Source organism: Phyllostomus discolor, chromosome 3 (assembly GCF_004126475.2).
Source record: "Phyllostomus discolor isolate MPI-MPIP mPhyDis1 chromosome 3, mPhyDis1.pri.v3, whole genome shotgun sequence".
Lineage (NCBI taxonomy): Eukaryota > Metazoa > Chordata > Mammalia > Chiroptera > Phyllostomidae > Phyllostomus > Phyllostomus discolor.
The window spans coordinates 119,389,558-119,533,736 of NC_040905.2; the positions used below are offsets into that span (position 1 = coordinate 119,389,558).

General features: G+C 44.6%; 2 protein-coding genes and 2 pseudogenes across 10 annotated transcripts; 2 read left to right on the top strand and 2 right to left on the bottom strand.

The window, feature by feature from the left end:
- Positions 1–5,495: 5,495 nt before the first annotated feature.
- Positions 5,496–46,192, top strand: NSMCE1 (NSE1 homolog, SMC5-SMC6 complex component). 4 transcript variants are annotated; one of them, XM_036021360.1, is made up of 8 exons: positions 5,496–5,519; positions 21,137–21,282; positions 37,544–37,665; positions 38,667–38,744; positions 39,817–39,963; positions 44,344–44,460; positions 45,331–45,451; positions 45,986–46,192. In XM_036021360.1, the coding sequence occupies exons 2-8, from the start codon at positions 21,147–21,149 to the stop codon at positions 46,063–46,065; spliced, it is 801 nt and encodes a 266-aa protein (XP_035877253.1). In that variant the 5' UTR covers positions 5,496–5,519; positions 21,137–21,146; the 3' UTR covers positions 46,066–46,192. The 4 variants fall into 4 exon arrangements, with proteins under 4 accessions (XP_035877253.1, XP_028381788.1, XP_035877255.1 ...); XM_028525987.2 differs by lacking the exon at positions 5,496–5,519 and adding an exon at positions 13,910–14,031; XM_036021362.1 differs by lacking the exons at positions 5,496–5,519; positions 39,817–39,963 and adding an exon at positions 13,953–14,031.
- A 1,100-nt stretch (positions 46,193–47,292) lies between these two features.
- KDM8 (lysine demethylase 8) lies at positions 47,293–72,596 on the bottom strand. Of its 6 annotated transcripts, XM_028525631.2 has the most exons (8): positions 72,210–72,589; positions 67,357–67,880; positions 65,261–65,427; positions 63,896–64,028; positions 59,156–59,200; positions 52,756–52,905; positions 51,706–51,798; positions 47,293–51,619 (listed from the first exon to the last, which is right to left on the bottom strand). In XM_028525631.2, exons 1-8 carry the CDS (start codon positions 72,220–72,222, stop codon positions 51,455–51,457), a joined length of 1,290 nt encoding a protein of 429 aa, XP_028381432.2. In that variant the 5' UTR covers positions 72,223–72,589; the 3' UTR covers positions 47,293–51,454. The 6 variants fall into 6 exon arrangements, with proteins under 6 accessions (XP_028381432.2, XP_035877250.1, XP_035877249.1 ...); XM_036021357.1 differs by having other exon boundaries at positions 47,293–51,798; positions 72,271–72,596; XM_036021356.1 differs by having other exon boundaries at positions 47,293–51,798; positions 67,357–67,882; positions 72,355–72,595.
- LOC114507686 lies at positions 59,712–60,732 on the top strand (annotated as a pseudogene).
- A 5,062-nt stretch (positions 72,597–77,658) lies between the features above and the next one.
- LOC114506065 lies at positions 77,659–78,555 on the bottom strand (annotated as a pseudogene).
- Positions 78,556–144,179: the final 65,624 nt, after the last annotated feature.

Consider the following 144,179-nt stretch of genomic DNA (forward strand, 5'->3'; position numbering starts at 1 on the left):
ACAGAGAGCCCTCTGGGCTCTGATCTGAGCAGCTGTGGTCCGACTCTGCCCGCTCCTGGTGGGTGGGTGTCCTCGCTGCTCCCTCCCAGCTTGGGCACGAGTGTCCAGGCAATGCTGGCTGAAGCCTCCTCTCACAGCATCGCACAGTCATTCCCACTGGGGTCCTGTCACCTCCCTGGGTACCGTGAGGCAGCACTGCATTGTCACACAAACCAAAATTGCTTGCACCCCTCCCCCCAGTTTGGGGAGCTCTTCCCCTTCTGAGGCTGCTGGGAGTTTTCATTGGAAGAACAATGTCTGTCTCATTTGCCAAAGGGAGGGGCAAGGGATGCTGAGCCAGCAGGTTACTTACTAGCTCACACCCTGTTACACATCGAGATAGCACTTACCTCACCATTTTGCACTGATTTATGCCCCCCCCCCCCAGGCCTTCCTTAGAACTGTGGGTCTTTTGAGGTCAAAGATTGTCTCCCTGACCTGGGTCTCCAGAAGGCCAAGAGTGGGCTTTCTAACTGTGTGATCGTAGCACACAATTTTAAACCTCTCTGAGCCTTGGTTTCCTTGCCTGCAAAATACCTGTCTTGTAGTAATGTGGTTGGGATGAAACAGAGTAATGCATGCTATTCCCTTAAAACACTGTCTGCTATGTTCCGAGAGCTCAATGAATATAAGCCACTGTCATTACTTTATGTTCTCAATATCATTACCTGCAGTGGATGTTTGGTTGCCTACCCAACAGCCATTCCAACTCCTTTTTTTCCACTACAGAGACTGAAAATGCAAAGCACTCACCAGCTCATCCTTGCTTGCAGGTAGGGCATAGGCACGTGATCCAATCTTGGGCCATAGGACTTGGATGGAAGTGTGCAAAAGTCTTCTGGGAAAGACTTTCTTCTCTGATAAAAGACAGAGAGAGAAGAGACTGTGGACATTGTCATGGAGAGAGGTGATGCCTGGAGCCATAGCAGCCATCTCATGACCATGGGGGCAGAGCTAAGGATAAAAGTTAACATGCTGAAGATGTCAGAGCAGAAAGAGGGAAGGATCAGGGGCCTCTACTACAATGTTGAGCTGCTGCCCCAACTCTGGGACTTTCTACCTTAGAACATTTTTTAAGTTGTATCTGAAATGTCCTTGTTATAAAGGCCACTTTTAGTTGGGTATTCTATATAGTATCAGCAGCTGAAAATATTTCATTGAATATACTATAATAGAAAATTATACTCAGTAACTCTTGAAAGAAAGTGGCAGTATCAAGATGGAAATCTTGAACTCCTAAGGCCCATGTATGTGGGCTTTTGATGAGTGCCCCTATTCTTCAGCCCCCACTCCCGTATCCAGACTTACATTAACAAAAGAGCTCATTGAGATTACAGATGGGTAATGTCCACTAATACATGTGTTGGCCTCATGGGCAGTTTTGCAGTCTGCCCGTAGGAAAGTGGGTGAACATGTGGCAAAAGAAAGTGCAAAAGGAAGGGAGAAAGAAATCACTCACAAATCCTCAGACTTTGTTTTTGCTTAGTCTTATCCCACAGCCTTGCTCATTTAATATGGGGCATCCCACAATCTAAACTGCAACCTTGGATTCAGTCTGCTGTTTACTGGCAAAGAAATCATTACAGGTTATCTAGCCTGGTTTCACCAGTATTTGTAACTTAGTTTTGGTCTGTTATTCATTCTCTTGTATTGGAGACTCTGCTTTTCTGTTGCTGAGAAAAGGGGGGAGGGGGTTATGTTTCTCTTGTTTCTGGTTAATTTTGTGGCTAGAAAAAATTTCGTGGGAAAGACAAATGCACAACATATTTTTACCACAACAACTACCGGTCCTGTGGTGATGCAGGATGTTGCAGGAATAACTGGTGCATACCTCATGCAGGTTCATGTAATACTTAAACTAATACTTCTTGGTTTGTTGGTCTTATGGCAGGTCAAAAAGTAACTAAAAAGTGAGGAGTGGTGGGATAATACATTTAAGAATATGACTGGTTGCCTGTGGCTAAGAAATATCGTCTCCGTGCCACAGTGCTCTCTTTAGCTGCGGTGTTCTCTCCTGGTGTCGCTGAGTTTCTGTGAATCTGACCACATTCCATCTCCACACTTAGCACTTTCTAGGGTCAGCGATGGCAGTGTCCCTGGACACACAGGCCTTCCTTTCTGGCCCTCACCCAGTGTCCTCTTCCTTAGCAGCTGCTCCTTCTCCATGGAACAACTCCTGTGTTGATTTACGGGACTTGGTACCTACTCTCTGAGCACTTGCTTCTCTTACTTTTCATCCTGTCTGCTAAGTGGAATCATCGCCCACGTCCTCCTTGTTTCTCAGCACTCTCCCGTTGTTCAGCTCATTCGTACCCGTACATTTCCCACTGGGTACGTGCCCACATGCAAAGCTTCAGCCTGTGTGTGCACGTAAAGTCAGTGGACACTTCCTGGGACCAGCCCTCTGGCTGGTCCCTCCTCCCAGAAGAAAGCCGTGTGTCACTGGGGACGCGCATGCTTTTGGACCCTGTGCAAGTAGGGGCGTCGTCTGACAGCGTGGCTTTGATGGCAGCTCTGTGCTCACAGCCCCCAGTCTCTGCCTCTGACCCTGCCTGCACTCCCACGTCCAGCGTTTGACCACCACACCTCGTGGGCATTTCCCTAGCTACCTCCGAGACCCCTCGAACTCCAAAGGCCTAAGGCCTCAGTCATCATCTTTCTCCAACCTGCTTCTCTCTGTGTTCTCAGCTCCTGTCCGTGGTGTCGCCATCCAATTAAGCAAACTGGAAATGATGTCGCCATCTTTGACTTCCCTCTGTCTGTTTCTCATTCTTCCTCTTTCCCTTCCTTCTCACATGGAGAGAGACAGCCATGAGCCGCCACGGTCTGTCCGCTCCACGTCTGCACTCATTTTCACATTTTGCCTATTTCCTGCTCCCGCTGCTTCTGCCCTGGGCCAGGCCCTCACCCCTCTCACTCACACTACAGTGACACCCTTCCCTGCTTCCTGCTGCTGGTGGCAGCCTCTGCATAGAGCCCACCCAGCCCCATCAAACCCTTCCCCCCTCCCCCGTCATCCAGGCTGCACAGCCCTGCCTACAGACTCAGCCTGACTGACTGAGGTCGGCAACAGCAATCCTAACCCCCTTTAACAGAGCCTCACTTTCCCCAGCTCCTCTGCAGCAAGGGGTGGAGATGCGATTCAGTTCTAGCCAAGAAGACATGCAGGGGAAATCTGGAAAAAGGCCCATGGAGAGAAAGACCTCTGCTCATTTCTTCCACCCCCCAGTAACATCATCAAAGTACATAAAACGTTTATGTTTTAGATGTTTAAACACTTCAGCTGGCATTAAGGCCTGCACAACCTAGATCTCCACTTGTTTTTCCTCCAACATCACCCTGCTCACCATCTCTCACCACATACCTCCTGCGCAGCCCAGGAAGGCCAAGTGCACGTATGTCCTCCATGGTAGCTGGTCTCCAAAGTGGCCCTGAATGAACCCCATCTCCCAGGGTCCACAATCTTGTGCTGTGCCCCCCTCCCCCGAATCTGCACTGGGCCTGTGAAACAGTTTAATTCCTAGAAAGCAAAGGACAGGATGCTGGGCCAGTCTGAGCCACAGTGACCTGGAATGTTCTGTTTTTGCACCCTCAGGAGCCCTAAGTCACCATGTAGACAATCCATCTGCACTAAGACTACCGTGTGGTGGGGAAGTGTAACCTGACCACAGGAGAGGCCATGAGGAGAACTGAGAGCCTCAGCCAGCACAGTAGACCAAGGTCCCAAACTCGGGATGGAGTTGGAGCCATTCGACCAGCCCTCACCCACCTCATCCCCTGAACTGACAGCAGGTAGAGCAAAGAGACGCAGGGTAAACTGGGGTGAAAAAGTAACTAAAAATCATCCCTAGTTAAAGCTAACTACTCTCCTCTTTCCTGTGGATGACTGCCACTCTTCTGCATCCACACTTTCTTATGTCGCCCTTTCAGCTTAGCTTAGCTTTCCTTCTCATCAAGTTTATCCATCCTTCAAGGCTCTTCTTGAATGCCACCTCTTCTGAAAAACCCGCTTGATTATGTCAACTCTCAGCACTTGGGTATTTTGCTGAGCTCTGAGGCATGTATCTGTCTTTTCCCACCTGTAGCAGCATACCAGTTTTGTTTTGGATAAATGATCCCTCCCCCTTTCTGGTGGAACTGTCCATCAGGTAACTGTCCACTTACCTCTGTCCTGGGTGGGACATAAAACATGACCAGTACAATCTGCTTCTCTCTCCCTCCAGGGCAGATTCTGACATGGGTGACAGAGAACTGCTAATGGACGACAGCCTGACAGGAGCTCCTGCTGGCCAGGCCTCCCACACTGCTCTGATCCCAGTTCAGGGCAAGACTGACTCTTCACCTTCTCCTTCGAGTCTCTGAATCCCCCTGAAACAGAGGTATTTAAGTTCACCAATTATTCCATTTGTCCCCTTACATTTCCTAGCCACCTGCAATTAAGGTAGACCATGCGACTAGTTCTAACAGATGATATTAGAATGGAAATGACATGTGTCATTTTCAGGCTGAGGCAGTAAAAAGCTCCCATGCAAACCTCCAATCTCTAGAGACCCCTGCATGGTCATTGAGGAGGCTTCATGTTTCAGGTTTTAGGTGATGTGGCTGCAAAATCATGTATCCTCTGTAGGCTGAGTCTCTGAGTGAGTGCAGAGCGGAGCCTCTGCAGACCCACCTGCGATATGTATGTAGCACGACCCAGAAATAACGATTTGGAGGATGTTTATTACAGCACCGTAACCTGTCCTATCCTGAATAACACATACCCAATACTCTTTCAATAAGCTTTTTTTTTTTTGCTTAAATTACCCAGTGTTAGTTTCTTACGCTTAAAATTGCTTAACTGATCAACTCTAACAGCACTTAGCTGTTGCTTCTTATTGCACTTCCTAATGTGTGTCTCTCTTATTTTTCCATTAGCAGCTGAGAGACACCTGACTATTGGGACTATTAAGGTTTATCTTTGCATCCTATCACATTATAAGGCTCTTGATAATTATTTGTTAGGATGAATGCAAAATGGGATGAAAATGAAAAATTTGATGAGTCAACTGGATAATTTCTGTTCAACCTTGGTTTCTATATCAATTTTCAACTGAACATTAATTAAGAGATCCTAAAATATGATTGCACCTTTGGCTTATGATTAATGGTAGCATATATTTATTTTCAATCATATTATAACCAGTTGTCATAACTTCAAAAACTTTATTAAATGTCAAAGGTAAAATACTTTTGAAAGATCCCAACAACAGCAAAATTCAGTGAGCTCTTAACTCCTGAGAGACACTACATATAGGGTGTTTGACGCAGACACCGGCCTGCAGTGTCTGCAGTGTTATGGATGAGACACGAGACAAATTCACGTGGACTACCAAGTCCTGTGGAGGAAAAGGGATGGCACAGCCACTCTCTCAAGGGGAGAGTGCCCAGACCCTTGCCTTGACAGGCTTTTATTGGGTTTGTTTTGCACAAGAATACAGGTGAAGCTCATTAATCGTTATCAGGCAGTAAGAATCAAACATACAAAGAATTCTGAGGGCCTATTTTGAGGCAGGGTCAGGTAGCTAAAGAGACATAAAACTTTGAGGAACAAACTTACTTCTCACTTGGACCCTTATCATTTAATTGAGTGCATTCTAAACAAAGCAGGTTTCACAGGATTTTACATATTCTTTCTTAGGTCTGATCACCCTAGGGAACTTGCCCCTTCCAGCACAGGGCAACACCCACCACCAGCATTGTTTCAGGCTTAAGTCAGGCAGGGGAAGTAAGTCAGCCAAGAGATTAGGAGACTTCTTGCAGACAGAATGAGGACTCAGGCTTTGTCAAAGCCGAGGGGTGAGGGTCCATCACCCCCAAGTCCTTCCCTGGGCCTCCACATGACTGTGCCTGTTTTAGGTTGTTCCCCCTTGGGGAATCTTACCTGTCGTTGGCTAACCAATCAAGCATTGGGGGCCAGGCAGGTGAAGTAAAAGGAGCAGAAGTGGTGTCCCTGCCAGGGAGATAAGCTCTGTCTCCTTAGTAGCTTATGGTCCAAAGGTCACTGACTCAGCCTTAGTCAAGGGGGTCAGGGGTGAGGGGAAGCGGGTTACAGCTTCTGAAACTAGGCAGGGTGGTTCCCAACATCTCTCCCTTTTTTGTTTGTAAAATCATTGTAGTTGTTAAGCCTGTGAAACCTACTTTTTGTTGTTCCCAAATGCAATCTTAAGAAATAACCTCTCTATATATATCATAAAGCACAAATAAGGATTAAGACAAGGAGGCACCCCAGGGCTGCCATGGTCCAAACTCATAAATTCAGTCCACCAAAAAATGTTGCAAATGGGGACTTCTGGCCAAGATGGAGGCATCAGTAGACACACTGTGCCTCCTCACACAACCAAGATAGGGACAACAACAATTTAGAAATAGAATAAAAACCAGAACTGACAGAAAATTGAACTGTATGGAAGTTGGACAACCAAGAAGTTAAAATAGATCTGTTCATCCAGACCAGTAGGAGAGACAGAGTTGGGCGTGGGTCTCGGCGTGGAGAGCATTGGGACCAGGCGAGTAAGGCATCTGAGACATGTAGAACTGCAGCGGGTAGACCCTGAGTGCGCAAGTGCAGCTGGCAGACCTCGGCTGAAAGGTGGCAAACAGCAGACCCAGTGAGGCAGGTATTGTGAAGCAAGGCACTGCAATCAACCCAGGATCACAGCGCTGGGAAATAGAGCCTTGGGACATTGATTGAAAACACCTGTGGGGGTTGAGGCGCAGGGAGAGACTCCCAGCCTCATATGAGAGGTCGTTGGAAAGTCCCACAGTGTGCACAAGCCCACCCACACAGGTATTGGCACCAGAGGGGCCCAGTTTGCTCGGGGGAAGTGGCAGAAGGGGCCAGGGTCCAACAGAGAGTGGAGCAGGCGCCATTGTTAACTCTCAGACCCCACCCCCACATACAATGTCACAACCCAGCAACTGGGGTGCCCCACTCTGGTGAACCCCTAAGGCTCCGCTCCTCATATGTAACAGGTGCAACCAGACCAAAGGAAAAAAAAGATGGCTCAAACAGAATTGAAAGCCCCAGAACCAGTATTTTTCAGCTACCGAGAGATAGCCAACCTATCAGATACACAGTTCAAAGCACTGGTGATCAGGATGCTCACAAAATTGCTTGATTTTGGTCACAAGTTAGATGAAAAAATGAAGGCTACAATAAGTGAAATGAAGAAAAATGCATAGGGAACCAATAGTGATGGGAAGAAAACTGGGACTCAAAACAATAGAGTAAACCAGAAGGAAGAAAGAAACATACCATCAGAAAAGAATGAAGAAACAAGAATTCCAAAAAATGAGGAGAGGCTTAGGAACCTCCAGGACATCTTGAAACATTTCAACGTCTGAATTATAGGGGTACCAGAAGGAGAAGATGGAAGAGCAATAAGTGGAAAACTTATTAGGACAAATAATAAAGGAGAACTTCCCCATTCTGGCAAAGGAAATGGACTTCCAGGAGGTCCAGGAAGCTCAAAGTCCCAAAGAAATTGGACCCAAGGAGGAATACACCAAGGCACATCATAATTACATCACCTAAGATTAAAATGAAGGAGAGAATCCTAGAAGAAGCAAGAGATAAGGAGACAGTTACCTACAAAGGAGTTCCCATCAGACTGTCAGCTGGTTTCTCAAAAGAGACCTTACAGGCAAGAAGGGGCTGGAAAGAAGTATTCCAAGTCATGAAAGGTAAGGACCTACATCCCAGATTGCTCTATCCAGCAAAGCTTTCATTTAGAATGGAAGGGCAGGCAAAGTGCTTCTAAGATAAGGTCCAGTTAAAGGAGTTCATCATCACCAAGCCCTTATTTTATGAAATGTTAAAGGGACTCATCTAAGAAAAAGAAGATAAAAAAACATGTATAGTAAAAAGACAGCAAACTCACAGTTATTAACAACCATACCTAAAACAAAAACAAAAAGAAACTTAACAAACAACTAGAACAGGAACAGACCCACAGAAATGTAGATCACATGGAGGTTTATCAACAGGAGAGTGAGAGGAGAGAGGGGGAAAAGGTATGGAGAATAAGTAGCATAGATGGTAGGTAGAAAATAGGGGGAGGGCAAGAATAGTATGGGAAATGTAGAAGCTAAAGAACTTATGACACATGGACATGAACTAAAGGGGGGAAATGTGGGTGGGAGAGGGTGTGCAGGGTGGAGGGGAATGAAGGGGGGAATGGGACAACTGTAATAGCATAATCAATAAAATATATTTATGAGAAGTTGCAAATGCAAGGGAATGATAAGAGTAACAGGTCTGGTTACACTTCATCCTTGGGAGAATTAGCTCAGACTTCAGGAAATTACTTTAAAAATATGCAGCATGGGCTTGCTGCCTGAACTCAGGGTGAGAGAGTTTTAGCAAGAGCAAGTCACAAAGCAGCCTAGGTATAATGCAGGCCTGATTTCCCATGGGAGAACTTCTTCATGGGTGTGGTCCTGTGTGCCGTCATGCCCCCCACTGGTTTTCCACGTGGGTGCTGGGCCACATTTCCACGTCTCGAGAATTAGTTCCCTACAGGTGTTTAGTTTTTCCTCTTCTTGTCCCACCCCAACTCCCATTCCTGACATTTAACATCGCATTGTAGATAAATGAAGAAACAGCAATTTGGAAGTATTTACCTATTGTTCCAGAAGAAATTAATACATTTCAAATCAGTAAAAAAGAGTGCTCCATGAATCTGATGGACCAGTGAAGAAGAGCCACAGAGAAGAAGGAATCCTCCACTTTTGTCCATTTTAAAAGAAATACCTCTAAAGTGAAAATGATTTACAACCTGCTCTCAGTGAAAGAAAGAGAGACAATATCTTTGTTGGAGTAATCTTGAAGGTCATGGGAAATCGGATATGTGAATAAATTTAAGTGTGTTCTCGATCAGTGCTTTTCAAACAGACATGTACACATGAGTCACCTGGGGATCTCGTTAAAATGCAGATTCTGCTGCATGAGGTCAGGGTGGGGGTTCAGACTCACCTAGTGCTGCTGGTCAACAGATCACCCTCTGAAGAGCAGGTGTGGATGCTCCTTGTGAGGGGGAAAAGGTACAGAGAATAAGTAGCATAGACTGTAGGTAGAAAATAGACAGGGTAAGAATAGTATAGGAAATGTAGAAGTTAAAGTATGACACATGGACATGAACTAAAGGTGGGGAATGTGGGTGGGAGGGGGTGTGCAGGGTGGAGAGGAGTGAAGGTGGGAAAATGGGACAACTGTAACAGCATAATCAATAAAATATATTTAGCAAAAAAAGAATCACCACTGCAAATCAAGAGCTCCTGACAGGCCTACTGAGGACCACACTGAATTTGGGTTTTGAATAAGTTGCCCTGAATTCAACCGTCGATCGGTTTTCTTTAAGTCTGTTAGGACATCACCACGACCTTTTATCTTATCTTGAAACCACTTCTCTGGTAACTTCACTGTCTCTTTAGAAACTAGTCAGGAACACAAAAGCAAGCAAAACAGAGCCCTGAGAAGTGAAAAAGGTATAATAAATTCTACACACCAAAATGTGTGTGTTTACTGATATTTAGCTTTATTTATTTATATATTTTTGCCCATTTTTTCCCAACAAGACTGGCTATTTATTTGCTCAGGCCAGGGGTAGTTAATAGAAGGCAACTATAAGAAGAGATTAGGACTGCTGGTAGCTTGATGGAGGGGATAAAGATGAAAATACTATGAAAAGCTGATGCTTTAAAAATGAAAAACTTATCATAGCCTTGGGATAAAGGCATAAAGCCTGAAATTTAGAATTGTCCCCAAAGACATTCCTGTACTCATCAACTCATTGTTTAAGATAGCAGATAAGTATATATTTTAGGATTATTAATACAGAAAATAGAAAAACTTTTGAAAATGTTGGTGCTTAAAGGGATCCTTTAGTTATATAGAAAATTCACTAATGTATAACAATTCTCTGATGATGCTGGATAAATATAGCTGTAAGTGTATCCCAATTTTATACAGCATTGATTTCATTACATCTAAAATCTTTAGGATCACATAGAGTCAATTTATTTAAAAATAATATTTAAAAAATATATTTTATTTGTTTATTTTTAGAGAGAGGGGAAGGGAAGGAGAAAGAGAGGGAAAAAAACATCAATGTATGGTTGCCTCTCACATGGCCCCACTGGAGACCTGGCCCACAACCCAGACATGTGCCCTGACTGGGAATCGAACTGGCACCCCTTTGGTTCACAGTCTGCACTCAATCCACTGAGCTACACTAGCCAGGTCAAAAACATAATAATATTTCTTATGATTATAAAATAAGACATGTTTCTGGAGATAGTTGAAAAACATAAAAAAGTTATAAGAAAAAAAATTACCTATAATCCCTCTAATCAGGAATATCCACCAATAACATTTTGATATATGAGTCCTGTTTGGAAAAATTCCAGCCATTGTTAATATAACAAGAATGGTTTTGCGTGGCATCAATGTAACCTGGCAGCCAAGGAGAGTGGATTGGAATGTCCATGTGAAAACAATGACAATGTCACTGTACTGGTGCAGTAGATTCCATTGAGTGAGCATGTGTACTGTGTGGCCATCCCATTTAAAATGACCGAGCGGGTAGAGCAATGAATCTGCATCAAATTTTGCATCACTGCTTGAACATTCCTCAACGGAAACTATTTGGGTGATTCAACAAGCCATTCATGCATCATGTCTTGTGCAGAGTATTTTTGAGAAACAAATTTGGCACCCTGAAACTTCTGGCTTTTCCAAAAACTAAAATCACCCTTGATAAGGAAGAGATTTCAGACCATTGATGACATTCAGGAAAATACGATCAGGAAGCTGATGGTTATTGGGAGAACTGTGCAAGGCCCCAAGGTGCCTACTTTGAAGGGGACTGAGGCATCTTCATCCTTTGTACAATGTTTCTTGTATCTTGTATCTTCTTCAATAAATGTCTGTTTTTCATATTATATGGCTGGGTACCTTCTGGACAGACCTCATATATTCTTCTAGTTTTCTTTCTCTCTTAAAATATTCTGTGTTATGTTTTTTCTTCTGACCTCAGGTATTCTTTCAAAACATGATATTCAGTCTACATAAGACTGCAGAGTTTTTACTTATTTCAACCATTTTCCTTTGTGAGTATTTGGAGACATTTGAGCTTTTGTCTTTTTTTCCCTGAATGAATCAAGGCTATGATGCACTTCTTTGCACATTTACCTTTCTGAGCATCTCTGGTCATTTCTGCAGACAGGTTCCCAGAAGTGGAACCACCAGGTCAAGCAACATATGTCCAGGCTGTTGAAGAGCACAACCACACTGCCAACTAGAAACACTGCATGGTCTACAGTGTGCCTATTTCTCCATCCAGGGTCTGAGTCTCCCCTGAACTTTGCAAGAATTGTTTTTAAGGATGACCTTTGGGCTTGTAACCATTCCTCTCAGATGAGGAATGAGTAGAGGGGAATCACTGTCCCTCTCTGCTCCACCAGCACATACCTATCACCTCCCCTGGATCAAACTGAAGATATAATAAATTAAAAAAGTATATGGTTTACATAATCAGCTTTATTTTCTTTTGTTTCTTGTTTTACTCATTTTTGCCTTTTGCTTTATTATTACTTCCTTTCTGTTTTCTCTTGGTTTGTTTTTTTGCCTCTTAAATTTAACACAAAATTAAATTTTTTTTGTTTTGTAATAAGTACAGTGAAGGCTATAAATCCCTTCTAATTATTGTTTTAGTTGGATCCTTCAGGTTTTATTATACAAGGCTTTTATTGTTATTCACTACTAAATATTTTATAATTTCCATATTGATTTTCTTTTTAAGCTATATGTATTTTGCCATTTCTAAATGCATACTTTTTCTTTTAAAAAAAGAGTTTATTTTTTATTTTTTTAGAATGAAGGAAAGGAAGGGAGAGAGAGAGGGAGAGAAACATTGATGTGAGAGGGAAACATCAGTTGCCTCTTGTTCTCACCCTGACTGGAAACTGAACCTGAAAGCCAGATATGTGCCTGACTGGGAATCTGACCTGCTACCTTTCACTCTGTGGAATGAGGCCCAACCAACTGAGCCACACCATTGAGGGTACATATTCTTTTTCTTTTAAAAATTTATTATAACACCTGTCAACATACAAAAAGTATAAAAATATAATGAATATTCAGCTTAAGAAATAAAACTAGAATGTATGCTTATAATTTTTAATTTTATTTTTATTTAAGATGTACAAGATAAACAAACATCCTGTCTTCCTGGCCCCTCCTCAGAAATAACTGCAGTTACTAATTTAAGGTATATTCTATGAATTGTATGGGGTTCTTTTGGGCTCCTTCTTGTTGTTGATTTTTAATTTTACCTCCTTGCGGTTCGTGAACATGATCTATAATTCTTCAGAATTTATTGAGGCTTCCTTTGTGGCCAGGACATAGTCAATTTCTGTAAATGTTTCAAGTATGTTTGAAAAGAACAGATATGCCGATGTTCTTTTTCTAAAATACAGACTGATCTCATCACTTCCTCTCTGAACTTCAATGGTCTCCAGGCGAAAGACTGAGTCCCCTAGTCTATTATTTGGTCCCCAGCTTCCTCTCTAGCCAAGACCTCAGCCAACCTCCCTATGTACAAAAAATGTATGTCCATGTAGCTCTTGTACCTTTTAGGGTCAACTTTCAGAAGACCATTTGAACTATCAGAATTGACTTGTAGCAGACAGCCCAATGTCTGACACATCAAAGGTTCAAATAGAATCTCACTGAGCCACCTGGAGATTGGGTTTTCTTCTGAGGGTGGAGTCTTGCTGAGACTGGACAGTCAGTCATCTTATAGTGGGTCGCTCCCTCATTGCCAATTCCAGTCTTCACTCACTACTTTCTCTTCCTGAACCCAATGCACCTCACTGAGACCTTAGGTTGCTGTGATCCTCCCTGCTAATTTCTCTGCACTTCCCCTCCTTCCTATCTCTACCTGCCCACGGTGTCCAGTTGCTTTGCCTTCTAGAGACAGCTGCATATGCCCAATCAAGACCTAATCCTGGTTGAATCCAAACTGCTCCTAGGAGGTTCTGAAGCTGTACAAGGTCACAGGACGGGAGTAGTAACTCATCAAGTAGGGGTTTGAAGCCATCGCCACAGAGATAGATAGTTGCACTTTCGGCTGTTCCATAATTAGCCACCCGTTTCCTCTGCTGAACTGCGACTGGTCCTCGGTCTCAGACCAGGGACTGGAATACAAACCTTTGTAGCCTGGGGACTCAAAGTAGACCATCCACTGACTTCTGTTAATAACTGCATTTACTTCTCACAACAATCCCTAGGGAGGACAGCAGCCAACATTCAATCAGCACGTTCGTCCAGGAGTGTTCTTTCATAAACCTCATAAACACATTATTCACTCCATTTAACAGAAGACACTGAGGCTCAGCGCCGCTCAGTGACTTGCCCAAGATCCGGCTACTAGTAAAGGGCAAAGCCAGGATTCTAGTCGGGATATAGACTACAGAGTCCTCATTCTTGGCCACGAGCTCACACTACCGGTTCTACAGAAGGGGAAACTGAGGCCCGGGACAGGACAAGAGCTCGTGCCCGCCGAATCGCGGCCCCGGGGCTGGGGCACGCTGGATTCCTGCTTTTCCTCTTTTTGGGTCGCGGGCTGTCACTGCTAGGCGGGACTCGGAGGGCGAGACGTGCAGGGCGAGACGTGCAGGGCGACACACCGCTGCCTTTTCGGCCGTGGGTGCGGCGAGAGGTGAGGGAAACCAGTAAGTCTGGACCTAACTGACGCATCTTGTGGCACTATGACAACGGGGTGGGCGGGGTGGGCGGGAGAACAGGAAGTGCGTTACCCAAAAGGCGGGACGAATCCTTCCAACTCTCAATGGAAGCGCTGCCTCTACGTTCGCCCCGCCCGGAAGGAGAGGCAGAGGTCGCTTTTCGGCCAGCTAGTCGGGCTGTGAGGCCAGCGCTTGGGCGTTGCGGTGGGTAATTCGGTCTCTGGCTGGTGAAGCAGAAGGGGAAGAGAGAGCGGTCCAGAGCGGCGAGGGTTGACCGGAGGCTGGGCCAGGCCTGTGGTCGGCCCGCGGAGTGCCGAGTGTGGCGCTGGGGGTGCGGGGCCTCAGGGGTTTGTCATTTCCTGACGGGGGAGCTGGGGCCTAGAGAGGATCAGTGGAGGCAAATAGACCAGAACCTCGTCCCTCTCACAGAGACGTTTTAAAATCGTAATATTAGGTGAAAAAGCAAAATACAATATATATATATATATATATATATATATATATATATATATATATATATATATATATATATATATCTGAACTGAATACGTAAAATACGCCTTCGCCGAGCACCCCAGTTACTCTCGCCGTGCTTGGTGCTCCTCTCCAGTCTGTGTCCCGAACTTCTTGCACATGTACTCAGCTCCTTATTTTAAAGCCCTGAGGCAACTTGTGTTAAGAATCCCGAATTTCTCCGGTTTTTGGAAGGTGTTGTGGTGCATATATTCTATGTCCTGTCATAAATTCAGCGGGGCTTGGGGCAGTGTCTGTGATCAAATACATTGATATTTTCTTAGTTAAGTATATTGTTTATTTACACCAACGGGGAAGAAGAACAACCTTAAGTAGCCTGATTTTAGATCAGGTCGAATTTTCAAACTAAGAATATTTGGTTTTCAGAAAAAAGACTTGAGAATTGCAGATAAGGGACTGGGATCAAAATTTCATTGTTCACTCACATTTCTCACTGACAAGGTTCCAGAGTTCCTGAACAGTGCTTTTTGTACGGTTGTCTCCGATTTCCATCTCTAACTGGGTGTGTCACCTTGTGCTCTCTCAGCCTCAGTTTTTCTCATCTGTAAAATGGAGTCAGTAATGCTTTCCTAGTAAGGTTCTGGTGAGGAGTGAATGAGACAGTGCACATGAAGCACACACACTATACTATGTCTAGCACATGGTACAGATGGTTATGATTGAGATTTGCTTATTCCACAAACATTTCTTATTTTAAAATTATTTGGATAGGCAGTATGTGTCCATTGTTAACCTCCTCTGCCCAATCCATCTTCATAGAGACCACTGATTTCTGTGCATAAACGAGCCTGTCTGTATCTCTTTCACCTGCATTTTCCTGCGTCTTTCCCCAAATTACAGCATTCTGTGCCATCCTATACTTCATTCTTGTGTTTTTTTAAAAGATTTTATTTATTTTCAGAGAGAGGGGAAGGGAGGGAGAAAGAAAGAGAAAAATCAATGTGTGGCTGACACCCCCCACCCCCCACGCCCCTCACTGGGACTCGGCACACAACTCAGGCATGTGCCCCAACTGGGAATTGAACCGGTAACCCCTCAGCTCACAGGCCTGCACACAATCCACTGAGCCACACCAGCTAGGGCTATACTTCATTCTTATTAGCATTTATTTTGAGTGTTACTTAACATATTTACATATTTTTCTTTATTAAAGTATGTAACATACCTATAAAAATGTGTAAAAATGTTAAGTTTGAAGAATGAAAATTAAATGAACATCACCAACTTAAGAGATAGATTTTCATATCTTCAAAGCCCGCATTAAATTTTTTTCTCCCTTCACCAAATATAACCACTGCTCTGAATAGCTCATCTCTTGTTTTTCTTTGTTTTTACTGTTGAAGTATCTCTAATGAATGCAGAGCACAGTTTTGCCAGCTTTTGAATTTTGTACAACTGGGAACCTAATATACATTTTGTGTGAATTAACTTTTGTATATGACATGTATATTAGATTCCTCCATGTTGATGTGTGTAGCTCTACTTCATCTTCATTGCTTTAAATTCTGTGGTATGATTGATTATACATGCTTTATGTGTACATGCATCCATCTTGTTTGGGACTCTCTGTGCTTCCTGGATTTGCATGACTATTTTCTTCACCAAATTAAGGAAGTTTTCTTTCATTATGTTTTCACTTAAAAAATATATTTTATTGATTATCCTATTACAGTTGTCCCATTTCCCCCCTTCATTCCCCTCTACCCTGCACACCCTCTCCCACCCACATTCCCCCCTTTAGTTTATGTCCATGTATCATAAGTTCTTTAGCTTCTACATTTCCCATACTATTCTTGCCCTCCCCCTGTCTATTTTCTACCTACCATCTATGCTACTTATTCTCCATACCTTTTCCCCTTCTTTCCTCCTCCCACTCCCCTGTTGGTAACCCTCCATGTGTTCTCCATTTCTGTGGGTCTGTTCCTGTTCTAGTTGTTTGCTTAGTTTGTTTTCATTTGTGTATATTTTTTTAGGTGTGGTTGTTAATAACTGTGAGTTTGCTGTCTTTTTACTATACATGTTTTTTATCTTCTTTTTCTTAAATAAGTCCCTTTAACATTTCATAAAATAAGGGGTTGGTGATGAACTCCTTTAACTGGACCTTATCTTAGAAGCACTTTGTCTGCCCTTCCATTCTAAATGAAAGCTTTGCTGGATAGAGCAATCTGGGATGTAGGTCCTTACCTTTCATGACTTGGAATACTTCTTTCCAGCCCCTTCTTGCCTGTAAGGTCTCTTTTGAGAAACCAGCTGACAGTCTGATGGGAACTCCTTTGTAGGTAACTGTCTCCTTATCTCTTGCTTCTTCTAGGATTCTCTCCTTCATTTTAATCTTAGGTGATGTAATTATGATGTGCCTTGGTGTATTCCTCCTTGGTCCAACCTCTTTGGGACTCTCTGAGCTTCCTGGACTTCCTGGAAGTCCATTTCCTTTGCCAGATTGGGGAAGTTCTCCTTTATTATTTGTTCCAATATTTTTTCCACTTGTTGCTCTTCCCTCTTCCCCTTCTGGTACCCCTATAATTCAGACGTTGAAATGTTTCAAGATGTCCTGGAGGTTCCTAAGCCTCTCTTCATTTTTTTTGGAATTCTTGTTTCTTCATTCTTTTCTGATGGTATGTGTTTTTCTTCCTTCTGGTCTACTCCATTGATTTGAGACCCAGTTTCCTTCCCATCACTATTGGTTCCCGTGCATTTTTCTTTATTTCACTTAGTGTAGTCTTCATTTTTTCATCTAATTTGCGACCAAAATCAACCAATTCTGTGAGCTTCCTGATCACCAGTGCTTTGAACTATGTATCTGATAGGTTGGCTATCTCTTGGTTGCTTACAAGTATTGGCTCTGAGTCTTTGATCTGTTCTGTTTGAACCATTTTTTTTTGAGGGGGGGTCTGGTCTCACCTGTTACGTATGAGGGGCAAAGACAACCCAGTCACTGGGTTGTGATGCTGTATGTGGGGGTGGGGTCCAAGAGGGAACGATGGCGCTTGCTCTGCTCTCTGTCAGATTTCAGTCCCCTCTGCCACTTCCCACAAGCAAATTGGGCCCTTCTGGTGCTGGTTCCTGTGTGGGTGGCTTGTGTACGTTCTAGGACCCTGTGGGTCTCTCCAATGAACTCTCCTGTGAGGCTGGGAGCCTGTCCCAGCACCTCAATCCCGACAAGTGTTTTCAATCAGTGCTTTTAGGCTATATTTCCAGGTGCTGAGGCCCTGGGTTGTAAGGTCTTTCTCACTGCCAGTTTTCACCTAGTTTATCTGCTCATCAGTGTGAGACTGTGGATAGTCATCTGCCTTGCGTGCTTCACTAGGTCTGCTTGTTGCCTCCCTGCGCCCATGCCTGTGCCCAGGGTCTGCCGCTAGGGTCTGCTAGCCACTGCCTGCACCCTGCGTGCCGAGGTCTGGCAGCCACTGCTTTTTCCTGCTGACCCCTCTCTGCCGGCCGCCACCTCCGCCCCCTTACCAGTCTGGATGAATGGTTGTTGGGATTTCAGTACAGTTAAATTTTCTGTCTGTTCTGTTTTTTGTTTGTTTGTTTGTTTCTAAATTTTTGTTGTCCTTAATTTTGGTTGTACGAGGAGGCACAGTATGTCCACCTATGCCTCCATCTTGGCCGGAAGTCTAATTTGCTGTTTTTTTAATAGCTTCTTTAGGTGGCTGCCTTTCACACCTCCCCCTTTTCAAAAATACAAGCTAGTTGGTGAAAGACAAATACCATATGATCTCACTTAAAAGAGGACTCTAATGAACAAAATAAACTAATGAGCAAAAACAACCAAAGACATGGAAACATGGGACAGGGTAGGGGAGAGGATGGAAATGGTGCAAAGAAGGGGGAGAGACTAGTCAAAGAACATGTATAAATGACCCACGGACACGGACAACAGTGTGGGGATGGCCTGTGAGAGCGGGGCAGTGGAGTGGGGGGTGGGCTGGGTGGAGGAGGACTAAGGGGGAAACAGTGGGCCAACAGTGGGCCAATAGAATAAACAAGAATAAAGAAATCTATGAGGAAAATATGAAAAAAAATGGAAACATTTAATACTTTAATTTTTTCCTCTACGGTTTTAATTGCCTCATGCCACTTTTTTATGTATATTTTATTTTCTAATTTCCATTAATACTTCTTTAATAATATATTAGAAATGTTTTTTAAATCTGAGCAGAGTTTTTCCTGTTATCTTTTTGTTTCTAGTGTCCAACTTTATTGCATTGTCGTCAGAGAACATGTTCTCTGTGAGAGCACTCCTTTATTAACATTTGCTGAGACTTGCTTTCTAGTCTAGTATGTAGCAATTTGCCTAATTGTTCTGAATATATTTGAATATTTTGTATTCTGTAACAGTGCAGTGTTTTATGCATGTCCATGAGATTCTTTTTGCTGTGTTGTACAAATCTTTTCTGATCTTACTGATTTTTTAAAATATTTTATTTATTTATTTTTTAGAGAGGGAAGGGAGGGAGAGAGAGAGAGAGAGAGAGAAACATCAATGTGTGGTTGCTGGGGATTATGGCCTGCAACCCAGGAATGTACCCTGGCTGGGAATCGAACCTGGGACACTTTGGTTCCCACCCCGCGCTCAATCTACTGAGCTACGCCAGCCAGGGCACCAATCTTACTGATTTTTAATTCATTTTATTAACTATTGATAGAGATATGTTATAATCTCCCACTATGATTCTGGATTTGTATGTTTATCATTGTAGTTTTGATCATTTTTGCCTTAACTGTTTTGAGTCTCTGTTATTAAGGTGCCTAAACATTTAAGATAGTTATATCTTATTGGATTTGAACCTTTCTTTTTCGTTTTGTGGTAACCTTCTTAATCTTTAGTAATGCTTTCTGCCTTAGAGTCTACAAGTATTTTGTGTCATAGCCAGACCAGCTCTCTTTTAGTTAGTTCACAGAGCATATATTTTTCTATCCTTTTACTTTTAATTTTTTGGTGTTCTTATATTTTAGAAGCAGCTCTTATATAGCTAGATTTTATTCATTATTCAATTTCACATTTTTTCATTGTTGCTCAAGTACAATTGTCTCTATTTTCCCGCCACCACGTTCCCCTGTCCCACCCACTCCTACTAATTTCACATTAAAAAAAAATCTAGTCTTATAACCCAGCTATATTATCTTCTTAAAGATCCTTTGTTTGGACAGCCTGAGTCTCCAAAGTTTCTAGGATAAAAGTCCGAATTCTTTAGCCCCACACATTCTATCCTTGTGCCCAGAACAATCACTGGAAAATAATGAGTATTCAGTACATAAAAATGGAGTGGATAAAAGAAGATACTTATCCTAGTGACAGGAAGTAAACTTGGCAGGACTTGATGCCTGGCGGGATCTGAGGTTGAGGGAGAGGAGGATCAGGTCTGTGGTGTTTATAAGACTGCGTGGACTGTACCACCTAAACCAGATGGTCTGCAAAGAGGACCTGGGAGGAAAGGGGCAGAGGATCCTGAAAAGAGAAGGAGACCAGTTTAGAATTTATTGAGGTTGGGATGCTGGCAAGATATTCTCAAGGAAATCTAGTACACAGTCAGAGAAACTGATCCTGAGACACTGCATCTTCCCAGCTCTGCAGTCCAGTTGGTGATGCTGTTGAAAAGAATAGTAACTAGCCTTTTTGTGCATCTCCTATGTGTCAGGTCCTTGGCAAACCTTTAATAGTCATATCTTGTTTAAATTTATCTTATGCCTTAAATATAGTTATTATTGTCCCCATGTTACACAGCAGATGAAAAGACTGTGGTTTAGGGAGATTTAATATGTTAGCTAAAAATGTTTCTTTGCTATATTTGCCTAGGTAACAGCAAATTTCTTGTCACATCATGACAAGAAATTTGTCACCTGAAGCGAATGTTAAAACCTCAGAATTCCAGGCCCCTGTGTAATCAGAACCTCCAGGAAAGAGGCCAGGGATGTGTATTTTTAATACACAGTTTAGGTGACTCTTAAGATCAGGCAGGCTTAGCAAGAACTGGTTTCAAAGCCACCTGTCTACTTTTAAGCCCATGTTGTTAGCCCCCTCACAGCCACTGGACCTCTGTGGCAGGAGCAGGCTTTTCGATCAGGACTTATGTAATAGTTTTATCAGCTCTTGATCATCGTGCTGTGTGGGAAGATAATGTTTTAGTAGAGAACAGGAGATTTTAAATAACCCTGCAGTCCTACGATGTCAGTTTTATTAGTGGTTTGGGAGAAGAAAAGGAAACTAACATTTATTAAGTGTTTACTAGCAGTTCTCGAACCAGCGAACGTTATTCTAATTTTTTAGTAAGAAAATGAGCCTCAGCTAAATTTATCCAAGGCCATAGATCTGGTAAGTGGCTGAGCCAAGTTTCAGACCCAGAACCATCTAATAGTGAAAGTAGTTAACACTTACTTGGTACTTAGTCTGTTACCAGGCTTTTATGTGTATTATCCCATTTAATCCTCATGGTAACTGTGTGGAGGATGTCTCTGTCAGTATTCTGATATTACAGATCAGAAACTAAAGCACATGGAGGTGGTGTTTCCCACTTCCACTCCCTAAGTGGTGGAGCAGGCTGTGAGATCAGGCATTCTGGCTGGCTCCAGAACCCACACTTCTCACCACTGCCCAGTGTGCTTTGACCAGCCCCTGACTTGTGTCCTTTTCAGTTATGTAGTATTCAGCATGATGACCTTGATTTTAAAAACCATAACAAATTTATATTTGTTAATGCAAATTCACACAAAATCTAGAACATTGCTTTTGGTGTGCTTAGAGGTAACTTGATTTCATTTATTTATTTTTTAGTTCCTTCACCATGCAGGGTAGCACAAGAAGAGTGGGCATCATGACTGATGTCCACCGGCGGTTCCTCCAGTTGCTGATGACTCACGGAGTGCTGGAGGAATGGGACATTAAGCGCTTGCAGAAGCATTGCTATAAGGTCCATGACTGTAAGTATCATTTCCCTGTTCCCAGAATGCTCTGGTATTGTGTGATCAGGGACTAGTGACATTGGTATAATGTCATATATCCAGTCAACCTATACTCCTGACCTGGGCATTCAGGTCTCTCAAAAACTCCCATCAGCCCATCTTTCTTATCTTATCTTTGACTTTTTTTTTTTGTTAAAGTAAATCTGACATTTAGTGCAGTATGAGGTAAGACTTGGTCTCTGAAGCAGTACAGTCATGGTTTACACCAGGCCTCTAGCACCTTCCCCAGCCTGAGTTTCATCACCACTAAAATGAAGATAATTAATTGTACTTGACACATACTATGGTTCAGAGGGTTAAGAGACATGATATGTACAAAACCCCTGACATAGGGAAAGTGCTTACTTGGCTGTTAGTAATCAGGGCAGCTTAGCATAGCGGTTAGGGGCACAGCCTGGGAGTTGGCCATACTTGGAGAAAGTGCCTTTCCTGCCCTGTATCAGCTGTAGGCGTTTGGGACATCTTCTCAGTGGGTTGTTCGAAGGGGTAAATAAGATAATGCACATTAAGCACTTAGAGACAAGACTTGGTGCATACTAAGTTTTTAGCAATTGGAGGTAGCAGTAAAGCAATGGGATCAATGTTGATAGAGTGGTAAAATCAATATTGGTAGGGTCTTGTTGAGTTGAGTGTCAGTATGGGTAGATTTTGTTGAGTGAAAAAAAAAGTTTATAAATTATACTTGTTTGGTGTCATTGTGTTTAGTTTTTTGTAAAACTTAATGACTTTTATTGTTAATGAATAGATATGTCTACATGTGGACTAGAAGGAGATGCAATACACTCATGAAGTGCTTGCCTTCAGGGAGAGGAGGAGAGAAGTAGGTTTGTCACCAGAAATCAAAAGACACTTTATCCTATTTTGTTCTTTTATTGACAAAAAAGACTTGAGGCATTATTAGTTTAGTCTAATGGTTGTCACTTTTGATGAATGGGAACATAGGTTTTTTAATTTTGTGTTTGGTCTTTTTTGTCTATATTTTTAATTTTCAAAAGGAGAGTGGAAAAAACAGGTGAGCCAGGTCGAGAGGGTAAGGAAAGTTTTGGGAGTACCCCAGTGAAGAGCACGAGAAATGGCGCCACATCTGGAGAACTGCCATCTGTGGCATGAGGGATGTGTGCGTCACATGGGAGAGAGTGAGTACAGAAATAAGTCTTTGCTTTCATGATATGCAGAAGAAGGAGTATGGGGAGGGTGGCATGTTAATGAAGAGAAAAGGAATGTGCCACTGGTCCATTGAGATGTTCTGTAGAGAATTCTGGAAGTTTTGGTGCACATCCACAGGTAAAAGCTTGACAGGTTCTACAGTAAGGAAACCTGCTTACCTTTGTTAATCTTGTGTATCCAAACTTAATTGACCTACAAATAACATACTTTGGGAAACCTTAGAAAAAAAAATATGATGTGTGGGAAGAGAGTAAGTCTTTTTGGTGTGTCATTTTATAGATCCTGAAGAACCCATAGTATATATACCATAGTAGTGTTTTTTTTCTCTTAATTCTGTAGAAAGAGCAGACTTCCTGAAGCATTTGAAACAGGATGTGACATAATTAGTTTGGGAATTCTCCTTCTGGTGAGAACATACCTGCTCTGATTGTCTGCACTGTGGTGGACAGGGTCTTTGTTGAGAGCCTTCTTCATGGAAACAGAATATTATACTTGTCAAACTAGCTTCTCTTGCTCTTTAAAAGGCACAACAGGGCTTTAAACCTACCACTCAGTATTCTCCAGGGATGGGCATAGCAGGCTTTTCTTAAGCTTTTATCTATGTAACAATTCATTCCTTCTCCCATTAGTGTCTTACATACACGAATGTCTGGGACAGGGAAGCTCTATTGATGGGGAAGTTTTGTAGCTCACTTCAAAGGGACATACTAAGATTGAAAGTGTTTTTGCCTTTGTTTGACCTTTAAAGTTGTTATGATGTGATTTAGGAAAGTCCTGTAGAATGTATCTAGGAATTGATTTATTCTTGAACTTTATGGACCATTTTTGCAAATCAAGATATGGTTATGGCTAGGGTAATCAGGATAGAACTATTGTATGCTTTCTCTTATCCTGCATTAAAAAAAAAGGTTGTTCACAAGCATTATTCTTATTTGAGAAGTTTTAAACAAGGAACAATGGAAAGAAATGATCTAAAATGAAGTAAATACTTATAAAATCCAATGTTATCAATCTCTTATCTCTTGAAGAGATGCCTAGGAAAGGCCCCTTTACCAACTAGAAACATTTAGTTTCTAAGAGAATTAAAAACAAAGGAGTAATTGAAAGTGCAAGTTACACTAATTGCCCTTTTATGTGGGGTTTGTCCAGTTTATCAGAATGCTTTCTGTTCTGGGCTTTGCTTTGAGCTCTCCTCTTACTGTCACTAGGGGAAAACAAATTCCCAAGTCTCTAGGCTAATGAATTTAGCTTCTGTCCTGATGTTCTAGTGGAAAGCCTTGGGTTTGGCCTTTCTGAATGGTTCCAGGACCTTTGTTCTTAGTGCCCCTTAGATTCTGTGCCAGGGTTTGGTACGTGAATGTGGTTGTCCAGCACAGCCTCCTAAGAATCTCATGGGTGCCAGGTCTCTGTGCTAGGGACTGGTGCCACAGAGGTAAAGCTTTTGCTTCATCTTGGGTCTTGTGTGTCATGCAGACACAGACTCAGATGATTCCAGTGGAAGTTCCCTGATGGAAGTAGGCACAGGAGGCCTATGGAGTGGTGGTTAAGAAGACTTGGATTTGAGGATTTCCACTTTGGACTGAGATGGAATGACAGGGATCAGTTTACCTTCTGTGTGAAATGTTGGGTTGGCTAAAAAGTTTGTTTGTTTTTTTCCATAAGATGGCTCTAGTAACACATAGTTGTCTTTAACTTCTTTCTAAACAATTTTGTTCGATTGTATTGTGATAGCTGTCATATCAGCATGCATTTTAAAAAAACTTATTAAAATTGGTGAATTTTTGGGTAACCATTTTAATATTGAAGATGGAAGAAAGTATACAACATTTTGGCATATTATGCTTTATTATTTCAAGAGGTAAAAACACAACTGAAATGCAAAAGAAGATTTATACATTGTATGGAGAAGGTGCTGTGACTGATGGAACATATCAAAGGTGGTTTGTGAAGTTTCATGTAGAGATTTCTCGAGGGACGATGCTCCACAGTTGGGTAGACCAGTTGAAGTTAATAGTGATCAAATCAAGAAATTAATTGAGAATGATCAACATTATACTATGCAGGAGATAGCAGACATACTCAAGATATCCAAATCAATAAAGTTATTGGTGAAAATGAAAAATATGTCTTTTATTTTATGGAGAAAACCATATGGACTTTTTGGCCAACCCAATAATTAAAAAATGGACAGAATATATGAAATACTCGACATTAGTAAGTGTGGGACAGTGATCATTTGACAGACAGGCAATGAGAGTTTTTTCCCTCTTGACATCAAGTACTTGTTTTTTCTTTTTCTTTTTTAAAAAATATTTTATTTATTTGTTTTTAGAGAGAGGGGAAGGGAAGGAGAAAGAGAGAGAAACATCAATGTGTAGTTGCTTCTTGTGCACCCCCCACTGGGGACCTGGCCCGCAATCCAGGCATGTGCCCTGACTGGGAATCAAACTGGTGACCCTTTGGTTTATAGGCTGGCACTCAATCCACTGAGCCACACCAGCCAGGGCATTTTTTGTTTTTTCTAACACCACCTCTCCAGTTCTCTGGACACCAAGCTGGATGTCCAGTAACTCAATTCAGTTTCAACACTGTCTACCTGGTGTATCAGATCCCACAAGTTAAGGGGACTCAGTCCCACAAGACTACTTCTATGACACCGTCCTCAGTTTCCATAATGCTAGAATGGCTCACAGTTACCAAGAAAACATTCTACTTACCTCTGTGGCCTGATGCAGCAGACGTTTCTTACAGAAAACTAAAGAGACCCTAAGGAGCAGGCCATAAGATAAACAGGACCTTTGGGCTTAAAAAAAGGACTAATCAACAACTATCTGCACAGAGTTTTAAAAGCCATCAGCTATATCTGATAAAAACCCTTACTAAAGTAGGAAAAGAAGGGGACTTCCTTAACCTGATAAAGGGAATCTATGTGAACATCATACTTAATTGTGAAAGACTTAAGCTTTCCCCCTAATAGTAGGAGCAAGACAAGTATGTCCATTCTCACCATTTCTGTTCTAACCAGTGCACTCAGGCAAGAAACAAAAGGAAGAAGTAGCTCTTTCTTTTCAGAGACATGATCTTCTGTATAGAAAGTCTGTTGGAGTTTTCACAAAAGCCACCAGAATTGATAGGTGAGTTCAGTAAAATTACAGGTACAACATTCCACTTTTATCCACTTGTTTAGTGTCTGTTGGTATTTCTTCCCTAAATTCACTCATTCTTTAATGGTTGCCAACTTGCTATGAGGGACTATTTATACTCCAGCACCAACATTTTGTAATTGATTATGCTGTGTTGTTTTATTTTAACTTTTAGTGGGTTTTAAATTATCTATTGTCCTAAGGACAAATTAGGTAAAATATCTAAAATTTTAGATTAAAAAAATTAAGATTTGAACCCTGGCTGGTATGGCTCAGTGGACTGAGTGCCAGCCTGTGAACCAAAGGGTCACTGGTTCGATTCCCAGTTAGGGCACATGCCTGGGTTGCTGGCCAGGTCCCCAGTGTGGGGGTGCTTGAGAGGCAACTACACATTGGTGTTTCTCTCCCTCTCTTTCTCCTTCCCTTCCCCTCTCTCTAAAAATAAATAAATAAAATCTTTTTAAAAATTAAGATTTGACATTATTTTATTGAGTAGAATAAATAATATGATGTTCAGGCAACAAAACTGTTAACTTAAATACATGTACCAAAAATGGATTAGTGAACACAGCATCAGGAACATTGGGGCTTGATAGATATTTTCTGTTTTGTCAGACCATTATCTGCCTTTACCCTATCTTCGTTTTCCTCGTGCTGACTTACAGGACTCTAGTTGCTTCATTGTCTGGGTGCATACTTCAGGACTCATGTATACCGTTAGGCTGTGTGCATACATGATGAGTCACAGTAATATTGTTGACATCTTGGGTTAGTATTCCATCTGTAGTTTTATTTATAAGTACCATCTCTTTCCAAGGAGGAGTCAGTGATAATTAGAAGCTGGTTCCAAATAATTTTCCTCCTACTTTTAATGATTTCATCGTACATTTCTCCTCCTTGGTCATCGCACATTCTGTCCCTCACAGAGCCAAAGAACCAGCAGTTGGGTGCCATATCTGAGACTCATTAACCTAACTGTTTGCCCCTCGCAGGAGATCCCAGAGGCTCTGCCCCACCCAACTTACCAACCCACCCAAGCTGTTAACAGTGGCTTTTCCTTATGAATGGGGCTGGTCTTAGCCCATGCTTGACCACTTCCTAAATCCTCTCAAATGAGCAACAGCTGGCCTCAGTGAGCCCCAGGCCCAGAACTAGCAGCCTAGATTCACAGCTTGGCTTCACCTGGAATCTCCAAGCCCAGCACAAGGAGCAGCCATCTCAGATTGCTTTTTAACTCAGGCAGGGTGGCCCTGGGCAAGACACAGCTGGGGGCTGATCTTGGCCTGCACCACCTGGAAAACCTGAGGGCCAGTGCACCCAGTGGATAGCTACAGACCATGTTGCAGCACCACCAGCCTGCCCCTGCACAGCTGATCCCCCAAAGAGGGTGGAGTTTTGTGGTCAGTGGTCACAGCCAATCCTTGCAGCTGAGTGACCTGGGTAAATACCTCTCATTGACCTGCCAACAACAACCAAGGCTCAACTATAAGAGGAGGGTGTACTCAGCCCATACAAAAGGTGTACCTTGAAGTACCCAGCTTGGGTGATAGGGGAGGCTGTGCCACTGGACCCTACAGGACACCTACTACATTAGGCTACACTACCAAGACAGGGAGTCAAAGCAGCTCTACCTAGTATGTAGAAACAAACACAGGGAGTCTGCCAGAATGAGGAGACAAAGAAACATGGCCCAAATGAAAGAACAGATCAAAACTCCAGAGAAAGAACTAAACAAATGGAGATAAGCAATGTATCAGAGGTAGAGTTCAAAACACTGGTTATAAGGATGCTCAAGGAACTTAGTGAGGACCTCAACAGCATAAAAAAGATCCAGTCAGAAATAAAAGGTACACTAGTTGAAATAAAGAACAATTTACAGGGAAATAACAGTAGAGTGGATGAAGTGGAGAATCAAATCAATGATTTGGAACATAAGGAAGCAAAATCACTAATCAGAACAATAAGAAGAAAAAAAATGAAAAAATATCAGGGATATTGTAAGCAGCCTCTGGGACAACTTCAAGCATTACAACATTCATATCATAGGTGTGCCAGAAGGAGAAGAGAAAGAGTAAGATTTGGAAATCTATTTGAAAAATAATGAAAGAAAACTCTCCTAATTTGGTGAAGGAAATAGGCGTGCAAACCCAGGAAGCACAGAGAGTTCCAAACAAGGTAGATGCAAAGAGGCCCACCCCAAGACACATCATAATTAAAATGCCGAAGGTTAAAGATGAGAGAATCTTTAAAGCAGCAAGAGAAAAGCAGTTAGTTACCTACAGGGCAGTTCCCATAAGACTGTCAGCTGATTTCTCAAAAGAAACTTTGCAGGCAAGAAATAGTCAAAGTCATGAAAAGCAGGGACCTAGAGCCAAGACTGCCCTACCCAGTAAAGCTATCATTTGGAATCAAAGGGCAGATGAAGAGATTCCTAGACAAGAAAAAACTAAAGGAGTTCATTATCACCAAACCAGTATTATATGAAATGTTAAAGGGCCTTATATAAGAAAAAGAAGATCAAAACTATGAACAATAAAATGGCAATACATATCTATGAACAGTTGAATGTAAAAAACAAACTAAGCTAACAAGAAGAACAGAGACATAATCATGGATAAGGAGAGTGTTTTGATGGTTGCCAGGTGGGAGAGGGGTGTGGAGAAATGGATGAAGAGGTGAGGGGATTAAGAAGTACAACTTGGTAGTCACAGAATAGCCACAGGAATGTGAAGTGTACAGCATAGGAAATGGAGAAGCCAAAGAACTTATATGCATGACCCATGGACATGAAGAAAGGTGTGGGGATTGCCTGAGGGAGTTGGGGGTGCTGGGTGGAGGGGGGCAAAATGGGAAAAATTGGAACAACTTTAATGGCATAATCAATAAAATATAATTAAAAATAAATTTTAACTTCAAATATAAAATAAAATGTAACTTGGATTTCTCAAGATATGAAATTTTGTAATAGGCAGTTGTCATAAGGTTAGGCAGGAATCTTGGGGTTTATGAAGCCACAACAAAGTTAATGTTGCACTTTCACATATCTGGCTCCTGAAGGATTAGATGTGTTCCAATCCCAGCCTGCTCTTGATGACTTTTTGCAGCAGGAACCCAGGGTGGGCGGGTCCTCCCAAACAGGGAGGTTATGTGTGGGTAGGTGAGAGGACTAGGGATGAATACTTCAGTAGGAAGGAACTGGCAGGAACAGTGAAGTCATTTTTTTAAGACACAGATTCAAATCAGGGATTTGGGAAAGTCCTTTTATAAAGGAAATCTTACCTACTTCACAGAAAAGTTGTGAGGGTTAAACAAAGGCATTTCTGTTCAGTAGCTGGCTGAGTAGTTCCTGGTGAATGTTCAGCATGTACTACTTCTTCCCCTTCTGTTCCCTTCTCTGTGTCATCTAATTCCAGATCCTGCGGATGGGGTGGGGGTCATGACTATCAGAAGATCCATAATGTTGGTAAATAGTGTGATACAGAAATGACTAGACCACAGGGCTGAAATTCTGATGCTGGGATTTCCTCAAAAAATCCAGAAAGTGTGCTCAGCATTTCCAAGTGGAAGGAAAGGGTCAGTGCAGGTGCTGAGATGAGGGAGCTTTGCATGTGTGAGTCACAGTAGAAGGCCAGTGCGATTCGAGTGTTGGGGGTACAGTGGGAACCACACAGGAGTGTGGCAAAAGGTGACAGGAGCCACCAGTGGCTTTCAGGTGGGGCATGTGTGCACGCGCGTGTGTGTGTTGGGACCTGGCCTTGCTCTGGCTGCATGTGGAGGACAGGTGTAGGGGTTAGAGTGGATGCTGGAAGACTGTAGCAGGTTGTTTCACATCTTGGGGTGAGGGGATGGGGCTCAGAAGAAGACTTAGAGAGCTGGGGCAAAGAGGCTGGAGTTATCTCCCTGACAGTATCCCAGGCCAGCACTCACCATTCAGCAACCTTTCCAAGGCCTGCTGAGAATAGGACACTGAGCCATGTCCTGCCTATAGAAAGCCTGGAAATAAGTGAAGACCCCCTAAATGAGACCAGACAAAGGTTATTCATACAGAGCTTGCTCCAGCAGGGAGTCAGCCACTTTCACTTGGGTTTTAGCAGAGACTTGAAGGCAGGCAGAGGAATGGGAAAGCTTTATAGTAGAAGGAATGGGAAGCTTCAGGTGGGCCACCTAGAAGCAGGACATCTGTGATTGGTTAAGGAGCATATTTAGTTATCTCTGGTTGGTCCTAAGTTGGAAGGAGGGACAAAATTTAGGGAAACTGAGTTATTAATCAAGTCTTGGTCATTTTGAACTTATTACAGAAGTTATTTAGCTTCCTGGATGGTTGCTAGGCATAGTGCTTTAAGATTTTACAAGTCTGACTTAGAGGTAGCTGGCTGGCTTCCTTGGGTTACTGTAGATCCTGGATTGGTTGCTTGGGCTGGTTGATGCAGAGCGTGGGTCAGAGTCCTATTTTCATATATGGTCTATCCAGTATCTATTAGTATATTCAGGCTCTCAGAATGAGTCTGACAGTCGTTCCTTTGAGTTGTTTACAGTTCAGCTTGTGTGAGAAACCACAGCTACTTATCTGGTGGGTCAAGGAACAGAGTGGCCTCATTAGTTCCCATGTCTAATTGGAACCTGAAAGTGTCAGCCCACATGGAATTTGAAAGTCGGTGGAATGTCAATGATATCTAGCTTACAGGTAGTTTGTTTGTCCTACAGTGTTTCTAATTTTAAAAAATAAAGTACCACATTTAAAAAAAGCCAACAAAGAGCTACAGAGTTCTGCTTCTCCACTTTCACCCACTGTGCCTGCTGTTGTCTGCCTCTGGGCTTCCTGCTTGGCCTCCAGACATCTGATTTGTCATCTCAGCTTTGCTCAGATGAAATCTCAGGGAGAGGAAGCTTATACAACAGGGATAGAGTGATCTGCTCTGGTTTCAGCACAGGCAGCCAGGGGATCCCCTGCAGATCCCCTTTATCAGCAACTTAACATTCCCTGAGGTGGATGGCTGTGGGGGGCTCCCACTTATCTCAGTGGGAGGTGGAGCACCTGTGTTTGAAGGGTGAGACAAAAATGAAATGCACATTAACAGTATAAATAGTAAAGTTCTGCTGAAAGTGGTTTAGTTTTCTGTGATGACTCAGACCGGACTTCAGGACTTGGCCCTGCCTCTGTGCCTTCATGATGAAGAGTTGGTGTTGCTCTGTTTGTTGTTCACTGGAGTGCTGACCAGCAGACCTCTGATGAGAGAAGTGGTGATAGGTATGTTTCCTGTGCATGTAGGGACAGTGTATGTCCCTGTCACCGTTCCAGTAGTGTTGTGGGTTTTAAGGCCTGTGGCTGAGATGCAGGAACTGTGCCAAGTACTTAAAGTAACTTTTATGCACTGTTGTTTGAAGGAAGGTCAAAGAGTAGACTTTCTAACTGAAATAATCTCTTGAGTTTTTAAAATGATATCTTTATACTTTGAAACAGATTTCTAAGCAATAGATATGAAAACAGTCCATTATTAAAACCTATTACCCCTGTACCATCAGAGCCCTGAGCTAATCCACCTTGTCACAGGGCACTGTCATTTTTCTATTTTTGATTTAGATTCCTGAGGGTTAAGGTGTCGTTGAGCACCGAAATATTTTTTAAGATTTTATTATGGAAAAAAGTCAAACAAATAAAGTAGAGAGAATAATACAATGAAGCCCCAAGTACCCATCACCCAATTAAAATGATAACTCATGACTAACCTTATTTTATTTGTATTTTAACCTACTTACCCCATATAATTTTAAAGTACCATATTTTCGCTGTGCATAATGTGCTCCCATGTATAATGTGCACCCATGGTTTTGTGTGCAATATACTCGGGATTATTATACCCATAGCATATAATCATTATACCATGTATAATGTGCATCCTTATTTTCCCTCAAGAATGTGTGCATTTTGAGCAAAAAGTATGCATTATACATGCAAAATATAATAATTCTCAGACATCATTGCATATGTAAATAAGAATTTTCTTTTTTTTAAATGCATACTCAAGTCCTTTTGTCATTGCACCAAACTAAAGCCCAGACATGTGATCTCTAGTCCAGACTTTGTCACTTATGGGCCCTGTAATCTGGGGTAAGTCCTTAACATCTGTGATCCTTCGTGTCCTCTTTTGAAGAACACACTGTGCCACATCCCAGCTTACCTCTGTGCTGGTTCTTGAAGGTCTGATGAGATTGCGAGGAAGCAGGACTGTAACACAGAGTGATTGATGTGCGGATGTAGAGAATTGCTTGTCTAAGGTATTTGCCGCATGAAAGACACTCTTCTCCCTCATGTTTTTCTCAGCACTGTCACCAACCACACTTGGGAAATACCACTGTCACTCCCATCTTTTCACTCACATATCTGAATTTTGAGGAGAACCATTTTCCCCTGGATGTCGATACAAAAGCCACAGGCTGTGAAGTGATCCTTCATACACCTCTGTGGCCCACTGTCCTGCCTGCAAAGCCTTTTCCAGCTCTGGGGTCTGCTTTCTCAGGCCGAGGTGTCGCAGATCCCCTGTGTGATCCACGGCCCTGGCTGCCCCATTGTTAGCGTCATATCAGCAGGCCCCCCAGCTAGCCCATCAGATGAGAGGGCTGTCACAAGGAAAGTTGGCCCACAAGTGGTTTGGTCCCCTGGGGTCTTATTTTTTGCTGTTATTTCCTGTGCTTAAAAATAACATTTCCTATCTGTCATGCCTAGTTTGGAACAAAATTATTTGTTGTTCAGAAGTTAGGACAACAGACTTCCTGATTGTCTGCTGCCCAAGAATGTAATGAGTGCTAGGTTCCAGTACCCATGGAAAGCAGGGTTCCTGATGAGTAAGAAGAGGTTTGTTAAACTAAAATTTTATTTTATTTTAAAAATTTTATTTTAAATAAGATAAAATGTACAAGAATGGGCCCTGGCTGGTATAGCTCAGTGGATTGAGCATGGACTGCAAACCAAAGGGTCACCGGTTTGATTCCCAGTCAGGGCACATGCCTGGGTTGCAGGCCAGGTCCCCGTTGGGGGCCACATGAGTGTCAACCACACATTGATGTTTCTCCCCCTCTCTCTTTCTCCCTCCCTTCCCCTCTCTCTAAAAATAAATAAATAAAATCTTTAAAAAAATGTACAAGAGTGGCCAGAAAAAAATCTCTCAGAATGAATTGAACCAATCCTTGGCCCTCAGAGGAGGAGTATCCCATTTTGCTCAGTGCTGCCCCAGCCTGTTGACTGCCTGGAGTCCAGTTTTTTAATTGCTGCAACGGAAAGGCATTTCCTGCTAGAGAAAGCGCTGTCCTATCCTTTCCTGGGTGTTTGGCCTTTAGTTCAGCTCCTCCTGTAGCAGTGTGTGCTGAACCTCTGGGACCTGGACAATGTGGGTGATTGATCAGGGCCACGGGAATGATGGCTGTTGGCCTGGGCCCAGCTTCTGGTATGTGTCCTCTGAGTGCAGCCCTCTGTCTTTAGCATTGTTTCTGGTGTCTTTACCAGGCACTACCTGGATACTTTCCATCTTTCTCTATAGTCTGAGTTCCTCTTTGTGACTCTGAAGCTGCAGTGCCTGGCTCAGAGGATGTAGATATGTTACTGTGGTAGGGTTTTATGTAGGGAATGTTCTCAGAGAACATTGGCTCTGCTCTACAGAGTCTGTGGCTTAGTGTCAGGAGCTTGGGATCTGGAGTTGGGTAGGCCTGGCCTTTGTTTCCAAGCTGATGGGAAATTTGGAGAAGTAATTTAACCTCTCCAGGCCTCTTGTGTATAAAGAAGATGTTAATAACTCACCTTATGGAGTTACTGTTCTTTCAGTGATGAGGTGAACCAAACTAATGAACAGTGCCCAGCACATACTAAGATGAATTATAGCCGCATACTTGCAGGCCTATTGTTTTCAGCCTAACAATAGAAACTTCACCACAGCCCACAAGACATGCCCAGGCATAGCCTGCTTATAAGTAGAGAAAACACAGGTGGTACCTAAGATCTCTAGACCCTTGCTTGGTTCAAATATGGTGCTAAATGTCGTGGTTAGGGTGTCTCTTTGCTCTCTGAGAAGAGGCACATGTGATAGGCCCAGGGCCTTCTTCCTCACTTCTTATAGCTGGTCATCTTGTGTTACTGACTGCAGGTCAGCAGTATCGAGGGACCCAGACTCTGATCCAGCTCCACCTGCAAAAAAAGCCCCTGATATTTTGGTACTTACATGAAATTTGTAGTTTCTTCCCAATTGGTTTGGGATTCCGAAGGGAGAAGTGATGTTATTAATTAGTTCTCTGAAGTTCTTAACATGGTAGAACTAAGACTTGAAATCAAATAGTTACCTCTGGATTGGGTGATCCGGTTTTTATCTCATATGCTTTATCTTGAGTGTGGACTCATAGATTATTGGGGCCAAATGGATCCTTGGATGCTACTTTAGCCCTGTGTGTCCCTACAGATATGCAAACTCTAGCCTCTGGACCATGACCTGCAGACACAAGGGAGGGAGTGGGAAAGAGCAGTGAAAATTAGCTGGTCTGAAGATGGTACTAGAAGCACCAGTGTGGTGTAAGCTTGACACTTAATGGGCATGTTAGGGACCTTGTTAGCAAGCATGAGACCCCAACTATGGCCAACTTAAAAGGGAACATGTTGGCAGGCCAGTAGGAAAAGGGACTGACTGATGGCTAGGGGCCAGGCTGGGAATTGGCAGGAACTAAGGGGCACAAGGGCTCAAGAAGCACAGCTGTACCTCATGGCCAAAGCCACATTCCCCCTGAAGCAGCTGGGCTGGAACCACCTCTAGCCCTTCCCTTTGCCCCTTGCTCAGATTGAGACTGTGTTTGATAGGCTGAGCATAGGTATTGAGTCCATTCCTGACTGACCTCAGATCTGGCCCCTCAGCTTCCCGCCCTCTGGTTCTTTGGATATGGGAGTAATTATCCCACCAAAATCACACATGTAGGGAAAAGACAATTAAAAATAACAACAAAAAAGCTAGTGTCTGGTTAGGGATGAAAATGGCTGCTAGGCAGCCACATGTCACCAGATGACTTCAGTAGTAGGGCAGCCAGGTGTGGAAACTAGAACACTGTGTGTTGGGGAAGGCAGTGCTTTAGCACTGCAGAGGACAGAGTATAGGGAGTGCATCTAGTCTGGTCAGGGCAGGCTGGTATAGGAGAGGAGATGTCCAGGATGCCAGAGGATTGGAGCCAGGGGTGGTGGTAGAAGCAGGGTTGGAGGGACATGTCCTGGATACGTGTGGAGTTGGAGGTAAGGTGATGGGTGTTTGCTGGGCCCCCACAGAGAGGTGGGGCAGGCCTGGGCTGGAGCCCACATGCCCTTGGCCCCATGGCACTGTGCTGCCTCTGTTGCCACCAGAAAGTTAGGTAGGGGAGTGTCACTGAACAAAAAAGAAGTTTATTCTCAGGTAATGATTAAAGCCTCTTATGGCACAGGGTGTCTATGACAAACATGTTTAGTGTCAACAGTGAAGAGGGACATGGCCCTTAATGGAAGCTTGTGTGATAGGAGAGAATTAAGATCAAGGGAACGTGAGTAGGTGGCTGATATCTGTAATAAGTGACAGCAGTCAGAAGTGGGTTTTTTTTCCTTAAATGAAAATACAGTAAAAACTGTATTTTGAAATATGAGGCTGGACAACAAACCAGAGGTGGTGGGGAGAGAGGAAAGTGCAGGGTGCTTCATGTGCACGAGGTGTCTGGAAAGTCCGATGTATTAGAAAGCTTTTGATCTGCCCCCAGAGTGCGCTTTTCTGAGTGACACCCAGGAGAGGCCTTTCAGTGGAAAATATGAATGATCACTTTCAGAGAGAGGTGGGACTTGCCACTGTGTCATATTGGGTGGACAGGAGTGGTTCCTGCCTACGAAGAACCCTGTCACTCAGTCAGTGAGAGGTGGTTCTTGAGTGCCTGAGGTTCCCAGGGTTGTGTGCTTTGCAGGTGGAAGGTTTATGCAGAAAAGCCAGGCCCACAATGCAAAGAGATGTTCTGGGTGGCGTAGGCAAGGAAGAGCGTTCAAAAGCACTTTGCACTGGGGCCAACAGAGAACATTTCTTGGAAGAAAGTGCCATTAGAGTTGGCTTTCATAACTAGTAGGTGGAAAGGAGTGAGAAGGGAGACATTTCAGAAGGGAGGGACACGTGAGCAAAGGCACGGAGGCAGGAAATGTGGTCTCACTCCTCTGATCACAGTTTTTCAGCAGGTGTGGCTGAATTTCATTGTCAGGCTACTGTCATGATTTTTGTCTATCTCCTTTATGTGACCTACATAACCTTGCTTTCCACTGCCATCAGTTTATGCAAGGAGCTTAGAGATACCCTTCTCTGTAAGAAGTGAAACACAGATAGAGTTTAAGTGCCCTGGGATGACCCCCCTTGGACATCAGCTTGGTAGATAAACTTCCAGGCTTTTTTCCTGCAATATATCGTTTTGTTGGTTTTATTATTGTTTTTTTTTTTTTTTAAGATTTTATTTATTTTTAGAGAGGGGAAGGGAGAGAGAGAGAATCAATGTGTTTGGTTGCCTCTCACATGGCCCCCACTGGGGACCTGGCCCGCAACCCAGGCATGTGCCCTGACTGGGAATCGAACCTGCGATGCTTTGGTTCACAGCCTGCACTCAATCCACTGAGCTATGCCAGCTAGGTTATTATTGTTTTTTAACATAAGTGGTATTGTATTTCTGGTTTTCTGCTGTTGTTTTCCTCAGAGTGATTTCTTTAAGGCACAGGTCTTTTGAAATTAGTTATTTAAATAAGTGAAAACAGTGATACGTACTCTTGGTTTAAAAAAGTATTGCAGTACAAAAGGTACCAAAATAAAAGATGACCCTGACCTTCCTCTGCTTCCATCTTGGAAAAAGGCTCCCCATTGCCCACAGGAGGGAGGTCACACATTCCCCCAGCCCACAGGGCCCTCTGCCATCTGGCTCCTGCTCCTGCTGCAGCCTCATCGGCTCTCCCGGTCCTTCCTCTCTCCCAGACTCTTGGTTGGACATTCACTCCAGGACCCTGCAATTCTGGGTTGGGCGGCCCTGCCTCAGGCTCTGTATGTCCCCCGCTCTGATGGACTGATGGACCCCGTCAGTGGTAGCGGAATCCTTATGGCTTCTGGGATGCACTCCTCCTGTTGGCAATGTGGAGGTGGGATAGCCCCTCCACAGTTAGCACAGCTGCTGCTAACGTACCTGCTGGTGTGCTGCTGGGGGTGCCAGCCCCTCCTCTGCATCTGGGAGGAGGATGCTAGTGCCTGCCTTGGAGACTGTTGGCAGGGTTGATGAATTATTGTGTGAAGAATGCTGGGAACAGGGCCTCTCCTGTTGGGAGTGCTCAGTGTGAGCTGCTGTTTGTACCACTAGCTGTTGTTCTTCGCTGTTGCACCCCTATGGCCCAAGACAGGCCATGAGTGTCCAATAAATGTTTGGGTGTCAATAATGGGAGGAAGGAAACAAGGTATACCAGACACGTTTATGAGGGTGTTCAGGGATGGGCACTTCACGTGGGGAGCTGGGACGAGGTGGGGGAGTTGGGCTGTGATGTTGTGTGCAGCAGGAGTCAATGGGTTCTGGATACACAAGCGTGTGCAAGGTGCTGGGTGTGTGAGGTGCTGTGTGGGGACAGTGATGGGGCAGTAGGGAGCTATGTGGGAAAGCAGGCTAGTGTGTGGGGAAAGACAGAGAGACCGCAACAGGATCAGATACCATTTCCCAGGGCCTTTCTACTTCACAGCACCCTTTGTCTCTCTGAATTGTCCAGGAAGAAAGAAGCCACATTCACCCGGGAGGGCAGGGATCTTTACCCATTTCCGGCTCTGTTGTGTCCCTTTTCAGTTTGATGGGAAAAAAGTTACCTGTGTTTGATGAAGCGTCCCCCACCCTTTCACATTTTGCTTGTTTATTTCCAGCCAATGCTCCTGTGGAGAAGTTGGAGGACTTCATCAACAACATTAACAGTGTCTTGGAGTCGCTGTATATTGAGATAAAGAAAGGAGTCACGGAAGATGATGGGAGACCCATTTATGCACTGGTATGTGCCCGACAGAGCCCTCTAGTGGGATTTGTGAGGAACTGGGACTGAGACTGCTACCCAGAACCTTCATTGGGAAGAAGGAGGGTGACCCACCTCGACCAGGGCTCTGACACAGGGGGACAGACACTGAGCCCTGCCTCCCTGACCCATCCCACTTTCTGTGCTCATCAGGCCTCTGGGGTCTGGAGTCTCTGTAGCGCCCTCTGCCTTTCCCAGGGTTGGGAGGCCAGAAGCTGTCCCTGGACTCTTGTGCTCAGTCCTCGCTTGACTGCACCCTAGGCATGGAGGCATGTGTTTGGGCTTGTTTTTTTGTTGAGAGTTTTCTCCAAGAAGTCACCCAAATGTATGGAATATTAGCCTTAAAGGGATAAAATCCTTTTCATTTGGAATAATACATAGAAGCTGTGAAAAGAAAATGTGTTGGGGATACAAAGGATTGAAACCCATTTGGGGTTGCCTGTTTTCAGATTTCCCTCCCAGCTAGGGAACAAGGTGAAATAGAGGTGGGAGAAGCTGACAAGACCCCCATCCTTGGCTAGGAACCAACCACCTTAGGCCAATTAAAGGAGCTCAGACTCATACCAGCCAGGTGTACACTGAGAGCGACTCCAGCCCAGGGTTTCCCAAACTCTCTACCAGAGAAAAAAGGGTTGTGGAGTCAAATATCTATGGAAGTGCTGGTTTAAATATGAAGGTCAGATTTCCTCACTGTGTTTCTTAGTGCTTTGTGTATTTGAAGCTCAATTAGTATGCAGACAAGTTTTCCAAATTTATCTGAGATTGGAAAATATTGTACAACTCTTGGAGTCCTCAAATCTCTGAGAATTAGACATGTTGACTGAGCTAAAGACTTAAGTCTATAATATAAGGCTGGTGACCAACCTGTCCCTGTGGCCCACAGTACCTGAATATCGGTGCTCAGTGACTGGCAAGGGGGTGAAGTGAATTAACTGACAGCCGAGGGCACAGCTGGATTCTCATGCTGACTTATTTTTTAGGTGAATCTCGCAACGACTCCCATCTCCAAAATGGCCTCAGATTTTGCAGAGAATGAACTGGATCTGTTTAGAAAGGCTGTAAGTAATAGTAACTCCCATCGGCTGAGCTTCTTATGGGAAACTTTTGCCTTCATTATTAGAAATGGAAACTGCAGCCTTCGAGGGCCACCATGGTTGCCCAAGAAAGCCCTTTGCAGAAGTATGTCAGTGAGTGCCTCACCTAGAATTTATAGCTGCCCTGTGATGGATGGGGAGGTCACTGAGGCTGCCTGAGAAAGAAGGGCTGGTACAGGTTTGACCCGTAACTGAGCACCCAGCCTTATGGGCGATGCAGGTGAACAAGTGTTACTACAGGGTACTGACAGTGCGGTTTGGGACTGGCAGCAGGTGCATCACCTGGGAGCTTGCTAGGAAGGCCTCATCCCATCCCCGCCCATAGCCTTGAATGTAAGTCTGGGTTTTAACAAGGTGCCTGCTGATCCATTGGCACATTTACACTTGAGCAGCACTGCTCTGCCTACCCTGCTTTGGAGCTGCTCACTTAGCCCTCTTTTCATTCACCTGGCTGAGCACCTGGGTAAGACAGTGGTTCTCAGCCCTGATGCACATTATAATAGCTGGGTAGGTAAAAATAATTTTGACATTTGGCCTCACAACAGGTCTGTCGAATCCAGGTCTCTGTCAGCCTATCCTGGCCTGGGTCCTCAGTGCTTCTGCAGCTCCCAAGCTTGCTTTCTTCCCAGCCCACCCTGGCTCTGCTTTCCTGCCTTTCTTGGCTTAAGCTTGCCAGGCTGTCCTGGCCACCTTTGAGTAGGAGGGGTGCGGCTTCATTTACTCATTCATTCAGTTCTCAGCTTCTCCATCTTCAGGGAAGTAGAGACATGAGAGGTGAGGTGACCTTCCTTGATCTGGGGGCATTGAGAGCATTTATTTGGGATGATGTTATAAGAGGGTTGAATTAGAAGGAGTGAACATGTGTATGCCTTTTGATGCATGTGATTATATTGTTTTCCTGAGGATTGTGCCAGTGTACAATTCTGCCTGTGATATGAGTAGTTTTACTGCCCCCCTTCCTACCAGAATTGATATTATTGCTTAAAACTTGTTTGCCGGTTTGATAAACAAATGTGATACCTGCTGTTTCTTCCAGTTGGAACTGATTATTGATTCAGAAACTGGCTTTGCCTCGTCCACAAATATTTTGAACCTGGTTGATCAACTTAAAGGCAAGAAGATGCGGAAGAAGGAAGCTGAGCAAGTGCTGCAGAAGTTTGTACAAAATAAATGGCTGATTGAGGTACTCTGTCTCATGGTATCCCAGCTAGCTTGGATCATTTTTTAGAATTAACAGTAATTTTTCCTCCAGAACCATATTGTATCCAACTGATGTCTGTTGAGCCTTTCAGGTCCCTTCTATGCTTCGATGCCCACAATGACCCGGTAAGGGGGATTTGGAGCCTTTTCTTCCCTCATGGGATCTGTCCAGGGGCCACAGGCAGTGGCAGAGTTAGGGGTTGTGCCCAGGTTTGCAGGCTCCGGGGTCTGAGCCCTGGTCCATAGACTGGAGCAATGTTTTACAGTGGTTAGGAGCGCAGCTGTAGCGTCACACCTGAATCATGGTCTGGGTGACCTCGTGTTCTGCGTCTGTAGGAGGAAAACAATAGTATCTTCCCCAGGGGTGTGAAGGATGGGGATGAGTGGTGTGTGTTAAGTGCCTGGAGATGGGCTCCCAGAGGAATAGCCTTCATTGCCATGGTCATTACTGTCACGATGAGGACACATAGACAAACTCTTAGAGTGGAGTGTGGACATCTGCGAAAGGACCAGACTACTGGCTCAAGTTTTTAGACATCCCATGTCTCATTCAATTGACTGGGGCAGAACAGACATTTCCAGTCTTTTTCCACAAAAGGCATCTGTGTTTCCAATAAACCCAAGCTGGACAGGCTCAGCTCTTGTCCAGTTTACCACAGTGCCACCCCATCTGAGTGCTTGTATCTGTGCAGGACCTGCTCAGGGCAGCCCTCAGCTTCCCCACTTGGTGGTCAGACCAGGCCCCGAGCCTGCAGCTTGTGGCTGACATGATTTTTCACTTCCCTTTCAGGGATAGCATGCCTCTCTCTGGTAGTCACAGTGACAGTGTTTTGAGTTACTGATCTCTTAGGGGATGGGCTGCCCCTGGCAGTCTGACTGCAAATGGTCAGCTTCTGAGGTACTTTCCTGATGGGAGGAAGATGGCTGGAGAGGTCATGGGTGGCAGGAACTCCCAGTGAGTGCCAGGATCTCTGGGTTCGTTGGTGCACATCATGTCCTTGGGTCCTCCTGGCTACCCTGTGATGACCAGGAACCCTTTGCCTCTGTTTTTCAGCTGAACAAACCTCAGCTCTGTGGTCAAGGTGATGTCCCACACCCAGCAAGTGGCAGAGTTGTATTTAGGCGTCAGTTTGGGTGACTGCAGTGATTGCTTTGTCACAGGCTTTCTTCCCCTCTGGGGGGGATTTGGCAATATGGAACATTGCTGGGTATTCGGACCCTAACTGACCTCCCTCTGTCCTCGGACCAGGCTCTTCAAGGCAGGGGCTTCACATTCCTTGCATTGTACCTTGTTTCACCTGTGGATGCTTGGTAACTGCTGAATGGGTGACTGGGCAGATGGGTGCAGCTCCACAGGGATGGAATTTATTTAAAACTTAAAAAATGATATCAGAAATACTGATATTCATAAAGAAACATATTGAAGCTATCTGTTATTTCACCTGTGAGAGCTACCCACTCTGCCATCCAGGACACTCTCTGCACCCTGCCTTTCCCCAGGAGTTAGCACGCATGTGCAGCCTGTGCTGGCATTAGCACGTCACGATTTCAGAGGTTTGTGCCCGACTTTATCGTTGGGCTTGCCCTGCGAGTGCCCCAGCCCGTTGCTGCTCAGAGAGTCTGGGCAGTAGGGGAAAGAACATGCCTCTAGGGTCTGTGCACTTGAGCTTTGGTTCCAGGCTTCTTTCTTCTCTGTTTCTTCCTTAGTACAATGAAGACACTGGGGCCGCCTTCTTTAGGGGTGGTTCTGAGCTCCAATGAGATAGTGGGTTGGAAGTTCTCTGGGCAGCCAAGTTGGGGGAACGCTGCAGAAGTGAGCATGAGCCTCCCATCACCCAGAGCCCTCGAGACCCTTGTGAGGGTCCTCTTATTGACTGACCCTCAGCCTCACGTGTACGAAAGAATAAATCGGTGGGGGCAGTGGGAGGCACCGCCAGGTCCCTCCTGGAGCTGCTTGCCCCAACTTTTGGCAAGTGCCTTCTTACCTCAGCTCCTTTCCCGTCTGAAGACTGCAGATGTTGGTTGCTGTCAGGTGTTGTTTTCATGAGGGTTGCTTTCTAAACTGGGAGGTGAGGTGAGGGTTGCCCTGTGTTCTGTGGCACTTTGGAGGAATGGCTGGGGGCCTGTGGGGTAGGTGCTGGCTGGTCACAGACCAGCCTTCCTGGGGGCAGCACTGTGATAAGAGGGACTGCGTCTGAGTCTGACCCTCGGCCTGTCACAAGTCGGACCTTATACAGACATACATATATGTGTGGGCATGTTGCCCCAATGGCACTTCCTGCATTATGCCGGGCAACTCGAGTGCCTAGAGGGCCCTGCTCCTATGCCCTGTGCAACAGTCTGTCCAGCGTGAAGGTCCTGGGGTGGCTGTGCAGCCTGTCAGAGGCCCAGCGTGGGGGTGGTCAGATGCAAGGCATTGTTGTGAGGCCTGGGCATCTGACCTGTCCCTTCCTGTGACAGTCCCACAGGACTGAGTAGGATCAGAAGTGAGAGGCACAGGGCACAGTTTCAGGCACATAGTAGATGTTTAGTAAATGTGGCATGAACCTGACTCTGAACTGGAACAAGGTCTACTTAGTCTTCCCTCGGATGTTTATCACGGGTTGAGGACTGGGCCATATCAGTGCTGGGGACGCAAGAGACAGCAAAGCCAGACCAGCTCACTACTCTCAGGGGCTCATGGTCAGGGGACAGACCAGAAATTAGGCATCTCACTGAAATATTGTACTAGATAGAAAGCAACATGATTTTATTATAACATTAACAAAGGAGCCTGCCCTCAACTGAGGACACAAGCAGAAGGCTGTGTAGGAGGCAGCTAGCCTTGAGGGTGGGAAAGATTATCCAAGGCTCAATGAGCAGCCTCTGCAAAGACCTTGTGCCCCCAGGGGACACGGTGTGCTCAAGGCTAGAATGTGCTGAGCACAGGATTGCGGGGCAGTGGGACACAATGACCCTGGGCGGTTGGGCACACAGGGGACTGGTTCTTCAGCCTAAGAGTGGGGGGAAGCCCTGAAGGGTTAAGGTGGAGAAGGACAAGGCTGGTTTGCCCTATAGAGATCAAGTTGCTGGAGAGGGCCACGGAAGGGCAGAAGTGGACTGGGCACAGTTAGGAGGAGGCGAAGGTGGCTGGGGTGGTAGCTGTGGTGAACACGGGCACCATATGGATCTGGGAGCTTTGGCAAAAGGAAGAGCCACAGGACTATGCTCACAACGCCTGAGAAGCACAGCACTCTGCCCACCCTGGCTGGCCTGACAGGCTGCGGTGCTGGATGCTAGTGCCCCCCACTCGCTCTCCTTGCTCCCTGTAGCCAGCTCTTTGGCTCTGATACTCTGCACCCATGTGTCCTGTCTCTCCTCTGGGTGGTCACTTGGGCCTGCTGTTGGTGGCGCAGGGTAGAGTGAATGCACTCTGTGGGCTTGGTTGCACTAGCCTACCATTACCTCAACACTGCATGTGGGGATGGAGGCAGGAGCCAGGGTGGGGGTGGTATTCAATGTCAGAAATGGGAGAAATTGCTCTTGCTTGTAAAAATTAGAGACAGAACATAACAGAAGTAAGGAGCCCTTGGTAATAACTCAGGAGGCTTCAGTCTTCAGTGGCATCTCTGGGCAAGGCCCTTCCCTTTTCCCTGTCAGGGAGAGGCTCAGATGTAACAAATATGGTTAGCAGAGTCACATCTGAGTTCATTGGTTGACTTTATGAATCAAACTTACAGGGGCTTTGGTGACATTGACCTCTGAACTGGGTCGCCCTCAGCCCTCCTCTTTCCTGTAACTGGGTGACAGGGCAGTTGAACTGTCTTTCCTTGGGTTTTCCCACATTTCCCACCACCACCAGTGCCACCACAGTGTGACTTAGGGCCTATCCCTGCCCTGTCTGGACCATTTCCAGCTTGGTCTGTAAAGTGATGAGGCTGGAAGTGATCTTGGGTTGTCCCTGTGGAGACTCCAGGTGGCAGTGCTGGGAAGCACCTGGTTTGCTTTCTGAGAGGTGGGGGTTGTCTTGAGTTTACCCCTTGGGGAGACTGCCTCTCTTCCTGGCCTCAGTGTCCCCATTGTAGGTAGGCTGTGACTGCCTCACACGTGGGCTGCTGTGGAGATTTGTGACTCACATCTGTAAAGGCACAATGTTGGGGTTGGGGGTCCTGGATTCCCTTTCAGGTCTTTGCCTATGTTCCCACTGGAGGCTCTGCCGAGGGGCCAGCATGGACACCTGTTGGATGGGTTGGTGAAAACCTGCAGGGGCGAAGGTGTCCAGGCCTTTGCCCCTTTCTGGGCCTTGGGCTGTGGAGTGCAAAGGGGACAGGGTACCTAGCAGGAAAGGGCCTGAGAGACTGCCACCTCCATTGTGTCCCTGCAGAAGGAAGGAGAGTTCACCCTGCACAGCCGGGCCATCCTGGAGATGGAGCAGCACATCCGGGAGACATACCCTGACTCTGTGAAGATCTGTAACATCTGCCACAGCCTCCTTGTCCAGGTACCACATGTGGGACTCCTCACAGGTGCGCCTGGGGGCTCTGTGGGTGCCTCAGAACTCTCTGGGGCCAGGCCTCTAGCACTGCCATCATCTCCTCCGATGTAAGCCGGTACGTCTGTCCTTGGAAGTGTCCAGGATGGCCACACAAACACACTGCCTCCTCCCCGCCTGGCCTTGTGTTGTAGTCTGGGGGCTCTTGACTGTGTTCTTCTCTGGGAGGCTGTCAGCAGTCTGCTGTGCACCTGCGCTATCTTGGTGGATGTGTGGTGAGCATCTTTCTGTGTCAATTGCTGATTTCCAAAGTCATCAGTTTTTCACTGTGGACTTTTGTAGGGCTTTACAGCAACTAGATGTTAGGGTTTTTTCTTTTTAACTTTTTCTGCAATGGTAACTACACTGTGATGAGTCTCTTTGCAACTATACTCCCTTGGGTGTCTGGTGATTGCTTCTTTTGGCTGAATTCCTGGAAGTAGAATTTCTGGGTTAGAGAGTGTATATGTCTCTTATTTTTTATTTTTTTGTAAGTGTTTGAAATATATTGCCTAATGCCTTCTGAAAAGTTGTAGCTTTCTTCATGCCCACCCAAGGGGTGTGAGAGCCCGCATGTGCAGGGAGTCCGAGTTTCAGGATGGCCTTGATGCTCAGCTGGGCTTGGCCAGCTACCACTGCCTGCTCTGGCCTTTAGAGTCTGGTGCTTCATTTGTCAGGATTCTTTAATAAAATCCACTGTACTACGGACTTTGGGGTTATTATCATTGTTAATCTGGGGCTTGGAAGACAAAAATACATAGTTTGCTAGACAATTTCCTGAAGGTTTGTGAGCACGAAGTTGTGCACAGGGCTCCACGGCCGTTGTCTTTCTTGTTTCAGGGTCAAAGCTGTGAGACCTGTGGGATTAGGATGCATTTACCTTGTGTGGCCAAATATTTCCAGTCAAATTCTGAGCCGCGCTGCCCCCACTGTAATGACTACTGGCCCCATGAGATACCAGGTTGGTGTCCCTGAGGTGCTCACGGGCTCTCCTGGCCTGTGGGAGGGGCTGGGCTGGCAGAACTAAGTGCAGGGCCTGAGGACTGGTGCCTGGCAGTGAGGGAGCCCTGGGAGACAGGCTGCTTAGGTAAGGGCTCCGTGCATGCATGGGTCAGTGTCAGCAGGGCCTGAACCCCCATGTCAAAGCATCTTCTGCAGTAAGTGAAGGCTGACTTATTTGCACAAGTCAAAGGGCTTGTTCAAAGGGCTCACTAGAACCCAGTAGAAATTCCAAGCCATGTGACACCGGGTGTAGACAAAGCTTTCTCCCCAGCAGCAATCAGCGAGGGGAATGAGAATGGTATCCACAGCTCCCTCAACGTTGTGCATCTGTAAACTGGGCTTGTTCTCCTTTCATTGCAGGTGGGGAGGAGGGTTAGCAGTGAGGAATATTAGAGGACAGGGTCTTGGGAATGTAAAATGTAGCTGTGAATATGGGCTGCTGAGTGCAGCCAGGCCTGCCACTCAGTGTCTTCTTGGCCTTTTCTGTGTACAGAAGTCTTCGACCCTGAGAAGGAGAGGGAGGCTGGAATCTCCAAATCGAACAGAAAGTCCTTGCGATCCAGGCAGCACTAGCTGGTGTGCTGCCGCAGGCCCTGCTGGAAGAGAGATGTCAGTGTTTCACCTGAGTCATCTCCTCTGTGCTTTATTTTCGATTAGCAGGTTTCAAATAAAACTTACTGAGCAGTTGCTGCACAGCCTCCATCTGTGTCATGCACCTGTCTGTGGGGGTTTCACATCATGGCTGTTTCCTTCTTTCCTGGAGCTCACTGATAGTGGGACCCCAGGGTTGGGTCCCATCAGGTGAAGGTGTCAGAGCTCCCCCACAGTTCTGGCCCAGGGTTGCTCACTGTGCTTGCTCAGGGTGACCTTGCCACCAATCTCTAGCTTTGGTTACGTGTCTCACCAACACTGGCCAGCCTTACTTCCCCATAGTCTGGACTCGCCTTTGGCCCATGATGCAACTGGCCTGAATGGGCATGAGGCTGAAGGTGTGCTCTCCCCACTGGGTCCTTCTGCCCTGGCTCAGTGACTGGCAGCCCTGCCCATCATCAGCTGCCCCAGACAGTAGGTGGGGAGTCAGCCTGGATGCCTCCTCCTCCCTGGCCTCTGGCATCAAATGTCACCACACCTGTGTGGCCCACCTACCAAGTGGCCCTCAGCTCCACCACTGCTGCCCTGGGCCAGGTCCCTCCCTAGCCACCCCTCTGCACCAGCTCACTGCTCCTGGCTCTAAACTGCCCACCTGCTCCATCTTTTCTACCAGAGACCTTCCCACAATGCTAGTCAGCCCAGCACACCCCTGCTGAGACCCTGGTAACTCCGTTGACAAGGACTTGGATCTAGGCACACAGCTTTCACGAAGCCAGATGATGAGGCCCCTGCGCATCTCATGGCCTTTCCCTTTCCCTCTTTTCAGTGGGGCAGCATTCCTTCCAGTTTCTGAGTGCAATCCTACTTCTCCCTCTGAGCCTTTGCACTTGTCCCCTTAGCTTGTACCTCCTTTCTTGTGTCCTGCCCGTGCCTGCTGCACCTGCCTCCCATTAGGTCTTGGCTGTGCTGTTGCCATCTCCAGCTCCTAGTCCTCCATCTCTCTGCACTTCCTGGGGCAGCATACTTGCCACACTGTTTTAATTCCCTGTCTCTCTTCAGGACCATTTTAGTTGTGACTCAAAACCCAACTCAAATGCTTAAACAAGGAAGGACTTGACTAGAGGGGAGCCTTGGGGAGAAGCTTGACCTGATGCTTCCAGTGTTGCTAAGCATCCATACTTCTGTCTCTGCTCTATTTTCATTGCAGCCTGGGCTGGCTGCAAGCCCAGGGCCTACAAGACAGTTGCCTAGAAAACCCAGCCCTTCTTCCTGGTAGCAAAGTGGCTGCAATGCTTCCAACTTCACATGCCCATGCCCGGTGTTGGGAGGAGCAGGGTGGGTCTCATGTAGCGGCTTCCCAACCTTGGCAAACATCCTCGTGGCTTACAGCCCCAATTTGGATACTCACAGAGGTCGGACAGGATGGTCAAATTGGCATTAGCATATCAGGCTCACCTTTGAGCCCTGGGTAGGGCAGCCTTGTCCAGACCACATTGCCGAGAGTGAGGAGGGGCTTTGTCCTGAGCAAACTGAAGATGCTGTTACCAGGCAGAGGGTGAATGAACTGTGGGCACTGAATGGGTGGGGTGGCCTCCATCTGTGAAGGCAGGGATGTTCTGCCTGCCCGGTTTACCTCCATAAACCCAGTGTGGAGCACGGTTAAGTTGACACCTACTGGTGGGAGGCTCATTCATTCAGTTGCAGCTTATGCCAACCTCCCAGGCAGTGAGGAGATGGGAGCTTCCGTGAGCCAGCCCAGGCGGCGTCCTGCTCAGCCCTTAGAAGGCACCTGCCAGCCCATTGGTAAAGGCCTGTGGGTGCCCACGACTGGGTGAGGGGTTCAGTCATGTGTCAAGCAGCCAACAGGAACCATCCTTAAGAAGAATTTTTTTGGAAGGAAATGAGGAAGCTTGCAGAGGTGACAGGAAGGCAGGAGAACCAGTCTAGAAAAGACTGGGTGGTAAGACTTCTCAGTCACACGGCACTGCTGCCATTGTCGCTGACCTCAGTTGTTTCAGTCATCCTCCCAGCTTGACCTCAGGATGCAGTCCCAGCGGCTGGCTCCCTCCAAGATTGCTAGACTGCTCTCCCTGGGAGAGATACGTCTCCCAAATGCCATCAATGAAGAAAGAACTGTCCAGGGACTAAGAGCAAACCAACCCCTGGACTAGGGGGGCACAGCAGCTCCTGTTTGTCTTGGCAGGTAGTCTTAATAGTCGAGGGGAAGCAGGTGCAGCTGATCCTTATTGTGACACAGGGAGCATTGTGTCACTGGGGATGCCAGCTCTCCTGCTGCTGGTCTCCCTTGGGCTGATACCAACATGCACTTCCTGAGGACTCCTTAGCCCGGCCCACCCAAAACCCTTATACAAAATCGCAAGTCCTTGCCTGGTACTCAAGGCCATTGTGGTAGCTTGGCTCGTTCCTCACATAGCCTGTCCACTGCTGTCTCCCAGTGACGCCACGACAGTTGCTGCAGGAGTTACTGACTGGACGGTGACACTAACAGCACTTTGGATTTCCTGTCTTCTCCCTTTCCGGTTCTTCTCACACAGACACATGCCAAGCACATCTCCCTGGTTTAGCTGCTACAGCCCAGGGCCCTGCCGAGCTGCCCGTCCCTGCCTTTCATTCTCCCGGCACCCTCTGCTCCTGCTGCACTAGCTCCTCCTCCCCCAAGGCCAAGGCTTCCCTGCCTCAGGACCACTGCACCTGCTCTTGGAGCTCCTTCATCAAATTTCATGGCCAATTCTGGATTCCTGGTCATTCAGACTTCTTATTCAAATGTCAACTATCAAATAGTCATGTCCCCACCAACCCTTCCCCTTGTCACATTTTAATTTGTGACCCTGTTCTGTTATCACACTCACCACTCTCTGCACTATCTTATTGTTGATTTCCTCACTGGGTCCCTCCAAGATAGAGTGAAACACCATAAGATGCCCTCACTGACTCAGTGAATCTCTGATGGGTGGGCGACAGAGTCCTCATGCCAGCACTCATCCTTGGCTCTGAGAACTGTCGGCACTTTTATTCTGAGCTGATTTTAGTGCACATTCCTCAGAGCTAAAGCCAGCCCTCTAGCTGGACTGCTAGCAACACTGGAGCCTTGCCCAGAGGGCACACAAAGATTTCATCTTTGGTGGTCTTCCCATCCAGTGGGCCTTGATGTCATGTTTTAACCTGACTTTAGGATCACACCACATTCCAGGTGAACTGCTGTTCTTCCACAGCAGGTTGGAACAGGACTGCAGCAGTTGGAAAGGCTGCCCCCCTCCCCACTGTGGAAGGGTGACAGTTAAGCTGGATGCCCCTGTGTTATGGCTTCTCTGCAGCCTGCAGCCACCAGGCCTCATTAGTGTGCCAGGCTCAGTGGCATTTTCTTCATATGGAAAATCAGGTGAGTAACAATGATGCCAAGAGGGGGGAGTAAACAATCTTCTCACAAGCAGTTGCTCCAAGCCCTTGACTCTCTAAGTTCTAAATAGCTCTGGTGTTTGCTGGTCCTCCATGCATACTGCCCACCTGTGCTCACTCACCATAGTTCCATAGCCTCCCCACCACCAGCAGCTTTCTTGTGTGTACTCCAAGTCTGCTCAGATTCCAAGATCTTTGTGATAAAATTCAAATGCCATGGTCTGGTTACATTAGCAGCTAGTTTCAGCTTCCACCATTGCTCTTCCATGCCTTCTCCGTTACCCAGGGTGGCTGTGGGGGCCAGAATCTCCCCTGGGGTCCTGGCACTGAAGGATATGGAGCTGACCAGCTGGGGTCATATTCTCTGGAGGAGAAGGCCTACCTGCAAGATGGAGAATGAAGCCCGAGCCAGACCAGCAGGTGTTACCAGGGAGGGAGAGAAGCCTGGCAGGGGAGGCCTGAGCTTCCTCCGACAGCATTCCCGTATATTATGGAGCCAATGCATCTGCTTCGTTGCGTTTCTGTATAAATTACTCTGAGCTGGGTTTCTGTCACAACCAAGTGAGCCCTAGCCTGCTGGCAGTCTACACAGCCTAGACTCTCGCTACCTCTTTAATTTTGTACTATACCCCTGCCCTCCTGCAGTCCCCAATGCACTGAGCTGCCCCTCTGCTTCTGGGCCCACATTCCATCTTCTGTGCATCCTTCCAGACCCACCTCTGGCCTTGATGTCCCTGGTCCAATGTTTCCTCCTCCATGTGACCATCTCACATGGCTCCCACCAGCCTCCAGCACTGTGATTACTGCCAATGTGTTGGATTCTCCTTGCCTCCCCCAAACACCCTGCTCTTGTTCTTGGCGCCTCAAAGACTGCCTGTCCCAGAGGTCTTGTGGGACTGAGCCCTTAACCTGTGGGATGTGAAACTCTGCATGTGGACAGTGTCAGAATTGAAGTAAATCATAGGACACCTAGCTGGTGTTGCAGAATTGCTTGCTTGGACCCCATACATCTGGTGACCAGGTGTCAGCAGTATTCCAAGAGGATTTTGTGTAATGAAGACAATGGAGCTTTTTCCTTAAGACCTGCTGTTACAACTGATGCTGTGATGGCCACTTGTGTGTGTATGTTTGACCAGCTCTGGTGTTTCCTGAGGGTGGGCGTCGGTTAGTGGGATCAGCACCCTGATGTGTGCATGATTTCTGCTGAGATTCTGTGGAGCTAAACTGCCAGCAGGACATCTTACCCCCTCAGCACTGCGTCTGAGTTTTTAAAAAATTGTGCTATAATTTAGTTGGTAGCTTTAACCGCCTATATCTGAGTGTTAGTAAAATTGCACTTTAGGTTTACTATAAGCTTCTAAAATCTCCTTTATGATTGGTTTGGCACAGATTACTGTTTACCTCATGTTCCAGAGTGACAAATGTCAAATCCAGACACGCTGCATAAATGTCACTAATCAGTGAGTCTCCTAGCAAGCAGGAGCCTGGGACATTTCTGGTGTCAGCTGTCGGGATATGCTTGCCTTTCTTAAGTCACAGGGCTGGGGAGCAGCAGGGGCTCTGCACACGTTCCCCCTTTCAGACCCTCTGTAATGAGGCCCAGTGCTGTCCTGTTTTCAGAGGGACACACTTGCCCAAAGTCATGTGGCAGTGAAGCAGTGGAGTTGGGTTCAAACCTATGCAGCCAATCTCAGAGCACATGCTGCCTGCCTGTTTCCTACACTCTTCAGGCCTTGTCATGCCCACCACACACAGTGTGGCCTGGAATGTCCCTCTGGGCCCTCCTGTGCCTGCCTCTGATGCATATAGCTGGCCTGGGCACTCTGCTGGGCCGGCCCGGTGCCACAGCTCGGCCCCCAGTGAAGGCTTCTTCAGGACACAGGCCTAGGCAACTTGTCTGCAGATTCCAGGACCCAACGCCATATGGGTACAGAGCAGGCCCCTCTTGTCCTGGCTAGGACCACCAGAAGCTGACCGAGAAGCTCAAGTCCAGGGCTTGCACATAATGCCAATATTTAACCGGGATGAACAGGATTTCTCCAGGAGACAGGACGCAGGACAGGAATGGGGCCTCAGCAAACCTGGGGAACTTCTCCAAGTCAGGATTCTCCACGTCGACCTGAAAAAAGCAAGAGAAGCCATCTGCCTGGATTCCAGAAATGGGGTGGGATGGGGGAGAAGCTGAAATGTCATACTGGGTCCCACCTGGCTTGTGTTATGAAGAAGGTGCGTGTCATGAGGATATAAAGCTTCTGACTCTTGTGGGGAATACAGCCGGATATATTTCCTCCCAAGCACCTGGGAAGAGAGTGACCCCGTCAACCAGTCAGCTGGTGACCTCACCCCCACTGCTGCCCCTATATCGACTGCAGGTCCCTGAGCCCACATCCTCCCTTGCCTTTCTGAGCCTTCCCACATGCCGTTCCCTGTGCCCAGCCAGCCCCAATCCCACCACACACGTGCTTACAGTCCCAAGGTGTTTTTCCTCCAGATACATCACATATCACCAAGTTTGTTACTGTAGCCAACAATTAATCACTTGACGGTGACAGCCACTGTTTAAGTGCTTTATGTGTATCAACTGTAATCCTCACAACAAGGAAGTGGTTTGTCACCCCACCTTACAGATGAAGACACTGGGGCCCAGCGAGGGGAAGTGAGCTGCCCAAGTTTACATAGCTGACAGGTGGTGAAGCTGGGGTCCACACCACGCAGCCTGCCTCTGCTCTGTGGGGCGGTCCACCTGGCTGGAAGCACGTGCTCATTTGTTCAACTCTCTGCTTAGGAAAACACTAAGGTGGCTTTACAAGGTGCTGCTCCCTCTGCCCCTCTTCTGGGTCTCAGGAAAACCATCAAGGGGCCAAGGAGCTGTTCCTCATTTGGAGAGAGGATTTTGCCAGGGAGAAGCCACCCTGGTTCTGATGGAGAGCAGGCAGGGGGAGGGAGGGAGGGCAGAGGCAGACACGAGGGCACTGAGCTCCCTCCCATCCCGAGGTAGGAGGTAGCACTGGCCCTGCCCAGTGCGGGTGAGGTCCGGGGTCCCGAGGATGAGCTGGGTTGTCCAGGAAGCACATCTGGGAGCAACTCCTCCCAATGCCCTCCCCCCACCCCTACCAGGTCCAGTAGCATTTCTGTTTTCATTTGTGTCCATGGCCGTCAGTGGTTCACCTCTCTGGTGTGTAAAGGTGGATAATATGGTGGGTGCGGGGCTGGGCCAGGACAGGGAGAAGGTTGGTGCTCTGCAGTGACTCCCACCTGGACTAGGAAGTTTTGTTGGGGGTCCTGATGAAGGGGGGAGACGGTGCCTGGGGGCCCAAACCAGGCATTGATGGTGATCTCTTCTTCCTCCCCGTCGCCCAGGCAGCAGTAATCAGGGACGCCAATATCTTGCTTCAGCTCCGGGATCTGTGGGTGTCAGAGCAGACAGGGAAGGGTGAGACCAGGCCTGTGGGGCCCACCAGCCCAGAAGTCAAATGACTATCTGATGGAAGGGCCAAATGTGCAATGTCCTCTTGTGCAACAACACACTGTATCTGCATTTGCTGAATAGGAATTTAAAAATCAATTTAAAAAATATATAACACTAGAGAAAAGTTAATCTTATTTTCAGATTTGTTTCCATGTCATATGTACTTTATGTTTGTTTCCTTTTAATAAAACTGATAACAAGTGCTTTGTATTTGTATTTAAAGATAAACCAGTTGAGCCCTGGCTGAGAAGCTTAGTTGGTTAGAGCATCACCCCAAAATACCAACGTTGTGGGTTTGATCCCTGTTCAGGGCACATACAAAAAGCAACCAATGAATAAGTAGAATAACAAATCAATGTTTCTCTCTCTTCAAGATTAATTAAAAAAGAAAAAGAAAACAAACAAAATTATAAACCAGTTGGTAATTTTCTAGAGAGTTAATTATTTTACAAAATAAAAAAATAAAATAAGGAACAAACAAAAAAATGGGGTTGACTATCAAATCTCTGAAGGGGAAGATTTTGTAAATTTACTAATGGTATAGCAATGACAACTGGCACATGTTAAGTAAATTAATTATAAAGACCAAGAGACTAGGAAACCTACTTGAACTAACTCTAGTAAATAAGGATTAATGTACACAGTTCATACAAAATAATAAGGATCCCAATACATAGGACAAAAATGAGGTAACACATAAAAATGAATTAGATACAAGGTCAGGGTTCAGTCCCATTAGCAAAGGAGTGCAAATGAAATGCCATCATTTCCTGGTATTCAAATTAGCAAAGGCTGAAAAAGTGGTAATACCCAGGGGTGGGAGGATTGGTGGAAGGGGCACCCTCCTGCAGGGCTGCTGGTGCTTCCAATGTGCACAAGCCTTCAGAAGCGTTCACACTTCTCCATCCCAGACGGAAGTGAGCTTGCGCAGCCCTCCTTGGTGTGGAGGGTTGGAGTCCCTCAAGAGGCTGATGTTCCAGCTCACAGGATGGAGGAGGCTGCCTGCTCTGGGCACTGTCAACGTGCCTGAGGTCAATGTGTCTGAGAAGGTGTACTTTAAGACTGCAAGCACTGTTTCCCCTCTAGTGCTTTCTACCCTAGATCCTCCCCACCCCTTCACCCACTTTTGGGCAGAGGCACTCTGACGTCTTTGCCTCAGGGGAAGGATGAACCAAGGGGGTACCTAAAATCAAAGAGCGGATTCTTGACTTCCTCCTTTTAAAAGCTGGGGTGGGTATAAAGCATGTTTCCAAAGCCAGCAGAAAGAGGCAGGGCACAGAGACTGCCTGGTGAGACAGGCAGCCCATCTCAAGTTTGTGCCCAATGCAGTGAGGGGGAGACCACCTCTTGGACATTTTCTCTTCAAGCTCACTGACCATTTTATGCTCACAACCTGATTTACCTTTATGGCTTTAACAGCTGTGGTTCTTTTAGGGACCAGATTTAAATTTCTTATTTATTTATTTATTATTTTAATCATTGTTCAAGTACAGCTTTCTCCCTTTTACTCCCAGTCCAGTCCAGTCCAGCCCACCCACCCAACCCTCCCCTCTTCCCTCCCATTACCACCCTCCCCCTAGTTTTTGTCCATGTGTCCTTTAAATTTCTTCCTGTAAACCCTTCCCATTGTCCCCTGAAATTCCCTCTTCTCTCCCCTGTGGTCACTGTCAGCCTGTCCTCTATTTCAGTGTCTTTGGTTATATTTTGCTTGTTTCTTTGTTTTGTTGTTTAGGTTCCTGTTAAAGGTGAGATCATATGGTATTTGTCTTTCACTGCCTGGCTTGTTTTGCTTAGCATAATGCTTTCCAGCTCCATCCATGCTGTTGCAAAGAGTAGGAGCTCCTTCTTTCCTTCTGCTGCATAGAATTCCATTGTGTAAATGTACCATAGTTTTTTGATCCATTCATTTACTGATGGGCATCTTGGTTGCTTCCAGCATCTAGCTATTGTAAATTGTGCTGCTATGAATATTGGGATGCACAGGTTCTTTTGGATTGGTGTTTTAGTGTTCTTAGGATAGAGTCCTAGCTGTGGAATTGCAGGGTCAAAAGGCAGATCCATTTTTAGTTTTCTGAGGAAGTTCCATACTGCCTTCCATAGTTAAATTTCTATTTAATTTCTCAAAACCTCAGGGCCATTTGTCAGCATAGCAGGCAATGTGGGAGGTTTAGGGTAGGGCAGGGCTGTGGTGGTCTTGACCTCATTTGGAAAGAACCAGTCAGTAGCTCACAGAGAAGACACAACTCACCCAGAACAAACCCACTTCCTGACCTGACCTTCAGAGGGCAACTCAGTGCTGCACCTACCAGAGCCAGCCTCTGGCCCCCACCCTTAGGGTGTCTGGATTCCTCACAAGCCCCTCTTTGGACACTCTTTGAACCCAGTGGCATTTTTCAAGCTTGACAGGTATGAAAACAGGGTTGTAGGGGGCAACTGCCTCTGCTACTCTACTCAGGCATTTTCAGAGTAAGCACCCGTTGGTCTGAAGGGATACCAGCAGGGCGACTGGCCATTCCTCCAGTAGCAGCTACTGCGAGTTCAGGTTGGTAGTTAAGAAAGTACTGATCAAGCCCTGGCCAGGTAGCTCAGTTGGTTAGAGAGCTGTCCCAACACACCAAGGTTGTGAGTTCAATCCCTGGTCAGGGCACATACAAGAATCAATCAATGAATACATAAATAAGTGGAATAACAAATCAATGTTTCTCAAAAAAAAAAAAAAAGAATCAAACAGTAACACCCAAAATAGCTGGAATGTTCTCCTGCATGCAGCCCTGACAGATGCTGCTATTCTGTACTTGAGATCTATCTTAAGCCTATGTTGAAATACAGAAATGCTGCTGTGTTCACTGCTTAGATGTAGAAGGTCCCTAGCTTATCAAGCTGTGTGCAAGATTCTGAAAGGCAGAGTTCTGGGAACCTCCTACCAGGGGATTACACCACACCTGTCCCCGTGGAGTGCTGAGAAGCTGATTGGCTCCTGATCATTGGGATTTCCGAGTGATTGGTTGATGCAAGCAGAGCACTGGTCAAGGTTTCAGAGACCCCAAGATTAGAAAGGCTCCCACATGTGACTGATAATTGATGGCAGGACTGGTGTAGTAGCCAAAATATTGTAAAACATGGGGTTCCTGAGAGGAAAGTCAGTAAAAGACTTTCGGGTAAGAGGTTTTCAGTGGGAGCCACTGAGCTTCAAGTGGGCAGGGAAGGCCCTGAAAACAGTGCAGAGGCCTGCCTGGCACCCTCTGCCCCACTGCCCCCATGACACTCCATACCCGGCTGCTCAGACTTTCCTCGAAGGTGCTCTGAACAGTAGAGATGAAAACACCTCTGGGGACTGCAGGTAAAGACTCCGGTGGCCCTGTAATAGCCAAAACATCTTCAAGATCATCACAAACTTTGCCTTCTAAAACGGCTTCCTCTAATTCTAGTCACATGGATGATGGGTCTTCCAGGGCAGGGAGCTAAATTTACTGGTGGCTTCGAAGTGCCCCTGGAAGGCTGTGCCCAGTGCAACTGAGGTCAGGGAAGAGGCTGATCTCTTGGAATTACACAGTAGGGGCTGACCAGTTAGAATCCTTTTCTTCTTAGCAACAGAGTTCAGGAGGCAGAACCTGTAAGTCCTAATATAGGAGGGCTGGTAAAGAAAAACACCACAGCCCACCCAGCCCCACCTGCCCAACCCTCCTAGAAGCTGGCACAGCCCCATCTGAACCTGGGATTACCCACCCCTTCAACCCCAGTCAGGACAGTCAGTGAGGGCAACCCTAGCCTCAGCAGCAGACATAGCAGATCTGGCAGATGGGCCCAGCTCATGCTTGGATTGACCCTGCCTGGCCTCACCTCCTGCCAAGAGTTGCCCTCCTCGGGCATTCCTCCTGAGCCCCACCCTGAGTGTCTCTGACCTGGCTGAGACCACACCAGCAGCCTCTCCTGGACTTCTCAGCTTCATCTAACGAGTTGGTTGACTCCCAAATCTAGGCCTCTTCTTCGACTGCTTCCTTTCCCTTGACGTCTGCCTACCCACCAACGTCCAGTGCCAGCCTTTCCACCTCCATGGCATCAGCTATCTCTGGACCATTGCAACTGCCTCCTCATGGTCTCCCTGCCACCACACCTGCTCACATTAAGTTCACCTCCAGAAAGTGGCCAGAGATGCTGGAAACATCATCCTCCAGGTTCCAATCGCATTGAGAAAACTACCCTTCCTCACTCAGCCCCCACCTACTTCTTGGACTCCACCTGCTACTCCTGGCCCCTCGTGTACTGGGCTCCAGCAATGCTGAACTTTTGTGCCCCCTTGAAGGTGAAAGTTCACTCCTGTTGCCCTCCTAGCCAGCTCACCCCTTCTCTTACCCCTGCACATGGCTGGCCACAGCTCTTCATTTGAGTCACCACCCAAATGTTACTTTCTCGAGACGCATTCCCTGACTACCTGATCCAAAGAACCTTCTCTCCTGCCCAGCTGCCTTCTGTAAGGCCACCTCTTATTTTCCTTGGGCTACTCATCACCATCTGATGTGTTGGTTTTCAGGTCCACTGGGTCAGGGAGTGACTCTGAGTTCTTTAGCCCTGTACCCCAGGGCAGAGCCCAGCACTTGGTGCACATGGGCCTACAAAGAAGCCCATTCTTGCCATGCCCCACGGCCCTGTTCCAGCTACACCCCAAGTACCAAGTGAAGAGGTAAGTGAGGGATGGGGAAAGGGACTGGATAGAAAACCAAACTGTTCAATTATTTCCCCAGGATGAGCATTCCTCTGACTGCTCCAGTGTCCTAACTAGACAGCTTTGCAAACATGGAGCACAATCCGATTCCTGCCACACTCTGTTCTCTTGTTTTGTCTGCATTTAAAAATAGTCTATTTTTTTCTCACGATGAATGTATAGTCACAGATAATTTGGAGACTGCAGAAATGAGAAGGAAAAACCACTCACCGCCCACAGACAATTATAGTTGATCTTTTGTGGCATTTCTCCTGTCTTCAGTACAGCTAGGAGCATTCTTTACAGAGTCATGCACCCTGGTTTTCTCACTTCCCACGGCCAGGCGGTCCCTGAGCTCCCATGACTGCTTTGTGAGCTCTGCGTTTGGTGGGTATGGAGCCCCTGTCACCTTGAGCTCAGTCACCAGGCCCTGGGGTGGAGCCTGCTTCACTGAAAGCTCCCAGCGATGCCAGTGCTGGCTGGGCCACACTCTGATGTCTGTTTGTAGGGGCTGATTTGTGACAGAGAAAGACCTAGAGCGGCACTTCTGCAACTTGTGCTTTGTCTCCCCGCTTGCCCCCAGTCACTGTCCCTCACAAGTTCCCTGTCTGTCCTGCTGGATCCTTTTGGAAATACTACCTTACTGGGAACCCTCCTGCTAAAAACCTCGCAGGGCTCCTCTGTCTTCCAGACAAATCCAAGTTCTTGGCCTGGCATTCAACATCCTCCCCAGCTTGGCCACAGCCCCTCTCTTTGCCTAATCCTTGCTGTGATTCTGGACAGATCCCCTTAGGTTGGTCAACACACCCTGGCACGTGGGCCTATCCCACTCGGCTTCTGGGGCTCCTGGTGTGAGATGGTGCTCACTGGGAGTGTCCTCTTGCCCAAGCCCCCTTGCTCCCTTATTCTTCAACAAGTGTGTCCTGAGGACCTTTAACCTGGCCCACCAGGGCTGGGTACCCAGAGAATTGAACCTGGTCCTTGCTGGGAGCATGCAGGTGCAGGGGTGGGGAGATGGCCCTGCTGGGAGACATGTGAGATGTGGTGAGGGCAGTGCCAGGATCTTCCCAGAGCTCTGTTGCAAGGAAGGCAGTGAACTCGCTTCTTCTGGGTCAGTCAGAGTCTGCCACCCTTGCCTGGGTCCCTGGGACCCCTTCCCCAGCTCTGACCACAGCGGGACTTCTGACTCACACCCCAGAGGTCACTCTGGTGCTTATGGACCTGTCCACCACCCCCAGTCCTGGGGCCCTAGGCTCAGCAGGCCCGCCTCTCAGGCTTGGTGGCCTCGCCTGCTCTCCTGCTGCTGGCTGGTGAGGAGGAAGCTGGGTGATGCACAGAGTGCAACCTTCCTCACTGCAGGGAGCAGCACCAGTGGGTGGCAAACAAGGTTGCTACTCCCTCTGCTGCCCTTTGGGGTCAGAGCCCAGGAAGGGAGGAGGGGAGGCAAGAGACAGAAGGCCAGAGGCGTGTGGTATTAGACTTACCTGGTCAAAGAGCTGGTGCTGGGCCAGGTACCCGATGTCCTTCGGCTAATCCATGGGAGAAAAACCAGACATAGAAAACCTGTTAGTGGTGGTGGACACTTTGCAGGTGCTACTGTTAAGCTGGCTCTCAGCACCTACATGCTCCTGCCCCAGGCCTGGGCAGCTACCTGGAGGGCCCTCCTCTCCTACCCAGCAGCTAATGTGGTCAACTCCCTGCTGAGCAGGACTGCTGACTGGGGAGACTCAGGGTCTGGTGCTGTCTCTGCCACAGAGGTTGCCTAGAGTTTGTCACCCTGTGATCCAGGGCTGAAGGGGCAGATTTGCTCATTAGATCACTCCTTTCTGCCAGTGGATGCCGCTGAGTAAGCATCATTGAAGTCACTTCTCCTGTCCTGCTGGGGAGCTCAGTTGGTTAGAGCATTGTCCCAATATGCCAAGGTTGAGGGTTATATCTGCAGTCAGGGCACATACAAGAAGCAACCAATGGATGCATCAGTAAGTGGAACAACAAATCAATAGTTCTACTTCTCTAAAAATCAATTTAGAAAAAATCTCCCCTCCTGTGATCGTCATGCCTAAGTCAGAGTCTCCCAAAGAACTGGAACAGCTGCAGAAGCTCTTTATCGGAGGTCCGAGCTTTGAAACAACAGATGAGAGTCTGAGGAGCCGTGGTGTGCAATAGGGATGCTCACAGACCGTGTGGTGATGAGAGATTCAAACACCAAGCGCTCCAGGGGCCCTGGGTTTGTCATAGATGCCCCTGTGGAGGAGGGGGATGCAGCCGGGAGTGCAAGGCACACGAGGTGGGCGGAAGAGTTGAGGAAACAAAGAGGGCTGTCTCAAGAGAAGATTCTCAAAGACCGGGTACCCACTTCACTATAACAAAGATTTTTGTTGGTGGTGTTAAAGAAGACACTGAAGAATAGTACCTAAGGGGTTATTTTGAACAGTATGGGAAAATTGAAGTGACTGAAATCATGACTGACTGAGAAAGCGGCAAGAAGGGAGGCTTCGCTTTTGTAACCTTTGATGACTGTGACTCCATAGACAAGACTGCCACTCAAGATAACATGCTGTGAATGGCCACAACTGTGATGGAAGGAAAGCCCCATCTAAGCAAGAGATGATTAGTGCTTCATCCAGCCAAAGAGGCTGAACTGGTTCTGGAAATTTTGGAGGTGGTTGTGGAGGTGGTTTTGGTGGGAATGACAACTTTGGTCGTGGAGGAAACTTCAGCGGTCGAGGTGGCTTTGGTGGCAGCCATGGTGGTGGTGGATATGGTAGCAGTCGGGGTGGCTATCATGGACTTGGCAATGATGGAAGCAACTTTGGAGGTGGTGGAAGCTACAATAATTTCGGCAATTACAACAATCAATCTTCAAATTGTGGGCCCATAAAAGGAGGAAACTGGAGGCAGACGCTCTGGCCCCTGTGGTGGAGGAGGCCAACACTTTGCCAAACCACAAGACCCAGGTGGCCGTGGTGGTTCCAGCAGCGGTGGCAGCTTTGGCAGTGGCATGGGTTTTAATTGCTGCCAGGAAACAAAGCTTAGCAGGAGAGGAGAGTCAGAGAAGTGACAGGGCAGCTCCAGGTTACAGCAGATTTGTGGACTGAGCCAAGCACAGTGGTGGCCTAGCTGCTACAAAGAAGACATGTTTTAGACAATATTCATGTGAATGGGCAAAAACACGAGGACTGCATTTATGACTGATTGTGTAACAGGTTATTTTATTTCTGTGCCGTGGAATATGTAAAGCATTCCAACAAAGGGTTTTAATGTAGGGTTTTTTTTTTTTGCACCCATGCTATTGATTGTTAAATGTGATAGTCTGATCATGACTCTGAATACATTATCTTTTAAAAAATGTGCTGTGCAAAGTTAGCCTATTCTGAAGCCATCTTGGTAAATTGCCCCAACAGTGAAGTCAGAATTCCTTCAGGGTGATGCTGGGTTCCACCGGAAACTTGTTTCCAGTCCGCCGGGGCCGAGAAGCCACTGTTTCCAGAAACCCTGGTGCAGAGTAATGGCCAGTTCCTGCGCTGTGATCTGGGGTTTGCCATTAAAAGGGGCACCCGAACAGAGTCATGGAGTTTGTTTGGTAAGTAATGACTGTTGGCACATCCTAAGCAATATATCTAATTGAGTTATGGTGCCAGATGAAATAATAGACAGGAATAAAGCTTGTGTATTGTCCATTATCATATATCATCAACAAGCTATTTAACATCCTCTTGGGAAAAAATGAGGGGGCTGTACACATATGATGATTTTTAAAATAAACATGGAATCATACTATACATGACTCTGAAATCTGCTTTTTTCATTTAATGATACAGCAAAAACATCTCTCCAAGTTGCCACACATGTGTCAGTCATTCTTCTGACAAACGCACATTTTACGGACAAATACATGGTTATTAACTCACCTCTCTCCCTACTGATGAGCAGCAGGGTTGCTCTGCCAGCATTTCAATGAACAGTCCAATATTCTGGTCCTTGTATTTATGTGTGTCCAAAAGCAGACCATCTGAGTCAAGGAGTATGTGCATTTTAAATTTTCATAGCTTCTGCCAGGTTACTCTCCCCAAAGTTAAATGATTTATACTCTTTCTGGCAATTAATCTTTGGAGATTATCACTTGGTGAAAACTCCTGCCACTCTGGGGGGTAAAACGGTTGGTGCGTTACACACGGGGCTCTGTGGTGCTGAGGGCTGGAGTCCTGAGTCGGGAGGAGGCCGAGGGCCTCTAAAGGACCGGCGGGCCGGGCAGGAGAGGGGCGCCAGACACCAGCTGCCCGACTTTCTGAGTGGGGCTGGCCTGGGTCTAACTGCTCTGAGGCTGGCACAGTGTCAAAGTAAATAAGGCTCCTCTAAGGTGCCTCAAAAATCTATCTTTCTATCTCTCTCCTTCATTCCTTCTTCCTTTCAACAAATGTTAAGAGTTTACAAAATGCCAGAGCCTGTGCTAAGGACTGAGCAGAGCCAGATCTGACGTGGCCTCTGTCCTCCCAGACATCCTGGTGCAGAGGACATTAACTGCTGACAGTAGCTGAGTGCTGGGCACGCTGTGCTTAGCTTTGCATGTTATTCTCACAATGACCCCATGAAGCATCGGAAACCTCTGACTAATTAACCCCAACCAACCCTAACTAACCAGAAGTTAGGGCACTGAAGATCTGAGAGGTTAAGTAACCAGCCAAGGACACAGGGCAAGCAAGGGCCAGTGCAGGATCCAGTGCTATTCGGCCTGACTCCATAGTGCCCATTCCGCCTGCTCCACAAGATGCCTCAGGCTTCTTCCCATCCCAGCAGAGTGAGATAGCAGGGGTCTCTGAGCTGGGTTTATGTTTACAAGTGAAAGGGACATGCCAACATGGGGCATCTCTAGTCCACAGCTCTCATTTCCAGGTCCCAGGTGACAGCGAATTGAGCAGAGGTGGGGGTAGGGAGGAGTGCAGGAGAAGCAGAAAAGGAAAGACATCTGTGAGCACTGACAGAGGAACCCATAGTCCAGGGAACTATGCTGGGTGCCTGTGGAGGGGGCTGGAAGGGTAATGGGGTGGTCCCTCAGGATTTCAGTCACACAGTTGAGAAGGCCAACAGAAGAAACTGTTAGCCCCCATGGTCACTGACCTGGACCCATTTATTGCAGCGGATCCATGATCAAATCTGGTCAGAGCTTTACAGATTTGGAGCCCAGGCGGCAGGCTGTTGGTAGTATGTGGAAGAGTTGCAAACCACTGAAGCTAACTTCCACACCTTGTGAAAGACCCTGCCCACCACAGATGCTGCATGGACAACCCTTCCCTGAAGGATCTGTGCACCCACTTCCAGGCTCCCTTTGTTCCCAGCCAGTAGGGATGGTTCCGGTACTGCAGGCAGACAGTCTACATTCTCTGCCACCCAGTGTCAGGAGAGGAAACCACCCCCGGCCCTTACTGTTGAGAATCTGAAATGATGAAATGGTGCAGCTGCTTTGGAAAACAGTTTGGCAGTTCCTCAAAAGGTTAAACACAGAGCTACCACATGAAGTTACCAGCAAAATCACTTAGTATATACCTAAAAGAAACAAACATATATGTCCACACAAAACTTGTACATGAATGTTCACAGTAGCATTGTTCATACCAGGCAAAAGAGCACACAACTCAAATGGCCATCAACATATCAGCAGATGAACAAAACGAGGTCTATCCAAACAACAGAATATTACTCGGCTGTAACAGGGGTAAAGTACAAGACTGATAAATGCCACGACATGGGTGAACCTTGAAAACATGATGCTCAGTGACAGAAGCCAGACACAGAAGGCCACAGATTAGGTGATTCAATTTATATCAAATGTCCAGAAATGGCCAATCCATAGAGACAGTAAGAAGCTCAGTAGTTGCCTAGGAAGGGAGTGAGGTGTGACTATTATTTAGTTTGAGGTTTCTTTTGGGGTGATGAAAATGTTCTGGAATTACACAGTAGTGATGGCTGCACAGTCTTAGAATATATGCAAAAGCACTGAAATGTACAATAACAAAAAAGTTTCTGAAATGAGTCCCTCATGCCAAGTCCACCTACCTGTCTACCCAGCAGCCTGCCTTCCTGGCACTGGCCAGCCTACTGACCAAGAAGACTCTTAAAGACTGACTACTCCAAAACCTTCCAGTGTGATGCATGTAGGTTATTTGCCCAAATGTAATGTGTTTGCCTCTTGTAACTATTAGGAGAAAGGAATCACAATGACATACCTCATTCAGGATGTACCTGCTGATGAACTCATTGACCGTCATGAGTCTCTGGGACCAATCCTCGTCCGTGTACCTGGAGCCAACTTCCACCGGGACTGTTCGGCAGCCAGCAATTTCTTGGATATACTCCAAACTATTAGAGAAATGTGTATCATCATTTCCTCAGTATTGTTAGTGCTTGCTGGGCACTCTGCTACCCATATTTTATGTGGTCTCTTTTCACCACAAACTCTCATGAAGTGGAGACTACGTTATCCCCCACCTCACTGACAAGGCAACTCAGGCACTGATGGGTGAGGTTCCTAGCCCAGATGGTGCTGGGCAGCTTTGCAGATAGACCCGATACATCTCATCTGCTACAGTTCTGGCTGGAGGCTCTATTCCTCAGCTTGCCGGGGGCCTTCTCTCTTTGCCAACCCTGTCACTAAGCTGAGTAGACGGCCAACAGTGCAAGGGTTGCCAAAGTGCCCGGGTTCTCAGCTCTGGAGGCCCGGCACTGACTCCAGACCCTGCCTGTTACAGACCGAGGGATCTCCAGCAAGTTTCTTAACCTCTCTGAGCACTTGTTCACCACTGCAAAATGGTGTTGGTGATGGCCTATCCCATAGGAACCAGGGAGGATAAAGAGAGAGGAAACATGGCAAGTGCCTACCTAACCTTGGCACCTGGTATGTAGTAAGACATGTAACATACCTGATACACAGTAAAACACATACTGCATGTTTGCTGGGACGATGACTTCTGCAGTCAGATGACTCCTGCACTCCTCCTCAGTCTTAGTGGAAGCCACTCCCCCCACAAGGCTACCACTGTAAGACAGGCTGACTCAATCAACCTTCCTTAGAGATCACTCCTCCTTTCCAAAATTATGCACAGCTACTGCATCACGGCCACTCTCCAGCCTCCTGATCTGACCTGCCTCTCCTAAGTCTGAGGTGGAACTAGAAGCAGGTGTGAAGAGAAAGCAAACACAAGAGCCCACAGGTCCCCTAAAGAAGGGGACATGGCCATCTCTTGTTTTTTTTTTTTTTTTTTTTCTTACTCTGAAGCTTCAGGGCCCGAGAAAGTACATAGAATTCCTAAGATCCTATAAAACTGCATATTAGACTTAGTACTGGCCTGCCCCTGAAGCCCTCATTAAAAATGGCTTAGGGCAAGCAAGTGGAAGGAGGTTAAGAGTCATAGATCTCGTGTAGACCCAGAGCACTGGCTGCCAGTTCTTCTTTCTTGGCCACCCACCCCAGGGACTGGTAGTGACATGTCCAGGGGCTGTGTTTACTTGGGGGTGGTAGGGGAAGTGCACAGGGAGTCTTCAGGGACACTGAAACAGGAGGGAGAACCTTCTGGCTTTCAGCAGCCACCCACCTCCACTTCTTCATGCACGGCCAATGGTCGGCCACGCCCTCTAAGATCACAGGCCTCTGTGGAACCAAATAATGTTTCCTGAAATACTGGAGGGACGGACAGTGAAGTCGGGGAACTGCTTCTTCTGACCTCGTATCTGGAATCGAAGTGTGGCCATTCCTGGCTTTCTGTTTAAAATCAGAACAAAGCAAAATGGCAACCACAAAGGAAAGACAACACGAGGCATTCTAGGAATTTGTATCAATGGTAGGAGAGCTTAGATGTCTTTAATTACAAAGACAGTTAACATTTATTGTCATTATTATTGCTGCGACTACTGTTTACTTCTCATTAGAGCACAATATTTTTTTCTTTACCAGGTCATTTCAAATGTTTGTTCAATTATAAAAGTAGTATGTTGCTTTCACAGAAATTCTGCAGTTGAGGAAAACTTACTATCCCACACTCCACCACCTGACGTACAGCATTCCTTCTCATTCCCCAGTTCCTTTCCCACCTTCTCATAGACACATCCCTGACCCACAGGCAGTAATACTCACAATGAACAAACAACTCTACCTCTCCCATCCAGTAATTTAACTAAAGCAGTTTCCCTGTTACCACCCGTCCTTGCAATGTCTCAAGAGTGGTGGCATCACAATTTACTTAAGCATTCCCAACTGACTGACTAAGTTACTGTGTCTGAGCTTCAGTTTCCTTGTCTGTTAAACCACTGGGAGACAAGCTCTCATGTAGAGTACTGACCCCCTGGCATGCATGTGTCAGCACCCTCTGCTCCTAATGCTGGACCCCAAACCAGTTCTCGACATTTGCAGCACTGGCAGCTAACATCCTTACCTGCAGGTGATGCGTTAGGTCGCATACCTGTCTGTTCCCTTCACTGTCACAACCCTCTATCTATGGTAGGCTTTCATGCTCATGTATCCCTTATTAAAGAAGCCTTCCCTGACCACCTTCCATGAAGCTGCTTCCCTCCGCCTTTTACAGCCCCACTAGATGGTAAGTGAAGGACAGAGTTTGGACCCTTCTGTACCATCGCCTAGCAGCTGGCACATTTGGGCCACTGCTGATGCTCAATAAAGCTGCTGAGCAAACCTCTTCTCACAGGCAAGAGAACAGAGTGGGCATGGAGGGTCTACTGCACTTGCCTGGCCCACAGGCAATGAATGCACTGTGGGAACTTGAGCCCAGGCAGGCTGGCTCCACAGTCTGAGCTCTCAGCCCCTTAGCTATATCCACTGCCTGACAGCACCCACACTACGAGTACCACCTTGGGCATGAAGCCTGCTCCATATGCCCCCAGGACAGACTTAGCATAGGAAAGGGAATAGGTATTTGTCCCTTGATCTCCATATCTGCCCTGCCCTCTGTTAGATTAATCAATGCACCATGTCCTTAGCTCCATGGCACCCTTAATAACACTTGGTATTGTGCAAAACCTCATTTGATGATTTCATACCTATAAATAACTGCCGGTTTTTGCATTTTTTAAAAACCAAAGATGAGGTTGAACATTTTCTCACACCTCTTTATCTGTTCCCTCCTTGTTAACAGACTTGTCCAGTGCTGTGCGTGAGGACTGTGTGCCAGCACCAGGATTCAAGGCTTCTCAGTAAACCATGCACAGTGACTTAGGGTATCCTTTGCCACAAACACTTAAATTCCAGTAGGGACATGTGCAAGGATGTAAGGGCAGGACGGATCAATCACATGAACAGGAGATAGATAGTTGTGGCACCTCATCCAAACTCAACAATGCACAGACAGAGCTGCCACAAATGTGGGTGATACTTCAACCAGTTGTCCAAGAAAAATCATCACCCCTACCATCTCTCTGAGCTGTTTCTCTTAGGAACAACAAAGCTGCCACCATTCCTCTCTCCTGAAAGGGTACTGCTTCTGCAGAAATGGGAGGAAAAAACTGAGAAAGTAGATGGAGCTGTTCTACTTCCAAATCAATGGAGACACTATTTTCAGCCAGAGAGATCAGCATGTCAGAGAGGTCTCACTTTAAGGAAGAGATGACTTGTTACTTCTAGAAAAACAGGGCTGCTGGATTACATTAGGTGTGGTCACCGACAATCCCACCAAGATACCTTTATGCCAGGCTGCTCCTGGGCTGGGCCTTGGGCAGGCCTTTTTCCAGACAGCAGGTGGGTCTGAAGGATGGCAGCGACTTTACTGAGGATGTCCCCAAGGATGGCTGCCCCCATCAGCAGGCCCATGTCACAGACCTTCAGGGCTGCTGCCACGGTGGTAGCGTCCCCAGGTGTTTCACAAAGACACATGGTTTTCAGAAGGCAGCTGAAGGAATAAACCCGACGCCAGTCTTTGTCCACGTCCCGCCACACCCCAGTATTGAGTTTCTCCCAGGAGTAGTCAAGGAGTGCCTCAGTTGTCTGCAGACACTCACTCCTTCTGCCCTCATAGAAGAGGTTGGTGGCTTGCTGCAGCAGAATCAGCACACTCCTATGCACATTCTCACTGAGGTCCAACTTCAGTTCTTCTTTAGTGCGGGGCAGCAGTGCCCTGAGGGCCTCCTGGAGAGGCCCCATTCCTGGCAGGGTGTCTCTGTTGCTGTCTTCAGCCATTAGGTACACTTGCCAGCTTAGTCTGAGTACTGATGGAAGAAGAAGTAAAAGTTATAGCAAAACACCATGATAGTGTTTTGATACAATTTTATTTTGATAACATGAAACTGGGGTAAAAAAAAAATAGACCTGTGATGACATCCAGTGGCCAAAATGTGAACTGAAATTAAAAATATTATATATAGAGAGAGGGAGATTATGTACAGACTAGGTCCCCTATAGGTTCCTACAGCTGCCTACACTTGTCCTTTGTAACACACGTCTTACCTGTGATGATTCTTTAGCAGTGGTCTTCTCTGACAGGTATAACTCTGTAAGGGCAGGGTCCCATCTGTCTGGGGTCACCACTGCCTTCAGTGACTGGCACAACACTAGGCATACAGTGGGCACAAGATAAATATTTGTCCAGAGAGGAACATGTATGGTCCTTGTCTGGAATACTTCCAACATCCCTCCTCTGTGGCAAACACCTATCCTACCTTTAAGGCTCACCTTCAGTGATCCCCTATGTGAAGGCTGCTAAAACTCTCTGACAGTATTTTGTGTTCTGAAAGCCCCTGAGCTCCTGTAATAGCAGTTGTCACAATGTGCCACAAATACCTGCTTACGGTACATGTCTCTCTCCCTAATACTAGCCTGTGAGCTCTTCCAGGGTGAGAACATTTCTCCACATATCTCTGGAGCCTACAAGCAGTCTGGCTCACAGTAGGTACTCAATTAAGGCTATTTAAAAAAATGAGATCTTAGTGTACATAGAAAATCCTACAGTCTCCACTAAAAAACTGCTCAACCTAATAAATGAATTTGGCAAAACAGCGGGATACAAAGTCAATACTGAGAAATCAAAGGCATTTTTGTATACCGACAATGAAAATATCAGAAACAGAAATGAGCAAAAAAATCCCATTTGATATAGCAACAAGAAAAATAAAGTACCAGGAATAAACCTAGCCAAAGAGGTAAAAGACCTGCACTCAGACCTGCACTCAGTATTGTGTAGTTACACAATACTGAAGAAAGAAATTAAGGAAGACACACACAAATGGAAGCATATACCATGCTCATGGATCGGAAGAATTAACATCATCAAAATGGCCATACTACCCAAAGCAATTTACACATACAATGCAATACCTATTAAAGTACCAATGACATATTTCACAGATATAGAACAAACATTTCAGAAACTTATATGGAACCATAAACGACCCCGAATAGCTGCAGCAATTTTGAGAAAGAAGAACAAAGCAGGAGGGATCACAATACCTGACACTAAACTATACTACAAGGCCACTGTAATCAAAACAGCCTGGTATTGGCATAAGAACAGACATATAGACCAATGGAACAGAACAGAGACCCCAGAAATAAACCCAAATCTCTACGGTTAATTAATATTTGACAAAGGGGGAAGCAACATAAAATGGAGTAAAAATAGCCTCTTCAACAAATAGTGTTGGGAAATCTGGACAGCTGTATGCAAAAAAATGAAACTCGATCACCAACTTACACCACACATAAAAATAAATTCAAGGTGGATAAAACATTTAAGTATAAGTCATGACACCATAAAAGTCCTAGAGGAAAACATAGGCAGGAAAATCTCAGACATTCCATGGAGCAATATTTTCACTGATACATCCCCTAAAGCAAGGAACATAAAGGAAAGAGTAAACAAATGAGACCTCATCAAATTAAAAAGCTTCTGCATGGCTAAAGAAAACAGCATTAAAATGAAAAGAGAACCAACTGTGTGGGAAAACATATTTGCCAATGATACCTTGGACAACGGCTTGTTCTCCAAAATATATAAAGAACTGACATGACTCCACTCAAGGAAGACAAAAAGCCAATTAAAAAATGGGCAAAAGACCTGAATAAACACTTCTCCAAGGAGGACATACAGAGGGCCCAGAGACATATAAAAAGATGCTCAGCATCACTAGCCATCAGAGACATGCAACTTAAAACCAATGAGATACTACTTCACACCAGTCAGAATGGCCACCATAAACAAATCAACAAACAAGTGTTGGAGAGGATGCAGAGAAAAGGGAACCCCAGTGCACTGTTGGTGGGGTTGCAGACTGGTGCAGCCACTATGGAAAATAATACGGAATTTCCTCAGAAAACTAAAAATGGAACTGCCTTTTGACCCAGCAATTCCACTGCTGTGAATATACCCTAAGAGCCATGAAACACCAATCCAAAAGAACCTATGCATCCCAATGTTCATAGCAGCACAATTTCCAATAGCCAAGTGTTGGAAGCAACCTAAATGCCCATCAGCAAATGAATGGATCAAAAAACTATGGTACATTTACACAATCGAATACTACACAGCAGAAAGAAAGAAGGAGCTCCTACCCTTTGCAACAACATGGATGGAACTGGAGAGCATTATGCTAAGTGAAATAAGCCAAGTGGTGAAAGACAAATACCATATGATCTCACCTTTAACTGGAACCTAATCAACAAAAGAAAAAGCAAACAAAATATAACCAGAGACATTGAAATTAAGAACAATCTAACAATAGCCAGAGGGGACAGGGAAGGGGACAATGGGGGGAAGGGTTTTCAGGAGCTACTATAAAGGACACATGGAAGGTGGAAGCAAGGGAGGGAGGTGGGTTTGGCTGGGGTGGGGGAGTGGAGGGGAGAAAATGCAGACAACTGTAATTGAACAACAATAAAGTAATTAAAAAAATAAACACAGGATAAGTCTTAAAAAACGAGATCTTAAGTTCTCAGGAAGAAACCTAGAAATACATAAAACTTATTCAGAAGGGAAAAACATCAGTTGGTGCCTTTGGTGGCATTAGCCTGGGCATTATATATGGGTGGCACTCCAGTCCTTAGGTATAAGTATTAACATGTGAATAGGTTCTGCTGCTCAAAATTATGATTATATTTAATGACTGGACAAGTCAAAAACTGGGGTTATTCCAGGCAAATTGAGTCCTATGGTCAACCTGATTGTAGCTTTCAAGAGTGCTACATTTATTGGCCCCATGCCAACTTTCAGGGGATGGTCAGGTACAAGTTACATAAATAACTTTCCCTAGTGGTCTGTGTCTTGGCTTCTTACAGAAAGGTCTGTTTGTTGGGGTATGAAATGACAATCTGGGAAAGGGGGTCAGATGACAGTAGTCTGAGCTAACCTCTGAGTACCTTTTGTCTTGGCTTTATAAACAAGCCTACTGTGAACTTCATATAAAGTTTCTTATTGGTCACATTAAACACCATCCAGAGTGTGCAATGTAAGCCTGCCCTTGGTTAGCTGTTAGTAAACAGCCCAAATGGGTTCCTGTTGGTTGTAAGATAAACCCTTCTGGGGAACCACCAGTCATCCCAGAATTCTCTTAAATTATCTTTAAAAATCTAGGGCACTTCCCAGAGTAGTGTGTGCACTGGTTGGGTGAAATGGCTTCTTGGAGAATCTTACACAATTCCCAGAGGATGTCTGGTCGACCTTATGAAACAGCCCTGAGAGCCCCATAGAAACCTCGGGTTAACCTGGAACAGTCATTCCTGGAGCAGCTGGCCATGAGACTACCTTCCCCTCCACACCCACGACTTATCACCTCTACTTGGCTTTCTGGGAACAGGCTGCCCAAAGAGTAATTTCTTCAATTTTATTATGGCAGTATCCCACAGAGACTGAAAAAAACAAGAGCCAGGAAAATGTACCTTTAGAAACCATTATACTTTGAATAAATTTAGTTTTAAATCCTAGCTCTAGAAATCATATCCCTCTCTCTCTCTATTCCCCCCAGGGACCTGGCCTTTCTCCTAGATAATCAGGAATCCCCACCCCAGCCACACATACACACACACACCAGGCAGCAAAAGACACTAGCCTGGACTTGACTAATGGTCACTGGTCTGGACCTCTGGCAGGAAAAAGATAACATCTTGACCTATGTTTTAGATCCCGAGCCCTAAGATGGAATGACTCCCTGGCTACTTTCCCATCAGACTGAACAGAGGGACACGGAAAAGACCTCAGAGACATCCTCAGTACCTGAAGAGTTAGCCATTATCCTCGCCTAACCTCTCACCAATCAAGACCCAGCACTACTGGAACCCCTAATCCACCGTGTGTTTTGACTTCTCCCGATTTAATCTCTAACCTACACGTCATCAAACTCCTGCTTTTGAGCAGTAACTTCCCATTTTCCTGGATGCCACCACTGATCAATAAAATGACCAGTGTTTCTTCACTGCAATTCTCGTGATTAGTGTTTGGCTCAGCTAGCGCTGGGTGGACGACCTCTTTCTGTTTTGTAACACTTTGTTGGTGTGGCCCCCACTCCTTTCTCCCTCCCGGACAGTTACCCATAAACAGGATGACTTACCATTATTTTGCATCCTGATAATGACTGCATAATGCGGTACCGATGCTGAGTTAACTCCTACCAAGTCGGAAAGCTCTGCCCTTCAGGTGTCTAGAGCGTCGGCCCCCACTGGTCCCTCCCGGCGCTGCACTTGGTCGCACCTACCCTCCACTCCGAGACCTCACACCCCTTCCCTTCCCGACGCCTCCTCTGAGGCTTCACTTCTGCAGGGCCATTCCGAACCCCGTCCTCAGGCGTTTCTAGCCGGCCTGAAACTAACTACCTGATACAACTAACCAGGAAGAAACAAAAGACCGCGCAGGCACACTGGCGTTGCACCCACGCGACACCAAAAACTGCGCAGGCGCACAACAACCTGGCTTAACGCAGGCACAAAACAAAATTCTGAAATTAAATCACTAGCCGTCCGCAGGTCGTTTTTTCTAGTCAACGGTGCGCTGGAGTGTGGGCGAGCTATCGGCGTTCTCAGAGCGCGGGCAGTGGCCCCGAGTCCTCTTTGATAAGCCTTCCAAAGCGCATGCGCAAATCCTACCTTGATTAGTTTCTTATCTCGAGGCTTGCGCAGTTCTCCCCTCCGCGTTTAAGGCGCCAGTCCGCCCTCTGGAGTAGCTCAAGCTAATCTTCCTTGAGTTTGCACCTGGTGGAGTCGTAGTGGGACTAGTGACGACTGGTTCCTTTTGGTCGGAACACAGTGGTTGCCTTGTACGAGTTGTCAGAAGCTTGCACTAAGGGTATCGATGTCTCACAGCTTGTCTGACGGAGTGGCTGGAGGAGGGGCAGGTGCCCCGGGCCTGCCTGGGGTAAATGGTCTGAGGTCGAAGACCACCCCATGGTTGGGCTTCTTCAGTTTTTCCTGCTACGTGGGTCCTGCCTGCGTTTCCTCTGCGAGGGCTGTTTCATGTACTAGGCAGCTTCACAGCCATCACTTTCTGTCTAATCCTTAACAACTAAGGTTATTACAGAGGGTTAGACCAAGGTGTGTGAAATAAAGTGGCCAAACACTTGTACTTTTGGAAAGTCTCAGATACTGAGGCTGAAATCCCAGGTGCTGCTCCCGCAGCCTATAGGAGTGAGAAAGACTGGGTTTTAATGTTTGAGACCAGGGCCCTCTTGCTCGGCTACCTGTCTGACTCAGAGCATGGGCTCCACTAGGGGTTTGGTTTTGGGCAACTTCCCACCGCTGCCAGCATTGATTGAACAGAGGCAGTACAAAAGTTCTGTTTATACTTAGTATGGACTCTGGGTAGAAAAGGGAAGGGTATTCATTTACTGGTGTTAAGTTATTCAAGGCAATTGTAAAAGACGGTGAGACAGGCTTGATTCAGGAATCTACTGCAGTGGGGGTGGGATTGTGATGGGGAGAGAGAGGGGGCACAACTTGGAATACAAGAGGAGATTTGTCGCTAAGGAGCTGGGTCTGGGGTAGTGGATTGGAATATTAAGAGCAAGCATCAGGGGTAAGGGGAATTCTGCTAAATGAAGGTTGAGGGATGAGGAATTTTATCATATACCAAGGGTGGGGATTTTTGTTAAACTGACCCAGCAAGATTCATGCTGAAACTCACTGGAAGAGCCTGACTAAAGTTAGGTCAAGGAGAGTCTTTGTCGCTGGTCACCAGAGATGTGTCAGGTATTTGGGCACCTTGGACTCCATGTTATTTTCTCAACAACTCCGTGAGGTGGAGATTATTATGTTTTATTTACAGGTAGAGAGACAGAGGCTTGTTCAAGGCCAATTCAACAGATCAGTGGATTCTAGTTACTGTACTAGCACCAAAGAAAACATAAAATAAGCTCAACCCCTACCCTCAAGGATTTCACAGGTAAATGAAGTGAACAGATATTTATGGTACATTTGAAACAGTGTGCAGCCAAGGCGGGGGGCCCAAAAAGGAACTTGGAATGGGGTCCAGAACTCAAGGTGTCCAAATATTAGGATGGCCTCACCCCTTCCCCCACAGGTGTGAATTGGGGGAAGGGACACATGGAACAGGGCCATTGAGCTGTTTTGTACAGCACAGCTTTGTGGCTAACCTCTGGTGTGGTCATTTAACATATCTATGACCTTTAACTAGTTGCATAGATGTTAAATAGCCATGGCCATGCTCTGAGCCAAGGGGATGGAAGTAACTTACCCCCCAAGACATAACTGGGCATCAGGTCCCCCGAGTCACAGTGCTTGTGTGGGCCCTTGGAGAAGATTGGCTCCATGACATGGGGCCACGCCTGCCGAGACCCACTATGGCAGCCCAGTAAAGCTGGAAGGATAGGGGAGTGCTGGCAAGTGTAGCCGATTGAGGAGTCGGAAATGGGGCTGCAGAGGAAGATTGGTGCGGGGGTTTAAATCCAGATGGTGGTAGCCATTAGAGAGAGAACCACGTGGTCTTTGGCAGAATGGGGACTCCCACAGCCCTGTGAGAGAGAATCACCATGCTGCTTTAGCAGAGAACCTCCACTTGGCTTTGGCCGAGTGGCGAACCCCCCTCCTTGAAGCCATTGCAGAGAGGACCTCATGGCTGTGGCAGTGCAGGGAGAGTACATGTGGCTGTGGCAATAGAGGGGAGAGCCACGCACTTCTGGCAGAGCGGGGACCCCTGCAGCCATGTGAGAGAGAGAGCCATGTGGTTTCGTCAGAGTGCAGACCCCCGCAGCTTTGATAGAAGAGGACCACGTGGCTTTAGGGTGCTCCCTTTGGCCAAGTGGCCTGGGAAGCAGGAGAGACTTTGCCTGGAAGAAGGGTGAAAGAACTCTTGCCAATAGGCCATGAGAAGGTGCCACATGGCTTTGGATTAATTGGAGGTCCTGCCTGGACCTCGACACAGCTGATGGTGACAGCGGCCTGAAACACGGACGTTTGCTTCTTTTCTGGAATTACAGTATCCCGAATTAGGGCAGGGGGAGAAGGAAGCACTGTGGACATCTGTGGGTTTCTTAAAGGACTTTGATATTTTAATCAAGACATTAGGTCACTACTTTGAGTCTGTATAGCATTAAATGAACATTTCCTTTCCTTTTCACAAATCTCTGGCATTGAGAGATGTCTTTCCTATAAGGCAGTGGACATAATGAACCTGGAGGGGGTCCTTTCGATAATTGTATATAGTAACCCCCCTTGGCCCCTGTGTGTGGGTGTGTTCTGTAACAGTTTTTGGTGTCCCTGGGTAGGCCAATAACTGTTCCCCTGCCCCCAGTCTGTTCTGTAACACATTTACTACACACCTGGCACTTGCAAAGTACTTAAATTAAAATCATAGATAACTATTATAATTATCATCCCCAGTTGAGTGGTGACAATACTGAGTTTGGCCTGAGCCTTGTGCTCCTGGAAAACAGTGAGGATTGAAGGAATTCTCCTCATCCTTTTGTGTTCCAGAAAACAGCTCTCTGCAAAGAATCACCCTCTGTGTGACTTAGGTAAGTCATAGATGTCCCCCCTTGTTTACCTATGAAAAGGTCAATTACAGACTTCAAATTTCCATTCTTTGCCTCAGCAATGATTAGCTGAACTGCTTGTCCCTGCTAGTCAATTGCAGCAAAATGCTTGTTAACAAAATTGGTTAAAATCTCCCCTACCTCCATGTCCCTGAACTTTGGGTCACCCTCAGCCTGAGCCATTAGACAGCCCCTCCTGAGAATAGGCTGGCTTAAGGGTACTGTCTCATCATGCCATCCTTTCCTTCTGCTCCCCAGACCTTTCTTGCTGTGTTCTCTCCTCTCTATGAAAGAAAACATCTTGTTGCCTAACCCTTAAGACATGTGCTGACTTTGGTCATAGCATTCTCTATTGCAGTAGTCCCTGTCCCCTCTTGCAATCATCCTCTTAAATAAGTCTCCCTTTACTAAGTCCAGCTTTGTTTTTCATTTGACAGTGGGTGGGCAGAGACTGTAGTAGGGTGGGCACTGACCTCTAGGAGCCCAGACAGGGCTCCTGGAGCTCCTGATTCTGGAAGGACACCGTGATTCTCTTCCTCAATGATCAGTGATGCGGTCCTGGCCTTTCACAGTGAGGGGGGGTACTGGCAACCTGGCAGAGACAAACACTTTGCCAGCTTGTTTGTGTTTTTAAAAGTGGCTTGAGATGAATTATAGATGCAGATGAAATGTGTTCATAAAAGAGAACAACCAGTCTTTTACCATGGGACTTCACTTCCTGTGGCGTTATTGCCACTCCTCTACCCCCATTTCAGCAGCCTTGGAATTGGCTTTTAAGCTGACACTTTTCAGTGCTGTGAAAGTGGTGGCATCACCGTGCAACTACTTCATCTTCAACAGTTTTCTAAATGGCATCGGAAATATTACATTTCTTATATACATTTGTTATACCTCTTCTACACCCAAGGAGGAATTAAGGCTGATTCCCATTATAAATCTATTATGCATTAGAAGGAGAGACAAGAGGCAAAAAGTTATTTGATTTTTATAAAATTTAGGAAAATCAGACATGACAAGATCTCCTCTAATACATGATGCCTACACTAATTTTTAAAATAAAAGTACTTACGTGAATATATTTTTATGTGACTTCATTATAATTCAGAAATTTTGTTTGCTCAGAAAAACTTCTTGGATTTTAAGTGTTTTTTAAACCCATAATAAAAATTGTACTTTTACATTTAAAAAACCCTTAATTTTAGAATAGTTTTAGATTTACAGAAAAATTGTCAAGATAACATAGTTTCAATGTACCCTACATCCAGTTTCCCTATCATCTTAGGATAATGTGGTACATTTGTCATAATTAATGAACCAATATTGATAGATTTTTATAACTAAAAGCCATGCTTTGTTCAGAATTCCTTAGTTTACCTGATGTCCCTTTTCTGTTGTAGGAGTCCATCCAGCTACATGTAGTTTTCTCCTTAGTGCCCCTCGACTATGAGAATTTCTTGTACTTTCCTCATTATTTGTGAGGAGTACGAATGAGGCATTTTGTAGAATGTCCCTCAGTTGGGAATTTTCTGATGGTTTCCTCATCAGTAGGCTGGGGTTATGAGTTCTGGGGGAGAAAGCTCAGAGGTGAGGTGCCTTTCTTACCAGGTCATATCAGGGGTACATACCACCAGCATGACAGCACTTTCATTGTGGGTTTTTTGTTTGTTTGTTTGTTTGTTTGTTTTTTTGTTTGTTTTGAGAGAGGGGAAGGGAGGAAGAAAGAGAGGGAGAGAAATATTGACATGAGAGAGAAACATTAATCCGTTACCTCTTGTATGTGCCCCAACTGGGGACCAAACCAGTAACCTAGGCATGTGCCCTGACAGGAAATTGAACCCATGACCTTTCACTTTGCAAGATAACACCAACTGAGCCACCCCAGTTAAGGCATGACTGCTTACTTTTTTAATAAAGAAACTTCATTTTCCATCAGTTGATTTCCATTCTGTTGAGAGTCTATGGGAGAACAGCTTAAGACTAGTGGTTGTTGCTACTCACTCAGTGGTCTGCATGGTGGGGGTTGCAGGCTTCACTAGGAAACTGCTGACCAGGCACAGAGCATGCCTGTGCCTTCAGACCACTCAGCAACCTCAGGCTGAGCAGCAGTGAACTTGAGGGCTGGAGCAGTCCATTCACCCTGAAATGCCTCCTTGGTCACAGCTTTTTCAGCAGCAGCCTGCTCTCCCTTCTCAATCTCTTCAGGATCTCCGTAGCAGTAGAGATCAGACATGACCTCCCAGGGGTGTTCGAGAGAGATGGTGCCACACATACACAGAGCTTCCTGGGCCAGCATCCACCACATCGGACCCATTGAGTGAGCCCCCCTGTTGCAAGGGATGGCAGTGTCCACAGAGTGCAGAGAGCCTATGATACACAGAGCAATGGCAGGCAGATTAACATAAGACACGCCAGTGAAAGGCTGGTGGTCAGCCCTGGGATCGGTAATCACCAGAAGTCTTGGCTCCTGGAAGGTTCCTGGATTTGATTAGGAAATGTTCCAGAAGTGAATCGGCCCACATAGAGGTAGCCCCAGCAGCAGCAGCAAACCTCAGCACAGCTTGCTGACCAGTATTCCAGGACAATATGACACTGACATTAGCAGGGTTTTCAATGAAATCAATGGCATGAGCTGACAGCTGAAGCATCTTCCCCCTGGGTTCTCTTCAGTTTTATGATGTAAGTGCCATCAGTTTTCCTTTTGAAATACTGTTCCATTTGGAAGTCAAGGTTGGTGCCACTTAAGTGGCTTCCCGCTGCAAGGAATTTGAAGACATCTTCCTCCTTCATTTGCAGGACATCAAGGCCTCTAGACATTGTGAAAGTGTCCCTTTAAGTTATGTGGGAATCGAGAACAATGCTGTATGGGTCCCTCTCTGGGTAGCATGGAAAAGCATGACTTTGGTTTCTGTTTTTTTAAAGTATATTTTACAGAGCCTGTAAGAGAAAAGGGGGTATCTTATTAAGCTTCCAAAACTGTTTCTTCCCATGATATTCACACTCATGATTATCTGCTATATATGGCAGATGATACCAACTTTTCTTTGAAGATGACAAAGCATATTTTCCTTTTCAATAAATGTATTTATTTTTAAATTGAGTCTATTCAAAGAAAAATACTCATTCTGTTCCAAGTCACACTTTGCAGAACGTATATTAATATTTATTTTAGGAGAGGTAATACATAGTGCAAAAGTCAAAAAGTATTAAAGTCGGTATAGTGAAAACTGGCTCCCCAACTCCATTCCCAGCCACACAGTTCCCCTTCCAGGATGTAACCAGTGTTAACAATTTTTGTCAATACTTTTGCTCTTACAAACAACACTGGGAAGAAAAATGCTGTGCATACTCCATTCACTGCACATATAGGTACCTAAAGAATACATCCCTAGAAATGAACATCCTGGAACCCCAGGTACATGCATTTGTAATTTTAAAAAATATATTTAATTGATTACAGTTGTCCCAATTTTTTCTCCTCTTTATTCCCCTCTAACCTGCTCCCCCCTCACCAGCATCACCCTCACCTTAGTTCATGTCCATGGGTTGTACATGTAAGTTCTTTGGTTTCTCCATTTCCTATGCCATTCTTAACCTCCTATCTATTCTGTATCTACCATTTATACTTCTGATTCCCTGTGCCTTTTCCCCCATTTTCCTCCCTCCCCCTCCCTGATGATAACCCTCCATGTGATCTCCATTTCTGTGATTCTGTTCTTGTTCTAGTTGTTTGCTTAGTCTGTTTTTGTATTTGTTTTAGGTTAAGTTGTTGACAGTTGTGAGTTTCTGTCATTTTACTGTACATGCTTTTTATCTTCTTTTACTTAGATAAGTCCCTTTAACATTTCATAAAATAAGGGCTTGGTGATGATGAACTCCTTTAACTTGACCTTATTTTGGAAGCACTTGATCTTCCCTTCCATTCTAAATAATAGCTTTGCTGGGTAGAGTAATCTTGGATGTAGGTCCTTACCTTTCATGACTTGGAATACTTCTTTCCAGCCCCTTCTTGCCTGTAAGGTTTCTTTTGAGAAATCAGCTGACAGTCTGATGGGAACTCCTTTGTAGGTAACTGTCTCCTTATCTCTTGCTGCTTCTAAGATTCTCTTCTTATCTTTAATCTTGGGTAATGTAATTATGATGTGCCTTCGTGTGTGCTTCCTTGGGTCCAACTTCTTTGGGACTCTTGAGCTTCCTGGACTTACTGGTAGCCTATTTCCTTTGCCAGATTGGGGAAATTCTCCTTCATTATTTGTTCAAATAAGTTTTCAATTTCTTGTTCTTCTTCTTCTGGCACTCCTACGATTCAGATGTTAGAACGTTTAAAGTCATCTGGGAGGCTCATCTCCTCATTTTTTTGAGTTCTCATTTCTTCATTCTGTTCTGGTTGAATGTTTATTTCTTCCTTCTGCTCTAATTCATTGATTTGAGTCCCAGTTTTCTTCCTTTCACTGTTGGTTCCCTGTATATTTTTCTTTATTTTACTTTATAAAGGCAGAGCCTTCACCTTTTCCTCTCTTTTGTGACAATACTCAACCATTTCTTGAGCATCCTGATTACCAGTGTTTTGAACTCTGCGTCTGATAAGTTGGCTATCTCTTTGTTGCTTAGTTGTTTTTCTGTAGTTTTGATCTGTTCATTCATTGGGGCCATTTTTGTTTTTGTCTCCGCTCACCTGTTATGTTGTTAAGGGTTGGATCCTTAGGTATTTGCTAAGGTGGGGCAACCCTAGTTGCTGCATTGTGGTGCTGTCTGTTGGGGAGGGGTCAGAAAGGGAACAATGTCACTTGCTTGGCTCTTGGTGAGCTTTCAGTCACTTTCCCCGCTACCCACAAGCAAATTGGGTCCTTCTCATGCTGATTCCCAGGTGGGTGGGTTTGTGTATATTCTAGGATCCTGTGGGTCTCTCCAATGAACTCTCTTGTGAGGCTGGGAGAGTTTCTCCTGCTGCCACAACACCCACAGTTATTAACAGCCAGAGGTTTTGAGGCTTTATTTTCCCATGCTGGAACCCTGGGTTGTGTGGTCTGTCTTGCTCCACAGTTGTTCCTCTGGTTTATCCACATGCAGTTGTGGGACTGCCCAGTCTGGCAGCTGCTGCCTTGCCTTCCCCAGTCTGCCAGCCCCTGCTTCTCCCACCCAGTCCTTTAGCTGCTGCCTTGTCACATGTCCTCTCTACCCCGGCTGCCCATGTTTGCCCCTCTTACCAGTCTGAATGAATGTTTCTTCTTTAACCCCTTAGTTGTCAGACTTCCATACAGTTCAATTTTCTGGCAGTTCTGGTTATTTTTTTGTTTTGAAATTTGTTGTCCTTCTTTTGGTTGTGTGAGGAGGCAAAGTGTATCTACCTATGCTTCCACATTGGCTGGAAGTTCCTACTTTTGATGTTAACCATGATCACATGGCTGACCTGGTGTTTGTGAAGTTTCTCCACTGTAAAAGTACTCTTTCCTCTCCTTTTTCATGCTGTATATTTTGGAAGCAAGTCAGCAATTATGCACAGATCACGCTTCAGGAGTGAGGAGTTATGTTCCCCCTCTCTGAGGGTGAGAATCCACACAAATTACTTTGGCTTCTGCACAGGACATTTGCCTATTCTCCCTATTCATTCATTTACTTATTTATATATTTATTTATATAAATTGATTTGTTAACCATTGATTTATATCAGTATTTGCTCATGGTTATTTGTTTTATACTTTGGATATAATTCAATGGTATGTTATATATTTTGTTGTTTGAATTGATCCAGCTTTGGCCTTTGGGAGCTCTTTCAGGTTGGCTCTGTGTTTCTTTCCTTTGCTTCCCCCATTGTGCGTGTGTGTACACCCTTACGTTTCGCCACTAGGAGGTGCTCCAGACTCATATTTATTTCCTGCCTCACTCTGAAATCAGCCATTTCTCCAAGGAACTCTGGTTCCTGTTATTGGAGATTGGTATTGTAAACTAAGACCTGGGCACTAGGCGTGCTCTTTACTTCTAGTGTGTGTCACCTTTTTAAAATACAGCTTCAGAAGTCATGGATTTCACTTCTGCTGTAATTACAGGCCCACTCAGAATCAAGGGGAGAGAACACAGACTCCTGTTGGTAGAGATCTGTCATTGTCACAGTGTGTGAGCTAATGAGATGGGATATATTGGTGTCATCATCTTTGGAAAATATTGTCTGTCACATCAGTGATGCTGTTGTGCACTTTGGTACTTAAAATACCTTTCAGCCTTGTCTGGTTTCTGTTTTGCTTCGAAGAAACACTTTTCAAAGCTTGGTTTTTCTTGAAGATGATTTCAGTTGAAATAGGGGCACATTGATAACATTAAATCACATTGTGAGAATCATTGCCCTCTGTGTTCTCTCTTAGTCCTTTTGTTGGAGTTCAGGAGACAGCCTCAGGTTGGTTCTGTAACTGTCTTCAACTCATTTATAATGCTTGCTGATCTCTCTTCTTTTTTAAATGTTTTGGCTCAGAGTTTTCTTATAGCACAGCCTTTGAAGTAGACTTAATCATTGTTTTGTTGTTTTATTACTTGAGCAGTTACCCTCTGCAGAGGAGACATTAACTGCTTACCAGAATACACATGGTCCCCATGTTTCCTATTTTCCCTGTAGTTGGGCAGGGCCATATGACTGTCCATGGCCAATGGGCTGTGTGTGGAAGATTTAAAAGCACATGAGCCACCCTCCAGTTGATCATTTCCTGTTCTGAGTCAGTACTGCCTCTCCCTGCCTGTGACTGTCATTGACTGGGGCCCTCTGCCAGCCCGCACTGCACATGCAGCATTTGTTGTGTTGAATTCCTGGGATCAACTGTTACTGCTGCATTGCCTAACCTTTCCTGATGGATAACACCTTTTAAAACACCACTTAAATAGGGTGAGTGATACTGGATTTTTATTCACATAATGGTGCAAAATTTACTAATAAAAAGGGAGTTGTTTCAAAGAAATAGTTGAATAATTTGCTGGGTGAAACTCAGACATGAGAAACTCCCCAGGGCAAGGACTCGAATGACTGACATTTGGGGACATTACTGCCACTGTGTTCTCAATTTGTTCTTTGCACGGGAACTCTGCCCTTTATTGGAATTGGCCAGAACATAAATCTCTGTAATTCCCATTTGTTCCCTGTATGTCCCACGGCTTAAACAACAGTCACCAAAATCTCTTCATTCAAGCTGATTAGTCAGAGATTACATGAAAAGATCTGAATTTTCTCTTTGATTTTAGAGCCAAATAGCTTGCTGTTGCCTGTAGTGTTCCCCAGATACTAATCCAAAGTATAAACCTGCTGAGAGGGATCTTTCAAATGTTTCTGTTCATGCGCGTAATTTAAAGGCTGAAGCAAGTGATAACTGACTGAAAATGAGAGACCACCCAACATGGAAGAGGTACAGGATGGAGTGTCATTTCAAGTCAATATCCCAAAAGCCAGGCATGCACTGATTAGTGAGTAATTGGGTGTTGGCACAATGATTTGCACATTGGAAGCTGCTAAAAGATTCATTTACTTGACTGTGTCTCTTCCAATTAGATGTAATAAATGCAGATTTTGAATGGCCATATGTTTTATTTTAATGTAATGGTTTTAACCTTTATGATACATGTGTGTGCAGCTTTCCCAGTTCTGCATGGTTGGCCTGATCAGAGGTGAGCTGGTATTTTAAGATGCAATGAGATTAGCTTATTATTCAGGATTCCTTTTTGGGACTGGAAGAATAGGCAGTATTAGTTTTTTAGTTTGAAACCTACTTCTTTCATTTATTCCTCCCTCCCTTTTTCCTTCCCTCCCCTGCCTTCCTTCTTCTGTCCCTTCTTTCTCCTTTTCTGTCTTCCTTTCTTGAGCAAATAGATTAATCTCTCTAAGCCTCAGTTTCCTCATCTGTAAAAGAGAGATAATAATAGTACCTATGGGAATTTTAATGAGGAATAAAAAAGATACTGTGTTTGAGGCTTTTAGTATACTTAGTTTGGCACATACTAAGAGTTTAGTAAATAGTCCTGGCCAGTGTGGCTCAGTTGGTTGGAGCATCATCCTGTACACCAAAAGGTTGGGGGTTTGATTCCCAGTCAGGGCACATACCTAGGTTTTGGATTTGATTCCCAGTTGGTGAGTCTTCAGGAGGAATCCAATTGGTGTTTCCTCTCTCCCTTCCTTTCTCTCTAAAATCAATAAACATTAAAAAAAAAAGTTCACTTCTGGCCAAGATGGAGGCATATGTAGACACACTGTGCCTCCTCACACAACTGAAAGGACAACAATAATTTAAAAACGAAAAACAACCAGAACTGAGAGAAAATCAAACAGTATGGAAGTCTGACAACCAAGGAGTTAAAGAAGACACATTCATCCAGGCTGCTAGGAGGGGCAGAGACAGGCAGCAGGGTGGAGAGGATTTGCAATAAGGCAGTGGCTGGTGGAGCGGGAGGTACCATATTCACATGCAGATAAACCAGGAGGAACAACTGGGGAACAAGACAGGCCACACAATCCAGAGCTCCAGCACGGGGAAATAAAGCCTCAAAGCTCTGATTGAAAACACCTGTGGAGGTTGAGGTGGCAGTGGGAGAAACTCCCAACCTCACAGGAGAGTTCATTGGAGAGACCCTTAGGGTTCTAGAACATAAACAAACCCACCAACCTGGGAATCAGCACCAGAAAGGACCCATTTTGCTGTGGGTAGCGGGGGAAGTGACTGAAATTCAACAGAGAATGGAGCAAGCGCCATTGTTCCCTCTTGGACGCCTGTTCCATATGTAGCACTACAAAGCAGTGATGTGGGTTGCCCCACCCTGGTGAATACTTAAGGCTCTGCCCCTCACTACATAACAGGTACATTGAGACAAAAAAAAAATGCCCCAAGTGAAAGAACAGATAAAAGCTCCAGAACAAATACATCTAAGTGACAAAGAGAGAGCCAACCTATCAGATGCACAGTTCAAAACACTGGTAATCAGGATGCTCACAGAATTGGTTTAATTTGGCTGCAAATTAGATGAAAAAATGAAGGTTATGCTAAGTGAAATAAAGGAAAAGGTACAGGCAACCAATAGTGATGGGAAGGAAACTGGGACTCAAATCAACGGTGTGGACCAGAAGGAAGGAAGAGGAGAGAGGAAGATGGCATCGGGGTAGGAGGGAGCAGATCCTGCCTCCCCTTACACATGGGAGAAAATCGTAGCTGATCTACGGAGTAAAAGAGCAAATAACCCACAGTACCTCAACATATGAAAATAAGAGACCAAAAATTGTAGTGGAACTGAAAAACCAGATGGTAAGGAGAGTGCTTCAGGACAGTAAGATCTCAGGGACCAGCATGGGGCCCAAGGGGGGCTGCAGCCCCAGGCCCAGCACCTGCTGCCGGGTTTGCCACAGAGTATTTGGGAGAGAGCTGGGCAACTGCTCCCTCCCCAGCCAAACAAGGTTGAAGCAGCACCGGGAGAAACCCAGTTGCCAGCAAACACACAGGGACTGTGAGCACCCTCGGAGTCTGTGGACACCGGCAGAGTTGAGAATTGCGTGACAAGCCCTGACCCCCATAGTCACTGGTCTGGCTGGAGAATTGGGCTGTGGGAGAGGCCAGGCCACTGTATGGAGCAGCAGACTTGAATAGGAGGAATTTCTCAAAGAGAAAAAGTGAAAAGACAGACACTGTTTGGGGAATTCTCCTACAGCAATCGCTCCAGCCTCCCTGTCACACAGCTGGGCAGCAATCCCGAGGTTGTGTGGAAGGTTGTGCTTGTGCAGAAGATAGTGTGCACCCCCATAGCACTGGGAAGGTTGAGGCAGCCTGGTCGAACGCATACCTGAGTGCTCCCCCTCACCTCTGCCCACAGTGGTACCCTGGGAAAAGGCCTGGATCCCACACCCAAGATGCAGGGGAGAGGTGCCAGGATAGCCCCCTGGACAGTGCACGTGGCTGACTGAGTGCAGATCGGGAAGGAAGAAAAGCCATACCAATCGCCCCTCAGCCTTCTGCAGCCATCAAGACCAGAAAAACTGGTTTGGCCACTTTGAAACCAAGAGGCTTTTAAATTTTATTCTATTTTTATTTTTTTTTAAAGATTTTATTTATTTATTTTTAGGGAGGAAAGGGGGCGGGGAGAGAGATCAATGTGCGGTTGCTGGGGATTATGGCCTGCAACCCAGGAATGTACCCTGGCTGGGAATCGAACCTGGGACACTTTGGTTCCCAGCCCGAGCTCAATCCACTGAGCTATGCCAGCCAGGGCTTCTATTTTTATTTTTTAAAAATAATTTTAAATTTTTAAATTTTTGTTATTTTTTCTCTTTCAATTCCTTTTTCCTCTCTTTCCTTCTTTCTTGTTTTGTTCCTTCTCCCTTTCTTTCCTCCAATTTTATCTTTTTCTTCTTTCATCTGCCTTTTAAAAAAATACCTATAAGTGAGACCAAAACAACAACAACAAAGCAACAACAACAACAAAAAACAAACAAACAAACAAACAAACAAATCCTGGAACTGTGAAAAGACCAGAGTTGGACCCAAAGAAGGAGCATCACAACAGCAGCAACAGTGAGACAAATTTCACTCTCCTATTACAGAGAACCTGCAAGTTATTGCATATTTGTATTGTTATTATTTTTTCCATTATTTTTACATCTTTTATTTTAATGGTATTTTTGTATTCCTCTTCTTTCTGTATAGCCTGCTTTGCTAGGCTGGTTGTGTTGTATCATTTGACAGATTTCCCCTGATATCTCTTTCATAGTGTATTGCTAATGTACTGTCCTTCACTTTACTTGTGTCCCATTAGCACACTACTCAAGGCCCTATACTCCCTATTCTTGTTACCTAGATCACATAGATTCTGTCATATGATTTTTTGCCCTAATATTATTGTAAATAATAGCTGTTCCATACAATTATAAATACTTCACAATACTCCTCCCAGATCTTAGCCCACTTCACGGTTTCCTGAACTCTATTACTGTAGTGGTTAACTCTATTCTCTCACACACTACACCTATTTACTATCCTTTACTCTCACCTTACCTCTGAATCTCACCTCCCACAACCTCACTTCTTTGAGATCCAACTCAAAATCCTTCCCTCCCCAACAAGAGTCTTACCTTCTTTCCATCCTTTCTAAAAATTGGCTAGGTGGGTGGAAGATCACGGTTAACACTATACATAGCCGAAGGATCTCCTATCTCTTCTTTACTGGCTGCTACTGTAAATATCATAGAATACTCTCCTGCTGTCTTAAATCATTTTGCCTCCCCCCTCCAACTAATCACAAAAAAGAGTAAGTGGAAGTGGTGAACACCAGGATACCCACTGGAAGAGGAAACCCAACAACAAAGGAACCACTAACAGATAACAACTGAAGAAGGTGAAGGAGGGAGTGGAAACTACACAAATCTCAATCCAAGACCTATCTAGAAATACAACTAAACAGTGGAGACACTACCCAGTACAAACAACTGAACAAGAGCAAGAGAGAATCCTCAAAACCTTATACACACAGAAGAACCAGCTTCAACACAACCTGCCCTCACCAGCACAACAAAATACAAGAGGTAGTGGACAGAGTGACCCTCATTTAACCAGCTGGTGGGAAGGACCCACCAAAGAAACACCCAATAACAATCAAAACCCAAAGACAAACACAGAGCCAACTTAAGTGACAACCCAAGATCAGTGAGCTCAGGAGATCAAGGAGACTGCACCACTGAATCTCACAGGTATTCTACCACAGAAGTTCACACCATAAACCCAGGGAGCCAGAACAAACCAATTTAAGAAGCTGAGGCTAACAAGAAGAGTCTCACAAACAATGGGAAGACAAAGAAACAATCCCCAAATGAAAGGAAAGGAGGAAGCCTCAGAAAGAATGCTAAATGAAATAGAGGCAACTCAACTATCAGGTATTGAGTTCAAAGCAATGATTATCAGGAAGCTCAATGAGCTCACAATGAGCAACCAGAAACTACAGGGAAGCTACAATGAACTCACTGAAAACTACATCAACATGAAAAAGGAAATAGAAACTATCAACAAGGGCCAAGAGGAAATGAAGAATGCCATTTCTGAACTGAAGAACACAGTAGAAGGAATGAAAAGCAGGATCGATGAAGCAGAAGATTGGATCAGCGAGCAAGAGGACAAAGTAGAAAAAAAAAGACCCAGAAAGAGCAAGAAAAGGAAAAGAGGCTCAGAAAGAATGAAGAAGAATTAAGAGAAATGCAAGACAATATGAAACGTAATAATATCCGTATAATAGGGATACCAGAAGGAGAAGAAGAAGAGCAAGGGATAGAAAACCTATTTGAAAAAGTAATGATGGAAAACTTCCCTAATTTAATGACAGAAAAAGTCATACAAATCCAGGAAACACAGAGAGTCTCAATCAGGAGGAACCCAAAGAGGCCCACTTAAACACACATCAAAATTAAAATGGAAAAATACCAAGACAAAGAGAGACTATTAAAAGCAGCAAAGGAGAAACAGAAAGTAACATACAAGGGAGCCCCAATAAGGTTAGCAGATGACTTCTCAATGGAAATGTTCCAAGCCAGAAGAGAATGGCAAGAAATATTCCAAGTAATGAGAACCAGAGGTCTGCAACCAAGGCTACTTTACCCAGCAAGGTTCTCAATCAAGATAGAAGGCCAAATAAGGAGGTTCTCGGACAAAAGAAGTCTAAAAGAATACACCTCCACCAAACCAGCTCTGCAAGAGATGCTAAGGGACTGCTTTAAGGAAAGGAAGGAAAAGAGAGTGTGAGAGAGGAACACAGGGACAAAAATCACAATGAATAAGTACCTATCAATAATAACCTTAAACATAAGTGGATTAAATGCTGCAATCGAAAGACATAGAATAGCTGAGTGGATAAGAAAGCATGAACCACACATATGCAGCCTTCAAGAGACTCACCTCAGAGCAAAAGACCTACACAGGGTGAAAATAAAGGGCTGGAAACAAATTTTCCAAGCAAATGGACAGGAGAAAAAAGCCAGGGTAGCAATACTCATATCAGACAAAATAGACTTCAAAAAAAGGGCCATAAAGAGAGACCCAGAAGGTCACTACATAGTACTCAAGGGAAGAATCCACCAAAAAGACATAAACATTGTAAATATATATGCACCCAACATAGGAGCACCCAAATACATAAAGAAAATCTTGGAGGACTTCAAGAAAGATATTGACAGCAACACAATTATGGTAGGGGATTTTAACACCCCACTGTCAAAAATGGACAGATCTTCAAAAGAAAATATCAACAAAGATATTGTGGCATTGACAATGCCCTAGATGAAATGAACTTAACTGATATATATTAGAGCCCTTCATCCCAAAGAAGCGAAACACACATTCTTTTCAAATATACATGGTACATTTTCAAAGATAGACCACATGATAGGACACAAAACAAGCCTCAACAAATTCAAGAAAATTGAAATTATACCAAGCATTTTCTCTGAACAGAAGGGACTGAAACTACAAATCAACCCCAAGGAAAAAACCTGAAACGTTCAAAATCATGGACATTGAATAGCATGCTATTAAACAATGAATGGGTCAAGAATGAGATTAAAAAAGAAATAAAAAAGTTTCTGGAAACAAATGAAAATTAACTCACAACAATCCAAAACTTATAGGACACAGCAAAGGCAGTTCTGAGAGGGAAGTTCATAGCAATACAGGCCTACCTAAAAAAAGATAGAAACATCTCAAATAAATGGCCTAACCCTATATCTACAAGAATTTGAGGAACAAGAAAAAAGAACCCCAGAGCAAGTAGAAGGAAGGAAATAACCAGGATCAGAGCAGAATTACATGACATAGAGACTAAAAGCATAATTCTAAGGATCAATAAATCTAGGAGCTGGTTCTTTGAAAAGGAAAACAGAATCAACAAGCCTTTAAGCAGAACCATCAAGAAAAAAAGAGGAAGGATCCAAATATACACAATCAGAAATGAAAGAGGAGAGATTACAACTGATACCACAGAAATACAAAGATTGTAAGAAATTGCTATGAAGAACTGTATGCCAAGAAATTTGAAAACCTAGGTGAAATGGACAAATTTCTAGAAAAATATAATCTTCCAAAACTCAATAAAGAAGAAGCAGAAAGCCTGAACAGACCAATAATAGCAGATGAAATTGGAGCAGTAATCAAAAAACTCCCAACATACAAAAGTCCGGGTCCGGATGGTTTTATAGGAGAATGTTTCTACAAAGCATTTAAGGAAGAGCTAATCTCTATCCTCCACAGACTACTCCAAAAAATCCAGAATGATGGAAGATTCCCAATTTTTTTCATGAAGCCAGCATCATCCTAATCCCAAAACCAGATAAAGACAGAAGAAAGAAAGCAAACTTCAGGCCAATATCGCTGACGAACATAGGTGCTAAAATTCTCAACAAAATATTGGAAAAAAGTATCCAATAATACATTTAAAAGATCATACACCATGACCAAGTGGGATTCATTCCAGGGATGCAAGGATGGTTCAATATTCCCAAGTCAGTAAATGTAATACATCACATAAACAAAAGCAAACACAAAAATCACATGATCATATGAATAGATGCAGAAAAAGCATTTGATAAGGTACAGCACCCATTTATGATAAAAAACACTCAGCAAAGTGGGACTAGAGGGAGCATTCTTCAACATAATAAAGACCATGTATGAGAGACCTACAGCCAACATCATACTCAATGGGCAAAAACTAAAATCTTTTCCACTAAGATCAGGAACAAGACAAGGTTGTACACTTTCACCACTTCTATTCAATATAGTATTGGAAGTTTTAGCCACAGTAATCGGACAAGAAAAGAAATAAAAGGCATCCAAATTGGAAAGGAAGAAACAAAACTGTCATTGTTTGCAGATGACATGATAGTGTACATAGAAGAACCTATAGACTCCACCAAAAAACTGCTTGACCTAATAAATGAATTTGGCAAAACAGTGGGGTACAAGGACAATATCCAGAAATCAAGGGCGTTTTCATATACCAACAATGAAACAGCAGAAGCAGAAATCAAGAAAAAAATCTCATTTGATATAGCAAAAAAAAAAAACCAAAACAAAAGCCCCCAAACAAAACCTAGGAATAAATCTAACCAAGGAATTAAAAGACCTGTATGCAGAAAACTACACAACACTGAAGAAAGAAATCAAGGAAGATACAAACAAATGGAAACATGTACTGTGTTCATGGATTGGAAGAATTAACATCATCAAAATGTCCATAATACCCAAAGCAATTTACACATACAATGCAATACCTATTAAAGTACCAATGGCATATTTCACAGACATAGAACAAACACTTCAAAAATGTATATGGAACCATAAATGACTCTGAATAGCTGCTGCAATTTTGAGAAAGAAAAGCAAAGAAGGAGGGATCACAATACCTGATACCAAACTCTATTACAAGGCCACTGTAATCAAAACAGCCTGGTACTGGCATAAAAACTGGCACATGGACCAATGGAACAGAACAGAGAGCCCAGAAATAAACCCAAGTCTCTATGGTCAATTAATATTTGACAAAGTGGGGCAGCAACATAAAATGGGGTAGCCTCTTCAACAAATTGTGTTGGGAGAACTGGACAGCTATGTGCAAAAAAAATGAAACTTGAGCACCCACTTACACCGTACACAAAAATAAATTCAAGGTGGATAAAAGATTTAAATATAAGCCAGGACACTATTGAAGTCCTAGAGGAGAACATAGGCAGGAAAATCTCAGGGATTTCACGCAGCAACATTTTTACTGATATGTTCCCCAGAGCAAGGGACATAAAGGAAAGAATAAACAAATGGGATCCCATCAAAATAAACAGCTTCTGCACAGCTAAAGAAAACAGTATTAAAATAAAAAGAGAACCAGCTGTATGGGAAAACATATTTGCCAATGATACCTCAGACAAGCGTTTAATCTCCAAAATATTTAAAGAACTTACATGACTCCACTCTAAGAAGACAAGCAACCCAATTAGAAAATGGGCAAAGGACTTGAACAGACACTTCTCCAAGGAGGACATACAGAAGATCCAGAGACACATGAAAAGATGTTCAATATCACTAGCTTTGCATCAGAGAGATGCAAATTAAAACCACAATGAGATACCATTTCACACCAGTCAGAATGGACATCATAAACAAAGCAACATACAACAACTGTTGTAAAGAGTGTGGAGAAAAATAGACCCTAGTACACTGTTGGTGGGATTGCATACTGGTAGAACCACTATGGAAAACAGTATGGAATTTCCTCAGGAAACTAAAAATGGATCTGCCTTTTGACCCAGAAATTCCACTGCTAGGATTATATTCTAAGAACCCTGAAACAGCAATCCAAAAGAACCTATGCACCCCAATGTTCATAGTAGCACAATTTCCAATAGCCAAGTGTTGGAAGCAACCTAGGTGCCCATCAATAAATGAATGGATCAAAAAACTATGGTATATTTACACAATCGAATACTACACAGCAGAAAGAAAGAAGGAGCTCCTACCCTTTGCAACAGCATGGATGGAACTGGAAAGCATTATGCTAAGTGAAATAAGCCAAGTGGTGAAAGACAAATACCATATGATCTCACCTTTAATAGGAACCTAATCAACAAAACAAAGAAGCAAGCAAAATATAACCAAAGACACTGAAATAGATAGAGAACAGACTGACAGTGTTCAGAGGGAAGAGGGGAAGGAATTTCAGGGGAATTTCAGGGGAAAAGGGGAATGGTTCACAGGAACAAGGATAAAGGACACATGGCCAAAAACTAGGGGAGGGTGAAAATGGGAGGGAGGTGGGGAGGGCTGGGTGGGTGGGCTGATATGGGAGTAAAACATAGAAAATGTACTTGAACAATAATTAAAATAAAATTTAAAAAAATAAAAAATAAATTAAATACTGAAAAAAAAGGAAGGAAGAAACATCTAACCAGAAAAGAATGAAGAAATAAGAATTCCAAAAAATGAGCAGTGGCTTAGGAACCTCTAGGACATTTTTAAACACTCCAACATCCAAATTATAGGGGTTCTAGAAGGAGAAGAGGAAGAGCAACAAGTGGAAAACTTATTTGAATTAATAACAAAGGAGAACTTCCCCAATCTGGCAAAGGAAATAGACTTCCAGTAAGTCTAGGAAGCTCAGAGAGTCCCAAAGAAGTTGGATCCAAGGAAGCACACACCAAGGCACATCATAATTACATTACCCAAGATTAAAGATAAGAAGAGAATCTTAGAAGCAGCAAGAGATGAGGAGACAGTTACCTACAAAGGAGCTCCCATCAGACTGTCAGCTCATTTCTCAAAAGAGACCTTACAGGCAAGAAGGGGCTGGAAAGAAGTATTCCAAGTCATGAAAGACAAGGACCTACAACCCAGATTGCTCTATCTAGCAAAGCTTTCATTTAGAATGGAAGGGCAGATAAAGTGCTTCTCAGATAAGGTCAAGTTAAAGGGGTTCATCATCACCAAGCCCTTATTTTATGAAATGTTAAAGGGACTTTTCTAAGATAAAAAAGATAAAAATATGAACAGTAAAATGACAGCAGACTCACAGTTATTAACCACCATACCTAAAACAAAAACAAAAACAAACTAAGCAAACAACTAGAATAGGAACAGACCACAGAAATGGAGATTATGTGGAGGGTTAGCTACAGGGGAGTGGGAGGAGGAGAGACAGGGGAAAGGTGCAGAGAATAAGTAGCATAGATGGTAGGTAGAAAATAGACAGGGGGAGAGTAAGAATAGCATAGGAAACATAGAAGCCAAAGACCTTATAAGTATGAAATATGGACATGAACTAAAGGGGGGAAATGTAGGTGGGAGGAGGTGTGCAGGGTGGAGGTGAGTGAAGGGGGAAAATAGGACAACTGTAATAGCGTAATCAATAAAATATATTAAAAAATGTTGGTAAATGATAGGTGTTACTATTAGCATCAGATTATATAATCTTTCTGAACCTCAGTTTCTCCATCTGAAAAATGAGCTAATGCTGTTCATTACACCAGATTGTTGTGATGTCTGAAGGAGATCATTAGATATTATTATTATTATTTTTAAAGATTTTATTTATTTATTTTTGACAGAGCAGAATGGAGGAAGAAAGAGAGGGAAAGAAACATCAGTGTGTGGTTGCCTCTCTCATGACCCCTGATGGGGACCTGGCCCGCAACCCAAGCATGTGCTCTGACTGGGAATCGAACCAGTGACCCCTTGTTTCACAGACCAGCACTCAATCCACTGAGCCACACCAGCTAGGGCTAGATATTATTATTTTTATTATGAACTCAATGAATGAATGAATGAATTCTGGGACTTGTTTCTCAGGGTATGATCCCAACCATAACAAGGTGCCCTCAAATTTGGCCTGATAGAATAAGTTTCTCTCTGTCATTGTATCCCAGTTTAGAGGGTTAGGAAGCTCTGTTCCTTGAAGTCAGTCAGGGACCCATACTCATTCCTGCTGAGGTTCCACCCTCTGCAGGGGCCTAAGGATCCTTTTCCTTTAGTCCATGGATGGGAAAGATGGTGGAAGATCCATGTGGGAGATTTTTATGGGCCAGCCCTGACAATGGTCCCTTCTGTTCTGGTTCCTTTGGCCTCTCAGTACAAACCTGGCCACAAGGAAGGCTGGGAGGTGGTCTAGCTGTGCACCCAGGACAGCAAAGAGGATGTGCCTCAGCCTGCACTGTGGTTTTTAGAGACCTCAAAGTGAGGATCACTAGCTGCTTCTGAGCCTCACAAAATAATAATGAATGAATTTAACTTGATGTCCTAACAGTGTGAAGGGGCAGGGGAAGGTTGAAAGAAGCAGAAAGGAGAAGCATATCTTGAGCCATGATGGAGCCCTGCATCTCTTCTGTGACTCTGGGTCCTGGATGTTGGAGCCACAAAGTGAGTACATACCCTACCTACCCTCCCACACCACCACTATCTGTAGGGTAAGTGGAGGCAGTCTGGCTTCCTTACCCTGGTGTCTGGGTAGCTAAGGGAAACAGCATTCCCATAGCCTTGGAGGGGCCTGATAACCAGTGTTCTCATAGCCTTGAGACTGAGTCTCATAAACTGTTCCCGTAACATGAAGTGGGCTTGCAAGAGCAGAGCTATGTTATGTTATGCAATTTCTGGCATCTTGCCGGCTTTGTTCCCCTCTAGTACTTAAATAGGTAGGGACTCCTTGCCAGGGGCGATGATGATGAGAGACATGCAAAGGGACAGGTGCCATGATGGGTGCCACGCTGGGGAGCAGGGGCCACCACACGAGACATGCAGATATACATGCAGCTTGCAGCATGCGTGGCTTGCCAACCTGTGAATGAAGGCATGCCAGACATCCCAATGGCTCTGTAAATATTTTTCCATCTGCATGAATACCATAGACCTGCCTGGCCTTGAAGGGTGGCAACACACTGACCTTGGCCATTTGCTCCTTTGGAATTTATTAGTGATCTCCACCATTGTTTTTCTGATTTCATTAAAAACGCCACTAAGACACATGCTTTGCAGTATGCCACTTCAGTCCTAAGTGGGGTATTTTTGCTAGATGGATCGATTTTTTAAATGACAGCATCTGTTTGCTTGTACACATTTGTTTATAATTCTTCCCTTGGTAATTAGAGCAGGGGATTGGTGAATGGTAAGCAGCTGTTGGAATTAGTGGGGACAGGAGGCAGTGATTTGATCTGTGAAGGAGTACCAAAGCCCTGGCCAGAAGCAATAAAAACCAGAATGGATGTCCCCAAATACACAGTCTGGGGGAGGGACTTGTAAATCACATTGCCAGCCCTACAGAGACCACAGCCAAACTGGTTGAGCTGCAAGAGACTGTGACGGTGGGTGGCTGTGTCTGGCCTTTCCTGAGACATAAGGGGGTTGATAGATGTGTGGGAGAGGGCAGCTGAAGGAAGTGGACCTCAGCAAGTTGCACTCTGTGATGGGTCCACATTTCATTCTGGGTGAAAGGCAAAGTCCTCAGCATGGTGCCCAGGCCCTACTGATGACTGTGGGCCCTGTTACTCCTACCTTCTCTCTGCCTGCAACACTGGGTCCAGCAACTCGCCCCCCCCCCCACCTCCATGCTGCAAGGTGCACCCCGTCATGGTCTCTGAGGCTCTGGCTTCTCCTATTTGGAGCTCTCCTCCCATTTGTTCTCTGTAGGGCTCACTCTTCTTTCAAATCTGTGCTCTAGTGTCACTTCTCAGAACCCATGATTAACACTGCAGCTCTGGCATTCCTCCCTCTTCCCTTGTTTCAGTTTCTTAGCTCTCACAACCTTTCTAACACAGCACACATTTAAAAAATGTTTATTTTCTGTCTGCTCCATACAGGCTTCACAATGACAGGGACCTTGTCTGTCTTGTTCATTGCTGAATTGTGCTTGGCACATAGTAAGGGCTCAGTAAATATTTGCTGACTCAGTGAAAGGATTTTTCATTTGGGGGAACACATTGCCCTTTTTACTGACCCTCTCTGCAACTTCAGGGGGTGTGTGTCACAGAAAGCACAGGTCACTTAGGGTGGCTTCTGGGGGCATCTACCCTATTTTCTTGATCTCTGTAGTTCCCCAGGGCCTAGCCCGAAGCCTGGCACACAATAGGTGTTCAAGAAACACTTGTTGAGTAAAGAGAAAACAGAATGACCCAAGATGACACTCAACAATGTTCAAGGCAAAAAGAAGTTGTTATCCAGATTTCCTTCTTTTATCTCCTTGCCCAACACCAGTAAGTCTGCCAGGAACACCTCTCAAATACGCCTCGTGCACACCATACTCTTGCGCTCCCTACAGTGTGTTCTCTACACAGCAGCTAGAGTGAGGGAATGAAATGCAATCAGATCGTGCCATTCTCCTGTTCACCTCTCCCACCCCGCCCCACAAGGGCTTATATCAACATCCACACTACTCCTATGGCCCCTTGTGCGTGGCTCATCTGCCCTCTCTTACTGTGCTTGGCCACACTGGCCTCCTTGCTTTCTCTGAACCCCTTGGAGCCTTTGTATTTGCTGTTCCTTCTGCCTGTAATAACTTCTCCCTGCTTGGTTTCCCAGCGGGTTCCTTTATTCTACAGGTTTCAGCTCAGATTTCACCTCCTTGGAGAGGTCTTCCTTGACCACCCTACCTAAGCCAGGAACCCAGACCATCCCCTGTCCCACAGAGAGGAATGGCCTGATCCCAAGTGGGCCCCAGTGACTTCAGTCCGCTCTCTTCCATCCCCCCTGCCCTGTTTGCTTTTGTATGTGAAGTTGCATTATATTTTATACATAGTTATGTGCTGAATTGTTTCAATCAATGACGGACAGCATATATGACATGGCATATCTGTTGCCTAGGTGTGCAGTGTGCTGTACCACCTAAATGTGTTTAAACATACACTCTGGGATGTTCTCACAGCTATGAAATTGGAACATAGTTCCCAGAATGTACTCCTGTCATTAAACGGTGCATGATTGTGTTACTTTATCTTTTTTTGTTGTCCCTCTTTCCTCTAATCCCCCTTCCTATGCCCAACTTTTCCCTCATCAAAAGAGGTACCTGTTACCTCAGAGAAAGGGTATGGCAAAGGAGGAGGAAGAAATAGATTTTTCTTCTCTTTTAGAACTTAGAGGCTGCAGGGGATTTGAGGTATCATGAAATGTCTTGAAGCAAAAGTAGAGAGAATGGGATCCCTCTTCAGACTGCAGAGAGACTTCCTCTGGCTTGGGCTGGGAGAGGACAAAGGGGGAGTGAGAGGATGCATGTAAAGCATGTTTGGCAGAGACATTCACCAAAATCCCTTTTCTTCCCTGCCCCAGGCATGTAGCCTGCATTTCCCACTTGCTGTTAAATGTGGCCCTGTGACTGAGTTGTGGGCAGTGGGTTGTGGGCATGAATGATGCCATCATTTCCCAACCAGGTCTGCTGCAGCCTCCCCCATGCTGTCCTTCTTACCTTTCCCTGGACTGCTGGCTGGAGGTGAGGCTCTGGTGGAGGCTATGATACCTTAGAACAGGGGCGGGTCACCTGTGGCCCTTGAGCTGGATTTTGCCTGCTGCTTGTTTTTTTCTAAGTAAAATTTTATTAGAACACAGCCACATCCATGCATTTATGTATTCTCTATTGCTGCACATTCATACTATAATGGCAGAGTTAAATAATTGTGACAGAGACTATATGACCCACAAAGCCAAAAATGTTCACTCTCTGGCCCTTAATAGAAAAGTTTGCGACTTCTGGCAAGATGGAGGCATAGGTGGACTCACTGTACCTCCACACACAACCAAGATTAGAACAACAACAATTTAGAGCTAGAATAACACCCAGAACTGATAGAGAATTTATCTGAATGGAAGTCAGACAGCCAAGAAGTTGAAGTAGACCCATTCATCCAGACTGGTAGGAGGGGCTGAAAGGAAGAGTGGGCATGGGTCGCAAGCGGAGATCAGGGAGAACTGGGTGCATAAGGCAACCGGGAGTGCATAAGCCTTCCGGGACGTGCAAGACTGCAGCAGTGGACCCTGAGTACATACGAAAGCGGTGGCTGGCGGACCCAATGAGGCGGCATTGTGGACCAGGGCAGAGTGCACAACCCAGGACCCCAGAGAAGGGACTGAGATCCCAGGAGAATGGAGCTACCACCATTGTTCCCTCCTGCCCTGTGCCCGCCCCTGCGCCTGCCCCCACATACAATGTCACAATCTAGCCACTGGGGTGCCCAGCCCAGGGGAACACCTAAGGCTCCACCCCTCACTGTAACAAGAGTGACCAGACCCGGAAAAAAAATTTAAAAAATTTAAAAAAGGAGAGAGAGAGAGAGAGAGAGAGAGAAAGACAGAGAGACAGACATGTGTCCAACAGAAGAACAGATCAGTCCCCCAGGACTCATCCTTTTGAGTGACCAAGAATTAGCCAATCTGTCAGATGCACAGTTCAAAACACTGGTGATCAGGAAGCTCACAGAATTGGCTGATTTTTGGGTGCAAATTAGATGAAAAAAATGCAGGTTACCATAAAAGAGATGAAGGAAGGTGCACAGAGAACCAAAAGTGAAGAGAAGGAAACTGGGACTCAAAACAATAGAGTGGACCAGAAGGAAGAAAAAAACAATCAAGCAGTAAAGAATGAAGAAATAAGAATTCAAAAAAATGAGGAGAAGCTTAGGAACCTCCGGGACATCTTTAAACGTTCCAACATTCAAATTATAGGGGTACCAGAAGGGGAAGGGGAAAAGCAACAGATTGAGCACGTATTTGAACAAATAATAAAGGAGAACTTCCCCAATCTGGCAAAAGAAATAGACTTCCAGTAAGTCCAGGAAGCTCAGAGGGCCCCAAAGAAGTTGGACCCAAGAAGAAACACACCAAGGCACATCATAATTACATTAGCCAAGGTAAAAATGAAGGAGAGAATCCTAGAAGCAGCAAGAGATAAGGGGACAGTAACCTACAAAGGAGTTCCCAATCAGACTGTCAGCTGATTTCTCAAAAGAGACCATACAGGCAAGAAGGGGATGGAAAGAAATATTTCAAGTCATGAAACACAAGGACCTACATCCCAGATTGCTCTATCCAGCAAAGCTCTCATTTAGAATGGAAGGGCAGATAAAGTGCTTCTCAGATAAGGTCAAGTTAAAGGGGTTCATCATCACCAAGCCCTTATTTTATGAAATGTTAAAGGGACTTATCTAAGAAAAGAAGATAAAGAAAAAACATGTATAGTAAAAGGACAGCAAACTCACAATTATTAACAACTACACCTAAAGCAAAACCAAAAGAAACTAAGCAAACAACTAGAACAGGAACAGAACCACAGAAATGGAGATCACATGGAGGGTTAGCAACAGGGGAGTGGGAGGAGGAGAGAGGGGGAAAAGGTACAGAGAATAAGTAACATAGAATGTAGGTTGAAAATAGATAGGGGGAGGGTAAGAATAATATGGGAAATGTAGAAGCTAAAGAAATTATAAGTATGACACATGGACATGACTAAAGGGGGGGATATGGGTGGGAGAGGGTATACAGGGTGGAGGGGAGTGAAGGGGGAAAATGGGACAACTGAATAGCATAATCAATAATATATATATATATATATATATATATATATATATAATATATATATATATAAAGAAAAGTTTGCTACCCCTGCCCTGGAAGATGGTGGAGTGAGAAGATGGGAGGAACTCAGCTCTCTGAGTAACCATGTAGGTGGCGGCCATGTGGCTGCCAGGAATCTCCATGATGAACTCTCCATGAATAAGAAATAAAAGTTTATTGTGTAAACCTTTAATATTTTGTGGTTGTTTTGTCACAGCAGCTGGTATTGCTTATTCTAACTAATACAAAACATGCATGGCACACAGTAAGCAGATGACAAATGATAATTCCTCCTGTTTTCCATCCTTTCACACTCTCCATGTACTGTCATATTTGGAGTAGCTCAGAAAGATGAGTTGGATGGCTTTAAGCTTTCTGTCATCTCCAAGCCTTTCCCCAAGTTGTTCCTAACCCTTTTGCCATTCTTTCCCCATTTCTTCACTTCACTATCTCTTACTAATCTTTCAGGCCTTGAGGTAGCCAACCAGGGAAGCTTCACTTCCTCCTGTGTCCCCACAACTAAGTTAAGTGACTCTGTTTGATGCCCATAAATAACCTTAGAGAAATGGTGGAGTAGAGTAGTTAGGAGCTGAACTCAGGGTAGGTCTCTGGGCTTCAAGTCGTGGACTGCCACTTAAAGCCATAATATGACTTTGGGCAAGTGACTTAACCTATCTGTGCCTCAATGTCCTTATCTGTAAAATGACAATAATATTACCTATCTTATAGTGTTATTGTGGAAATTAAGTGAATTAAAGTGTTTGGAGAAACACCTGCTATGAATGAATGTTGGCAGATGTTATTGCCACTATTCTAATTGCTGTTCCTCTGTCTATGGATCCCACATCCCCTCGTGATAATACTTTTCTGGTGGACTGTATGATACTGAAGTGCAGTAGGCTCTTAATACACCATGGCTGGGTGAATGAATGAGATGGTGGCTGGTGCTCAGTTCCCTGGAGCTGCCCTGGGCAGTGCCTTGAGAGGGTCAGGCACTAAGGTGAAGCCATGTTGCCTGAGCAAGGGCAGTGTGCACTCTGTGGAGACTGGCTGTAAGCCATGGAACCCAGGTGCATCAGTTGAGGCTCTTTGTTGCAAACCACAAAAACCATGCCAACAATCTTAATTAGAAAAGGAGTAAAAATGATTCAGTAGGTCACAGAATTTCCAGACAGCTGCCATCAGACTTGAAGCTGTGCAGGCAGGAGGAACATTTAAGTTGCACCCGCAGACTGCTGTGCCATCCCCTGTCCCTGCCATCCCCAGCCAGAGGCAAACCCCTTGTACAGGGTCTCACTGCAAACTCAGTGGCAGCTGTTCTGAAAGCAGGAGCTTCTGTCCTGCTGGGTATGTCCCCTGGTAAGCACATGGGATCTGGAAAGCGGAGCCACCTGATGCTAACCCCCTAGTCATAGAATCCTGGGGACCAGACCCTTTATTGCAGTCCCTTCTACTTGTCTAACAGTGGTGGTGGATAATAGCCCCCACAGAGTTTCATCAGAAGACCCTGCAGCAGCCACCCCCAAGGGTAAAAATAGGGATGTTAGTACAATGACATAGCAGACACTTATCATGCTCTGTGATTTCTTTGAAATACCTTTGGGAAATTGTACACTTCAGTAGCCCTCCCTGCCCAAGATAGAAGCCAGGGGTGCAACCAGGGTGCAGACCAAGGTCTCAGGACAGTGGGAGGAAGGTCCTGACAGGATTGTCCTGTGCCCAGCCTGGAGGCATGCATGGTAACCACAGGGTCTTTGTTGTTATATTTTTGCAGTATAATTTGGGGACTCTTCCTGGCTTTGGGATCTCCCTTCAAACTTGACTCTCCGACTCTTCTGGAGACTTGGTGAATGTCACCTGATAAATGGTTTTGTTACCTAAATTAATTATAGAGGATCCTGTGCGGGCAACCAAAAACCCTGGCCAGCATGGACAGTATGGATAACGTCTCATGGGAATCAAGGGCAGGGAAGGTAGGGGACTGGGTTGTGGAAAGGCATCAACATGCTCTTTCTTTATACCTCTCACCTCTGTTTCTCTCTGTCCAGGTACACAGATATGGTTTTATAGATGTTGTTCATGGGGAGGCTGTGGTTACAAGTTCCAGACTTCACAGAAGTAAACCCCATGTCTCTTGGCCCTAGCACAAATTCTTATGAGAACTATATCTGACTGGCCCTGGTGGGTCAGCTGCTCATACCTGCCTGTCTCATTGCTGGTCCAAGGAGTGGAGCTAATGGTACAAGAGCAACTCCCCACCCTCTTCCTTGGTAGTTTTTAGGAAGGAGAGTTCCTTGTGAGCTGGGTAGATATCCCTTGGGGTCAACCATGATCAAGAACATTTCTATGGCTGAGGCCAGAGACACTCAGGTCTTTTTTGGTGGCCCAACCAAGTGTGGCTCATCTCATCTCAGGGTGGGAGATGGCTGTGAATCAACACAGAAACAGCTGCTCTGTTCTGGAGCACTCTGAGCCAAAGTGGCTCTGATGTAAACCCTCTGTGGCACTGGGTTTAAAAAATCTATTATCTTTCTTCCCCTGCTTCTCCCTCTCTGCCACAGATCACACAGCAGGGCATCTGGAGGCCTGCGGTGGTGGGGATGTTGGTGCCTGGTGAGGCAGTCGCTACGCCCAGTGGGCTCATATCTATTTCTGAGTACATGTGAGTGCCCTCTCAGTGATCCCTCAAATACTGCTGGTAGAAAAGTAGGACTCTTGAGGCCAAAGGCTCCTGTAAAAGCAGGTAAATTCAAGTCACTGCTGCTAATCAGGCAAGTGGACCTGGGGATGACCTCAAGTAGCTTGCCCTGTTCCTTAATCCACAGGAGCACACAGGGCTCTAAAAACATGCAGGTTTCAAAGTGAGAAGAAGGAAACCTTTGGGTTTGTTTCACAGAAGCAAAGTGAAGCATAATCATAGAATCTAGACTTTTCAGAGGGGGAATTTCATGCTGTTATGAATAAGAGCCTTAACTCGTGGGTGTGGCGGGGATGGTGCTGAAGACACCCACATAGGGATGGCCCTTCTGTATCCTAAAGATACCCATGCACACACGTGTGAAGGAGCAACCCCTTTTCCTTCCATCTGGGGTCCAGCCTGCTGGAAATGGGGAGGGGGTCTGGCCATGTGTCCTCACAACAGTCATCCCCAGCCTCATCTTCCAACCTAGTGGAAGTCATCCTCTGCCCCCTGCCCCACTTCCATCTCTGGGTCTCCAAAGACAACAGATGCCTTCTCTTGCCTGAGCATTAAACTAGGTGAGCTTTTGCCCTTTTACAGCGTTGGCTAACAGGCCCTTCCTCAAACTTCCTCTCTGTGGCAGGCTACCTATGTAGACTTCTGATATCAGAACTCTAATATAAATATATTTTGGGGAGGAGAGGAAGCAACAGGGCTCTCACCAAACACCTCCCAATGTGCCTTCAGTGAGGGCAATGGCATGATGCAGGCATTGTTCCCTCCAGGGCCCCTCACTGTGATCCAGGAACTGATGCCTCAGCAGATTTGTAGTTGAGATGAAATGGTATCTTGCCAGGATCTGCAATTCCCACACACCCTCTTCCTCAACCAGCAGATGAATGATTGTTTGGGAATCAGACCCACCTGCGTTCAAGTGTGGCTTTTGTACAACCTGTGTGACCTCAGGCTGGGTCTGTTTCCACATCCTGTAACAGGAATGATAATAATGCTGGCTTCTCAGGCTGCTGAGAGAGCTGGACCAGAGTGTAAACTTCATGAGAATGATGTGCCTATTTTATACTATGGGTACACAGTAGGTGCTCAACAGATTTGTGTTGAGTGGATCATTGTGCAGGTCAGTAGAGGCATTGGTTCAAGAAATTGTAGACAAAAAAACTAAATAAACACCCAGGCAACAATGGGGCCACAGGTTCCTGTGGGAGAAATGGGGAGGGCACAGACAGAGAGGCAGTGTTGAGTGGTGGGGCCCCCATCCCCACCCCTTGCCTGAAGCAGATCAATTTTTATCAGATTTGTACAAGAGGTTCATTCCTGCAGTTATGCATTATTGAAGACCTAGCTTCCCAGAGGCAGCAATGTAAAGCAAGATCTGTATTATTTCAAAATGTGAGCACATGTAAGTCTTTAGCAATACTTGTAAATCGCCAAATTTCCAAGTCACCTAATGCAAATTTGCATAAAATGTGACACACCGGTTTCAGGGTTCTGGATAAGATTTGGTGGACAGAATGTTTCCTGAGGGTTAAAAGGTCTGTACCCTATTGCTGGCCTCCTGGCCTGATGGTGGGGCCTGCAATCAGAGGTGAGGCTCAGTCATAATTGTCTGATTGCAGCTTAAGTGCCAACACTGATGATGGATTCAATTGAACAAAAGTAGAGCTGATTCAAAGGTGTTTCTGGGCAGCCATGTGAGTTGTTGAGAAATTAAATGGTGTCTTTTTTTCCTTTTTGCTCACAGCTTTCCCCTCTTTCTGGAGGACTTTGCTGCAGATGCAGAGTGCTGGCTCAAAATACAGAGGGCTGGATCCTGCTCCCAGGTGCGAGGAGGCCTGAGACTGCGCATTAGCAGGCCCTGTAGGAGAGTCCGATGTGTGAAGAAGGTGGGGTGTCTGAGCCTCTTGGAAGGGGAATTGGCTGGCTCACCTGGGAGGCAGAGGTGAAGGGGGCTGGTGCTAGGAGGGGTATTTTGGCCACTGGGACTGGGTGAGAAGGTGTTGTTTCTGAGGTGGTGACAATGTGGGTTAGTCCCCTTGCAAAGGACCCTTCGAAGTGGCAGGTCCTAGGTGGGAGTGGCTCCATGGGGACTCAGGCCTGCAGTCTTGAGAGTGGTGTCCATGACACCAAGACAGGCCTGCATCAGTGGAGAGGGCCCTTGAGGGCATCTGCCACCCATCCCCAAGGACAGTTGTTGACAGGGGCATTGTGCATGATGGTGATAATGACAGTGGCAAACATTTATCAATTGTTCACTAGTGCTAGGCACTGGTCTCACTGTATTGAATACACTAAGCCATAGTTCTTGTTATTACCCCCATTTATAGATGGGAACACTGAGGAACAGAATAGTTTATTTGCCCAAAGTCACACAGCCAATGAGAGGCAGAGCTGGGATTTAAACTTGTTAATAGCTATAGAGTCTAGTTCTGGTCCCTGTGCTCTGCAACAACAGACAGTGACTGTGAGGATGGTGATCACACAAGTTGAAGACTGAATCCTTTCTAATTATCTGGACCAAACCCTTGGATGCTTATAAGACGAATGGAGAAGACCCCAGAAACTAAATTTTATTATCTATATTAACTACTGGGGGTTTGACTTGATTTAGAAATGGGCCCTGGCTGGTGTGGCTCAGTGGATTGAGCACCAGCCTGCAAATCAAGGGGTTGCTGGTTCGATTCCTGGTCATGGCACATGCCTGGGTTGTGGACCAGATCCCCAGTGGGGGGTGTGTGAGAGGCAAGAACACATTGATGTTTCTCACCCTCTCTTTCTCCTTCCCTTCCCCTCTGTCTAAAATAAATAAATAAAATCTTTTAAAAAAAGAAATGGGATGTATCTTATACCTCAGGAGTTATAGAGCAGTTTATACCTGTGGCCCCCGTAAGAATGTCAAAGTCACTTTCTTGCATTTTTGATATGCTTTCTTAATTTAATTTTAATAGATGCTATATTATATTACATAGTTCAAAAATCAAAGTAATGTAAAAAAATGTTTACAAAAAAGCACCAGTCCCTTTCTTGTCCATTGTATGCGCTCTCTCCCCTTAGATGGCCACATTTATTACTTTTGTGTGTCTTCTTCCAGGGTTTTTTATGCAAGTACAGCAGGTGTATGTAGGTGGGATGTGGGCTTGGCCAGAGGAGGGGAAAGGGAGCACTGAGCACCCTTAGTGGCTGACCTGGTTAGTAAATGCAAAGGATGCCCAGGCTGGGTAGTAACAGTGGAAAAAGAAACTAAATATTGGGTTGGCCAAAAAGTTTGTTTGTTTTTTCCATAAGATGGCTCTAGTAGCACATAGTTGTCTTTAGCTTCCTTCTAAACAATTTTGTGAGATTGTATTGTGATAGCTGTCATGTCAGTGTGCATTTTAAAAAAACTTATCCAAATTGGTGAATTTTTGTGTAGCCATTTTAATATTAAAGATGAAAGAAAATATGCAACATTTTTAGCATAATATGCTTTATAATTTCAAGAAAGGTAAAAATGCAACTGAAACACACAAAAAAGTTTGTGCAGTGTATGGAGGACTGTGACTGATCAAACATGTCAAAAGAGGTTTGCGAAGTTTCATTCTGGAGATTTCTTGCTGGAGGATGCTCCACAGTTGGGTGGACCAGTTGAAGTTGGTAGCAATCAAATTGTGATATTATTGAGAATAATCAATGTTATACCACGTGGGAGATAGCCAACCTACTCAAAATATCCAAATCAATAAAGTTATTGGTGAAAATGAAAAACATGTCTTTTATTTTATGGAAAGACCAGATGGACTTTTTGGCTAACCCAAAGTTGCAGTATTGCGAGTGGGCTGCAGATTTGCAGAGAAGAGACTGTGCACACATGTTACCCAAAGTGACCCATTTATTTTTTTTACTTTATATTTCAATATTTCTTTTTTAATTTAATTTTTTATTGTTGTTCAAGTACAATTGTCTCCATTTTCCCCCACCACTGTCCCCCACCCCAGCCATCCCCACCTCCCACTCTTGATCCTACCCTGCTTTGGCTTTGTTGATGTGTCCTTTATAGATGTTCCTTGACAATCCTTCTCCCTTTTCCTTCCCATTATCCCCTCCCCCTTCCCTCTGGTTATTGTCAGTTTGTTCTATATTTCAATGTTTCTGGTTATATTTTGCCTGGTTGTTCATTTTGTTGATTAAGTTCCACTTATAGGTGAAATCCTATGGTATTTGTCTTTCTTTAGCCAGGTGGCTCCCCTGAGCAGGAGCACTTTCTGTTTGTTCTTCCCTCCCAGCTGTTCCCTCCACAGGTACCAGTTTCAGTGCCCCTCTCCACACAGCTACCATCCTCTGAAGGCCTACTGGACAGAAGTGTTTTTGCTGTGACACAGACCTTTTGTGCCTGGACTAACATCTGGGAAGAAATGACTGCAGCCTCTTGGGCACTCTGTTAAAGAGCAGGTTACACCATTGGCTCTAATGGTTCTAGAACCAGCATCATCACTGAGGGGGAGAAAGCAGAGCCAGGATGCAGGCTCCCCTGAATAGTGCCCACTTTCGCCTGCTCAGAATGCAGGAGTCCACCTCTCTGCAGTGTCAACAGCTTACTAGGCATCAGGAACTGCCTTCACTTTACCAGATTTCATCCTTACAACATCCCTTCTGTCTGAATGTGTATTAAGCTCTCAGTAAATCCTGGTTGCATGAATGGGTTAGTCCTTGAATGGGATCTTATTACTCCTGTTAGCTATCTGACTTAGTCTCCTACCACTGTCCTTGCTCACTCTACTCCAAGTGCACTGGCCTCCTTGCTTTTGTGACCACTCCAGGCACCCTCCTGCCTCTGCCTTTCTATTCCCTCTGCCTGGATACTCTTCACCCAGATGTCCATGTGGCTGGCTCCCTACCCTCCTTCAGGCCTTTACTCCAAATGCCCCTTTCAGTGGGGCCTTCCCCAAGCACCTTATTTAAAATTACACCCAGCTCTCAATCCCCTACTTTATTTGCCCCCAAACACAGATTATCTCCTATTCCTTACACACTGCTTCCTGACTGTGTTTACTATCTGTCTGCCAGCTAAGACATGTGCTCCTTCAGGGAGGCACTTTGGCTAGCTGGCTCACTGGGGACCTCTGACAGGGCCTGGCTCAGGGTAGGTGCTCAGTAAACATTTACTGACTGCATGAAAGAATGGATGAGTTCCTTTTTTACAGAGGAGGAAACTGAGGCTCTGAGAAGTGAGCTGACCACTGTCCAGGTGGCAGAGGTGGGATTCAAATCCAGACTGACTCTAAAGCATTGAGTGTGGGGCTGGGTTCTGGGAAACATGTAAAGCTTTTTAGATGGGCCCCAAGGTAAGTTGCCTTTGAAGTATAGGGGAGAAAACATTTCTCTCTCCCTCTCCCCACCTTAGATTTATTGGTTGGGGGGGGGTCTGTGAATTAGACTGACAAAAACCAGATTAACAAGAGAAAAACAAGAGAAAAAGTTCATTAACATGTGCATTGAGCATACACATGGAGTACCTAGTGCTGAGTAACTCAAAGGGGCCGTTAGAAGTTGGGCTTACATAGCAGCTTCACGAAAGAGCAATACATTGCTCAAGAAGTGACAAGACAAAAGAAAAGGACTGAGTTTTTAGGGTAGCAAATTGTGGGAAGGTGACTATATGGGGGAGCTAATGAAAGATAAGAGCTAGTTAGTAAGGCTGTCATGTAGATTTCTATGGTGCCAGTTCCATGCAAAGAAGTGTCTGGAGTTGTCTTTATTGATTAGCTTCCATTAGGCAGGTGGGATGTGGTAGAGAGAGGAAGGGTGATACCTTTACACATGTCTGTCCTGCCTTTAGACAAGTAGGGAGAGGGCAAAGAGACTTTTCCTTCCTTTTCCCCTCCCTCACGACCCACCCCCATAATCCTCACCCGAGGACACTTTTTTTTTTTTAAATTTATTTTTTTGGTGGGGTGGGGGAGAGAAACATTGATGTTCGAGAGAAACATCAGTTGGTTGCCCCTACTACGTGCCCCAACCGGGGATCAAACCTGCAACCTAGGTATGTAACCTCACCAGGAATTGAACCTTCAACCTTTTGGTACATGGGGCGATGCTCTGAACAACTGAGCCACCCAGCCAGGGCCAGAGAGCTTTTCTTGTACCTGTTTTTACTAAATTGCCTTAGATAAAAAATAATCCTTATGCCAAAGCGGCATGTTTTTGAGTGGCATGTTTTTGAATGGCATAGACTGCTAATTCTTCAGAGGCAAAGGTTTTCAGTGACTGAATTTGCAAACTGCATACAAGCAAGTGCAAAGAATCTCCAGCCATTCTAACAGGTAATGCCAGGGCATACATGCCAGCTAGTAGCTACAGGTAATGGGAAGATGTGTTGGGAAGGACACCTGCCTCAGGTACCATCTTCACTGTTATTTTGCTTCAGGGGACAGGGACCGTTTTCTGAGCCTGCTCATGTGGACATCTGCAAATACAAGTCCTCTGTCTGATCACTCTTCCCACGTGGACCCTGTGGACTGTACAGTAGAGCTCTGGGAGTGAGCTTAGGGCTTTGTCCACACCAGTTATTATGTGGTTAATTGTTCTAGTGTGCCCATTAGCTGACATAATCAGGGAGTGAATTAACTTCTGCTTTTCTGGCTGTATTTTAAAGGCATTTTAAAATGCTTTTTTTTTTGGAGCCTATGCACTCTTCGGAAATTAAATTTAGACTGTGATTTTATTACCCTTTTAATTTAATTTATCCTAATGGTTGCATTCAAGCTGCGAACCAGCTGTTGACTTTGAAAAAACATTGTTCAATTTGAAGGAAGCATTTGAAAACTTAATGAAATGGCTGTAAGTAATCACTACAGCAATTACACAAGCCGGTGCTGTGCACTGTCACCAGGGGCATGGCAGGGGGTCTGGGAGAATGCTCAGGTGGGCAGAGGGATGGCTTGGGAAAGAGGTAGGCATGCAGATTTGGGGGAGAGGATGGGGGAAGGGAGTGCACAAGGACAGCAGACCACACAGCACGTCTCCTCCCTGGGCTACCTGGGGCCCCAGGCCATGGGAAGGAGAGATGTCACAGGCCCAGCTGAGCACAGGGACCTGCTCAGCTCCTGGGTCCTACTGTTCCCTCCCAGCCACTGAATTTCATCTGACAGCTTCCTCTGTCTCTGCTTCTTGCCTGGGCTGGACAGTGTTCAGGGACTTGACTTGGACCTAATGTTTTTGTCTCTTCATTTACCAATGTGGTAGGTTGCAACAAAACAGGCACAAATCCTCCCCATTCTGTATGCAGGTCCCTTTGCAAGATACTTCTCCCATTAGGGAGTGAAGCCTACTTCTTCATGTACACTTGAAAAAAATGTGTATTCTGTAGTTTTGGAGTGAAATGTTATTAAAATGCCTATTAAGTCTATCTCATCTAATGTGCCACTTGAGGCCATTATTTCCTGTCTGGATTACCTATCCATTAATATAAGTGGGGTAATAAAATCCCCTACTGTTATTGTATTGTGTGAATTTCTCTCGGTATGTCCATTAATAATTGCTTTACATACTTAGGTGCTTCTATGTTGGGTGCATAGATATGTATGATTGTTATCTCCTCTTCTTGGATTGGCCTCTTCATAATTATGTGATGTCCTTCTTTGTCTTTTTATTTTTTTCATCTTTTTTCTTTTTTTATTGCATTTAAAAATGTTATTGATTATGTTATTACAGTTGTCCCATTCCCCCCCTTCATTCCCCTCCAGCCTGCAGCTCCCCACATTCCCCCCTTTAGTTCATGTCCATATGTCATACTTACAAGTTCTTTGGCTTCTACATTTCCCATACTATTCTTACCCTCTCCCTGTCTATTTTCTCCCTACCATCTATGCTACTTATTCTCTGTACCTTTTACCCCTCTCTCCTCCTCCCACTCCCCTGTTGCTAACCCTGCATGTGATCTCCATTTCTGTGGGTCTGTTCCTGTTCCTGTTGCTTGCTTAGTTTGTTTTTGTATTTGTTTTAGGTGTGGTGGTTGATAACTGTGAGTTTGCTGTCATTTTACTGTACATGCTTTTATCTTCTTTTTCTTAGATAAGTCCCTTTAAAATTTCATAAAACAAGGGCTTGGTGATGATGAACTCCTTTAACTGGACCTTATCTGGGAAGCACTTTATCTGCCCTTCCATTCTAAAGGAAAGCTTTGCTGGATAGAGCAATCTGGGATGTAGGTCCTTGCCTTTCATGACTTGGAATACTTCTTTCCATCCCCTTCTTGCCTGTAAGGTCTCTTTTGAGAAATCAGCTGACAGTCTGATGGGAACTCCTTTGTACGTAACTGTCTCCTTTCCTCTTGCTGCTTCTAAGATTCTCTCCTTATCTTTAATCTTGGGTAATGTAATTATGATGTGCCTTGGTGTGTTCCTCCTTGGGTCCAACTTCTTTGGGACTCTCTGAGCTTCCTGGACTTCCTGGAAATCTATTTTCCTTTGCCAGATTGGGGAAGTTCTCCTTTATTATTTGTTCAAATAAGTTTTCCACTTGTTGCTCTTCCTCTTCTCCTTCTGGTACCCCTATAATTCGGATGTTGGAACATTTAAAGATGTCCTGGAGGTCCCTTAGCCTCTCCTCATTTTTTTTGAATTCTTGTTCTTCATTCTTTTCTAATTGGATGTTTCTTTCTTCCTTCTGGTCCACTCCATTGATTTGAGACCCAGTTTCCTTCCCATCACTATCGGTTCCCTGTACATTTTCCTTTATTTCACTTAGCATAACCTTCATTTTTTCATCTAATTTGTGACAAAATCAACCAATTCTGTGAGCACCCTGATCACCAGTGCTTTGAACTGTGCATCTGATAGGCTGGCTATCTCTTCGTTGCTTAGTTGTATTTCTTCTGGAGCTTTGATCTGTTCTTTCATTTGGGCCATTGTTTTTTGTCTCAGTGGGCCTGTTACGTAGTGAGGGGAAGAGCCTTAGGTGTTCACCAGGGCGGGGCAACTCAGTTCACTGGGTTGTCACACTATATGTGGGGGAGGGGTCCAAGAGGGAACAATGGCACTTGCTCTGTTCTCTGCTGGATTTCAGTCACTTCCCCCACTTCCCCCAAGCAAACTGGGCCTTTCTGGTGCCGATTCCCAAGTGGGCGGGTTTGTGTACCTTCTGGGACCCTGTGGGTCTCTCCAACGAACTCTCCTGTGAGGCTAAAAGTCTTTCCCAGCACATCAACCCCCATAGATGTTTTCAATTGGTGTTTTGAGGCTTTATTTTTCCGAGCTGGAGCCCTGGGTTGTGTGGTCTGTCTTGCTTCCCAGTTTCGCCTGGTTTATCTGTATGTGAATGTGGGACCCCTGGTCCACCAGCCGCCTTGCATGCCACACCCCTCCACAATCTGCCACCTCGCTGGGTCCGCCCGCTGCTGCCTTGCACGTCCAGGGTCTGCCAGCCACAGCTTTGGTGAGACCCCTCTCTGCCTAGCCACCGAACTCTGCCCCTCCTACTGGTCTGGATGAATGTGTCTACTTTAACTCCTTGGCTGTCCGACTTCCATACAGTTCCATTTTCTGTTGGTACTGGTTGTTTTTTGTTTCTAAATTGTTGTTGTCCTTATTTTGTTTGTGCGAGGAGGCACAGTGTATCTACCTATGCCTCCATCTTGGGCAGAAGTAATCCTTCTTTGTCTTTTTAGACATATTTTGTTTTAAAGTCTATTTTGTCTGATATGAGACTTGTTACCCCAACTTCCTTTTTGTTTCTATTTTCATAGAGTGTCTTTTTCCATCTCTTCGATTTCAGTCTGTGTGTCTCCTGATCTGAAGTGGGTCTCTAGTAGGCAGTACATTGATGGGTCATGTTTTAAAAGTCATTCAGCCATCCCGTGTCTTTTCATTGGAACATTTAATCCATTTACATTAAAAGTAATTATTGATAAGTATGTACTTAGTGCCATTTTATTCGTTGCTTTCAGTTGTTTTTTTATAGTTGTCCTCTTTTCTTTTCTTCTCTTGATCTTTTCCCTTGGGGTTTGGTGTTTTTCTCTAGTGTTTTGTATGGGTTGCTTTCTCTTCACTCTTTGTATAACTTTTGTAGGTTTTTGGTTTGTGGTTACCATGAGGTTTATGCACATCATTCTTTATCTATAGCAGACTATTTTAAGCTAATGGGTATTTAAGTTTGAATATATTCTATGAGGACTATGTTTTTACTCCCCCCCGCATGCTTTATGTTATTAATGTTTTATTTTAGCTCCTTTTGTGTTGTGTATCAACTACTTATTACAGTTTGAGTTGAGTTCGATACTTTTCCTTTTAACCTTTATAGTAGCTTTTTATATGTCTGATTTATTGTATTGTATATATTTGGCTTTACCTGTGAGATTTCCCCCCCTCTCTTATATTTTCTTATTTCCTGTTATGGCCTGTCCTTTTTTGCTTGTAGAAGACCCTTGAACATTTCTCGTAAAGCTGGTTTAGTGACAGTGAACTCCTTTGGTTTATGCCTATTTGGGAAGCTCTTTATTTCTTCTTCAATCCTGAATGATAACCTTGCTGGGTAAATTATTCTAGGTTTTGTAGATTCCTTTCTTTCATTTTTAAAAGACACCCTACCACTCCCAACTGCCCTGTGAAGGTGATGAGCAGGCATGTCTGGCACCTGGGGCATGACCTGTTGGCTGGAGCAACTCCTAGCAGGTAGACCAGGTGGGTGTGGTTATGCCCCACTGTTCCTGCTTCCTCTGTTCAGAGGCAGCAGTCTCCAGACGATGTAGCTGTGAACATGCCAGAGTCCCAATAGAGCCCCCATCTGCCCTATCCAAGTGGAAGGGAAGTGAATGGTGTTAATGGCTCCTCTGGCCTGAGAGTTCCCACAGCTCCTGGAGGGCTCATGTGGCTTCCTAGCTTCTCTGTATGGTCTGTTTCTCTTGTTTATTGTCAAAAGCTGCTCACTCAGTGCTTGGGTGTGTCCCAGGAGTAATCACTGCCTGCACACGTGTTTATTTGATTTTGCTGATGGGAGTGTTGAGGTCAGTGTCCTCTTTCACCGCTGCCACTTTGGATCTCCTACAGGGCTACCTTGGTGATGGAGTATTTGAGCAAGAGCCACTCTTCAGCTCTTTGTTGTTTTGTGCCCCTGGGCTTTTTGGTGCTGTTTATCACACAGCATTACCTAGCCTGCTCTGACTGTGTACTTGGGGAAAAAAACTTAATCCTCTGGGCTGTAGTTTTTTTTTTGTTTTTGTTTTTGTACATCAGATGGTTTACTTAAGCTGTATAAATAAGAGCAATATGTGATAATATGGAACATATTTCTCCATTGGATTGGATAGATTATTTTACATAAATATCAGGCTATATTTTTAAGATTTTCCTTTTAAGTTACTGGTCATTGATTTTTTTAAAAAAATTTATTGTTGACACTATTATAGATATCCTCCATTTCCCTCACTTTGCCCACCTCCAGCCAGCCCCTGCTCCTTCTTCCCCAGTCTCATCACATTGTCTGTATGCATGGGTTATGAATATATGTTCTTTAGCTGATCCTTTTTATTCTTTTATTCAATTCCCCCCTCCTCTCCCCTATGACATTTGTCAATCTGTTCCATGTTTCTGTGCCTCTGATTCTATTTTGTTCATTAGTTTATTTAGTTCATTAGATTCTGCATATTAGTGAGATCATATCATATTTGTTTTTCTCTGACTGGCTTATTTCACTTAACATAATAATCTCCAGGTCCATCCATACTGTCACAAAGGGTAAGATTTTCTCCGTCTTCTCCTTCTTCACAGCTGTGTAATATTCCATTGTGTAAATCTACCACAGCTTTTCTAGACACTCATATATTGGAGGCTACTTGGGCTGTTTCCAGATCTTGGCAATTGTAAATAACTCTGCTACAAACATGGGAGTGCATATATTATTTCTGATTGCTGTTTTGGGATTCTTAGGACATATGAGTATACACAGAAGTGGGATGACTGGGTCAAATGGCAATTCCATTTTTATTTTTTTTTAAAAGATTTTATTTATTTATTTTTAGAGAGGGAAGGGGGGAGAGAGAGAGAGAGAGAGAGAGAGAGAGGGAGAGAGAGAGAAAGAAACATTAATGTGCGGTTGCTGGGGGTTATGGCCTGCAACCCAGGAATGTACCCTGGCTGGGAATCGAACCTGGGACACTTTGGTTCCCAGCCCGCGCTCAATCCACTGAGCTACGCCAGCCAGGGCTCCATTTTCAATTTTTTGAGGATGCTCCATGTTTTCCATAGTGGTTGCATCAGTTGACATTCCCACCAATAGTGCATTAGGGTTCCCTTTTCTCCACAGCCTTGCCCTGGCACTTATTATTTGTTGATTTGATTATGATGGCCATTCTGACTGGTGTGGAGTGGTATCTCATTGTGGTCTTAATTTGCATGTTTCTGATAATTAGTGATGTTGAGCATTTTTTCATGTGTCTGTTGGCCATCTGTATGGCCTCTTTGGGGAAGTATTTCAGGTCCTTTGCCCATTTTTTAATTGGATTGTTTGTCTTCCTGGTGTTGAGTTGTATAAGTTCTCTATGTATTTTGGAGATTAACTTATTAGATGTATCACTGGTGAATATGTTCTCCCATATGGTGGGTTTCCTTTTCATTGTGTTGATAGTTTCTTTTGCTGTGCAGAAGCCGTTTAGTTTAATATAGTCCCATTTGTTTATTTTTCCTGTGTTTCCTTTGCCTCAGGACACATATTAGCAAAAATATTACTTCAAGAGATGTCTGAAATTTTACTGCCTATGTTTTCTTCTAGGACTTTTATGATTTTGTGACTTACCTTTAAGTATTTTTTTCATTTTGAGTTTATTCTTGGGTATGGTGTAAGTTGATGGTCTATTTTCATTTTTTTTTGCATGTACTAGTTCAATTTACCCAACACCATTTATTGAAGAGACAGTTTTTACTCCATTGTGTGCTTTGTCAAATATTGACTATAAAAATGTAGGTTGACCATAAAGTTTCTGTGTTCTGTTCCATTGATCTATATGCCTGTTCTTTTCAAAAAATATTTTATTTATTTTTAGAGAGGGGGAAGGGAACAAGAAAGAAAGGGGAGAGAGACATTCATATGTGGCTTCCTCTTGCATGCCCCCTGCCGGGGACCTGGCCTGCAACCCAGGCATGTGACCTGATTGGTGATCAAACCAGTGACCCTTTAGTTCACAGGCCAGCACTCAATCTACTGGGCCACACCAGCTAGGGCTATATGCCTGTTCTTATGCCAGTACCAGGCTGTTTTGATTACAATGGCTTTGTAGTATAGTTTGATACCCAGTATTATGATCTCTCCAACTTTGTTCTTCTTTTCAAGATTGTTGAGGGTATTTGAGATCTTTTCTTGGTCCTATGTAAATTTTTGGAATATTTGTTCTAGATTTGTGAAATATGCTATTGGTATGTTAATAGAAATTAAATTGAATCTATAGATTACTTTAGGTAGTATGAACATTTTAATGATGTTAATTCTTCCAATCCATGAACATGGTGTATGCTTCCACTTGTTCATATCTTCTTCTGCTTCTTTCTCCAATGTCCTATAGTTTTCCAAGTACAAGTCTATTACCTACTTGGTTAAGTTTATTCCTAGGTATCTTATTATTTTTATTTTTATTTTTTGCAATAGTAAATGAGATTGTTTTTTTAGTTTCTCTTACTGAGAGTTCATTATTGGTGTATAAAAATGCTACTGATTTCTGATTATTAATTTTGTATCCTGCTACTTTGCTGAATTCATTTATTAACTCTAGTATTGTTTTTGGTGGAGTCTTTAGGGCAGGGGTGTCAAACTCATTTTCACTGGGGGCCATATCAGCCTTGCAGTTGCCTTCAAAGGGCCGAATATAATTTCCACTCCTTAACAGTTAAGGAGTAGTTACATTTATACAGTCCTAAAATTATTTTGGCCCTTTGAAATCAACTGTGAGGCTGATGTGGCCCCTCATGAAAATGAGTTTGACATACCTGCTTTAGGGTTTTCTATGTACAGTATCATGTTATCTTTGAATAATGACAATTTTACTTCCTCCTTTTAAATTTGGATGCCTTTTATTTCTTCTTGTTGTATGATTGGTGTGGCTAGGACTTCCAGTACTATGCTGGGTAAGAGAGGTGAAAGCAGACATCACTGTCTTTTTCCTGATCTTAAGGAAAAACATTTTTAGTTTTTGCTCATTGAGTATGTTGGCTGTAGGTTTTTTTGTATATGGCTTTTATTATGTTGAAATATGATCCTTCTATTCCTATTTTGCTAAGAGTTTTTTTTTTTATCATAAATGGATGCTGGATTTTATCAAATGCTTTTTTGCATCTGTTGATATATATGATCATGTGATTTTTATCTTTTATTTTGTTTATGTGATGTATCACATTTATTGTTTGTGGATATTGTACCAACCTTGCACCCTCAGAATAAATCCCACTTGACCGTGGTGTATGATCTTTTCAATGTATTGCTGGATCCAGTCTGCTAATGTTGAGGATTTTAGTATCTATGTTCATCAGAGATATTGGATTATGATTTAGTGTCTTTATCTGGTTTTGGAATTAGGATAATGCTGGCATTGTAAAAAGAGCTTGGAAGTCTTCCTCTTGAATTTTATGGAATAGTTTGAGGAGGATAGGTATTAGTTTTTTGAATGTTTGGTAAAATGTTCCTGTGAAGCCCACTGGTCCAGGACTTTTGTTTGCTTTTTTGACTATTGCTTCAATTTCATTAGTTGTTATCAGTCTACTCAGGTTTTACGATTCTTCCTGATTCAGTTTTGGTACAGTGTATGTTTCTAGGAATTTTCCCATTTCTCTTGGGTTGTCCAATTTGTTGGCATATAGTTGTTCATAATATTTTCATGCAGTCCTTTGTATTTCTATAATGTCAGTTGTTACTTCACTTCTTTCATTTCTGAGTTTATGTAGTTGGGCCCTCTTTTTGTTTCTTGATAAATCTGAGTAAAGGTTCTTCACTTGTTTCTTTGGTGTTGTTTATTTTTTCAAAGAACAAACTCTTCATATCATTGATCTTCTGTATTGTTTTTTTTTTTAGGCTCTATGTCATCTGTTTCTGCTCTGATATTTATTATCCCCTTCCTTATTCTTACTTTGGGCCTTTCTAGTTGTTTTTCTGATTCTTTAGGTGTAGAATTAGATTTATGTGAGATTTTTCTTGCTTCCTGAAATAGGCCTGTAATGCTATGAACTTCCCTCTCAGGATTTTTTTTTTTCTGTGTTCCATAGATTTTGGGATTGTTGTTTTCATTTTTCTTTGTTTCCAGGTATTTCTTGATTTTTTCCTTGATCTCATTGGCAACCCATTCATTGTTTAATAACATGCTATTTTGCCTTCATGTGTCTGAATGTTTTGAGTTTTTAAATTTGTAGTTGATTTCTAGTTTCATGTCATTGTGATCCGAGAAGATGCTTGATACTATTTCAATCTTCTTGAATTTGTTAAGACTCATGTTGTGTCCTAACATGTGGTCTATATTTGAGAATGTTCTAGGTACACTTGAGAAGAATATATATTCTTCTGTTTTGGAATGAAATGTCCTGTAAATGTCAATTAAACCCATCTGATCTAGCATGTCATTTAAGGTCATGGTTTCCTTGTTGATTTTTTTTTTTTTTGGCCTGGAAGATCTATCCAGTGATGGTAGTGGAGTATTAAAGTCCCTTATTATGAGTGTATTGCTGTCAGTCTCTTTTTAAAAGTCCACCAAGAGGTTTTTAAAAATATATTCAGGTATCTTATATTGGGTGCAAATATGTTTACAGGAGTTATATCCTCTTGTTGGGTTGATCCCTTTAGTATTATGTAGTGACTTTCTTTGTCTCTTGTCATGACCTTTGTTTTGAAGTCCATTTTGTCAGATATATGTATTGCTATCCTAGCTTTTTAAAAATTTCCATTAGCATGGAATATTTTTTTCCATCCCTTCACTTTCAGCCTGTTTGTATCTTTTGTTCTGAGCTGGGTCTCTTGTAGACAGCATATATATGGGTCATGTTTTTTCATCCATTCAGCTGCTGTACATATTTTGTTTGGAACATTTAATCTACTTACATTTAAGCTTATTATTGATAGGTACTTATTTACTGCCAGTTTTTCCTTTATACCTATGTTCTTCTCTCTTACTCTACTTCTTAGAGCAGTCCCTTTAACATTTCTTGCAATGCTGGTGGTAATGAAATCTTTTGGCTTTTTTTCTTGGGGGTGGGGCCCTGGGAAGCTCCTTATTTTGCCTTCAATTTTAAATGATAGCCTTGTTAGAAACAGTAGTCTTGGTTTCAGCTCCTTGCTTTTCATCACTTTGAATATTTTATGCCAATCCCTTCTGGCCTGAAGTGTTTCTGTTGAGAAATCAGCTGACATGGGCTGTAGTTTTTTTTGCACAATGAGAACTCCTTGTATGTTTAATAGAGAACCAGATATGATATGCATGTTGCCTTTGGCATCAGTTGGAATTCAGTAATAGTAATTCTTTTTATCAAGAACAGTATCATAATATGTGATTTATTTACTTAGCTGGCTGCAGATGGTCTGGAGCCAGTTTATACAGGTTGTCTTTGTACATTTGGGATGAGTGCACGGCAGTCTGCCTCTCTAGGTATCTTTCTCCATTCTCTTTGCCCTCTCCCTGCCTTTCTCTGCATTTGTGTCTGCTCCAAATTCCAATCTAGGGGCCTGGACCAAAGGCCACCAGTTCCAGCAGCAAAGGACAAGTCTTCAGGGGCCTGGAGCGTTAACTGCCCAGTTAAACATCTTAAGGTCTCCTGAGTGGAATAAAAAATGCCACCCAGAGAAACTGTGTCAGAGGAGGGCTGTAAAGGTTAATGTCTTGAGAAATAGCCTGGAGATGCTGGCAGCAGGAAGAAACAGAAACTTTAATACAAAATAAAAATGGATGAACTGATTATCTCAAAGCTTGGCTGGGCTGCACACAGATGTTAGCAGCTGAGGCTGAAGATGGGAGAAAGAGTGGGCCACTTGGACTAGAACTTCAGAGATGCAGCCTGGCTCCCAGGTAAGTCTGTTGTGCAACCAGGTTTTAGGACTCTTGTTCAAATCATTTTAGGTGGTTCAAGGACTTGGCTTTTGAATTGCATTGAGTTTTTCAATAGGAAAAACATGGATGTCTCATGAGGTGCTTGTGAGGGTTAAATGTGATACATTTAATAACTTACTGAAGGCCCGTTAGAAGAAGACCTGTTAAATGAATTATGATTATCTATAGCTGCTTAAAATTATGAGAAAGCTTTAAACGTACTGTTATGGCAATTCTCTAATAAATATTAAATGAAAAAAGAAAGAAGGTGAAAGTCTTTATGGCGTGTCTTCATTGGATGGGGAGAAGCAGATAAAGGATATAGTCATGTCTGCTTTTATATACATGACTCTCTCTAGAAGGAGTATTCCTAAAATTGTTATAGTGGTCACCAGTGGGAATGGCAGTGGGGACAGGGTGGCTGAATAGGGTGAAAAAGTTACTTTTTGACTGTACACCCTCTGATACTGCTTCAATTTATCACCATATATATTTCTTATGGGTACCCTTTTTTGTTGTTAATAGCAGAAAAAAAAAGATCCTCAGGTAATTTGATGCCCATCAGGTTTGGAATCACATCATTGTCCATAACACTAACTTGGTCAAATGTAGCATCAACATTGAGTTTGTGGAGATGAAAATCATTTATGAGGTACTGTGGCTGGGTTCCCATAAAGGGACCCCAAACCCCATGACTAGGAATGATGTAGGGAATAGCAGAGAGTGAGTCTTTCAAAGACAGTGGCCACACACCAGAGGACAAAGGGAACTTGGTGATGTGGGCTCACTGAAGAGTCTGTCAGGCATGGAGAGGACATCAGGGAGTGGTTTAGACACAAAGGAGATCTGAGAGTTCCCCTGCTGTTGTACTGCATTGTTTCTTCCACTTCTGTTAACTATTAGGGCTCCCTTTGGTTATTTTGAGGTCCCTGGACCCCAAACCTGTCAAACACCCTCACAAACCATGCACTTCTGGGCACTGTCCCTGGTGGACTCCTTGGTATCTGGAGGTTCCTGGTATTTGGGTGCTCTGATCTTCAGCCCTGCTGGGGTGGGAGCTGAGTTGGATTGCTTGGGGTCCTGGGATTAGGGACAGTTCTATCTCCATGATCCCTTTCTGGGCTCTTGCTCTCCCTGAATCCCTGGTCCTGACTTGGGGTGTCAGTCTTTCTGTGTTCCCATCCTTGTCCTACCAGAGGTTCCATTCCTTAGAAAGGCCCTCTCCCACTCTTAGAGTTGCAGCTGAGAGCCTCCAGGTTGCCTCACTCAAATAGTCTTGTGGGCCTCTGGCAGAAATGGTGCAAAAGAGTCAAGGATTAGCAAACAGGCCCTAGGACACTGGGCCAAAGTCTACAGTCAATAACTAAGGAACCATTCTGGAGGAGTGAAGCTGTCTGGGCCCTGTCTTGTTATGTCAGTAGCTGTCCACAATGTGGGGCATGTGTTCTGTGTTAGGGAGTTTAGGGAATTTTCCCATCTTGTCAAATGCACCTGGTACAGTTGGTGTCCTCAACAACACCAGGATGACTCTTTTTGCTCATCTGGAAAACACGAGTAATGCCATCACTTACAGGGCATCTGGCCAAAAGTTAGTTGTGTCTGTATATGGTTGAGTCCTACTAGGAGATGGCATGTCTCTGGGGTGCAGATCTTTCAGGGACTTCCATCTGGATACACATAGTATTTTCTTTTTTTAGACAACCTGACAGGGGCAGGTACCTGTACTGAGGTGGGTCCTGGTGGGGTTGGGAGAAACAAAGACTGGACTCATGCTGGGGCTGTAGGGAAAGTGGTCCTTGCTGTAGACTTCTGTACTAGGGGGGGCACCTGAGTGTGTACATGTGTTCATGGATGATTGGTGTCCTCATGGGCCCACTGTGGCACCAAATGCTTAGAGAATTGGCTAGGTGCATCTCTGGAGGCCTAAAAGACAATGGAAAAACACTTTGTATCCTGGAGATCACTGCAAAGCTACTCAGCCTGGCTCCTCCACCTTCCTATATACTTTTTTTTGTGGTCACAAATTCTGGGCCAGCTTCACTTGGATGTGCAATTCAAGGTCTCATGGACCTCATGAAAGCCCTGTAAGAATTTAGAGTGGCATACAGAAGGCCCTGGAAAGGAATCAGTGTAACTTTACGTCAGTCTTGGCTCTTTCTTGAAGTCAGTGGCCATATTGGACTGGTTTTCTCCCTTCCACTTTCTTCAAGCTCCATGACTTCAGGCCAAACAAGGAAAACCAAGATATAAATTTATCTCCTGACATAGAAGGGTGAGTCTAGAAGAGTCCAAGGGCAATTCACATTTGAGACAGACCTTATAATTTTATTGTTTCCAAAGTTTCTTGAGTAATTTTCCCCACAATTGTCTCCTCCAGCATAGAGATAGTGAAGCCTCAGTGTTACCCAGCAGGAACCTCCTCATTTGCATGCATCAGAAACCATTTTTGTGAATTTAATTATCCACAGTTTACATGATAATAACCCTTGAAATATTTTTATGGGTAAATAATGGATATTCCCTGCTGTGGGAGAATCCATTTTTTCTAGTGTTTACTTATAATTTGTTTCCCACTAAGTAATTAGAAAGTGAGAGTGATACCTACAGTTGTGATAGCACAGAGGTGTGATTTTCATTTCATGTATGAGGCTTGGGGAAAGGAGGGTCTTCCCCAGTAGGTGCTTGGTGTCAAGATGGGGACCAGTCCCCAATGTGACTACTTATACTTCTAGTCTTCTTGGTTATAACATGATTATAATTCTATTATATTAACCACCATCATCACTACCATACTCACCACCACTACTGCCATTACCATTATTACTACTTAAACCAGTTTTCATCAACATCTCACCATCACCACTGCCACCACCACCTTTGCCATCACCATTTTAACATCTCTGTCATCACTGTCACTAACATCATCAGCACCACCAGCACCATTACCATCACAACAGTTATTATTACTTATATCAGTTATAAGTAATAATATAACTGATGGTTATGACCACCACCTCTGTCATCACCATTTCCATCATCTCCATCATCATTTTCACTACCACCATTCACACACCCCCCATCATCACTGCAGACTTCGACGCTGTTATCACTACCAGTATTTCAACCTTCATGTACCTTCATTACCTTTCTGTACCTTGGGGATGCTACTCCCTCCCACCCTTGTACCCTTGTTCCCCCTCTTTCCTCCTCCTCACATTCTCACCCTTAACATCTAATCGATTTCTAAATCCTATTGATTTTATATTTTGCATGTTTCTTCAAGTTATGTCCTCACATTCCCTCATATTTCCTCAGTTTAGGTCCTCATAATTTCTAAGAAGATCTACCACAGAACTGGCCTCTTTATTCCTATCCAAAGCTGTGCTGGATTATCTTTCTCATATGGATATCTGACTTCTGTCATTAAGACTTTTTCTCATTGCCTCATTGTCATCAGTGGTACTCAAACTTGAGTACTATAGAAACCGTTTTTATAGAAAACATTCTGTGGACCTCATATTAAGTTAAACATTTTTTAATGTTAATGTTATTTAATTACTTTCAAGCAAAACTAGGTATTAGATCATACTGCATATGCTATGTTTCACCGAATCTAAAATGCCATTAGTTGTGCCCTCGCTGGGTTGCTCAGTTGGTTGGAATGTCATCCTATACACCAAAAGGTTGTGGGTTTGATCCCCAGTTGGGGAGCATATGGGAAGCAACCAATTGATGTTTGTCTTACATTGATGTTTCTTTCTTTATACCTCTCTCTTTAAAAATCAATAAATGTACCCTCAGGTGAGAATTAAAAAAAAAAGAAACAAAATGCCATCGGTTGTAAGATTCATTAGTTTTATGTAGCATTAAGGGGAAAAAATGCTGTCAACTGTAATTGTAAGAGGCTATACATTTTAAGGTGCATCCAATTTCAGAGTCAAAATGTGACAAAAATTATGTTTTAGAATCAATAACAAAAGAAACAACTATATTATTAAACAATTAAAATCTACAAATAAAAGTGATAAAATTCAAATCAATATCATGTACTTAATATGAGAGATGATGTTTGTTGTTTTGGTGAAACTAAACTGCCACCTACTAAAAATGAATTGCTGTTCTGGCACTGGCTTTTTTGAGTTCTCCTGTTTCTTATGTGAGTAGTGTGGAAACTCAATTCTCCCACTCTTTCATCTCTGAAAAACTTTGGCATAGAAAGCCATCAATTTGGAATCTGATTCAGGTAGGCCTTGCCAATCAGACGACTGAAACTCTGTAGCTACAGTGATTAGTTCAAGGATCAGCACATGACCTAATAGGGCCAATGAAAACCCAACCTGAGATTTTTGCCAAAACTATGGGAAGAGAAGTACTTCCTTTCTGTTGAGAATGCTAAGCTGGTAGGATGTTAGTTGGGATTCTATCTTAGCCACCACGTGGAGAGAACTTAACTGAGAATGAAGTAAACTTTGCAGGGAGCAGAGCAGAATCAAGAGACAGATGTGGAGAGATTTTTGAAGATTTTTTGACCCCTGGATCTAACTGTGCCTGAAAATAACCCTACTGATGGTCTTTCATGAGCCAGAACATACCTATTTTCTAGTTAGGTCTGTTCGAGTTGGTTGAGTTTTGCTACTTGTCATAATATAGTATATTAATTCATCCTCTGAGAACTGGTGTAAGAGGTTTCTCACTAGAGAAAGACATTAAACAAAACACAGACAGGTAAATGGGAAGAGAGATGATCTCTGATAATTAGGAACTTGTTTCCACCTCTTCACGGGGAAGGGCCACACCCCTCTTCTTGTGGATGCTGTCCTTGTGTCGGATGCAGCCAGGGCAGGGTGCCAGCACCAGGCAGGCTGCAAATACTACAAAACATCTGGGGAAAACAGCATTGTTCCCAATTTATGTTTTTGCTTCTTTTCTTGTTTCCTGCATTTTAGCTTATATTTAAAGCGTGTTTAATGTTGTAATTACTTTTTAAATCAGCACCACGTCTGTGTCTGAGGTGTGTGGCTTTCTTCTGTGGCTGGGCTTGGTGCTGCAAATGAACCCTGACATTTTGGTTGGGAGGCTTCCACTGAAATATTGCCCTAAATAAGTAAAAGGCAGATTAGATATTAGTAAATAGCTATAAATTACATTGACTTCTTAGGGAATTACAGGTTATATCTGTGTCTGGGACAAATGTATTCAAGGAAATAATAGGTTTGGAATGAATGCCCAGGGAAGAGGGAGAGCAAGGTTCAGTCTTTCCAATAGTGAAGCATAAAACAGGTGGGGCTTCTTAAGGGATGGTCTTGGAAAGTGAGAGAGTGTGTAAATCCTAAGAAACCTTGCATATGCCTGCTGTATCTGCTAGAGATGGGGCTCCTTAAAGGAAAGCCATGAGGTAAATTAACTAGTTAAGTTTCTCTATGGATGGAAGTGAATGTGGACATTACCATATCCCTACTGTGTACTAGGTGCCTAACAAACATGGAGAAAATGTAGTCGCTAGTTTGGCGACAGGATCCTGGGTACAAATACTAGTTTTATTACTACTACTGCTGACAAGCAGGTAAACACATGACATCAGAGGACTTTAGTTTCCTGACTTTGCCACTAAAAGAATGTCGGGGTAGGGAGGGTTACATGTCTTAATAGCAGGGGCTTTGGCACCAGTCTGATTCAAATCCCTGTTCTGCGGCTTCCTAGTGTGTGCTTTTGGCCAAGTCACTTACCCCACCAGTCCTCAGTTTCCTCATCTGTAAATGAGGATCATAACAATAGTTAACTTGAAGAGTTGCTCTGAGGATTAAATGTGATAATGACTATTACTTAACATAAATGTACTCGCAGAACTGTAATGAATATTATTTAATCTTGTTATCTGCATAACAGTTTTTGTAACAGGATGTTAAAGTTGAGGTTTCAGTTAGGTGCCAAGATAAGACAGATGTGTAGTTTCAAAGTGAGGTGCCAATTCACTGTCTGCACATTGTCAAGTGAGATTGTTGGAAAATGTACCATCACTCTCCATCCCCTTGTACCTACTTCAGAAATATAGAAGATTTGAGAATGAGGAGGAGGGCAAAGGATTGTGAGAAAGATATCTTTACATTGAGAAAGCTGTCTTGAGGCCTTAGCCTCTCTCTGGTTTAGGGAGTAAAGAACCCGCTTTATTCATCCTTAACTCTAGAGGTGACTGTGTGGAATACAGCCTTAATACTAGTATGTGGGGTGTTTTCATCAGGATAGGACAGGTTTTGCTCAGCAACAAATAAACCCTTCAGACCAATTAAAGGGTGACATGCCCTGTGAGATCCTGGTCTCCTTTGCTCCAAGCTGGACCTGTGTAGGAGACTGTTCTTTGTGGTGTAGGCCCAGCTCCTACTCTGAGATGCACAGGACCCACGCCCACAGATAGGTTCTCCAGTGGGGAATCAGGCTTACAATGTGCCTAGGCTGCTTTGAGTCTTACTCTTGCTAAAAACTCCCTCACTCTGAATTGAGGACATTTACTGCAAAGTAACTTCCTAAAATCCATGCTAAACCTTCCAAGGATGAGTGTAACCAGTTCAACCACTTTTGCCTTTTCATTTGCAAATATCCCTCTTCTGTGATGTGAGTAGCAGCATTGGCTCCTTTGTTTTCCGTAAAAGGTAACCACCTAAAGTGAACTTGTGCATAGAAAATGAGGACCATCTTGTAATGGGTGGAGAAACCCAATAAAGGCCAGTCATAGCAAGGGCCCTTTTGCTCCCCTTGAGAGAAAAGCCATGCCATCCCTTTTCCTCCACCGGACTCAACAGTTCATGTGAATGTCTCATTTCATCCATAATGATGCAGACACTGTGGGCCGGTGTCTGCATCAGACCTGAGGAGCCCATTGCCAGTGGGGTCATCACAGTCACAGAATGGCTGCTCTCCACTCTCCATACTTTGTAGACCCAGAGCCCCAAACTCCCATTATTCATTCAAACTTCACATTTATGACATTCACTATTTCTTGTTGTTGCTTGCACTTTTATTTATTTATTATTTATATTAGTCAGGATAGGCTGAACTATGCTGTTATAACAATCCTCAAATCTCAGTGGCTCACAAAAAAGAAGGCACATTGCTTTCCTGTGCTGTGTGGCCATCATGGTGTAGCGGCGGCCCTGCTGCACATCATCTTCACTCTGGGACCTGTGCTGAGAGCAGCAGCCTCTACCTAGCCCATTGCTGGAAGGGAGGAGACACAGTATGGTGAACTGTGTGTCTGTTTTTAACACCTCTGCTCCCACTTTGTTGGCCAGACTGACTAGTGCAAGTCATGAGCCCAGGGTTGAGGGCAGTGGGCAGAAATGTGCATTCCTGTCCCAGCAGACTGTCAATGGTAAAAATATCCACCACACTACTTTTAAAAAAAAAATGGACTTAATTTTTTACTTAAATAAATTTGAATAAATGGAAAGCCTACCTTTACTTGCCACAAGCAGAAGGTAACCATGAAAATAAATGCACAATATTAAAGAGCAAGACTGTTTACATATGACTTAAAATCGTCTTCTGTCCCATCAGTGGTGACATATTGGGAAACAGAGGCTGAGCACACCAGGGCTCGAAGGGCATGATGGTTAAAATCACAGGCTTTGGAGTCAGGTAGACCGTGTAAGAATCTAGGTTCCTCCCCTTATTGCCTATCTGACCTTGGGTGTCACTTAAAATTTCTGAGCTGTTTCCTCTTTTATGAAATAGTGATAGTAGAATTGGTCTCCCATGCTTTTATGTTGTTTAACAGAGACAATATATATGCAGCTCTCAATAAGATGTGAGGTTCCTGGTAATACACTGATTTGTTGAAGCTTTTTATGTGCTCATCACTGTTCTAAGTACTGCACAAATATTAAATCATTTGATCCTCAGAAAAACCCAGTGGGCTGGGTCCTATTTCTATTTCTAATTGACAGGAGGAAGCTGAAGCAGAGGGAGAGAAGTTATTGGCCTAAGGCCATACAGCAAGGAGGGAAAGAGCTGAGGTTTTAAGCAGACATTCTCCAGGCTCCTAACCAATCTGCCATCCTTCCTCTCTCTGCCGCCATAATGGCAGCTATCTGGGGCCCAGTCCAAGCCTCTTATTTTCCTGATTTGGAAACAAAGGACCCAAGAGAGGTGATGATTAGTCTCAAATCTCATGGTCCTCTAGTGTCCTGGTGCCTAATGGGGTCTCTTTCTGGGCATCCACCGTAGGATCAGGTTAGCCTCAGGAACCTCAGAAGTCAAGACCAGGAAGTGCTTCCCAAACAGATGATGTTGTGGCTGCTGAAAAGCTGTTATTGACCCTGAACTAAGAAGCACATAGGGACAGAGACCTCCTAGAATTTGGACAGAAAGCTTCAGCAGACTGGGCTGGGGAGACCCTGTATCAGGTCAGATAAAGCATAAGATCTGATCTGTGGTTGCAAGCAAGAGAAAGCAATGCATGCAGAAAACACATGCTTTATGGCAAGGGCTTGGGCAACTCAGGGTGTGGGAAACTGCTGCCCGCTGTGGCTGGCCTGGGGTCCAGGAGACAGGGCCTGATAGTGCTGTCTTCATGGCTTCACCATTCTGTGTCACTTCATTCAAGATTCAAATTCTAGAGAATTTTATTGAATTATTTTAGGTCACATGCTTATCTCTGAGCCAATCGCTGTGTCCAGATGAATGGAGCACTCTAGTTGGGCATTGCATGTTTGTCTCTGGACCAGGGAGGTTGACCCACCAGAGTCCCTTGGATCAGAGACCAGAGGGATGGTGTTTCATCAGCAGGGACTGGACTAACTGCAGGAGCACCTCCAGCCCCCACAGAGCCTCATCGTAGTCAGATAAGGAGCTGCCTGCAAGCAGATTGGGCCCTGCAGGCACAGGGCTGGTCTGCAGAGCTTGGGTGGGTACAGCCACTTGCACCTCCCAGCAGATGTTTTGTGTGGGAACCAGCCTTTGCACCCTCCTGCACAGTGGCCCTGCTTGGTGTACCCAGAGTCCTCCCACTTGGTGGACTCCTGATCCATCTTTATTCAGCTAATGAGTACACATCTGAACTCTTCTGACTTTGCTTCATTTGTTCCTGGTCCCCTATTTCTCTAGCCCAGTGGCTGTCAGTAGAATTACCCAGGACCTCATAAAATTCTGATGCTCAGGCCACCCTCCAGACCAATTAAATCAGACCTCCTAGAGTGAGGTCTAAACACCAGCATTTCTCTATTTATCTCTTCTTTCTTCCTCCCTTTAAAAAAATAATTCAATAATTCAATTCCTTTTAGCATATTTAGAGTTGTGTATCCATCACCCCATCATTTTTTTTCAGTTTTCTTGAGATATAATTAACATGTAGCACTGTGTAAGTTTAAGGTGTACAGCATAATGACTTGACCAACATACGTGGTGAACTGATTACCGCAAATTTAGTTAACATCCTTCATACCATATAGATACAAAAAAAAAAAGAAAAAGAAAAGAAGAATTTTACCACCATCAATGTAAAAGGATTTTCAATACCCTCAAGAAGATATCATACACCCCTTAGCTGTTTTGCTCCAAGCCCTCCACCCCTAGCTACAGGCAAAAAGTAATCAGCTTTCTGTCACTCTAATTTTGCCTATTTTGGACATTTTATAAAAATGGAATCATGTGCTTGGTCCTTTGTGCCTGGCTTCTTTTACTGAGCATGTTTTCAAGGTTCATTCATATTATAAGATGCATCGGTACTTCATTTCTTTTCATTGCTCAATAATATACCATTATATGAATATACCACATTTTGTTAATCCATTCATCAGCTAATAGAAATTTGGGTTCTTTCTACTTTTTAGCTATTATGAATAATGCTCTATAAACATTTCTGTACAAGATCTTGTTTGGGCATATATTTTCATTTCTTGTGGGAATTGCTGGGTCATAGGGGTAACTTTATTTTGAAGTGTTTGAGGAACTGCCAGGCTGTTTCTAAAGTGGCTTCACCAGTTTACATTCCCACCAGCAGTGTAGGAGGGTTTCTTCTTCTCCACATCCTTACCAACACTTTTATTTTCTGTCTTTTTGATTATAGACATCCTAGTATGTGTGAAGTGATATCTCCCTGTGGCTTTGATTTGCATTTTCCTGATGAATAATTATGTTGAGCATCAGTTTACATGCTTATTGGCCACTTATAATCTTATTTGGAGAAATGTCTATTTAAATTCTTTGCCCATTTTAAAATTGGGTTATTTGTGTTGTTATTATTGAGTTGTAATTGTTCTTTATATATTCTAGATAAGTCAGATATAAAATTTGATTTTTTCCCTCCTATTCTATGGTTTGTCTTCACTTTTTTGATCAGGTATCCTTTGAAGCACAAACTTTTATATTTTGATGAAGTTTAATACATCTAGTTTTTGCTTTGTTGCTTATGATTTTGGTATCATATCCAAGATCCAAATCCAAGGTCATGAAGATTTTCTCTCATGTTTTTTCAGAGTTTTATAGTTTTAGCTCTTACATTTAGGACTTTGATTTATTTTCAGTAATTTATGTATGTGACGTGAGGTAGAAATTCAATTTCACTCACTTTTTTACGTGTGTATAGCCAGTTATCCCAGCACCATTTATTGAAAAGACTATTCTTTCCCCACTGAGTGGACCCTTGCTAAAATTCAATTGACCATAAATATGTGAGTTTATTTCTGGACTCTCAATTCTATTCCATTGAGATATATATGCCAGTACCACACTATCTTGATCACTGCAGTTTTATGGTATGTTTTGAAATTGGGAAGTATGAGACCTCCAACTCTTTCTTCTTTTTCAACCTTGTACGATTGTGTTCTGGGTTCTGTGAACTTCCATATAAATTTTAGGATAACCTCATCAATTTCTGAGAAGGTGTCAGTTGGGATACTGATAGGGATTGCATTTAAAATTCTTTTTTATTTTTCAATTACAGTTGATATTCAATATTATATTAGTTTTAGGTGTACAGGATAGTGGTTAGACATTTTATATAACTTACAGAGTGAACCCCTCATACACCTAGTACCCACCTGGCACCATACATACTTATTACAGTGTTATTGGCTATATTCCTTGTGCTGTACTTCACAGCCTCATGACCATTTTTGTTAAGTACCAATTTCTACTGATAAGGATTGCACTGAAGCTATCGATCAGTTTGGGAAGTCTTGCCAAGATGGTAATGCTATTAAATCTTCTAACTTATGAACTGGGATGTCTTATCATTTATTTAGGTCTTCCTTAATTTCCTAAAATGGTGTTCTGAAGTTTTTAGAGTATAGGTTTTGTACTTTCATTACACCTGTGTTTTTTTAAGAACCATAGGTGATTCAAATGTGCAGCCAAACTTTCATAATCATTTAAATAGTGGCCCTGGCTGGTGTAGCTTAGTGGACTGAGCACAGGCCTGTGAAACAAAGGGTCACCTGTTTGATTCCCAGTTAGGGCACATGCTTGGGTTGTAGGCCAGGTCCCCAGTACGGGGTGTGTGAAAGGCAATCACACATTGATGTGCCTCTCCTTCTCTTTCTCCTTCCCTTCCCCTCACTCTAAAAATAAACAAAATCTTTAAAAAAATAAATAGTGAACAATGCCTTCAGATTTTTTTCAGGCCACGCCTTATCTCATTTATTCCTCAAGACCCGGAATCTTTTTAAAAATATATATTTTATTGATTATGCTATTACAGTTGTCCCATTACCTCCCTTCATTCCCCTCTACCCTGCACACCCTCTTCCACCCACATTCCCCCCCTTTAGTTCATGTCCATGTGTCGTAAGTTCTTTAGCTTCTACATTTCCCATACTATTCTTGCCCTCCCCCTATTTTCTACCTATAATCTATGCTACTTATTTTCCATACCTTTTCCCCCTCTCTCCTCCTCCCACTCCCCTGTTGCTAACCATGCATGTGATCTCCATTTCTATAAGTCTGATCCTGTTCTAGTTGTTTGCTTAATTTCTTTTTGTTTTGTTTTAGGTGTGGTTGTTAATAACTGTGAGTTTGCTGTCATTTTACTATACATGTTTTTTTTATCTTTTTCTTAGATAAGTCCCTTTAACACTTCATAAAATAAGGGCTTGGTGATGAACTCCTTTAACTTAACTTTATCTGAGAAGCACTTTATCTGCCCTTCCATTTTAAATGAAAGCTTTGCTGGATAGAACAATCTGGGATGTAGGTCCTTGCCTTTCATGACTTGGAATACTTCTTTCCAGCCCCTTCTTGCCTATAAGGTCTCTTTTGAGAAATGAGCTGACAGTCTGATGGGAACTCCTTTGTACGTAACTGTCTCCTTATCTCTTGTTGCTTCCAGGATTCTCTTCTTCATTTTTACCTTGGCTAATGTAATTATGATGCACCTTGGTGTGTTCCTTCTTGGGTCCAACTTCTTTGGGACTCTCTGAGCTTCCTGGACTTCCTGGGAGTCTATTTCCTTTGCCAGATTGGGGAAGTTCTCCTTTATTATTTGTTCAAATAAGTTTTCCACTTGTTGCTCTTCCTCTTCTCCTTCTGGTACCCCTATAATTCGGATGTTGGAATGTTTAAAGATGTCCTGGAGGTTCCTAAGCTTCTCCACATATTTTTGAATTCTTATTTCTCCATTTTTTCCTGTTTGGTTGTTTCTTTCTTCCTTCTGGTCCACTCTATTGTTTTGAGACCCAGTTTCCCTCCCATCCCTATTGGTTCCTGTGCACCCTGTGCATTTGTCTTCATTTCTCTTATCATAGCCTGCATTTGTTCATCTAATTTGTGACCAGAATCAACCAATTCTGTGAGCATCCTGATCACCAGTGCTTTGAACTGTGCATCTGATAGGTTGGCTATCTCTCGGTCGCTTAAAAATACTATTGAGAGGCTTTCAATTGTGTTTGAGCCATCTTCCCCTGCCCCCTTTGGTCTGGTCATGCCTGTTATGTATGAGGGGCGGAGCCTTAGGTGTTCACCAGGGCGGGGCACCCCAGTCACTGGGTTGTGGCTTTGTAGTGGGGGCGGGGTCTGAGAGGGAACAATGGCACTTGCTCTGCTCTCTGTCAAACCTCAGTCCCTTTGGCCACTTCCCCCAAGTAAACTTGGCCCCTCTGGTGCCAATTCCTGTGTGGGTGGGCTTGTGCACACTGTGGGACTTTCCAAGGACCTTTCCTGTGAGTCTGGGAGTATTTCCCTGCGCCTCAACCCCCACAGGTGTTTCCAATCAGTGTCCTGAGGCTCTATTTTCCAGTGCTGTGGTCCTGGGTTGCACACAGTGCCTTGCTTCACAATTCCCACCTCACTGGGCCTGCCATTTTCCACCCCTCAGCTGGGGTCTGCCAGCTGCCACTTGTGTGCTCTGGGTCCACCCACTGTGGTCTTGAGCACCCCGGATCCCATATATACCCTGTCCCAGTGCTCTCTGTGCCGATCCCCACCCCCGGCTGCCCGATTCCGCTCCTCCTACCAGTCTGGATGAATGGGTCTATTTTATCTCCTTGGTTGTCCAACTTCCATACAGTTCAATTTTCTGTCAGTTCTGGGTGTTATTCTGTTTCTAAATTGTTGTTGTCCCTATACAATCTTGGTTGTGCGAGGAGGCACAGTGTGTCTACCTATGTCTCCATCTTGGCCAGAAGTCCACCCTGAGGCTTTTTATAAGTGAGAAAAATGAGGCTCCCTTGTTATTACACAGATAGCAAGTGGTAGAGCAAAGATCTCAACTCTGGTCCATGCCTCTAGTCAGGTCTCGTATGCTGCTTTAAATCTCTCAGCTTTCCATGCACACTCCTTTTAAAAACACTTTTAAACTATTGCATGTGCAGTTCCCTTTCCCTGGAATTCTCTCACCCTCTTACCACTCCAATTTTAGCCTTTACTAACATTCATCTTTGTTTTAAGTATGCACTTTAAATGTTACTTCCTTAGAAAGGCTTTCCCCTAGTTTCTTATCACTCTCTGAAGGAATGATGCTGTCACTCCTGTACCAGGCTTCCTGTGCTGTTGTACCTTCCTCTTCTACAAACATGTGTCTTGTGCTATCTTTTGATTAACAATGTGGCCACTTTAAAACTCCTCTTAACATTCTGCCTGAATCATGGCTGGCTTGTGGTGGAAATGATAATTTGTGGCTTCCAAGTCTGAGTCATATTGTAACAGGGTGCCAAGAGGGGGGCCCCAATAGGGATTTGAAATGGGGTCCAGAACTCAAGGTGTTCAGGAAATATTAGGATGCCCTCACACCACCTTCCCCCCACCCCCCCAACAGGTATGGGTTGGGGGAAAGGACACCTGGAGCAGGGCCATTGAGAGCTGTTTTGCATAGCAACAGCTTTGCAGCTAACCTCTGGTGTGGTCATTTAACATATCTATAACCTTTAACTGGTTGCATAGATATGTTAAATAGATGTGGCCATGCTCTAAGCCAGGGGGATGGAAGTAACTTCCCCCCCAAGATGTAACTGGGGGGCAGGTCCCCCGAATTACAGCACCTGCATGGGAGCTTGAAGAATATTGGCTCCATGACATGGGGCCACACCTTCCTAGACTCACAATGGTCACCCAGTAAAGCTGGAAGGATATGAAAGTGCTGGCAAGTGTAGCCAATTGTGGGAGGAGTCAGAAATTGGGCTGCAGAGGAAGATTGGCATGGGGATTAAAATGAGTTGCGGCAGCCATAGCAGAGAGAACCATGTGGTTTTGGCAGCGTGGAGACTTCACAGCCATTGTGCCAAGACGACCACATGGCTGGGGCAGAGCAGGGAGAGAACCACTTGGTCTTTAGCAGAGTGGGGACTGCTGTGGCCCTGGGAGAGAGAACCACACGGCTTTGCCAGAGTGGGGACTCCCTAGGCCATTGTACAGAGAGGATCACTTGGCTGGGGCAGTGGAGAGAGAATCTCTTGGCTTTGCCAGAGAGGGGACCCCCGCAGCTTTAGAAGGGGGAACCACCACCTGGCTTTAGCAGAGATCCTAGTGACATAGGTAATGGTGCCGGGAACCAACGGAGGCCTACCAGGCGAGCACAGATTACTGGGAAGAACTGGGGGCTGCCTGAGCCCCGGGCTTCTATTTCTTTTCCTGAGATACGGTACTCCAGACTGGGAAAAGGGGGAAGGAAGGACTGTGTGTGTCTGTGGGTGTTTTAAAGGACTTTGGGATTTTGATGAAGACATTAGGTCACCAACTTTAAGTCTGTATAGCATTAAATAAACATTTCCTTTCCTTTTCTCAAATCTCTGGCATTGAGAGATGTCTTTCCTATAAGGCAGTGGACCTAACGAACCTGGGGGGGTCCTTTTGGTAACAGTGGGGCCCTCCTTGGCCCCCCTCTTGTTTCTGTAATAATATGAGACCATACAACTTCTGCCATGCTCACTACCCTGTGATTGCCCTGCAGGAAAGGCCACAGGTTAAGTGTTCTGGTTGACAGTTTTTTAACCAACCCTGCCTGAGCACCAGAGCTGGGAGTGAAGAAAACTACTTAGTCTGGATCCTTCTGTCCTCAGTCATTCAAGTCACCCCAGATGAGGCCTCATCTATCAGGGGGCAGAGAAGTTCCACCTGGCTGTGTCCTTTCTGAATTGCTGACCCAGAGAATCCATCAGCATTATGGCTATCATTGCATACCTCTGAGTTTCGAGGGGTATATCACACAGCAGTAGACAACCAGAGCAAAGGGCTTGTGCATCTGTCTTCCCCTATTAAATTGTGGACTCGTTGAGGTTGAGATTGAGTCAAATTCATCTTTCCATCTCAAGTTCCCAGCATGGGGCCTAGCTCAGAATAAGAGCTTATGCATTTTTTTGCATACGTAATTGCAATTGTATATGGTCCAAACTGGCTTGAGCTGGGGCTTTGCTGACACTAACATGTCCCACTAACATGGCAGCCATGCACCAAACTCGACCACAAAACTAAAAATGCAAACTTCCAGCCAAGATGGACACATAGGTAGATATATACTTTGTCTCCTCGCACAACCAAAAGAAGGACAGCAACAAATTTAAAAACAAAAAAATAACCAGAACTGCCAGAAAATTGAACAGTAAGGAAGTCTGACAAATGAGGAGTTAAAGAAGAAACATTTATCCAGACTGGTAGGAAGGACAAAGACAGTCAGCTGGGGTGGAGAGGGCTCATGGAAAGGTGGTAGCTGGTGGACCGGGTGGTCCCACATTGCATGTGGATAAACTGGGAGGAACAACAGCAGAGTGAGACACACCACAAAACTCAGGGTTCCAGTGTGGGGAAATAAAACCTTAAAACCTCTGGCTGTAAGAATCTGTGGGGGTTGTGGTGTTGGAAGAAATTCCTAGCCTCACAGGAGAGTTCATTGGAGAGAACCACAGGGTCCTAGAACATACATAAACCCACCCACCAGGGAGCCAGCACCAGAATGGTCCAATTTGCTTGTGGGTAGTGGGGGAAGTGACTGAAAGTGGGGCAAGAGCTGAGCAAGTGGCATTGTTTCCTCTTGGACTCCTCTCCCACATAGAAGACCACAATGCGGGTTGCCCCACCATGACGAAGCCTTAAGGCTCCACCCCTTACAAAGTAGCAGACACGACAAGACAAAAAATATGGCCCAAATGAAAGAACTAATCAAAACTCCAAAAATAGAACTAAATGATGAAAAGATAGCCAACCTATCAGATGCAGAGTTTAAAACATTGGTAATTAGGATGCTCATAGAAATGGTTGAGTATGGTTGCAAAATAGAGGAAAGAGTGAAGGCTATGCAAAGTGAAATAAAGAAAAATATACAGGGAACGAACAGTGAAGGGAAGGAAACTGGGACTTAAATCAACAATTTGGAGCCAAAGGGAGAAATAAACATTCAACCAGAACAGAATGAAGGAACAAGAACTCCAAAAATTGAGGAAAGGCTTAGAAACCTCCAGGACAACTTTAAACATTCTAATATCGGAATCATAGGGGTGCCAGAAGAAGAGGAAAAGCCAAGAAATTAAAAAGTTATTTGAAAAAATAAGGAAGGAGAACTTCCCCAATCTGGCAAAGGAAATAAACTTCCAGGAAATCCAGAAAGAGTCTCAAAGAAGTTGGACCCAAGGAAGCAGTACACCAAGGCACATCATAATTATATTACCCAAGATTAAAGGTAAGAAAAGAGTCTTAAAAGCACCAAGAGAAAAGGAGGCAGTTACCTACAAAGAAGTACCCATAAGACTATCAGCTGATTTCTTGAAAGAAATCTTGCAGGCAAGCAGGGGCTGGAAAGAAGTATTCAAAGTCCTGAAGGCAAGGACCTACATCCAAGATTGCTCTATCCAGCAAAGCTATTATTTAGGTGGAAGGGTAGATAAAGTGCTTCCCAGATAAGGTCAAGTTAAACGAATTCATCACCACCAAGCCCTTATTATATGAAATGTTAAAAGGACTTATTTAAGAAAAATAAGATGATCAAAACTAAGAACAGTAAAATGACAACAAACTCACAACTGTCAACAACTGAACCTAAAAACAAACAAACAAACACAAACTAAGCAAACAATTAGAATGGGAATGGAATCACAGAAATGGAGATCACATGGTGGGTTATCAGTGGGGAGGAGGGAAGAATTGGGGAAAAGGTACAGGGAATCAGAAGCATAAATGGTAGGTAGGAAATAGATAGGAGGAGATTAAGAATAGTATAGGAAATGGAGAAACCAAAGAACTTACATGTACAACCCACGGACATGAACTAAGGTGGGGGTGATGCTGGTGAGGGGGGAGCAGGTTAGAGGGGAATAAAGAGGAGAAAAAATTGGGACAACTGTAATCAATTAAATATATTTTTTAAAATTACAAATGCATGTACCTGGGGTCCCAGGGTGTTCATTTCTAGGAACATATTCTCTAGGTACCCATATGTGCAGTGAATGGAGTATGCACAGCGTTTTTCTTCCCAGTGTTGTTTGTAAGAGCAAAAAGTATTAACAAAAATTGTTAACACTGGTTACATCCTGGAAGGGGAACTGTGGCTGGGAATGAAGTTGGGGAGCCAGTTTTCATTATACCGACTTTAATACTTTTTGACTTGTGCACTATGTATTACCTCTCCTAAAATAAATATTAATATATGTACTGCAAAGTGTGACTTGGAACAGAATGAATATTCTTTAAATAGACTCAATTTAAAAATAAATACATTTATTGAAAAGGAAAATATGCTTTGTCATCTTAAAAGGAACGTTGGTATCATCTGCCATATATAGGAGATAATCATGAGAGTGAATATCATGGGAAGAAACAGTTTTGGAAGCTTAATAAGATACCCCCTTTTCTCTTACAGGCTCTGAATCTGAGGCTAGCCATTTATGTGTTGACAGAGGAGATCAGCACTGACAGAGAAGTGTTAAGGACAAATTATCACCAAACTGTCATAATTACAAGGCTTTTGGGATAATTAAATAGGAAACTATTTTTTCATGATGCAATTCAGTGTTACTTAATGTTCTGTCCATTTGCACCCAACAATATATCATGTGTCATCTGGAATTATCTTGTGTTCTATTACAGGCCTGTGTCTGTGGTAGAGAAGATCAGTGTTCCCAAATATCTACATACTCCCTCAAATTCCCAGTTGGTTTGGGTCATGTGACTAGTTCTGGCCAATGGCCTGGGAGTGGAAATGTCCTGTGTCATTTGAGCTGTGACAGTTAAGTGCTGGTGTCCCTTCCTCAACTCCCTTTCACTTGGAGGCCATGTGTTCCAGATGTCAGAGTCACAGGACAATCTATGCATGAATGAGAAGGAAACTTGTGCAAGGCACTAAGGTCTCACAGCTTAGGCTCCCCACACTTGGGAAATGCTATCTTTGGACAACCCTTTAACAATATCAGACCTCCGAATCACATCACCTTCCTGGTGGGGCCCCTTAGTTTTTCCTTTTCTTCCTCATCCCTCTCCCCCATTCCTCTTTCTTCTCTTCCTCTTCCCTATATGTTCAACTAACATCCTGATGCTAATTACTCACCATCACTCAGGGCTTTGCTTATAGATTCAAAGTCTATTAAGCTTCAAAGAAGCCTTTGCATTATTTTAGCCAGGCAATCTCTCAGGTAGCAGTCACCTTTCCATGCCTCTGAAAGTATCTACTTGCATACGTCCAGGGGCAGGAAGCTCTCTCCTTCTCCAACTGGTCCCTCTTGAAACTGGGTAGCACTATCTGTATTGTATTAATTAAACAACACTCCTGCTTCTGGCCATTTCCACTCTTCCCCACCCATAGTCCCACAGAGTTGGTGTCCTTGAGTCAGGAAAACCTCCCTGAAGAGGGACATTTGAGCTGAGACCAGTGTGCCAGGCTGGACAGAACAGCAAATGTGGTGGTACTGAGGAGGCCACAAGCTTGGTGGGTTGGAGGAACAGAAGGGAGCTAGGTGTGGCCAGAATGTAGTGAAGAGGATGGAGAGCCAGGCAGTGGCTTGATCCTGAGAGACCTAGCATCAGTTGCTATCCAGGCAGGAAACAGAGGGCACACTCAGGGGGCATAACTAATGGAAGTTTAATGAAAGGACTGTTTACAGAGGTGTGACTGGGGTTGAGGGAGACTAATAAGGAGTAACAAACCATCTTGGGACCAGCAGTCATGGGGTCCTTGTTGCCACCCCTACTTCTCATGGGTCCAGGGAGGAGCAGTGAGGGGAAACCAGAAAGAGTTGTGGCCCCAGGAGACCACTGGCAGGTTTCATCAGAGGGACCTGCCATTGCCACCCTTGGCCAAGCAGAGAGGAAACTGGAGAGAAATACCCTACCCCTCTCTCCTTTCACTCCCTGATCTTCTGTTCATACCTCCTACTGGGAGAATCCAGATGGCTAAGGTTGATGTAGTCCCTCAGGTCAGCCTCTGGAGCACTAAGCAGGGTGGGGAAGGATGAAGAGTGATCTGGAGGACAATGAAGTACACAGTTGTGGAAGTGGTGGCACCAGTGTGCATTGTATTCTTAGTTCTTAGACTGGAGGGTCTAAGTTGTGGAGTGATCTGGAATTACCTTGGCCTCTCTGGCTGCTTGCTGTCTGGAGGCTAGGTTGGGTGGGGAGGTACAGGGCAGGGCATGGCAAGAAGAGCATTTGGGAGGGAGGCTGTTCTAGTTGTCCAGGGGGATGATGAGAGTAGCTGGGACCAGGAAGGGAACAGAGAGGGTGGAGAGAAGAGCATGGGCTCAGGGTTATGCTTTGAGGTGAAATGGATAGGAATTACAGGTGGACTGAAAGTGGGGAGGAATAAGACCACATGAGAAAGGGGCATGAGGAACAGAATAATGGAAGATTCAATCTCAGGTTCACTTGAAGCTCAGGAAGCTCATAGCTATGTGTGTGGAAACTTTACCCTCTGGACTTTGCCCACCTTCACTGATCCACAGGGAAAGGGTAGTTGGATAACATCCTTAGTACAAACTTATGTGGCAGGGCTTTTTACTTTTATTTTTTTACAAGTGAGGAATTCAGACATCAGAGATGATAAACCATCTGCCCAAAGTCACATAGCAAGTGATGCAGATGGGAATTTGGACTTCAGTCTGTCTGATTCAAGAACACCCTGTGCAGAAGGACCTGGATGGGGTCTCTTGCCTTATTTCTCAGCCACAAACTGGGCTTGTACTGCTCAATAAGTGCTGCCCTGGAGACAGTCTGCAAGTGCACCATCCATGTGTGCTCTTCTCTGGGACTGCCTGTGGGAAATATATAGCTGTCTGCAGTGTGCAGGAATTTGGGAAGAACGGCAGCCCCAGCAGAGGTGTTTTAGGTTGTTTTTCATTATTACAGAATTGGGGGGCAAGGAAGGAAACTAACATATGTTTCATTCATTCATTTATTCATTTTTAAATTTAAAAACCTGTTCTGAATTCCAGGATTCTTGCTAGACAGGTTACTTGCATTTAATCCCCTAAACAAACAACCCTGGCAAGGCAGGTACCTTGTTTGCACACCTGAGGAAATGGAAGCTCAGAGAGGGGAAGTGACTTGCTGAAGGTAACACCCCTCCCTCCCTCTGGCACTGCCCAAGGCATTTCCGACTGGGTGCAAGGCCTGCTGGGTGGCAGACTGTAGAGTGCAGTGGTCAGAAGCATGGTGTCTGAGTTCAGTTCTTGGTTATCCTTCAATCCAGCTGTGACTTTGATTTACATATCTGTAAAATGGGTTAGTAATAGCATCTCTCTGAAAGGCTGTTGCAAGGATTGATAGAGATGAGGCATATGAATGAGGGAGCTGAGCAAGGGCTCAGAGTACTTTGACTATCACTGTGATCTCCCTTCCTGAAAGTAGTGTCAAGCCCAAGCGTCTGGTGGGAGACTGTCCTCAGACATCTCTGTGCTTCCTTACTCAAAAATAAGCAATTACCAGATTAACTGCTCCCTTCCCTGAGATGCTCCACAGCACCAGACCCTAGGTGCAGGCGCAGGGATGGGAGGACAGTTTCTGCCTTCAAGCTGTCACACCTGGTGGAGGAGACAGGCGCAAACATGGGCACACACATCAGAATGTAATAGGTGCTACTATAAAAATTGATGATAACAGTGGCGTCCCCCCACCGCTGCCATTTTTGGTACATCACCTTGTTTTATTTATCTCTCAGCACTTATTAGTATCCAAAATTATCTTGGGTATTCATTGGTTGACTTGTTTGTTGCCTGTCTTCATCACTAAGTACCCTTTCTGTCACAGGTGTGCACAGGTAACCAGGTTCTTAGTGATCGAGGACAAAGAATTGAACCGAACACACAAAGTTTATAGCATAAAGAAAGAGGGAAGATTTATTAAGTGATAGTACACTCCACAGGACACGGGAGTAGGCCAGCTCTGAGCAGAGGAAAAGGGCACATGGGCTGGGGGATTCTATTCTTATAGGGGCAGAAGCCCCCTTGCTAATCTTTGGCGGGCTTTTCCTGCACAAGTACAAGGAGTTGGATTTCAAAGCTACTGCGCATGTGTGGTTTCCCATGATTTTCTTGATTGGCTACTGGAGAAGGGAGTCCCACAATGTTATTTCGTTATAATGATATTATAATGAATCAGGGGTAGCGCGCAGGCGCATTCTATGATTCAGAGTTATCCCAGAAAACAGGAACAACCCGTCTTAGGGGGTCTTTGTCATGTATAGATGTTTTCTACCTCAGCCCTGCGGGGGGGCCTCTGGAGCTTCCTTCCTGACTATCTCCCGCCTCATTTCCACTGCTGTCCCCTCACTGTCCAAGCACAGTGCATTAGTAGGCATCAGTAAATACTGGTTGAGTGTATGAATGAGGTGATGGGTAAAGTGAAGTCCACATATCAGTGCTGTGCCTCCTGACCTGGAGGTAGGAGACAGGTGGGGAGGGATTACTTGGGTTCAGTCCCAGAACCTCCCTGACCCCCAGGTCCTTGCACACAGCCTGAGTCAACAGGCACGCTGGCAGTGATTGCAGCCTTGGGCTCAATACTTCCTGACCAGTGACCAGCACTGGCACCTGTTTGAACTTAGCTCCCAGAATTCAAGGGAGAATTTAAGGTTTGGGGGTAGGGGTTGGTGATGTAGGGTCTGGGCAGCAGCCTGTAGACAAGTGACCTTGTCTTGAGTAAACCTGTGGAGGCTGCCTGTCTTTGCTTGTAGGTCATAGCACCCAGTTTTGGAAGGGTGAGGGAGCCCTTTAAGCCTATGAGCTGTTTGAGCCTTCCTAGTTTAAACTACAGGCACTGCCACTTACTGGCTCCTCAGTTGGGCCTCAGTTTCCTATTTGCTACATGCTTCCTGCTGATAAAATGAGCCCACATTTGAAGTGTGCCTGGCGAAGAGGAAGCCTCCCTCAATACCACCCACCTGCTTTTCAAGGATCGCCTGTCCAGCCTGGGTGCAGTTCCTTCCTTCCACCCAGCTCAAGCAGCTTCTCCACCAGGAATTTCCAAGTTCTAGCAGTGGCTGCCGGGCTACAGCAAAGAGCTTCCCTCAATGCTTCAGATGTGATTCTTAAAAAAAAAAAAAAACACCACCACCACCACCACCACCAACCACAACAATAACAACAACGGAAAAAGCTTTCCCGGATTGTTGCCTGTGGCAAACACAGTTTAAATTAACTTAAACCATTTCATTCTCCCACCTCACTTCGTTATTCTTTTTCATGGAGGAGGGAAGAGAAAACCCTTCAGGAAAAATCTACAGGAGACGCTTCTCTCTTCCCTGCAGCGGAAGCTACTCCAGCTGAGGGTGAAGTTTGCAGCCTGTGCGCTGCGCTGGAGTTAAGACCCAGGCACTGAGGGCCAGTTGCTAGGAAACGCGCCGGGGGTGGGACTCAGGGAGGGGAGGGGTGCCCCGATCCTGCTCACGCAGCTGCTGTGCAGTGAGCTGCCACTGGAGGGCAGCAAGTGCCTGCAGATGCAGTCCACGTCAGGGCAGAGGCGGGTGAGAGGTTCAAACCTGGCTCCAGGCTGCAGAGGCTCAAGGTGTGGCTGGAAACCGGTGCTCCCCATCCCGTTCCCCACTCCCACCCGCCTCGGCCTCCGCTCTGGCTGCCCCGGGGCCAGAGGACCAGAGCTGCCCAGAGGAGTAGCTGACCGCCCTTTCCTAACCTTTATTTCTCCTGTAGTTCAGGAACCCACTCATCCTTTCTTCCTTCATTCCCTCTACCTAACCCAGTATTCTTCCTCCCTCCCTCCTTCCTTAAACTGGGGGCATGAATAGTAGTCCCCAGGTGGGAAGGGTGCTGCGTGCGACTTCAGGGATTTCGAGCCATCACAGCCACAGAGTGTCACCACGTGGGGGGGGGGGGCACAATGTGGAGCGCGTCCCAACCATCATCCCCAAACCCCTCCAGACACATTCATAGCCCTCTTTTTGACGACGAAGGAAGGCTCAGAGAGTTTTAGCAAATTGCCTGACATTACTATGCTCGACTTCACCTTCCGCCATGTGCAGAAAGGTACCTTTTTCCAGCCTTTTGGGGCTAGGCAGGGCCGCGAAGTGTGGATGTAAGTGATGGGTGTCATTTTGGGCAGAAGCAGGAAAGGCCCTTCTGTAATAATGCAGTTTCTACCCTACCCCCACCCCACCCTCCCAGTGGGTCTGTTAAGGTGGTGGAACCACAGTGCTGAACAGTTAACACTGGGAGGACAGCTGTCTGCCAATTTGTCCAGACCTTGAGGAGATTCGCATTGAGACAAACACTTTTATTGTGCTAAGCCGCTGAGATTTGGGGATATTTTGTTATCACAGCAGCCCCCAGCCCACCTTGATAAAATACCCCACATCCAGGTAGTGCCTTGGCTGGGATCAGAATCCACACTTTTCCAACCAAAGACTCTTATCTATTTACATTAGAAGCAGAATCAGGAAGGGTGGGTGCTGATTCCATTCATTCAAAGATACACATTCTTCCCTCCACCTTCCCCCCACACACTTTTAACATTTCTGAAATCAGGTTTTCTCTTGTAATCAACAGCCTCCCACAATCCTTTTTGGCCTGGTGTCAGTGTGACGAAGTTGTCATTGCCTGAAACCTTTTGGCAAGATTTTTAAGAAGTGCCAGCATCAAAACTTGAAGAATGTGTGTCTTCTTGAAACGAAATCTCAGGGACAATGGTAGAACACGCTTAAGAAATGGTGTATCACCTACACTCTTGATGTCCCAGAAGATGATATTGTGTGAAAACCACAAACATCAATGACACTGAGTGTCTTGTGAAAGACACTCACAAGAGTCAAATTCTGAATGTGAAGATGTTTTAGGATGGCTTGACAAATTTATTTTGCTGACATTTTCCATTTTATATATGTACAATAGTGGTATGTGATA

What these genes read in the sequence shown, in the direction of transcription:
- KDM8 (XM_036021355.1), bottom strand. An exon ending in GCAGGTACATCCTGAATGAG is followed by an intron (nt 59,201 to 63,895) that starts GTATGTCATTGT and finishes CCCATGGATTAG; the next exon opens with CCGAAGGACATCGGGTACCT. An exon ending in AGCACCAGCTCTTTGACCAG is followed by an intron (nt 52,906 to 59,155) that starts GTAAGTCTAATA and finishes TGACACCCACAG; the next exon opens with ATCCCGGAGCTGAAGCAAGA.
- NSMCE1 (XM_036021360.1), top strand. Translation starts at nt 21,147, where the DNA reads ATGCAGGGTAGCACAAGAAGAGTGGGCATCATGACTGATGTCCACCGG. An exon ending in TGGATCTGTTTAGAAAGGCT is followed by an intron (nt 38,745 to 39,816) that starts GTAAGTAATAGT and finishes TGTTTCTTCCAG; the next exon opens with TTGGAACTGATTATTGATTC. An exon ending in CTGGCCCCATGAGATACCAG is followed by an intron (nt 45,452 to 45,985) that starts GTTGGTGTCCCT and finishes TTCTGTGTACAG; the next exon opens with AAGTCTTCGACCCTGAGAAG.